Consider the following 144,179-nt stretch of genomic DNA (forward strand, 5'->3'; position numbering starts at 1 on the left):
TTGGTTTCAAATATTCAGCAAAGAGAGAAATGGGACAATCTTGATAACTGTTAAATCTTGATGGATAGGAAACTTTGTTGTGCTAGTCTCTTTTGTATATGTTTAAATTTCATGAAATTTTTTAATTTAAATGTAAAAAATAACATATTCCTGTTCTTAGAACTTCTCATTAATCCTGAATCTTAGAAATTTTCATTGGAACTTTTTCTCCATTTAAGAACTAGCTCAGGCTGATTCATATCAATGTATGACAAAACCCACTGAAATGCTGTGAAGTAATTAGCCTCCAACTAATAAAAAAAAAAGAAAAAAAGAAAAAAAAAAAAAAGAACTAGCTCAATACATTTTGTGGTTACCTTGATTTCTTCCTGGAATCTAGCTGTTAATCTCCTGGCTACATCCAAACTTCAAGTGTGCATTTATTTCCCACCTGGGACAATTTGGAGTATTGTCGGTTAATACTGCCGTGCTCAGAAAGCCGAATGTCCATAAACAAAATGGTCTGTCTAGGTGTTTTCCTATTTGTCCTATAACTTCATTGATTTTTCTCTTTATAGACAAAATTCATCCTTCTCCCTTTGTTGTCATAGTACTTTTAAAGTACATATATTGGAGCATTAAAATGGTGTGTTATTATTACTTGTCTGTCTTCTCCCAAAAAAGTATAACCTCCTTGAAGACAGCAGCCATGATGGTTAATTTTATGTGGCCACTTGACTGGGCCACCAAATGACCAATGATTTGATTAAATGTTATTCTGTGTATTTCTGTGAGGGTGTTTTTGAATGAGATTAACATTTAAATTGGTAGGCTGAGCAAACCACATTATCTTCCATAATATGGTTGGGCTTCATTCAATCAGTTCAAGACCAGAATGGAACAAAAATGTTGACCCTTCCCTAAGTCACAGAGCATTCCTGCCTTTGAACTACAACATCAGCTTTTTTCTGCCTTTAGACTCAAATTGAATATTTGGAGACTTATTGGGTCTCCAGTCTGCTAACCACAAAACTAGAAATACAGTTGGGGCTCCAGCTTGCTGACTCATTCCAAAGATCTTGGGACCTCTCTGTCTCCATGATTGCATGAGCCAGTTTCTTAAAATAAATCTTTACTTACACACACACACACACACACACACACACACACACACACACACACACACACCCTATTGGTTCTGATCCTGTGGAGAACTCTGACTAATACAGAGACGATAAATCATGTATTTCTAAGCACCCAGAACTGGTACAGTGCCGAACAAAGAGATGCTTCTTTTAAAGGTTTGCTGAATGACTTGGCTTTTTTTTTTCCCTTTTTCTTTCTTTTTTTGGCCATGCCATGCTACCTGCAGGATCCTGGTTCTCCCACCAGGGATTGAACCTGGACCCTCATCGGTGAAAGCATGGACTCCCAACCACTGGACAGCCAGGGAATTCCCTGAATTGGTATTTTAAAACAGTGCTTTTATTGTCTCCTAAGCGTAAGACTTAGATTTGACTATTTATTTATTTTTGGAAAAAAAAAAGTTGGGCCCTATATTGGAATGACAAAAAGTGAATCCCTAGCTTCTTAGAAACTGCAACTGAAAAGTTAGTCAACTAGAAAAAGAAGGAAACTACTGAAAGTAGACCAGAATTTAACTAGTTTCCATGTCCTATTGATTCATTCTTTAAATCTGGTCGCATCCATTTTCTATCTGGGTCTGAATTTTCTCATCACAGACCATGAATCTGGCTCCTTCTCATTGCATCTCCCTGGCCTTTCATCCTTCTCATCTTTGTAGCAATTACAGGTAAATCTTCCTAATACATTGCTTTTACCTCATCCTAAAATTTTCAGCAGATATCCATTATCTATTGATACATCCATTATTCTAGTATTCAAAGTTGCTCACCATCTGGTTCCAATCTACCTTTTCAGGCTTGTCTGTCATTATTAAACTCTCAGTCAAATCCCCTGCCCTTCCTCTCTACACACTGAACTAAATTTACTCCAGCTCTCAGAATGCCTTCCCCTTACTCTTATCCCAGTCCAAATTCTGGAATTAGAAAACCTCCATTTCAGTCTTTTTCAATACCACCATGTTGTGTGACATGGGGCAATTGTCAAATAACTTCTCTGGAACTCAGTTTCCTTATCTGCATAAAAATGATATACAATAAGAGGATCCTGAATTCGTTCACCATTAAAGAAAAGTTATGGTTTGTTCACCTTTCAGGACAGATCGGTCATTAATTCAACAAACAATTCTTGAGTATCTCTTATGAGTAATAAATGCCTCTTTCATAAAGCCAACCTGAACACCCCCACCCCATCCTTGACAGCTGGATTTGCTGACTCAAGTGAATGCACTTACTCTCTAGGCCATTCATTTGATATGTATTATTATTTTTCTTTCCCCCCTCCCGGCGCTCTCCCCCGTGGGGATATGTATTATTTTTACACCTTATCTTAAATATAGCATTACCTCCTTACTAGCAAGAATTAATGCTCCTGCGCATCTTTGATAAATGAAGTTCTCAAACCCTGAAGAGTATAACGCGAGAAACTTGGTTAAAATGCTGATTACCAAGCCTCCCATCCACCTCTTTCCAATTCCGGCTTCCCACGTGGCTCGGGGATAAAGAAGCTGCCTGCCAAGGCAGGAGATTTGGGATTCAATTCCTGGGTTGGGAAGATCCCCTGGAGGAGGGAAGGGCAACCTACTCCAGTATTCCTGCCTGGAAAAGCCCATGGACAGAGGGGCCCAGGAGCCTGGGTTATAGTCCGTAGGGTCGCAAAAATTCAGACATGACTGAGCGCACACACAATTGATAATCGACATTGTAATAAGCAACCCCCCCCATCCCATGATTCTAATGCAGGTAGCCCAGGGAGCACACCTTGACAAAAATAACTGCTCCATTGATACAGCACATTTTGCTTGTGCTTGGTTTCAAAAAAATATTTTTTGAAAAATCTGTTTTAATTCAGAAGGGTAGGTAAACTTGCGGTGACACAGATCTAAACTAGGAAATGGCTCAGGAAGAAGGGGAAACTAAAATATTCTGCCCATATTATTAAAAATATTACCCAAGAGGAAAGGAAGGAAGACAATCTATAGGAAACCAAAGAGATTGCACCAGGTGCTGTCGGGTGGATCAGCTACAAGTAAAAAAAATAGTCACTGCAACCCTCAACAGTGGTGAGGGGAAGGTTAATAGTCACTGCAACCCTCAACAGTGGTGAGGGGAAGGTTAACTGTCAGAACGTGCCCATATCTCAAGCAGCTGTTTAGCTAAGTCCAGAGAAAATGTTCAGATCTTTGCTCAGCTGCAACTGGCGACAGACAGCAAAACCTTAAAGTTTCATTTTGTGCTCATTCTTTGCTCCAAGCAAAGCAACCGTAACTAAGAATAAACAAAAGAAACATCACAGAGGAGGGGGATGGGATGGTTGCGGGTTAAGCAAAAGAAGAAATGGTAATGTTAAAGGGATTCATATCACTAATTATAGAGTCATTTATAGATTGAGAGTGCATTGTCAACCATCTTGAGGGAATATTTAAGACAAGCATCAAGAATTTGCAAATGAGGGACTTCCCTGGTGATTCAGTGCTTAAGAATCTGCCTGATAATGCACTGGGCACAGGTTCGATCCCTGGTCCAGGAATTAGGATCCCATTTGCGCGAGGCAACTGAGTCTGGGCACCACAACTCCCGAGTACACCCTAGAGTCTGTGCTCCACGACAAGAGAAGCCACCACAATGAGAAGCCAGCGTACCACAAGAAAAAGTCTGCACACAGCAACAGAGAGCCCCATGTGCCACAACGAAGACACAGTGCAGCCAAAATAAACAAAATTTTAAAATTTTAAAAAGGATTTGCAAATGAAAGATATCCTGATTTTGAAAGAAGGAAAAAAGTGAATTCTGAAAACTGCAGACTTGAGCTCTTTCAAGATTTTAGAACAAATTATTAAAAAGCTAGCTTGTCAGCTCTTAGAAATGGAAAGGAATAAAAATTTTGAGCTAGTTCAGGTATACCAAGGACATGAACGCCAAGCTCCTTGTTTCCTTTTATGATAGATGGGGAAATGCTAGAGAAGTTGCCACTAATGATTTCAGCAAGGCATTTGACAAACTAATGATATTCTCATGAATAAGATTTTTTTTTTTTTTTACGTTGTTCTATTAGTAGGCCAATTCAGAGTTACTTGACTAATCTTTCTCAGAGATGATTAATGGAGTGGTCTCTGAGGCTGTTTAGTGATTTTCATTAATACAACAAATATGTATTGAACATTTTAGCATGTACCAGGAACTGCTGTAGGAAGTGGGAATCCAATGGTAAATAAATCAAAGTCCCTGATCTCAGAGAACATGGCCGAGCAAGGGAGAAAACAGAGAAGTTAATGGTTATATTCTTTTGTCAGGTACTGGTGAGAGAAAGGAAAAAAAAAAAAGCAGCTTAAAGAGAAAATAAGGGTAAGAAGAGGTTTCTTTTAAAGGCTGATCAGAGAAGCTGATAGGATAGGGTGATAACAGATGTTTCACTGAGAGACCTGGATAAAGTGATAGAATGAGTTGTGTAATTATCTGAGGAGGAATGTTCCAGGTAACAGGACAGCAAGTATATGAGCCATGAGATGGAAGCATGCCTATCCAAGAGGCCCTCTGTAAACAGAATGATGATTCCCCAAAGAGGTCCATGTCTTAACTCCCAGAACCTGTAAATTTGCTATGTTGTTGCTGTTGACTCGCTAAGTCATGTCCCATTCTTTGTGACCCTATGGACTGTCACCTGCCAGGTTCCTCTGTCCTTGGAATTTCCCAGGCAATAATACTGGAATGGGTTGCCATTCCTTCTCCAGGGGATCTTCCTGACCCAGGGATCGAAACTGCATCTGCTGCATTGCAGGCAGATTCTTTACTACTGAGCCACTGGAGTGAATTTGCTTTATTATGTGGCAAAGGAACATTGCAAATGGAATTAAAGTTTGAGATCCTAAAATAGATTATCCTGGGTTATCCAGGTGAGTCCCACATAATTATGTACCTTACCACTGAGCCACCTGGGAAGCATGCCCCCGGCCCAATCCCCCCACCCTCCTCCATACACACATCTAATAACATGAGTCCTTAAAAGCAGAAAACTTCCTCTGGCTGCAGCAAGAGAGATTTGGCAGAAAAGGAAACCAGAGAGATTCCTGGTGTGAGAATACAAGCACACAATGTTGCTAGCTCTGAGATGTAAGGTGTCCTGAGTGAGGAGAGAGGCTTTAGGGAGTTAACAGCAGCCCTTAGTTGTCAGCCAGCGAGGAAACAGTGGCCTCAGTCCTACAAACATCAAGCCCAAGTCTCTGCCAAAAACCAGAAAAACCAGCTGAACCAACCCAACTTCTGACCTGCAAAATTGTGAAATAATAAATTTGTATCATTTTAAGCTGCTAAATTTGTGGCAATTTGTGGCCTTTTGGGCCATAAGCAGCAATAGAAAACTCACAGACCAGGACAATGGGCTGAAGTGATGGGGGAGGACTCCCCTGGTGGTATAGTGGATGGGAATCCACCTGCCAATGCAGAGGACACAGGTTCCATCCCTGGTCCAGGGAGATTCCACAAGCTGTGGAGCTGCTAAGGCCCTCACCATGACTGCCTGAGCCCACACACTGTACGGTCCTCAGGTCACAACTAATGGGCCCCTGGGCCGCAACTACTGAAGCCGGTGCACCCGGAGTTTGTGCTCCGCAACAAGGGAACCCACCAAAATGAGAACAATGAGTAGTCCCCACTCACTGCAACTAGAGAAAGCCCAAACACAACAAAAGACCTGGCAAACCAAAATAAAATAAATAAATAATTAAAAAAAAAAAAGAATTACATAGTTCAAAAAAAAAAAAAAAAGAAAAGAAATGAGGGGGGAATGTAATAGGAGATGAAGCAAGAGTTTAAAAGCATGGATTGGAAGCAGGTAAACATGAGGGCAGCTCCTGTGGGCCTTGTAGACGATTGTAAGCCCTTTGTCTTTTGCTGTGGGTGAAATGAGGAGTCAGAGGGGGACTGGGGCAGGCATAACATAATCACACTTATGTTGTAAAAGGGTCACTTTGAACTATCCTGTATAAGAATCCAGTTAGATGGATGCTGCAGTCATTGACACAACAATAAAAACTTGGGGAAATTGTAAGAGAGAGAGTCTGGGTACATTAGGCTGAAGTATATAAAATTGCCGTTTGAATGGCTCAAAAAGAGTAGAAAATCAAAGGATGAGTCAAGAAGATTGGCTCATAGAAATGGCAACCCACTCTAGTATTCTTGTCTGAAAAATCCCATGGACAGAGGAGCCTGATGGGCTACAGTCCAAAGGGTCACAAAGACTCAGACATGACCAAGCATGCATGCACAAGCACATGGCCTATGGCATGCTTGCAAGAGAGGAGTCATTGTTGATTCCAAAACCACTGGCCTGAGGCAAGGGTAGAAGTGTAGTACTGAGATGACTAACAATGCAGGAGGAGCAAGTCTAGAGGGGGACTGGGGACCAGGGGCAGAGAAGAGTTCATCCTGGAACATATATATGAAAGGCCAACCAGACTCCAAGTGGAGATGTTCATTGAACTGTTACATGCAAAAGTTTAGAGTTCAGAGGACTATGTGGAGCTGGAACTATTCATTAGGGAGCTCTCTCACATCAACAGTGTCCAAAGTCTTAAGATGATGAGTTCAAATGCCATGGAAAAGAGTACAAAAAGAGAAGAATGGTACTTCCTGGCTTGGAAAGTCAAAGTGAAAGTTGCTCAGTCGTGTATCTGACTCTTTGTGACCCCACAGACTGGGGGCCTGCCAGGCTCCTCTGTCCGTGGGATTCTCCAGGCCAGAATACTGGAGTGGGTTGTCATTCCCTTCTCCAGGGGATCTTTCTGACCCAGGGACTGAACCCAGGTCTCCCTCATTGCAGGCAGATCCTTTACCATCTGAGCCACCAGGGAAGCCCCCTTTTAAAAACTCTCTCCTAGATGGTATTTCTTTTTTAATTTACAAATACAAATAAAAGAATAACCCCACAAACTAAAATATTTTTAAAATATTTAGTTACATGTTTAACAAATTCCCTGTCTTAAAAGAATAAGAAAATTGAATAAAACCCATACTATCACAGAAAACCCCAAATACACAGCCATCACTTAATTTTAGTTAGGTCTTCTAAATTAAACACAGAACAAAGAGTTGAAAAAGCCCAGTGAAATCAGCATAAGCTACATACCCACATCAAAAACCTAGTAAATTATATTACCCTGCTGCTCTGAGGCATTTTAATATCCTAGAATTATGTCCATTTTTATATAACATGCTAAATATCTGGAGAGGGATATTGTTTTTCAATTCATTTTTGGTAACTCAGCACTACGAGAATTCAATGTTTACATGTCTGAAAAAAAAGAAAAAGAAAGAAAATTACCAATCCAGCAGCTTTGTTCTACTCTTTGTTTTCTTCCACACATACGGCCACCATTGTGTGTCAGTTGTTAGTCATGATATGGGTCATAACTAGTTTACTCTCACCAACTTTCCTTCTGAAAAAAAAAAAATGTACTTGCAAACACTTCAGGCTGGTATTTGTTGCTGTTTAGCCACCAAGTCATATCTGACCCTTTTGCAACTCCATGGACAGTAGCCCACCAGGCTCCCCTGTCCACCGGATTTTCCAGGCAAGAATACTAGAGTGCGTTGCCATTTTCTTCTCTGGGGGATCTTCTTGACACAGGGATCAAACCTGCATCTTTTGCTTGGCAGGCAGATTCTTTACCACTGAGCCCCCTGGAAAGCCCTTAGGCTAGTATTTTGTTGTTCAGTTGCTCAGTCATGTCCAACTCTTTGCAATCTCGTGAACTGCAACACACCAGGCTTCCCTGTCCTTCACCATCTCCCTGAGCTTGCCCAGACTCATGTCCATTGAGTCGGTGATGCCATCCAACCATCTTGTCCTCTGTTGTCCCCTTCTCCTCCTGTTTTCAGTCTTTCCCAGCATTGGTGTCTTTTCTAATGAGTCGACTTTTTGCACCAGGTGGCCAAAGTATTGGAGCTTCAGCTTCAGCTAGGCTAGCCTTCATACTAGGCTAGTATAAAAACACTTAAAGAAAAACCTCAACTCTGTCATAAATCTTTCTCTTTATACCATGACTCTTTCATTTTCTGTCTTATTCTCTCTCTCAGAGATAAAGCTTTTATTTATACATATGTTATATTAGATATCTATCTATAAGTATTACAAATATACAACTAAATATATATCTGTGTGTACATACATATGTGTGTGTCCTACACATAAAACTTTTTATATCACAAAGAATTGTTGGAATCGTCCTACAAGATATCAGTTTGGGGGAAAAGTAATTGTGGTTTTGGACCGTGAATTCTAAATCATAACTAGGCTCAAACATCTTATTAATCAAACTTCTTTATTAATCAAAATAGAACCATTACAATCAACACATTTTTGCCAATGAGAGATGAGTTTGTTCATTCCTGTAGCATAACAATTCATGTTTCGGGATTCAATGAACTCTTGGAAAGCATTTTCTGCCTCCTGCTGATTGTGGAAGCATTTTCCCTGCAAAAGGTTGTCAAGATGTTTGAAGAAGTGGTAATTTGCTGGCACAAGGTCAGGTGAATATGGTGGATGAGGCAAAACTTCATAGCCCAAACCATTCAACTTTTGAAGCACTGGTTGTGCCACATGCAATCAGGCATTGTTGTGGAGAATTGGGCCTTTTCTTGACCAATGCTGGCTGCAGGCACTGCAGTTTTTGGTGCAACTTATTGATTTGCTGAGCATACGTCTCAGATGTAATGGTTTTGCTGGGATTCAGAAAGTTAGAGTGGATGGCACAGGCAGCATACCACCAGTGACCACGACCTGTTTTTGGGAACAAGTTTGGCTTTGGGAAGTGCTTTGGAGCTTCTTCTCTGTCCAGCCATTGAGCTGGTCATCACCAGTTGTATACAACCCACTTTCCATTGCGTATCACAATCCAATTGAGAAATGGTTCATTGCTGTTGCACAGAATAAGAGAAGATAACACTTCAAATTGACAATTTTTTTAAAAACTTTGGAGTCAACTCATGAGATACCCACTTATCGAGCTTTTTCACCTTTTCAATTTGCTTCAAATGCCAAATGACCATAGAATGGTCGACACTGAGTTCTTCGGCAACTTTTCATGTAGTTGTAAGGGGATCCCTCTCAATTCGTAGTTGTCAAATTCCTGTGGCCGGCCATTGCATTCTTCATCTTCAAGGCTCTCATCTCCTTTGCAGACTTCTTGAACCACCACTGCACCATTCGTTCATTAACAGTTCCTGGGCCAAATGGCTGTTTATGTTGCAAGTTGTCTCTGCTATTTAATGACCCATTTTGAACTTGAATTTTTAAAAAATCGCTTGAATTTGCTTTTTGTCTAACATCATTTCTATAGTCTAAAATAAATATAAAATAAGCATCAAGTAACGTCATTAGCTAAAAAAAATAATCAAGCGAGAAATGAGCATTAAAATGATATATAATATAACCACATTTAAGAATATATTCCAATATCAAATGGCAAAGTTCAACAATGCAAACTGCAATTACTTTTACAACAACCTAACAGAAAAAAGCCACACTTGTTGCAATTATCTAAAGTACTAAAGTACCTAAAGTACTCCTATAAACACAATTAGAAAATATTTTCACCAACCACATCACAAACTATTAATGTACTAACTTTAGCTCCATGTTTTGAGCTTCTCCTAGGCTGGGTGAGGGATGGGAACACACTTCTTATGGTAACATCTCATGGGATCATCTGCTGACAAAGCAGATTTTAAAAGTTCACCCATAATCATCCTAATTAAGCCATCAAGTGTCAGGACATGCTGCATGAATTTGACTAATTCTAGCTATCTCTGTGGTGCAACTGATGTTGCTGCATGAGAGGAGTGACTCTGCCTTAGGAGCAATTTCTTTATGCTTATGGCCTCTCCCCCTCCACCTACCCAAACTGAAAATGTAGTAAGGAAGGTTTGCAATGCTGCCTTCCAAGTCTGTGAAACTTCCTTTCAGATGGGGGCCCAATCACATCCACACCCTTTTATATACCTACATCACTATTGCCTATATACTTTTTGTGGAAATTTATAATACAACTTGTAACATGTCCAGTTCCAGTTCAGTCGCTCAGTGGTGTCTGACTCTTTGCAACCCCATGAACCGCAGCACGCCAGGCCTCCCTGTCCATCACCAACTCCTGGAGTCCACCCAAACCCATGTTCATTGAGTCAGTGATGCCATCCAACCATCTCATCCTCTGTCATCCCATTCTCCTCCTGCCCTCAATCTTTCCCAGCATCAGGGTCTTTTCAAATGAGTCAGCTCTTTGCATCAGGTGGCCAAAGTATTGGAGTTTCAGCTTCAGCATCAGTCTTTCCAATGAACACCCAGGACTGATCTCCTTTAGGATGGACTGGTTGGATCTCCTTGCAGTCCAAGTGACTCTCAAGAGCCTTCTCCAATACCATAGTCCAAAAGAATCAGTTCTGCCCTCAGCTTTCTTTCTAGTCCAACTCTCACATCCATACATGACTACTGGAAAAACCACAGCCTTGACTAGACGGACTTTTGTTGGCAAAGTAATGTCTATGCTTTTTAATATGCTGTCTAGGTTCGTCATAACTTTCCTCCAAGGAGTAAGTGTCTTTTAATTTCATGGCTACAATCACCATCTGCAGTGATTTTGGAGCCTAAAAAGATAAAGTCAGCCACTGTTTCCCCATCTATTTCCCATGAAGTGATGGGACTAGATGCCATGATCCTAGTTTTCTGAATGTTGAACTTTAAGCCAACTTTTTCACTCTCCTCTTTCACTTTCATCAAGAGGCTCTTTATTTCTTCTTCACTTTCTGCCATAAGGATGGTGTCATCTGCATTTCTGAGGTTACTGATATTTCCCCTGGCAATCTTGATTCCAGCTTGTGCTTCTTCCAGCCCAGTGTTTCTCATGATGTACTCTGCGTGTAAGTTAACATGTAACACGTCAGGTGGATTGTTTTTATCTCTATCTTCCACTAGATTGTGAGCAACTCATTTGCTCATCTTTAGATCCTCCTGAATGGACACAGGGTCCTGTCCCCAATACTCTAGCATAGATATGTGACATCACTAAGCAGACTTGAGCACCTGAAGACCATCATCCAATCCTCTCTCCCTCACCCCCACCCATCCCCATCACCACACAACTGACTGAAAAGAGCAAAGAAAAATAAAAATGCAGGGATTCGTTTTCTTATTAAAAGCATGCTTTACGGTGTTCACTAAGGGAATTTATATTTTTAAACCTACTTAGGAAATACTATTGAATGAAGGTAGTTGTGATAGTTAATCTTATGTGTCAACTTGGTCAGACTATGGTGCCCAGTTGTTTGCTCAAACACTAGCCTAGATACTGCTGTGACTGGTATTTTGTAGATGTTGGTTAACATTTATAATTAGAAGTTCAAGAAAAGATTACCCTCAATAACATGGGTGGGCTTCAATTATCTGAAGGCCTTCAGAGCAAATAAATGAGATTTGCCAGAGTAGAAGGAATATTACTCCTTCCTCAACAGGTTAACATAAAAATCCCTTCTATGGACTCTGGACGCAAGACAGCAGCTCTGACTCTTTTGTTTCCTGCTGGCCTGACCTACAGATTTCAGACTTGCCAGCTCCCACAATCACATGAACCAAATCCTTTAAATTAATCTCTTTTGCCATATATGTATCCTCTTGGTTCTGTTTCTCTGGAGAACCCTGACTAACACAATTGTGTTTCTAAACAGTTCTTTCTTTCACAGTATTTCTGAATGTTTTGCTTAATGAATGTATCTATATTCTTACTTTTGTTATATTGAATAGGGGTAGGAGTTTATATACTGCTTACTAATAGTAAATTCTGCTGGTGTGAAGAACAAGAGAGTATTGTGCAAGGAATCCAACAATACTGGCACCTCTCCTGGCAAGCAGAGAAATCCTATACCAGAAGTTTCCAGTATGAAGCTCTATTTGAGTCCAGAGTGTGCAGCCTACCTAAATATTATGTCCTATAGATTTTCCTATGGAGAAGGAAATGGCAACCCACTCCAGTATTCTTGCCTGGAGAATCCCATGAACAGAGGAGCCTGGTGGGCTACTGTTCATGGAGTCACAAAGAGTCGGACACGACTGAGTGACTAAGCACACAGATTTTCTTAAGCCAGTTCGTATGAACTGACAAATCCTAAGCAATTTCCATGGGCTTCCCTGGTGGCTCAGTGGTTAAGAATCCACCTGCAATGTAGGAGACGTGGGTTGGATCCCTGAATTGGGAAGATGCCCTGGAGAAGGAGATGGCAGGAATCCAGGATTCTTGCTTGGGATATCCCATGGACAGAGGAGCCTGGTGGGCTGCCGTCCATAGGCTCTCAAAAGAGTGAGACACAAATTAAGCAGCTAAACAATAACATAATAACCAACTTCTAATAAACTGAGAAGCTTGATCAAAACCTTTTTTTCCAAAAACAATAAGCCATATTTGGGACAGGGAGGAGGGTTTTAAGAGTTAATGCAACTCAAAATAAGATGTTGGTTTACCCAGTTTCCATTGCCTCATTCATCAAGAGAGTTTGTGTTGTTACTCTTGGAAGTCAGTTTTATTGCATGATGTAATGGAGAAAATAATGAAGATTACAAATTTTCTTTATGCTTATGTTGTTTTAAACTACTGCCAGTTTATGGATATTTAAGAAGTTGAAGCAAAGAAAGCTGATTTAGTTTCTTTTAATTCATCCAAGTGGTTAGGTCCTGGAAATTTTTGAAGTAATATGTTGAAGTGTTTTTAGAATTAAAAAGTCTTAAATCCCACTTGGTAGACCTCCAAAGGCCCTCAAAAGCCACACACTTTCCCCTAATGTTATATAACAGAACTCTCCCTGTCCACTTTAAAAGTGGGCAGTTTTGTATTCAGATCCAAACTTAAATGTGGATTGAGAAGATGGTACCTGAGACTGTTCTGCTTTCATTGCTGAATTTCTCTGAGCTCGAAGGAAAACAGATTTGAAATTTTGGTGATTATTGAGTCATGGTCTCTGTGACTTTATGTGTGTGATTATAGAGCCCTTGCCCTAGGCTCATTTAAGTGGCTCATTCTCAAAGGAAACAGCTGTGCTAAAAGAAAGCTACATCTATTAATACATGATTTAGTGAACATTTAGAGTGAACTGAGAAAAGAAATCAACTGTGAAAGGAAAAAACCCATATGAATGGGTAATTGTTTGTATCAGCTCTGCTCCCCTGTTCCAGCCTCCTAGAGTAGGGACCTGCATTGAGACCAATTCTTTTGGGCTTGTGTGATTCTGAATTAAGAGGAAAGAGCTGAGGGAGAAAGATCTAAAGCACACAGCCAGGACTGAAGAAGAGTAGAGTGTTTTGAAAAAGAGGCACACAAGCAGTTACTTTACATGAGAATGGTTGATGATAGAGAAGTGTTTAAGATAGCTTGTTAATTATCTGCTTCCCAGTTTCAAGGCTATGAGAATTTTTTGGATTTTGAAATTGGGTTTCAGGTATTCCTGTGTGTTTTGAATATAGTAGTGTTCTAAGACTGGACCTTATGGGTCACAGATTTATAAAAAAACATCAAAATACTAATCTTGAGCTATAGAAATTTCTGGACAAGTTCTGAGTAGTGTTTGTCACTGCCTAGCTATTTTATTAAATTGTAGAGAGAAAAGGCTTCAACAGTAAAATAACCTCAATCAGATAGTTAAGAGATTAGAATGAAAACATCTTCATATCTCCTAGAACAGACTAGGCTGTGAATTTAAGTATCCTCTTTAAATTGACCAGCGAGTAGCTTCAGGTAGAACAGTATACTTTATACACACACACACACATACACAATTTTATTGTACTGGTCTGGGAACTTTTTTACTGCTAAAAAACTAGCGTTTTGAATTGCAAATAGGTTATACTCATCATCAGTAATGCAAACTTAAAATATTCATAGAACATGGGCTGAGAACATGCTCCCAGGCCTACCAGGCAGTGAAATACCTGGTCAACGTATAACTTGAACAATAAGTTCTTGAGTAATTTGCATTATGTTTTGGCTAGAAACAGTGAAAGCTAGCTTTCAGTTAAAAGAAAAAAGTAGAAATATCTTGTGTTTTTCTGGCCTGTTTAATGTATTAAAGTGCTCTCGCAAAACTAATACCATGGCGCCAATAAGAAACGTTAGAAAGATGTTTCTTCCCCCCCCGCCCCCAAACCAGAAAGTTAATGTACATTTTCCACATGTGTATTTGCTCAAAGATTAAACTTTCCATGTGGAAGTCCTTGACTACAAGTGTCTGGGAAATAGAAAGGTTGGACTCTCAGGGTTTCATTCGGCTAATATCCCTGGAGACCCTCTTTTGTGCCAGAAAGACCCTGTACTCAGAGTCTGGTTGGGCCGCAAAGGTCAGCAGGCGGCAGTCCCTGCTCTGAGGGAGCTACCCGCCGCTCAGAGAGGGGCCCAATCAGGACTTTGAAACAAACTGAAATGTCACCAGGAGGCCACACAGCTGACGTGCCCCTAATTATCAAACCAATGAAGAGGTTCTGTCCACAAAAGCAACGTCCGCCTTCCGTCTGATTTGTGTAGACTCCCCCTACTCGCATCCCCCACCGCCGCCCCCCAAGCCCGGAGTCTAGAGAGCTGGGCTTCTACAGGGCAGGGTCTAAAACTCTCCCCGCCACGGGGTGTCAGGGCGCAGGGCGACAAGGAGACACGAGAGGGAGAAGCAGAGGCCCCAGCGGCAGAGGGGAAGTGGCCCACGCGACCCCCGAAGGGGCTGCAGCAGGTGGGTCGGGCTGGCGAGGGTGCGCTAGACCCTCAGTACCATTCTTTCCGAAAAGAGGAAGCTGGTGGCGTTGTTGACCTTGCCTTCGGACTGGAGGGTCTGCCGCGCGCATGATACGATTGAGGCTGCTTCGCCGCCCGCGCCGCGAGGTCGGCGCCTCGGGGGCGTGGCCTAGGAGAAAGCCCCACCCTAGGCTCCTCCCCCTAGGAGCGCGAGCCAGTCCTGAGCGGCGCCATCCCTTTCCCGGGTCATCGCCCCGCCCCTCTTCCGGCCCGCGAGCCCCCCGCGCGTCGCTTCTGGGCCGCGTTCGCTAGCTCGCGCGCGCTAGCCAGCCCGCCCTCTCAGCGCGCGCTTGGCCGCCCGACGACGCGGGAGCCTCACAAACCGGACGAGGCTTGCAGCGCTCATTAGCACCAAGCGCCAGTCCGCTAAGGCGGTACGTTCGGTTCCCGGCCCGGGGACTGTCGGGGTCGCCGAATCTGTGGCCCCAGAGCGGAGGCGGCGGCGGTGAGGGGACTGGGCCGGGAGGAGGCGGACATGGCGGGGCTGAGGGTAGCGGGAGGAGGGTGGTCTGGGCGCCCTGGAGGCCACGTCGAAGGCTCGCGGGCGGGCAGTGCGTGGGGGAACCGCGAGGAGTGCGGGGTCGAACAAGCTTGCATCGGCTCCGGCCCGGCGCGAAGGAAGCTCTGGGGACTGAAGGGGGCGGTCCTCGAGGGTTTCCGCGAGACCCTCAGGGGCATCGCGACGGCGGAGACGCCGCCTAGAGGCTCTTGCCACGTTTCCACAGCGCGTTACCTTCCGCTCGGGGTGGGCGACAGCCTTGCTCGCGCGGCCGTGGGTTTTCTGGAGCCGGAGACCCGGCTTGCTGTCTGGGGGGTGGACGGAGGTCGCGCCTGAGGGCAGTCGAGTTCTCGAACCCGGGCCTCCGAAGGCTGGAACCTGCCCGGGGGCGGCGGACCCTGCGCGACTGTTGGCGGGGGAGGAAGGGAACGGGGCTCGGGGCCCTGCCCCCTTAACTCGGGAAAAACCGCGATTGCAGAAGTTGGACGCGCTCGCGGGCGGTTCTTCCAGGAGTGGGTGGAGACGTGGGGTGCCCCCTCACCTAGCGCTCCTCAAGAGCCCCCTGCCAGTGCCGGGCCGCGGGCTGCCGGGGCTTCAAAAGCCCAACTCCCGGCGCCGCGGGGATCCTACTTCTCGGGGTGCGGAGCCCGCTTTCTGCCGCCGCGGGGCTGGTCCGGGGCTCCTCACCCACCCCCCGCGGCTGGGATTCCCTCAACCTTGGGAAAGTCTGTCCGGAAAAATACTTGTTTCCAGAAACGGGTGCGACTCGTCTCTCGTTACAAGGGAGGGAAAAAGTACAAAGTTATAAACTCCTGGCAGGCAGGGCTGGGTTTTCCTTGGGGTTCTCGGCCCGCCGCCGGGAGCCGAGGAGCCTGTGGAACAAAGTAGAACTTGAGGAGCAGCCGCGGTGACTACGTCCCCGGATGACGTCACCGTGCGAGATTTAAAATGGGAGCTTTTCGCTCCGAGTGTGGGTGGAGGGTTTGCGGCCCCTTACTCGAGATACTTCCTTTGCGTACCTCGGGTCTTCTGGGCCCTGCTGGGTTCTGCTTCCTGACTTTATGACTCTCCCCTCTGGGGGGTATCCTTCGGATCCTTCTGGAATACTGACCGGTGAGGGTGGGTTAAATTGTCAGCAATTCAGACACCATTCCTTCAAAAGTGGGGGGGGGGGGGCGGATAATTCCATATGACTCATCTTGTGTTACAACCCAAAGCCACCACTAAGTGGTTCTTTCCTTCCTTTCTTCCTTTTATTTTCTGATGTGAAACAGAGGGCCGGGGGTGGGGGGGGGGCGGGAAAGGAAAACAAAACCCCAAACTCAGATATGTAGAGCAGAGTTGGCAAATTGAATGAAGAAAATGAGTTAGTTGGGGATGGAGTATATTTCTTTAGCGTGATTCCTTGTTTTCTTTGGTGGAGTGGAGGCTGATGTAGTTCCATCAGCAAGTTTCATCCCAAAGCATATATTAAATTGCAGTGGGTTTTCTTTTCTATCATAACGTGGTGGAGTATAAATATAGCTTTATACGTGGAAATGGCTGACGTTTTTTTCAACAGGAGGCTGCACAGCAGTTGCAGCCGGCTGGGGTTGTGTGCTGCTGGCCATAGAAAAAACCCATTCTAGGGTTCCAGGAGGAAGGTTTGGGTGTCTTTCCATCTAGGATCAGGGTAGCTATGGCTGCCAGCATACTTCTCAAATACCATACAGAATTTATTTCAAACTGACATCCCTTGTTTGAATTTGCACAAGGAGGAAAGGAATCATATTATGAAGACAGACTTCAAGAGGAGGTTTGGGAAAAGAAAAAGGAAGCTAACAGAATCAGCTTTTCTGAAAGAACTGTAGGCTAGGTTAGTCAGTTTTTTCAACAAACATAGCAGGTGCTGTATGTCTTTAATAATTGGCTCTGAAAAGGTGGTGTTGCTTAGTAAATGCAGCATTTGATAACTCCAAGTTACTTACAGCAGCCAAATGAATGAGCTCATCGGGTAAAGACAGAATATACATTGAAACAATCCCAGTGCAAGATATCCAGTACAAGGTTTTTGCCTTTATGGATTAATCAATGATAAATCAGATTTGACATTTAAAAAGAATCCTTCTTGAGGCAGTTCCAAAATGCAGCTGAATCTTTAATTATTCCTTTTAGTTTGATTTTCCATGAATGACCCTGAATTTCCACTTTTTAAACTATGCTTTGATAGAGCTGGGTTTTTTGGTCACATTTACCTAAAGGTAAATATGTCTCTGATCCTGAAAGAATGCTTACAGAAGCTTGATAGTGGATCTTTTTCTTTGTGTATGACAGGTTTGTTGAAATATAGTTCATACACTGTATAATCCACCCATTTAAAATGTACAGTTCATTGGTATTAGTATATTCATTAAGTTGTACAACCATCACCACAGTCAATTTTGGGACATTTTCATTATTTCAAAAGGCAATCTTATACTCACTGACATCACTCCTCCCCCATTCTCCTACCCCTAGGCCACTAATCTATTTCCTGTTTATATAGATTTGCTTATTCTGGACATAATAATTAGTGTTATACAGTATTTGGTCTTTTGGCTTCTTTCCCTTAGCATAATGTATTCAAGTTTCATACATGTTGTAGCACCTATCAGTTTGTCATTTCTGTTGCTGAATAATATTCCACATTTTATTTATGCATATATCAGTTGCTCCACATTTAGTTTGTTTCTGCTTTTTGATTATTATGAATAATGTTGCTGTGGACATTTGTGTACAAGTTTTTGTGTGAACATATGGCTTCATTTTTCTTGGGTATAGAGCTAGGAATAGAATTGCTGGGTCATATGGTAACCATATATATATATGACCTTTTTAGGAACTGCCAAACTGTTTTCTATATTGGCTCTACAATACTGGATTTTAAAGTGGACTTTTTTATGTTTTAAAGTACAAGTTATTTCTTAGAATTTTAAACTTGAATTATTGTAGTTAAATATTTATGCATGTAGTAAAAGCTATATAGTGGTGTCATTGTAGTGCTTCTCTCTGAGTGATATCTCTGATTTTTATTTTAGCTAACAGGAGCAACTTGTTGTGCTCTCTTTAGTGAACTCCTTACAAAGGTGATAAAATTCTTAAGCAGTATTTTATAATAAGGTCTTTATGGCATAAATTAGTGACTGTTCCCTGCTCCAGATATCAGCCAATGAAACACAAGATAAAATTGGGAGGAGGAAAGGGGGCTGTAAAGGAGGTATATTTCACAGAGCTTTATCTTCAAATTTTGATGTTTCAGTTTTTTGAGAAAAACTATTTTATCTTTGCAGGGGAAAATGAAGAACGAAATTGCTGCTGTAGTCTTCTTTTTCACAAGACTAGTTCGAAAGCATGATAAATTGAAAAAAGAAGCGGTCGAGAGGTTTGCTGAGAAATTGACCCTAATACTTCAAGAAAAATATAAAAATCACTGGTATCCAGAAAAACCATCAAAAGGACAAGCCTACAGGTAAAGGATTAGCTTGGACATTTGGATTGGACTGAGTGAAGAGGATGATCATCAGCTCCTCAAATAAGTGCTAGGCCAGAGGAGTGATGGTGTCCTGTCCATGTCTTTCACAGTTTAGCTGCATCATACCCAGCTCAGGAGTGGCTCAGATTAGTTTTTTTCTTATTCACTTTAAAATACAAGCATTTGTTGTTGGGACTGCTACTGCCTGGACTTGGGAGGCCAATCTGTAGACCCCTGAGGATTAGTCTTGTGGTCATAGTGTGACTCTTTTGAGTGTTTTTCTTTGTATCACAGGTAGTTGAGGATTTTCAGAATTGTAGAGGACCCCTAAAGCTATCAGTTAGAAAAGGGCATGGTAAGAGTTGAGAGAAATGAGTTCCTTGTATCCAGATTACATGTGACATATTAAAAGTTTTCTGGCAAATGAGAAATAAGATTATTAGACACCTGATATGTTCTTGACACAGGATTAATTTCATCTGTACTGTGCGTAATTCGTTGTGGTAGAAGCCAGTGTAACCATTTTATAGATGAAGGTAACTTGCCTATGATTTGCAAATGGTAAATACTAGCTCTGGAATTTGAATTCAGGTCTAACTCACCCTAAATTCTTAGGAGCTTTCTGTTACACCTCAGTCTAACCACTGCCTTGTCTCTGAGAGTGAAGGCAGTTCTCACTCCCAGCTGTCTTTTGTACTCCAGTTTATAAGTTCCATATACAGTTTAAAGAAGAGCAGACTCCTATAAAACATGTCCTGGCATGTTCTCTCTTTAGTATTTATGTGACTACTTGGGAACCAGAGTTGAGAATGTTCTACTAAACTCAGCTGTCAAACTGTGTCCCATTTGTGGATGTGACCAAAAAAATAAAAGTGGAACAGTTGTGACTGTCATGAATACAGAAATTGTTTTATTTATGCATATTGCTGCCCCTAAAGATACCTCCACAAATCAGCACTTCACAGTAAAAATTTTCTTTCGGTCACTGAGCTCTTGTCAAGTGTATGACTATTCACAGAGTGTGCAAAGCAGGTGAAAATACAACTTGTTTAGTTCTCATTTGTGAAAAGCAAGGTAAGCATGTGATCTGTTGAAAAGAATCAAAGTAATTGATATATTTCTCTCATTTTTATCTAAAGAGGTTTCCTAGTGTACTGGAAAATGTGGTGAGTGAAAGTAGAAATGTGGATGTAATTCAAGTTATTATTTTTTATCCTCTCACTTGATTCTCTTAATTTTTTCCTGCACATCTTCATTTCTGATAAAGTGAACAGCTTTTGTGAATTAGAGCTCTTGAGGCTTTTTACACTGATGTAATTGACATTGGACTAAGGCTTTTGGTAGTGCCAAGCCACTGTACTGTTACTGAAAAAGGAGACACTGTCAAGTAAATGCGTAAAGATCAGACAGTGTACAATTTCATTTCCATTAATTTCAAAAACTTGAGGAAAAAAGTTAGCCAAACAGGATTAAATTGGCATGTAATCAGAACTATCATTATTGAGTCATTTTGAAGCCATCTTTGAAGTAGAAAACTATTAGAGTTAATAGTGGGTTGTTTCTTTTATAAAAGTGAGTAGACTATAGAATTAACCAAAGTTATTAGACTCTTCATAGAGTAGGTTGAAAGTGTTCTTTTTCTTCTAAAGTTTTTATAAATTAGTATGTTTCTGTGCAACATATACAAATAAAGGGCAATTTGGCAACATTACCGAGATCTGTAAAAATATTCATAGTCTTTGAAAAGTGAGTCTCCTAAAATCTATTCTAGAAGCATAATCAGAAATGCAGACAAATATGTATGAATATTTCTTATACTTTATAATTGCAAAAAATTGGAAAGCACTACACTGTCAAGTAAATGATAGACTATTTTTATGCAACTTTTAAAATCTTGTTTTTGAAGAGTGGTTAATGGGTGAGTAGTCACAGTATAGAGTGAAAAAAAATAGCATAGAAATATGTATGGTATGCAAATTTTGTTGAAACAGTCTCTAAGCCTCTATATTTACATATATTTTTTTTTAAGCTTAGAGCCTACATCTTCACTGTATGTTAAAAAACACGTACATATATACATGTAAGATCTGTCTCCTTTCTTAACTGATTTTGATTCTGGGCACATGGGACTTTTGAATCAACCTACACAACATTAGAATCTATAACATAAGACCATCTCATAGAAAGGAACAAAGATTTTCTTACATGTTTTAAACTAGTTTTTTTTTTTTTTTAATTTCGACTCTGAATTTGCTAAATTGTTAATGGTGATGTTACGATAAGTGTAGGCCTAATTGGGTTGTTTAATAAGATGAACTTTGGCATCTGGTCTGGGTCTGAACCCTGCTTTCACTACTTTCTTGCCAGGTAATGTTGGGCAAGTTACTCAAACTCTCTCTGCCTCCTTTCTTTCTTGCAATGGAAAATAGTATCTAACTCACAGGATCAATGTGAAAATTTAAAGAGTTAATATAGACATATTTTGTTTTATTGTACTTTGCTTTATTTCATATCACAGACATTGTGGTTTTTATAAATTGAAGGTTTGTGCAAGCATGCATTGAGCAAGTCTATCAGCGCCACATTTGTAATTGCATTTGCTCACTTTGTGTCTCTGTCACATTTTGGTAATTCTTAGATTATTTCATACTTTTTCGTTATTATATTTGTTTCGGTGATCTGTAATAAGTGATCTTCGATGTTACTATTACAGAGACTCGATGAAGGCTCAGGTGATGGTTAGCATTTTTTAGTATAAAGCTGTGTATATTGTTTTTTAGATGTAATGCTATTGCACACTTAATAGACTACAGTGTAGTGTAAATAGAACTTTTATGTACACTGAGAAATCAAAAATTTGTGTGACTGGCTATTGTGATACTCGCTTTATTGCTCTGGTCTTTAACCAACCCACAATGTCCAAAGTATGGCCATACCTGCAAAGTATTTAGAAAACTCTCCATTGCATGGTAAACCTTCAAAAAGGGTTATTATTATTACTTAGAAATATATATTAGCTATTATCTAATGAGAACTTTTTCACTGTTTTAAATGAAAATAGAAATTGACTAAACACATTATTCTCAATGTTACAGTATTATAGTTAGTAGTATTATCAATATTTGTCAATGAACTTAATATCTTCTATATTTTAAAGCTTTGGGTCTGAAGAAGTAAAATGATTTAATCTAAATTCACCCTGTAAATCGCGGGCTTCTCTGGTGGCTTGGATGGTAAAGAGTATGCCTGCAATGCAGGAGACCTAGGTTCAATCCCTGGGACGGGAAGACCCCCCTGGAGAAGGGAATGGCTACCCACTCCAGTATTTTTGCCTGAAGAATCTCTTGGACAGAAGAACCTGGGGGCTACAGTCCATGGCGATCACAAAGAGTGGGACATGACTGAGAGACTTAACACTTTTACTTTCACACTTTCACCCTATAAATCAGGATTAGTATGAAAACCTGGATTCTCTTGGTTCATTTCTTAGCTGTAGGCAGTAAATACTTTCATTGTAACTAAAAATTTATCTATGTAAGCAGGATACTTATTTTAACAGTTATTTTTGCATTCATACTGAGAGCCATCTTTGAGCATTCTGTTAGATAGCTGTGGTTGGTATTTCTTAGGTTAAAAGAAAAAATGGGACAGATGGGAATTCCCTGGTAGTCCAGTGGTTAGGACTCTATGCTTTTACTGCTGTGGGCCCAGGTTTGATCCCTGGTCAGGGAACTAAGATCCTATAAACTGTGTGCTGGAACAGTCTTTATTGGTTTAGAATTTTTTCACGTTTTTGCTAACTAGAAACTATGAAAACCCTCGAGTAACACAATTTAAATAAGCCAGTAACACTTTTGGATTATATTTTACTCTTAATACGTGATGTAAATGGTTCTGTGTCCTGGACTGATTTGGTATTTAGAGAACAGTTATAGGTAAGGCAAAGGATACCCTTCTTAAGCAAAGTAACGACAGAGCAAACCTTGTCACAAGAATTTCCGAATATTATTTAAAACATTAGTTGAGGTCTTTTTGTTAGCTGGAGATTTTGTTATATAGCAATTCGGCTGATTTTTTGCAGTCAAAGTTCTAAGTAATACCATGCAACTTTCATACTCCTTGCTTGTTGAAGTACATGTGAGGTGAGTAGTTACTGCCTGAAGTGAGGTAGAGCCAGTTCTCCTGATTCCCCTGTGCCCATGCAGATGCCCTCTTCTTTCTGCCAGGCTGGGTAGCGTTGATGCCGCTGCTGCCTCTTTGCCTTTAGTTCAGATTTGTTACCTATTTAGGATAGGTATTCCTGAGTTATTTACCAGGGTTTTATTTTTTTTAATTCATGTTGGCAAATACTAGTAGATATAACTAAGTTTTTGATTTAAATTTATTTAAAGCTATTAACATTACTCCACTTTTTTGTAGATGCATTCGTGTCAATAAGTTTCAGAGGGTTGATCCTGATGTCCTGAAAGCCTGTGAGAACAGCTGCATCTTGTACAGTGACCTAGGCTTGCCAAAGGAACTAACTCTCTGGGTGGACCCATGTGAGGTGTGCTGTAGGTGAGTTCTTGAGTTTGGCAGCTGAACTGATTACCATGCTGGAACTGATTTTTATGAAATTCTCTCAGGTACTGCCTATACACGTATCTTAATGGCCAGGAGCTGGTTGTTTGGCTTTCTCAGATGTGAATTTTGTAAACGATTCTTCTTGGAGGTGATAGTAAAAGATTGGTTACAGTCCTGTTTTGCAACTAGAGAAACTTAAGAAATGATAGAGCAGGGTTTTTTTTTGAAGAGCTTTACCAAGTTTATTGTAGAATTTAGATACCTTGACTCCCTGTAGGTCAATTACTACCTTCTCGCATTGATGGTGCCCTTGTCTTTCCCCTCTTCAAACTAGTAAAGTTGCTAATCCCAAATAATACTGGATAATTACTTTTGGTTGGTCTCTGTTGCTGTTTGTTTCTACTCTTGCCTCTCTCCCCTCTTTTGGCTTTTAAGTGGCTGAGTGAAATTTTCATGGTTTTATTTTCACAATGGAAATTATTTGTTGTCTCCTAATGAGCAGAATTGTAAAAGGTAGGTGTGTTAGGTATGAAATTGAACTTCATTCACTCTAAAAGCATTCATTGTGGACCAGGCATTCTTAGTTGTGGAAATGAAAGTGACATTATACTTTCAGGTAGTTCAAAGTGTAATAAGGGAGAAGAAAGAATAAGCAGATAACAACAGAGTGAGATTTATGCTATGATAGAAATATGCACAAGATGCACTGGTTGGTGGCACAAAGGAGAAAGTTACTGCCTCACGGAAGACTGTAATCACCCCTTGGTGTTTCAGTGAAGGATCAGTTCCAGGACACTCCTCACCACACACACACACACACGCATGCACAGCCAGAACTAAGATCCTCAGATGCCCAAGTCCCTTATATAAAATAGTGCAGTATTTGCATATAACCTATGTATAACCTCCCATTTACTTTAAATCGTCTCTAGATTACTTACAATACCTAATACAATGTAAATGCTATGTAAATAGTTGCCTTAGATTGAAAAAGTTCAAGTTTTTCTTTTACAAACTTTCTAGATTTTCCCCCCCCCAAATATTTTTGGTCTGTGGTTGGCTAAATGCACAGATGCAGAACCCATGGATACAGAGGACTGATTTTATTGAGTAGGTGATACTTGAGCTGAGTGGGGAAGGATGAGTTGCAGTTGACTAGATGACAAAGTAGGAAAGATGTTTCCAGGCAGGAGGAACAGGATGAACAGATGCATGGAACCCCCTGTGAGTGATTTCCTACAGTTGTTCCGTTAGTGTTTTCTCTCTGGTTTAGAGGTACAGTTCACCCATTGATTGTAGTAGAGGTGCTTTTGATATAACCCTATATGTTCTAAAGGTGGTCATAGGCTGTGACTTGATCTCCATCAGTGAAAGTGGTGATGAAGACATGCTGGATAAATCCATGGTTATTCTGCAACAATTTTCTGGACCACCTTGGAGCTGCTTGATATAAGCTGGTGTCTTATGTAAGCTTATTGCTTTGGGAAGCTGGGGGCAGGTAGATTCTCCAGTACTTATTTCTCATAAGAAGGAAAAGCAGCAATTTTTGGTCTGAGAAGGTCAGACAATTTTTAGAGTCTGGGACTAAGAAGGACTTACCTCAGGCCTGGGTCAGACTTTGTTTTGTAGACTTGGTTCACTGAATGCCTGCAGAAGACTTTTCAGTATATTAAGAAATAGCTATCACAAAGTTAAGTATATTGAAATACTTAACTTTTTCAAGGCCTACACTTTGATCCTGATTTACTCTTACTTCATGCACAGTTCTTTAAGTTGTGTAGTTTTTTAAGCCCATAAAGACTTACATGACATATGAAGGGGGATTGTTCAAAATACAGTTGACTTTCCATATCTGAGGGTTCTGTATCCATGCATTCAGCCAACTTTAGTTCAAAAATATTTGAGGGGAAAAAAATTAAAGATAAGTTCTAAAAAGCAAAACTTGAATTTGCCATGCTATGCAACTATTTACATAACATTTATATAATATTCAAAGTATTTACATAATATTTACATTGTATTAGATATGATAAGTAATCTAGAGATAATTAAAGTGTATGGGAGCATGTAGGCAGGTTGTATGCAAATACTTTGCCATTTTATTTAAGGTACAATACTTGGGCAGCCATAGATTTTGGCATTGGGAGAGGAGGGGGAGGGGATGGTCCTGGAACCAGTCCCCTAGGATACTGCTGTCATAAATCTACAAAAAAAATAATAGTCTAACAGAAGTGGGAACAAAAAAGCAAGAGTTGAGCCAAATATATTATCACACTGTCAAATAAGGAATATTTAGTACAACGGTCTTAAATCATTAGAGGAAAGTTTCTGTATTCAAGGATGTTTTAAGAAGTTGGCGAATTACATGAACATTTTGGACATATTTATTTGAAATGCTTAAACCATATCTTGACACCTGAAGATGAGAGCTTTAGTTACGTGAACATTCTATTTTACATAAGGGAATACTTCATTATTTGATAATACCAGATAATGAAAAATTACTGAGCTTTCATCTTGCTAGTATAAGAAAATCCTTGCATTCAGTAGCCTTCTATATGATCAAAATTTTGCCCCAAATTGACTATGATGTGAGTTTTTTCACAGTTAATAGAAATTATGTTCAGAATGTTCATTAAGTGATGATAGAAATCCCAGGGGAAACAAAGTGTTAGTAATTGGGTAGAGATGATTGCTATAAATTAATAAAGGAAATTGAGAGATTTATTAGTGCTTTTGAATCCAAACTGGGAATATTCTGAAAATTAAAACTGATATAGCAGTTACATAGTTGAATGAGTAATCTGAGTCATTAAAAATAATAAATCATTTTATACTAAAGGCTATGGTTGTAAAAAATATTTGAAATCTACTCAGAACATTCTTCATAGAATTATTCCATCAGGATAGATATTGGAAGAATGCAAAAGTGTTATATAGTTAGAAAGGTTATCACTTCGTGAAATACTTCAGATTATACTGAATAGAAAACAGATCTTTCCTATAAGGAGAAATCCTGCAAATAGCTGGCATGTTATTATCTACTCAGTAGTCTACACTTCTTTTTTGTTTGTAATTTCTATAATCCTTTCTTTTCCTGATAAAGAGCATTAGATACTATTGATATTTTTCAAATTAACTCAGTTGGTCTTAATGTTTCAGCAGTGTGTTTAAATTTTAAATTGGAAAGTTTAAAAGTTGTCCCTTAATAATTCTGAGGCATTAACTGCATGTTCTAATACTACAGTAATATAGTAAGCTGCTTCACTTACCCTGAAAGAGCCCTCATACCAAAATACTACCAAGGGAAAAATGCAAAACCTAATTGAGCTCAAGTGTCAAAGAAATTTGAGTTAATAAAGCTAATCCTTCAGTCATACAGATGTCTGCCCTTGGTTTAGGTTTCTGTTTCTACTGAGGCAGGGTTTTTTCTCAGATTTCTTGCCTTTCTGTGTTGCCTGATTTGAAATTGTAGTTCATGAATTCTGTGTTGTGAAGAACTCACCCAGTTGTTCAGGCATTTTCTAAGAAGAAACACCAGTTGAAGAACAACCACTCTCCCAACTATTTCCAGCTTCTTCATTCTACAGATAAGAAACTAAGGCCTGGAGAGATTGAATAACTTGTACATGGTCACAGCTAGTACATGGCACAGCAGAACCAAAAACATGTCTAGTACTCTTTCCACCATCCTATAGCAGTTTATGAGATAGACTGAAAAAGAATAGAAAAAGGGAATTCTATACTGTATTTAGATTGCATTCATGACCCCATTCAGCCCATGAGAATGGAAGATAGCACAGCTGAAAGAAATAGAACTCACCTATGAGACTCCTTGATTGCCATTTAAACTTCCATAGACTTTGTTGTAATTAGGCCTTTTACTTAATTGTAAATACCTGATTCAGAAATAATTTGAGTTATCTTGAAATTAATTGATATCATAGTTAACCTTATTTTTCTATTGAAGTCATTCTTATATTTTGTAAGCTTGGAATCATTTGTTTAACTTTAATTACATATTGTGTAAGACTGCTTAACAGTCTTTGTCCTAACACTTCCTAGAAATTGTTTCATAGTGTTTATGATGTGTAATTTATTTGAATGGATTTGTGGTTTCCCCTCTGTCCTCTCAATGAAAACTCCTAGTTTTTCTGTGTATTATGCTATTTTCCCTCATAGCAGAATTTTTTTTTCTAGTAACCAATAGCCAAAGTTAGATATCTTGACAGTTTTTCTTAGATCAAGGCTTTAAAAATGTTTTGGAAGGATAAAAAACACTGCTTAATTTAAAAGAAGCGAACATTTATCATAGGAATCTCTGTGAAATCAGCAGTGTGAGTCAAGACAAATCCTTTTATTTTCCTCAACAGTAGCTGTGTTTGCTCTTCCTCTTTAACCTCAACAGTTGCCTCAGTTCTCATTTTTGGCAGTGTAGATACAGGAAATACAGGCCCCCTTTTTAATTTAATTGCAGTAAAAGTAAATTCCATAGGAAATATCTAGTTGATTTTTGACTTGAATTACTATGATCTACAATATAAGGGTCAATTAATTCATTAGAAAGTTTTACTGTATGAATGTAAATGGCCAATACATTAATGTATGGCCAATTTCGATGGTGCATACAAAAATGTAATCAATGAATTTCTCTTTGACATTTTAAACAACTATCTTTTTAGGAAGCAGTAGAAAATAAAATCAGAAAAGAGAATGAAAGTGGTCACTTTTTTGGTATGTTAATAGACTGGAAAACTGTGGCCTACCTGTTGGTGTGGAGCTGGGTTAACATACTATATGTGTAGAATCAAGTTCTGGGAGGGTTCCTTCTTGGCCCGGGACTGGTGGCATGTCCAGACCTGTTCAGTTGTTTTTATGGACATTTGTTGCTTTGTTGATGTAACTCAAGGGTTTCTAAGTTTTTTGTTTTTGGATTTTTTTATTCTTAGGTATGGAGAGAAAAATAATGCATTTATTGTTGCCAGCTTTGAAAATGAGGATGAGAACAAGGATGAGATTTCCAAGAAAGTTACCAGGGCCCTTGATAAGGTTACCTCTGATTATCATTCAGGATCCTCTTCTTCAGATGAAGAAACATGTAAGGAAGTGGAAGTGAAACCGAATTCTGTGGCTGCGACCCCCAGCCCTGTATACCAGGTAACCATGAAGTGGCTCCTGGGTAGTCCTGCTCATATTGCCCAGGGTTTCTGACTTGAGATTTTAGATCACAGTTCTTGCCTTTCCACACTAAGGGGAAGCCGTTTCATCTGAGATGAGAATAGGCATCCTGAGTCATTTTATCAAAGGTCTGCTTTACTAGTCAATAAGTAGGATAAATATATTTCAAAAAGAATAGGAAAAATCATGGAAATAAAACATTCCTCATGTTTTAAAATCCTTAGTGCTTTCAGAAACAGCCACTTTTTTTTTCTTTTTTCTTTTTTGGTAGCCTTTAACACTTCCAATTTGTAACTCTAGGTTTAACTTTCATGTTTCTCCCTCCCTGTGGTTAAAGAGAAACCTCAATACATTTTTCTTTAGTTAATTTTTCATTCAAGCTGAAACAATATCTTTCGTTGCCTTAACATGTAAAGAATCATATAGCAAGCATGAGGGCTTCCCTGCTGGTTCAGTTGGTAAAGAATCTGCCTGCAATGCAGGAGACCCAGATTCGATCCCTGGGTTGGAAATATCCCCTGGAAAAGGGAATGGCAACCCACTCCAGTATTCTTGCCTAGAGAATTATATGGACAGAGGATCCTGGCAGGCCACGGTCTATGTGGTCACAAAGAGTGGGACACAACTGAGCAACTAACACATAGCAGTCATGCATGTACTTTGTTCACTTATTTATTACTTATACCCCACATACCAAAGAACATTATAGTTTGAAAAATTCTTAACAACAGTACTTTTCAACAGGAAATATATTTTCAAGTAAAAGAAATGAAAAATCTTTTGAGTTGAGCCTTATTCTGTACATGTACTTTTTCTGATTTTGAGTCTATTTTTAAATATACCTGTTTTTATTAAGTTGGTCTTAATTAGACATAATTAAACATAACAAGTTTCTGGTAGGGTTTGATTTGGCCTAAAATGAGAATTTAGACCTTAATGAGTAAGAAATAAAAGTATCATGAGTATTAGAAACTGAACCTTTAAAAAATTAACTTGAAACAGTATGTGCGTCCATGCTGAGTCACTTCAGTTGTGTCCAACTCTGCAACCCTATGAACTGTAGCCCACCAGGCTCCTCTGTCCTTGGGATTCTCCAGGCAAGAATATTAGAGGGGTTGCCATGCCCTTTTTCAGGTACTCTTGCCAACCCAGGGATTGTATCTACATCTCTTTACATCTCCTACACTGGCAGACAGATTCTTTACCATTAGCGTCAACCTGCAAAAGCCAGAGTATAACAGTGACATGTCCTCCTCTTCCCCAACCACCAGTCCTGTGCCCTTGCATGAAGGTGTTTATGACCAGTTATTTTTGTATCCTTCCCAAGAGAGTCCCTATAAACATAATATTTGTATTTCAGGGGTCATTTTAAGACCACTGACATAAATATTTTGGACTTTTTTCCCCCTCTGATACATTATATACTACAAATTACCATTGTTAAATTACCTGCAATTCATTGAGATGTGTGTTAATTTTATCTCAGAAGTTTATTTGTTGTTACTCAGTAAAGCAAGAATATGAATCCCAAATTAATGCTACTAATTTTTACAAGTAAATTGACCTTTAATTTTTAGATTTTCTTTTAAAATTAAATTGTACTTGTTTCCCCCCTTTTTGAAAGACTACTGGGATAAAATTCTAACAGAAAAGCATAGAAATTGAAGTGTCTTTTATATGCTTTTAAAATAAAACAGTTCTTCTTGACATTACATTCACTTACAAAACATTTCATTATGGAGAAGCATAGGTCAGCTCTTAACAGTCATTGTGTAGAAAGTTGGAGCAGATGGTCCACTTTTAAGATCTTTTTTACCTGTCCCATTTTTTTCATCTTGAATCTGGCTTTACCAAGAAGAACCTTAAAAAAAGAGGTTATCAAAGTACAGACAAAATAATTTCTAGCTTGGGGTTCTTTGTTCTCTGATAGGGGTCTGTGTTTTCTGAAAGGACCCTCGAAAGATAATTCTCCACTAAGAATGAAGATTGTGTAATTTCTCCCCAAATTGGTCTACAGATTCACCTTGCTATCAAAATCCCAAAAGGCTTATTTCTAGATAAAATTCAAAGAAAGGAGAATCAAGTCAGAGATCTCACACTAATATCAAGTCATTATGTTTATCAAGACAGTGTGTTAATATTTTGTTGTTGTTTAGTTGCCAAGTTGTGTCCGACTCTTGTGACCCCATGGACTGTGCTCCGCCAGGCTCCACTGTTGATGGGATTTCCCAGGCAAGAATAGTGGAGTGGGTTATGATTTCCTTCTCCAGGGCATCTTCCTGACCCAGGAATCAACCCACCCTCCTACACTGGCAGGGAAATTCTTTACCACTGAACCACTAGGGAATCCCTGTGGTAATGGTTTAAAGATAAACAAATATACTATTGGAACAGATAGTAGACTTCTATATGTACAAAATTTTTTTTAATAGGCCAAAGCAATTCAGTGGGGAAAGTCTATAAGAACTGGTAGGGAAATGATTGGATAATTCATTTATTTATTATTTTTTGATAATTCATTTATTTTTTTAAAAGTGACCCTAACTGCTACCTGATACCATACATTAAAAAAAAAACTAATTTTAAATGGGTCACAGGCCTAAACGTAAGTGCTAAATCTCTGACACTTAGAAGAAAACAGGGTGATACCTTTATTATTTAGGATAGGCAAAGATTTATTCCAAAAATGTTAATAAATTTGACCTCATCAAAATTAAAAATCTTCGCCCATCCAAAGAAACCGTAAAGAAAATGGGCAGAAATATAGGCTGGGACAAAATATTCTCAATACATGTATTTGTCAAAGGACTTGTTTTCAGAATATACTTTTAAAAATCAGTCCTATAAATCAACAATAAAAGACAAATGATCGAAGTAATGACAGTGGATATAAGATGTGAAAAAACACTTGTACAAAAGAAGTTATATAAATGGCCAGTAACCAAATGAAAAAGGTGCTCAACCTTATTTGTTATCAGGTAATTGTAAATTTAAGCCAGAGTGAAACACTACTTTCAGAATGGCTAAAATTAAAACATCTGACTGTACCAAGTGCTGACAAGGATGTGAAGAAGCTGGATTCATAAACTGTTGATGGAAGTGTAAAATGGTACAACCACTTTGAAAACTGCTTGGCACTTAAATATGCATCTGCCCTATAACCCAACAGTTCCACTCCTAAGTATTTAACAAGAGAAATGAAAAGAACCATATCTACAAAGCCTGTTACTAGAATGTTTGTAACAGCTTTTTTAATATAACAGTAAAAAAAAAAAAATCTATTAACAAGTGAATAGGGGAAGATAGTCATATATTCATTCATACAGTAGGATAATAGCAATAAAACAGATTTAATAATAGACACAGTACGGAAGGACCTAAAAAACATTCTGTTGAGCAAAAGAATTTTGCCAGGGAATTCTTTGGTGGTCCAGTGGTTAAGGACTCTTGTTTTCACTGCCAGGGGCACAAGTTTGATTCCTGGTTGGGAAACTAAGATCCCATAAGTCATGTGTTACAACCCCCCGAAAAATATTGCTCGACACAAAAGAATATATGTCTTCCATTTATATGATGTTCACAAACAGGGAGAACTCAGTCTGTGATAGAAATTTGAACAGTGGTTGCTTGTGGGAACCACTGTTCCAGAATTGTGTCTTAATTTCTGAGTTTTAAAAGCTTACCAGCACCCCAATATAGAAAGAAATGAAAACATTCCACTTCACTATTGTAGTATAGGTGGTCGATTATTAGTTGGAACTCTTAATAAATTTTTTCATTTCCCCATTATTGTAGGTAATCAAGAATTAACTGTACATGTTAAGGTTATTCACTGCAGCATTGTTTTGTTTGCTTTTTGTGCATTGTTTTTTTAAAAGACTGAAAGCAGCCGAAATGTCTTATCAAGATACCACTTAATTTAGTTACGGCATAGTCATTGCATTACTTACTGTCTAGCTGTAGTTTGACGAAAAAAGTCATTATATATTGATATGAATGTCTCTGATATGTATTTATTAAGTGTAGAAGCAGTATGCAGAATTGTGGATATTTAGTGTGTGTATAGATGTACACACAAGTATATTCATAGAATATCTCTAAAGGTAATCAGAACATTGATTAGTGTCTGCTGCCTCTGAGAGGGTAGCTGGTAATCAGCTAAAGAGAGACTTTTTTTCCCACTATATACAACATCGTGCCTTTTGAATTTTCTATCCTGAATGTAGTGCTGATATACAGAATAAAAATTTTTTAATCCCTATGCTAAGAGCAGATTAGAAATCAGAGAACTCTGAAACTCATAGTCACAGGGTATAGTATTCTGAGCAGAGAGGTCCAAAACTGCTGAAAACATTTTGCATAATGTGAACTTGATGTCCCACTTGACTTACAGGATAATCTAAGACTTGTTCCAAAATGCTAAACTGGCTACATTAGAATCACCTGCAGAGTGTCATCAAATACCTGGCAGCTTCTCTTCCTAAAATTTTGTTAATATTGTTCAATAGAACAGGACTAGGGCATGACATTTTTGTGTTTAAAAGCTTCATAGTTGATTCTTTAGCCAGTTTTGGACACCAGTGGTCTTAAACATGATGTGTCCTTATAGGCCTCTACTCATTCTTTGTTTTCATCTTTTCTGGTTGATATAGCCAGAGAATACCTGGTTTTCGAGGGGTGTGTTTGAGTTTATTAATTTTCGTTCATTTGAAAAACACTGATTTATTATATTTGAAGTTTTTAACATATTTAGACTTGACTGTAGGGAATGTCCCTACATTCTTTGGGTTGTGGGTGAGTGGGTTTGTTTTTTAAATGGTAAACCATTTTCTTTTCCCTACAGATTTCAGAATTGATATTCCCACCTCTTCCAATGTGGCACCCGTTGCCCAGAAAAAAGCCAATGATGTATCGAGGGAATGGCAATCAAAGTCACTACCCTCCTCCCATTCCATTTGGTTATCCAAATCAGGGACGGAAGAATAAACCATATCGCCCAATTCCAGTAACATGGGTACCTCCTCCTGGAATGCATTGTGACCGCAATCACTGGATTAATCCTCACATGTTAGCACCTCACTAGCTGCTTTTGTCTGTTGGTGTCATGTTGAGAGAAGGTAGAATAAGCCTGACTACATATTAAAAGTTCATACTTAAAGTAGTAAAGTTAGATGGGCTAAACCATCAAACTTATTTTTATAGAGAAGTTATTAAGAATAATCTTTTCTTAAAAATATATATGCACTTTAGATATATTGATATAGTTTGAGAAACTTTATAAAAGTTAGTCAAGTGCCTGAGTTTTTAATATTAAACTTGAGTATTTATATATTGTGCATCAGCTCTGTTGCTTATGAGGATACTGTAGGAGTGGATGATCTGTTCTAGCACCTTTGAGCATTTACTTTATGGAAAGTATGTAAGTTATTTATATACATGGAAATCTATTTTATGTCGTTGTTTAGAAGAATTGCATAAAATCATGTAGTTGCAAATAAAAAGTAGTTTGAGGCATGACAATGTGTGCTTCTGTTCTGTGCATAAACAGGGAAGAAGAGCTAAAGGGATATCTCACTGTAGTGTGTTTAATTATTTAGCAAAGAAAAAGCAATGTAGCAATTTCCATTTTTCTTTAAAAAATTAATTTTTTATTAACCATAACTTTCCCAAAGGCTATAGTAGCAAGTGATTCATATAAAAAGTCTAAAATTTGTTAGTAGTAGCTAATTGAAAATATAAATATAGTGAAACATCTTTCAGTCATCAAAGTCACTATACATAGGATTTTCTTAGCCTAGAATTTGGCCTGTACAAATGTTGATAAGACATCTGACTTATATGCCTAGTGCCATTGCATAAAGCAGAAATGTTCTTGTAGATGCTCTGAACTCTGCCTTGTGCTTTTTTTCTTCAACATTTAAAGTCTTTATTAGTGGTCTTAAATAAAGTCAAACAGTACAGTACTTCAGATTCTTCAGTGGCCCTTCATACTTATACCACTGTAGTGCCATCAGTCTTGTAAGTGTACTTGAACTACAAAAACAAAAAGAGATACAAAGATTTGGATTTTTAAAAAAAATTTTTATTTTTTTCCCGAAGGTATATTTTAAAAAACTAAGATCATTACACTTCCTCATTATCCACATCTTTAAATTTCTGGTCCTAAATTATTTGATCAGAAAAATCACCACTTGGTAATAAACATTGGATGTCCTTGGCTGTTCCAGATATTCCTGTTGCCTGGTGATAAATTTTGTTGAGTATAGACTACCAGAAAAGTGCACAAATGATAAAGATACATAGCTCTCAGGGTATGTGGAATTCAGAATGTCTGCAATTTCAACAGAAAATTTAACTTTTAAACCTTAGAGACTTCTGGTTTTAATGTTATTGTACTCTTTAATAGTGTTTGTTAATTGCTGAGTCGTGTCCAACTCTTGGCGACACCATGGACTGTAGCCCGCCAGGTTCCTCAATCCATGGAATACTCCAGACAGGAATACTGGAATGGGTTGCCGCGCCCTTCTCCAGGGTATCTCAGACCCGGGGACTGAACAGAGTTTTTACTGTCTGGGGAAGCAAGAAGCCATATGCAATTTTTAACATACTTCTAAACCACAGTATCTACTTTTTTTCTGAAATATATAGTGAATGCTTATTCAAACATTGATATTTAAGGAGCAGAAAGAAAAGAATGCAGGTAGGAATGAGAGTAGTGCAAAGAAGAGTGTCTCAGGAAGGCAGAAATTTTGAAAATCATGAGCAGGAGCCAATAGTGACAAATTATAAAATGGCTGACAATTACTGAACACTTGCTTTTTGGTGGACACTTCCTAAGAGTTTATATATATATATATACACACACACATGCAAATATATATATACATATAAACTAATCTTAAAAGAATCACATAAGGTGGTTTTTAGTGTAAAGTGAAGAAAAGCCTTTTCATGAGGGTGAAAAAGGAGATTGAAAAAGCTGGCTTGAAACTCAACATTAAAAAAATCAGCATGGCATCCATTTCTATCGCTTCATGACAAGTAGAAGGGGACAAAGTGGAAGCAGTGACAAGGTTTATTTTCTTGGGCTGCAAAATCACTGCAGATGGGGGCTGCAAAATCACTGCAGATGGTGACTGCAACCATGATATCAAAACACTTGCTCCTTGGAAGAAAAGCTATGACAAACCTTGACAGCATATTAAAAAGCAGAGACATCACTTTACTGACAAAGGTCTGTGGAGTCAAAGCTGTGGTTTTTCCAGTGGTCATGTTTGGATGTGAGAGTTGGGCTGTAAAGAAAGCTGAGTGCTGACAACACTTTCGAATTGTGCTGGAGAAGATGAGCCCCTTGAACAGCACAGAGATCAAACCAGTCAGTTCTAAAGGAAATCAACCCTGAATATTCATTAGAAGAATTGAAGCTGAAGCTCCAATCATTTGGCCACCTGATGTGAAGAGCCAACTCATTGGAAAAGACCCTGATGCTGAGCAAGATTGAAAGGAAGGGGGCGGTGGAGGATGAGATTGTTAGATCGTCACCGACTCGATGGATATGAATTTGAGCAAACTCTGGGAGATGGTGGAGGACAGAGGAGCCTGAACTTAGTAGAACTTAATAGGTTTATTATCATGGAATGAAATAAGATGATTAATATAAGGTGCTCCAATACATGGCAAATATCCAGTGCTCAATAAATTTTATTATGTTTACATAAGATGTATGAAAGGTGAGAACAGGTATAAAAAGTGAGGACAATAGAACCCATCTAGATTTATCACAGGATAATGTTCACCATTATAGTTCATACATATGCATACATCTATGAAGCATTTCATCATGTAATTCCATTTGACAGGTACTTAAGTGCTTTCCATTTGATGATATGTGTGTGTAGTATTATCCTCATCTTACTAGAAGACAATCTTGAGTATTCAAGTTAAGTCAGGTGACCTAAACTAGTAGGTCTTCAAACCAGGGCAGTATGACTCCAGCACACATGCTTTTAAGAGCAAGATAGAGGGTTGGAAAGAGGCAAAACGGTTTATAATAGTTACCCTTAAACTGTTGATAATAGTGTGTAAGCATTATTATTATTTTTGTTTGTTTTAGAAAGCAACAAAATAGAAGGTGGTGGTTTAGTCACTAGGTTGTGTCCAACTCTGCGACTCCATGGACTGTATAGCCTGCCAGGCTTCTCTGTCCATGGGATTTTCCAGGCAAGAATACTGGAATGGGTTGACATTTCCTTCTCCAGGGCATCTTCCCAATCTAGGGGTTGAACCCAGGTCTTCTGCACTGCAGGCAGATTCTTTACCAGCTGAAGTGAAGTGAAGTGAAAGTGGCTCAGTCGTGTCTGACTCTTTGCAACCCCATGGACTATACAGTCCCTGGAATTCTCTAGGCCAGAATACTGGAGTGGGTAGCCTTTTCCCTTCTCCAGGGGATCTCCCTAACCCAGGTGGATCTTCACCAGCTGAGCCACAAGGGAAGCCCAAGAATACTGGAGTGGGTAGCCTATCCCTTTTCCAACGGATCTTCCTGACCCAGGAATCGAACCAGGCAGGCTCTCCTGCATCACAGGCGGATTGTCTACCAACTGAGCTATCAGGGAAGCCCCTTACCGACTGAGCTATGGCATTATTCTCTTAGTTTAGACTGGATTTCAATGAAAAAGAAAAATCACCTTATAAAAATTATTGGCCACAAGAGGGCATCAGATGTTCTTTTTCCAACTTCCAAACTAAAGGTTGTGACTGTAAATAATCTCCCTTCTCCAAGGAAAAGTATTTGTGGTTATAGTTTAAATCACTGTTTTTCCTAGACATCTGCATACAGAAATTGCTACTTGTAATGGAGAATGTTAAGTATGCCAAAGTTATTACATACATTGCTTTACTGGAATCATTTTTGTTAATTAAAAAAGTATAGGTCATTTAGGAAAATAAAAGTACCTAAAAGCACAAAGAAAGAGATCATCAAAATTAACTATAATCTTTCCAGCTGAGATAACTATTTTATCTAGCAAATTATTTTATCTAGTAGCTGAGTTACTTTTAGCGGATGGGGATATTTAAGAGGGAGCTTTTACTTTATAGACTTCTGTTCTGTTGTTATGAAATATACTCATTTTATGGTCTCACAATTTGAAAATATGGAACATTTTCTTATGTCATTGATTTTTTTCCTAAAACATGATTTTTAATATTTTCATGGAATTCATATTTATGTACCCTAATTGATTTAACCAGTCTTTATCATTAGCTACTGATCTCTTTAGGAAATTTTTTTAGCCACTTTATTTAAATATATATCTCCTTTGTTGGAGGTGGTTGGGGGAGGAAGGTATTCCTTTGAAGTCCAGAAATAAATAAGCAAATTATTTTAGAGTTGCCAGTTTAATTTATATACAGAAAGTCTATAGATGATAAATTTCTTAAGAGTCAAGATAATAAGCTGTAAAATAGGACTATTTTACTAAATTCAATGAAAAAAAAGTTTTATTTTTGAATCTTATTGATCATTCATCAAACACATATAAAGACATGAAATAAAATTTACTGATTAAAAATAAAAGTATTTAAAACTTATAAACTTTGTCTAAAGTGACTGGAACATAACAAATATAAACTTACATTTTTTCACCTGAGTTAAAGTGAAATCTGATTATTTCATGTCTCCTAATATTGCCATTGTTAATAAGAGACCATATTTAAAATCAGATATTGATAGCTAATAAGGTCAAATTATTTCATAAATAATTCTGAAAAAACTGCTTGTGGATGCTTGATAGTCACTGTGAAATCCCGAAAGGAATACACAAAAAACTAAAATCCAAGCTCTCTTACAGGGATTTGGCATGCAGATTTACTGTAAATTACCCTCCCTAGCATGATTAGGAGTGCTAATCAAAAAGTTTAGGTGGGAAACCATTACAAATATCTATCCATTAAACATTTTAAATGTTTAAAATGTGTCAATATACAGTCAGTTGTCTAATATCAGGACTTCCCTGGTGGTCCAGTGGTTGAGAATCTGCCTTGCAATTCAGGGGAAGAGGATTTGATCCCTAGTTGGGGAACTAAGATCTCATATGCACGCCACAACTAAACCGGTGCACAACAATTAGAGAAGCCCACACAGCCAAAAAAGTAGAATTAGGAGACCTGCATTTCATTTCTATTTGCTTTGGTAAATCCAAACCTTTCTGAATCTTGATTTTTTTCATAAAATGATGTTTGTTGTTATTTAGTCGGTAAGTCGTGTCCAATTCCTTGTGACCCCATGCATGGACTGTAGCCCACCAGGCTCCTCTGTCCATGGAATCTTCCAGGCAAGAATACTGGACCGAGTTGGCATTTCCTATTCCAGGGGATCTTCCGGACCCAGAGATTGCACCTGAGTCTCCTGCATTGTCAGGTGGATTCTTTACCACTGAGCCACCAGGGAAGCCCTCATAAAATGATGCTGAATTAGATAACATAGCCCAAGGATATCCTGGGGGTTGTTTGGCTTTTACCAAATTTAACTGCTATGTGAATTTTCTTCACTTAACTATATTACAAATCTTTTGCCCATAATATTGTGAAAATTGCTACAAAATCATACACATAAAAAATCAAACCTACAAAAACATGTGTTCATCAAGTTCTCTTGGCTACCATCCAGTGTCTTGGATGTAACAGATTGTATCTTTAAGTTGGCAAGGCAGAGATTACATTTCCTTTCATGTAATTATCTTACTTTGTGTTCTCTTGTTTCTGTGAACTTATAAATCCTCTTCCCCTTATCCGGAGGTCAAAAGCCTGGTGGAGACTGAATGATGGAGGGCTGACTGTCCACAAGGTTTCAAATCACTGGCACAGTAGTCCTCCGCATGGTGTCACTTCCCACGGTTTCACTTACTTGCAGTCAACCATGGTCCAAACATGTTTTCATTTAATATTACTGTTATGAAGAAACAATTCACAAGTTTTAAATGGCACACTGTTCTGGGCAGTGTGATGAAATATTGCACCATGCTGTTTGTCCTGCCCGGAACATGAAGCATAGTTTTGTCCCGTGTATCCCACCTGCTAGTCATTTAGTGACCCTCTCAGTCATCAGATGGACATTCGTGTCCCGGTAACCCCTTATGTTACGTAATCATGGCTCTAAAGTGCAAGTGTAGTGATGCTGGTAATTGTAATATGCCCAAGAAAAGCCATAAAGTGCTTCCTTTAAGTGAAAACGTAAAACTTTACTTAGTAAGAAAAAACTGCTGAGGTTGCTAACATCTACAGGATGAATAAATCTTTCATCCGTAAATTGTGAAGAAGGAAAAAAAAAATCTGTGCTGGTTTTGCTGTCACACTTCAAACTGCCGAGCTATAGCCACTGAGAGGGGCAGGTATTTAATTAAATGGAAAAGGCATTAAATTTGTACAATAAGATTTTTGAAAGGGATTACATTCACATAAATTTTATTATAGCATAGTTATAATTGTTCTACTTTATTATTAGTTATTAATCTCTTACTATGCCTATTTATAAATGAAACAGTAACACAGGTATGTATGTGTAGGAAAAACACAGTAAACATAGGGTTCAGTATTATCTGCAGATTCAGGTGTCCAAGGAGGGTCTTGAACTGTATGCCCCAGGGGTAAGGGGGGACTACTGGATCTTCACCATCACAGTCTCCTCTCAGAACTGCGAGGTCACTCTACTGTTCTCCAGAAATGTTCTCACTGTTGACAGTTCTGGGACTCCATGAGGAAAAATGTCTTACTTAGCAACATAAAAAGAACACAGTGCCAGTAGCCAGTGTGACGGCTGACCTAACACGTGACCAACACATCTTTTTCAAGTGCAAGATAACTCATTTTCACCATTAGTAGTTTGTGCTGATTCCATAAAACTGCTCTGGGCAAAAACTCCAGAAACTTGAAGAAACCAAGGATAAATGATGAAGAAATACACAGTGATGGGTATACTGTGGCAATGAATTGATATGAACATAGTCAGAACTGCTCCAATTATCAACAAAGTTTGAGTGCACGTGCTTAATCGGTCAGGGGTGTCTAACTCTTTGTGATACCATGGTCTGTAGCCCACCAGGTTCCTCTGTCCCTGGGATTTTCCAGGCAAGAATACTGGAGTGGGTTGCCATTTCCTACTTCATCAACAAAGTTTAACTGAGAATCTACTATGCGTTGATCATTTAGATGTAAACATGATCTGTCTTTGAGAAGTGTGACATCTGCTTACAGAGAGGAGACAGACAGGTGAAGACAGGGGACCCTCAGTTTCCTTAGAGGGTACAATCGCAAGAAGGAAAAAATTAGGAGGAGAGCTTAGAAAGGATTGGGATTACATGGTCAGAAAAGGATAAGACCATATGCAGAATGGAAGAAAAAGGGTAACCTGGTAAAAGGGGAAAAAAAAGTGCATTTCATATCACAAAGGGCTATTTTTTATAATATTTAAGAGCTCCAGCTTAGACGGTAAAGAATCTGACTGTGATGTGGGAGACTTGGGTTCCATCCCTGGGTTGGGAAGATCCCCTGGAGAAGTGAATGGCAACCCACTCTAGTATTCTTGCCTGGAGAATCCCATGGACAGAAGAGCCTGGTGGGCTACAGTCCCTGGGGTTGCTAAAGAGTTGGACATGACTGAGTGACTAACACACACAACACACACACCAAATGAGCAGAATTGTAATAAAAAAGAAACATGGGCAAAGCATATGAACATAGTTCTCAAAACCACAAATGGTTTTTAAACATAGGAAAAGACGCTCAATTAACCAAACAGAAATAGAAATTTAAGCCATGACAAAATTTCCTTCTCAGAGATAAGGAAAGATAAAAAATGTTGGAGAAGAGTATTGGTGAGGAACTGGAGAGAGATAAGTTAAGCACTCTTATCTGTTGCAAGCATAAGCTGCTACACTAATTAAAGAAGATATTGTAATAACAGCTTATCAAAATAGGCTTTACTCAGTACCTCTCCCTTCTAGAAGTTTAAAGATATATTTGCACATATGAAAACTGATATATATACAAATACTACATATAATTTTACTCATTGTGTCAAAAAGATGGGATCAACTTAAGTGGCCAGTTGGAGACTGGTTAAGTAAGTTATAGTGAGCACTCTGAAGTAATATTATACAGTTATGAAAATAAGATTGTTTTAGATATATAAATGATAGATAATAGATAAATGTAGGATGGTCTGAGAGGATTTGTTAAATTAAAAAAATAAGTGTGCATAAAACATTTTAAAAAAACACATATGTGGGGCTTCCTTGGTGACTCAGTACTAAAGGTCAGCCTACAATGCAGAAGACCTGGGTTTGATCCCTGGGTCTGGAAGATCCCCTGGAGAAGGAAATGACAACACACTCCAGTATTCTTGCCTGGAGAATTTCAGGGACAGAGGAGCCTGGCAGGCTTCAGTTCACGGGGTCCGAAAGAGCTGGACACAACTAAGCAACTGAACACACAATATACATGTACATATATGGAAGCGTAAGCATAGAGTAAATGTTGAAGTGGAGAGCTAGATGTGAAAGTTTAAAGGTAGGCAGAGTGTGGACTTTAAGTCAGATGTTGTCCAGGAAAGCTTTCGAGCAAGGGAGTGCACTGAAGTGTTTTAAGATTAGCTTTGAATCGGATTCTTTTAATCAACTTTTGTCTGAACAAAGGTAACTATAGAGGAATGGTCATCTACTTGCTTCTAATATCAGATAGATTATTTCTATCTAAAGCAGCCAAAATTCATTGGAAGGACTTATGCTGAAGCTCCAGTATTTTGGCCACCTGATGCAAAGAGCCAGCTCATTAGAAAAGACTGTGATGCTGGGAAAGATCGAGGGCAAAAGTAGGGCAAAGACAGAGGATGAGATGGTTGGATGCCATCACCAACTCGGTGGATATGAGTTTGAGCAAGCTCCAGGAGTTGGTGAAGGACAGGGAAGCCTGGTGTGCTGCAGTCCATGGGGTTGCAAAGAGTCAGACACGACTTGGTGACTGAGCAACAATCACCTCTTCAGGTCTTCCTGAGGTTAGATGCTTCCAGTTCTCTCCAAGCAAGCAGTAAATGAATGGAAAAGGATATTTCTTTTTATAAAAGCAACAGAGCTGAAACTAATCATATAAGCACACTTTCACTGAATACTTAATTTTAGTCAGCTCTAGTACCAGATGCTAAACAGGCCAGGCATAACACACTCATGGTCGAAACCGCATCTGCTCTCTCGGGACTATCTGGGGTCCCTTTTCTGTGTGTGTTAGCCTCTTCCCTCTCCCATTCCTCAGCCAAAACTTCCTAATTTCATCTCTTCCCTCAGTCTTCTTAACACCTAGCCACCCTCACCCCACCCTCCCAGAGTATGACCTCACCTTTACTTCCTGGCGAAAAGTGAGATCTAATTATATTCCATCCACAGTCACAATCCGATTAAATCTGCTCCCAACCTCACTGACTTTCCCCCTCAATCTCAGGAGAAGACGTTCTCTTTGATCTGGTCAACTCAATCCTACCCACATTCTGTTTTGACCCCTTCCTCTTTCCAGACTCCTTTTCCACAGCCTCACAAAGTAGCTAACCTTTACCCAACTCTAGTTACTGTTCCCTCTGCCTGCCTCCTTCCCTTCGTGGCCAAGAATACTGAAAGAAGAGTCTAACATAGCTTTCAAATTGCATCTTATGAATCAGACATCTCAAGAGCTGGTGGGGATATCCTGGGAAGACAAACAAGAACCGTTTCGACTCTGTAGGATTTAATCTGAGTGGGGCATGTTTTGAATGTTAACTATGTTTCTAGATCCTCTTCAGCTCTCATCCATGCTTCAACCCCACACAACTAAGGGTTGGGACACCCATTCCACGAGAACTGGTCCGTCACCATGACTGACTTCATTCCTAGAATGGTTTGTTTCAGTCTGTTGTGCTCCAGAGGGTTGACTTGGGTCCTCTTCTCATCCCACACAACTCTCTCCTGAGTGATTTCACCCCCCCTCCTTTTCTTTTTGTTTTGGCAAATTTAACGTACATATAAGGGATTTGATTTAGGTCATACCTGAATGGTCTAGTGGTTTTCCCCACTTTCTTCAATTTAAGTCTGAATTTGGCAATAAGGAGTTCATGATCTGAGCCAAAGTCAGCTCCCGGTCTTGTTTTTGCTGACTGTATAGAGCTTCTCCATCTTCAGCTGCAAAGGCTATAATCAATCTGATTTCAGTGTTGACCATCTGGTGATGTCTATGTGTAGAGTCTTCTCTTGTGTTGTTGGAAGAGGGTGTTTGCTATGACCAGTGTGTTCTCTTGGCAGAACTCTGTTAGACTTTGCCCTGCTTCATTCTGTACTACAAGGCCAAATTTGCCTGTTACTCCAGGTGTTTCTTGAGTTCCTACTTTTGCATTCCAGTCCCTGATAATGAAAAGGACATCTTTTTTGGGTGTTAGTTCTAGAAGGTCTTGTAGGTCTTCATAGAACTGTTCAGCTTCAGCTTCTTCAGTGTTACTGGTCAGGGCATAGACTTGGATTACCGTGATATTGAATGGTTTGCCTTGGAGACGAACAGAGATCATTCTGTCGTTTTTGAGATTGTATCCAAGTATTGCATTTCAGACTCTTGTTGACTGTGATGGCTACTCCATTTCTTCTAAGGGATTCCTGCCCACAGTAGTAGATATAATGGTCATCTGAGTTAAATTCACCCATTCCAGTCCATCTTATTTTGCTGATTCCTAGAATATCGATGTTCACCCTTGCCATCTCCTGTTTGACCACTTCCAATTTGCCTAGATTCATGGACCTAATGAATCAGGTTCCTATGCAGGTTCCTATGCAATAATGCTCTTTACAGCATCGAATCATTGCTTCTATCACCAGTCCCATCCACAACTGGGTGTTGTTTTTGCTTTGGTTCCATCCCTTTGTTCCCTACTGACCTGGGGAGTTCATCTTTCAATGTCCTATCTTTTTGCCTTTTCATACTGTTCATGGGGTTCTCGAGGCAAGAATACTGAAGTGGTTTGCCATTCCCTTCTCCAGTGGACCACATTCTGTCAGACCTCTCCACCATGACCCGTCCGTCTTGGGTGGCCCCACACGGCCACAATAAACTGTGGAAAATTCTGAAAGAGATGGGAATACCAGACCACCTGACCTGCCTCTTGAGAAACCTGTATGCAGGTCAGGAAGCAACAGTTAGAACTGGACATGGAACAACAGACTGGTTCCAAATAGAAAAAAGAGTATGTCAAGGCTGTAACATTGTCACCCTGCTTATTTAACTTATATGCAGAGTACATCATGAGAAATGCTGGGCTGGAAGAAGCACAAGCTGTAATCAAGATTGCCGGGAGAAATATCAATAACCTCAGATATGCAGATGACACCACCCTTATGGCAGAAGTGAAGAAAAACTAAAGGGCCTCTTGATGGAAGTGAAAGAGGAGAGTGAAAAAGTTGAAAGAGGAGAGTGAAAAAAGCTCAACATCCAGAAAACTAAGATCATGGCATCTGGTCCCATCACTTCATGGCAAATAGATGGGGAAACAGTGGAAACAGTGGCTGACTTTGTTTTTCTGGGCTCCAAAATCACTGTGGATGGTGATTGCAGCCATGAAATTAAAAGACACTTGCTCCTTGGAAGGAAAGTTATGACCAACCTAGACAGCACATTAAAAAGCAGAGACATTACTTTGCCAACAAAGGTCTGTCTGGTCAAGGCTATGGTTTTTTCAGTGGTCATGTATGGATGTGAGAGTTGGACTATAAAGAAAGCTGAGTGCCGAAGAATTGATGCTTTGGGACTGTGGTGTTGGAGAAGACTCTTGAGAGTCCCTTGGACTGCAAGAAGATCCAACCAGTTCATCCTAAAGGAGATGAGTCCTGGGTGTTCATTGGAAGGACTGATGTTGAAGCTGAAACTCCAATGTTTGGCCACTTCATGAGAAGAGCTGACTTATTTGAAAAGACCCTGATGCTGGGAAAGATTGAAGGTGGGAGAAGAAGGGGACGACAGAGGATGAGATGGCTGGATGGCATCACCAACTCAATGGACATGTGTTTGAGTGAACTCCGGGAGTTGGTGATGGACAGAGAGGCCTGGCTGCTGCAGTTCATGGGGTTGCAAAGAGTCAGACACGACTGACTGAACTGAACTGAACGTACATATATATACACCTTTGGCTTAAAACGGCCAGAACTTCACGTTTTCACCTTACCAGGTTCCTCAAATTGTGCTTTGCATTCACAAAAAGAAGCTTGTGAAATAACCTAGTTTAGTTGTATATGAAACAACTAAACAGTACTTTCACTTAAATCCCACAACTTAACTTGCCCTAACCATGCAGTGTTTTAATCCTTGTGCTCTGAAATACCTCAAAGAATGGGGGAGACTCTAGGAATGCAAATCAAATTACATACAACCAAAAAATCAGAAAGAACTTCTAGGTCCAAAAGTAGGGAAAAAAATGAATTATAGGAGATCATCTTAATGAAACATTATGCAGCTATTAAAATGGATATATACATATATATAAACACTTTTAACAACAGTTAAGATAAACAAATATCATACAATATCAAGTAGGAGAAAGAAATCAAATAGAGGATGTTCACTTTAAAAATAATAGGGATATTAAATATACTAGGAGAGAAATAGAACAGAAAGGTCTTTTGTAATGACATCATTTAGGTGAAATTATTTTTCAACTCATTTACTGTTGTTACAATGCTATCTTAGTAAGGAAAGAGTTTTTCAAAATATTCCACCATTCAAGTCAGATGAAATCAAATTTAGAAGGTGTAATGAATTAAACCTATTTTGGAACTGACACTTCTTCACTACTTTTCATACTGGTAAATATTCCTACGTAACACATGGGACAATCCCACGTGTTATAGTCGTACTGTTCATGTACTAGACTTTTCTAGTTCTAGACTTTTCATGTTCTAGACTTTTAGGAATAACCTAAACATAAAGGAAATTTAATTATATGTAAATATATTGGTGCTGCTTTGCATTGAACAGTGTCAGAAAAAGTGAACACAGACATTTCCTTTATTCATGCTGAGTACTACATCACCATGCCTCCATGCACATCAAAGGCAGGGTAATGGCAGATCTTGCTGTCCGATCTATTTTCTAGAGCAAAACGTCTATTGCTGTTTGCATTTACAGTGAGATAACAGGCAAAGACAGAACTGTCTTGGGGAAAGGCATACAGTCACCCAATCCCATAAGATATGAGGCAAATACTGCTATTACAACACAGTAATAATCATAATAATGACAGCAACCAATGCTTACAGAGCACTGATGTGCTATCTTAAGTGCCTCAGATGTACTAACCATTCTCAGAAAAATTCCACAAAGTTGGTCCTGTTATTCTCATTGTAGTGTTAAGGAAAAGGAGAATACAGATAAAGTGTTTTGTCTAAGGTTACCCAGATAGAACCAGGCAAGTTGTCTTTCAAACTCATTTTAGAGTGTTACCCTGTCAAGGCCCCACCCCCACCGCATGCTGCAGTGACTGCCTGTAACACCAAAATGAAATGTATTCAATCAATAGATCCCTGTTGGGTACTTTTCTCTCCTACTAAAGCAGCAATCCCCTAAAAAATAAAAATCCAAAATTGAGGAACAGAAACTCTTCAAAATACCAGAAAAACCTTCTCAACAGGAACAGAAAGATGGTTTGAAACAGCTCTTCCAAAGTTTCCAGGAATATTAGCTCTCCACTATCTGGCAGCATTGGACTCCCACAGTATCAAACTTTTCACATACATACACCTTTTCCCGCCTTCATTTTCTTACTAGTTCCCTAAGTGAAGTGCCTGGTTTGGCCACTCATCGTCCCCTACATCACTTCCTGAGTAACCTCCAAAGTTTTCACACGCATGACTTCCGTTTTCAGCCCACCCTTCACACTCTAGATCCACATATCCATGTATCCATCCAACACTTCATTAATACACATGATAAACTTCTCAAACTCAACATGTTCAAAACTCCTTAGCTTAACTTTCAAACATTCCAAGAGTCAGGGCTCCAATCTCCACCTTTATTATTTCTCTATTTTTTCTTGTGTCTTTAAAATCTGTCTTCTTGCTTATGACTGCCACATTTTTATCTCCGGCCCCGAGTTTTCTACTTAGATCCAGGTTCAGGATTCACCTGCCTACTATCATCCTGCATAGATTCCAATGAATTCTAATAGAAACAGGACTCAATGTCTTCATTTCCCACTCAATATCCCCTCATACCCCCATGGCCAATCCATTTACTATTAGTTTTTTAAAATAAGTGTTCAGAATACACACATGTATCTCTATAACTGTAAAGTATTTCTAGAAGGATAAATAAGAAACTGATCATACTTCTTAGTACATGCTCTTATACCTTATGAATTTTATACACCGTGAATGAACTACCTATTTAAAAAATTAACAAAAAATTCTGTTATGTTTCTTGAAGGAAACTGAGGACAGAAACTGAAAAATGTGAATGAGAAGGTGATTTACATTTCACTCTATATCATGTGCACTATCTATCTGAAACATTAAAAAAAAAAAAAGCTGTTCATTCCACAAAAAACTGTATTAGCAACTCGAAATACAACTTGACATACAGTACTTTAAAAATCTATTCCCCTGGAAAAATAGTTTCACCTTGTCAGCAAGATTCATAAGAAGACAATCCATAATCATTTCATCAATGACTCTTTCACTTGACAAGCAGATGTGAGGTTAATAGTGTATTATGGTCACTCCATCTTTGAAAAGATCGTATACTCCTGGGGTAAGAATGGGGGACACTGAAAACTATGCAAAAACTATATTGGCATAGTTACTTAGGTGATGATTTTTTTTACCATACCACTAACAACTAAGAAGAAAATGAAAACTTTCTGGGAATGTATTCTGCCCAACTTTCACTATTTTATTAGTTCTGCTTCACAATTTCCAATCATCATTACTGTTACGGATAGAATCGTGTGCCCCCAAATTCCTATGCTGTAGTTCTAATCTCCAGTAACTGAGAATGTTACCTTATTTGAAAATAGGGTTGTTGAAGATACAATTAGTTCAAATAAGGTCATTAGGGTGGGTCTTCATCCAGTATGATTGGTGTCCTTATAAAAGGGGAAAACTAGGACACAGTGACAGACACACAGAGGGACAGTGACCTGAAGTGACACAGAGAGAAGACAGCCATCGACAAGCCCAGGAGAGAGGACTTCCCTCACAGCAATCAGAAGGAGCCAACCTCCTTCACCAAAAAACTATTAGAACTAAGAAATAAATCCACTAAAGTTTTAGGATACAAGATTATTTTTTTTTCTTTTTTTTCTTTTCAGGATACAAGATTAATGTACAGAATTTTGTCGTTTTTCTGTACACTAACCACGAACTATCACAAAGAGAATTTAAGGCTCCCATGCACAATGGTATCAAAAAGAATAAAACACCTGGAAATAAAATTAACCAAGGAGATGAAAGACCTATACTCTGAAATGATAAGACAATGATGAAAGAAACTGAAAACACAACTAAATGAAAAGAAATTCCATGTTCATGGATTGGAGAAATATTATTAAAATGTCCATATTACCCACGGCAATCTATCAATGCAATGCAAACCCTATCAAAGTACCCATGCCATTTTAAAAAATTTTTATATTTTTCAATTGAAGGATAATTTCACACATGACATTTTGGCATCACCGGCTCGATAGACATGAGTTTGAGTAAACTCCGGGAGTTGGTGATGGACAGGGAGGCCTGGCGTGCTGTGATTCGTGGGGTTGCAAAGAGTCGGACACGACTGAGTGACTGAACTGAATTGCATTGAGAACAAAAATCCTATGACTTCTTTGGAACCACAAAAGATTGCCAATAGACAAAGTAACCTTGAGGGTAAAAACAAAGTTGTAAGATATCATGCTCACTGACTTCAGACTATACCACAAAGCTATGGTAATCAAAACAATATGGTACTGGCATAAAAACAAATAAATGGAACAGAATAGAATGCCCAAAATAAGCCCACACACCGATGGCCAATTAATCTATGACAAAGGCAGCAAGACAACAGTGGAGAAAGACAGTCTCTTCAGCAAGTGGTGTTGGGAAAACTGGACTGCTACATGTAAAAGAATGAAATTAGAACATTTTCTCATACCATACAGAAAACTAAACTAAAAATGAATTAGAGAACTAAATATAAGACCAGAAACCATTAAACTCCTAAAAGAAAGCACAGGGAGAAGACTCTTTGAAACAAATTGTGATATTTTGTTGGATCTATCTCCTAACACAAAGGAAACAAAAGCAAAAACGAACAAATGGGACCTAATTAAATTGAAAAGCTTTTACCTAATTAAACTGAAAAGCTTTTGCACAGCAAAGGAAACTGTTGACAAAACAAAAAGACATCTTACTAAAAGAGAGAAACGTGCAAACAATAAGATGGCTAAGGGTTTAATAGTCAAAATATACAAAATGTTCATGCAACTCAATATCAAAAAGATAAACACGCTGATTTAAAAAAGGACAGGCAAGGGGAATTTGGTGTCTGACTCAGGGAACCCAAGCAGGGGCTAACAACCTAGAGGGGTGGGTGGGGAGGGAGATGGGAGGGAGGGTCAGGAGGGAGGGGACATACATATACTTATGGCTGATCCATGTTGATGTTTGGCAGAAGCCAACAAAACTTTGTAAATCAATTATTTTTCAATTAAAAATAATTTTTTTAAAAAAATAGGCAGAAAACCTGAACAGATACTTTTTCAAAGAAGACATATGAATGGTCAAAAGGTACACATGATATGATGGTCATCACTAATCATCAAAAATGCAAATCAAAACCACAATATTACCTCACACCTGTCAGAATGGCTATCACTGAAAAGTCTTACAAATTAATGTTGGTGAGGATGTGGAGAAGAGGGAACTCTTGTATAATGCTGATGGGAATGTAAATTGATACAGCTACTATTGAAAATATTTAGCTACTATGGAAAAGGCTGTATATTGTCACCCCGCTTATTTAACTTACATACAGAGTACATCATATGAAATGCCGGGCTCGATGAAGCACAAGCTGGAATCAAGACTGCCGCGAGAAATATCAATAATCTCAGATATGCAGATGACACCACCCTTACAGCATAATGCAAAGAGGAACTAAAGAGTCTCTTGATGAAAGTGAAAGAGGAGTGAAAAAGCTAGCTTAAAACTCAACATTCAAAAAACAAAGATCATGGCATCCAATCCCATTACTTCATGGCAAATAGATGGGGAAACAATGGAAACAGTGACAGACTTTATTTTCTTGGGCTCCAATATCATCACAGATGGTGATTGCAGCTAAGAAATTAAGGACGCTTGTTCCTTAGAAGAAAAGCTATGGCAAACCTAGACAGCATATTAAAAAGCAGAGACGTTACTTTGCCAACAAAGGTCCGTCTAGTCAAAGCTATGGTTTTTCCAGTAGTCACGTGTGGAAGTGAGAGTTGGACCATAAGGAAAGCTGAGAGTCAAAGAATTGATGCTTTTGAACTGTGGTGTGGAGAAGACTCTTGAGAGTCCCTTGGACTGCAAGGAGATCAGTCAATTCTAAAGGAAATCAACCCTGAATATTCATTGCAAGGACGGATGCTGAAGCTGAAGCTCCAATACTTTGGCCACCTGATGCAAAGAACTGAGTCACTGATGTTGGGAAAGATTGACGACAGGAGGTGAAGGGGACAACAGAGGATCAGTTGATTGGACGGCATCACCCACTCGATGGATGTGAGTTTAAGCAAGCTCTGGGACTTTGTGATGGACAGGAAGCCTGGCACACTGCAGTCCACGGGGTCGCAAAGAGTCGGACACGACTGAGTGACTGAACTGACTGACTGACTATGGAAAATAGTATGGAAGTTCTTCAAAAACTAAAAATAGAATTGCCATATGATCCAACAATTCCATTCCTGGGTATACAGTCAAACAAAATGAAAACACAAATTTGAAAAGATAAGTGTACTCTAATGTTCATAACAGCACTATTACAATAGCCAAGACATGGAGGCAACCCAAGTGCCCATCCACAGATGATTGATTAAGATGTGGAGAAGGAAATGGCCACCTGCTCCAGTATTCTTGTCTGGGAAATCCCATGGACAGAGGAGCCTGGTGGGCTACAGTCTATGGGGTCGCAAAGAGTGGGACATGACTAAACCACCACCATATATATCTATATCCATATATATAAAATTTTATATATTTATATATATAAAATCTCACATATGTATACAATGGAATACTGCTCATTCATCAAAAAGAATGAAATTCTGCCATTTGCAGCAATGTGGATGGACCTGGAGAATATTATACTTGGTGAATTAAGTCAGAGAAAGATAAATACTGTATGATGTCACTTGCACATGGAATCAAAAACTAATACAAGTGAATATATATGCAAAACATAAAAACTCTCACAAATACAGAACTTGTGGTTATCAGCAGAGAGAGAGGGGGAAAAGAGGGGTATGGTATTGAGAGGTACCAACTATTATGTATAAAATAAGCTTACAAGTATTTATCATCCAGCACATGGATATACAGCCATTGTTTTATAATTTTGAATGGAGTATAATCTATTAAAAAATATTGAATCACAGTGCTGTACGCCTGAAATCAATATTGTAAATCTACTAACTATACTTCTAATTTTTTTGGAAAAGGAACCAATCCTACCATCACCTTGCTCTCAGACCTTTAGCCTCCAGAACTGTGAGACAGTCACTTTCTGTTTTTTAAGTCACCCAATTTGTGGTACTTTGTTATGGCAGCCCCAGCAAACTAATACAACTATACACAGAATTAATTATAAATGACTAGTCTGTTTGGGAGACTAATCATTTTAAGAGACTTGAAAACAACTGACATAATGTCAATTTAAAAAAAATTTTCATTAAAAATTAAATCTTCTAAGATATGGTGCTTTATTTACCTAAGTAGGTTTCCCTAAATTCTGAAATATTTTGATATTCAAATTAGGCCATGATATCTAAGCATTTAAGTTTTTTGGTCTCACTGAAGGTGGATTCAAATATTTCTGAAAGTTCATGAATCTCAAGAAAAAACATTCTACCACAAGTGATGCAGCATGGACACCAGTCATCTGCACAGAGTTTTCCAAACAATGCAGAAGTTCCCAAGTTTGGGTGATTTTCGAAAATAACCTGGGAGAGACACAGACCCACTGACCTTACCTGAACCTACTCAGAATCTCTGAGGAGGGTTTTAGAAGTGTATTTCTCCAATGCTTCTCCACTGCTCGAGGTCTGTATAACAACTAGGTTGTTTCTGTGTTGGCTCTTTTTGAGTCAGTTCACCTAGTCTTTATTTGCACATTTATCTTTTTAAGCCCTATGCAGAATCTTCCATCACCACATGAACTCACTCACCCTTTTCCTCTTGATATTGCCTTCTTGGAAGAAATCAGGCCAACTGTCTTACAAAACATGCCCATGCCCATAATAACGTCCCTTCCAAAAATTTATTCAGCATTTACTAAGCAATATGCAAATTAGAGTTAGGAACTGGGGATAAAGGTCAGTCAAACTCATCAAGAAGATACACTGAGCATGCTGAACAATTAGAATGCAAAAGGTTCTGTGCCATAAAGACCCACCCTGGCAATGTCCAGGGTCTTGCACCCCTAGTTTAGCAGGAGTTGAGGGGCAGGGGTGTGAATAGGAAAAACGATTCCAAGGAGACAGAGTGTGGACTGACACGGGCAGGCAACTATGCACTGGGCAGACCAACAAGGCTGGGTTCCTTTCTGGTTGAGGAAATGGTACGTTCACAAAGTTATGAGACCTTGCCCCTTATTTCTGGAGTATGGCTATCACAGAGATGCACCTAGGAGTGTGCAAAAAATAAACCACAGAGAAATGGCACGGTCATCAGAGACCTTCTATATCTGGTTAAGATTATCTGGTTTCAATTTCAATACGATCAGATTTACACTTTAAAGACAACCAATCCGCTAGGACCACAGACAACAAATGACTTAGGGAAAGAAAAAGTCAAGATGATGACGGCTTTTTAGCACTTTCTTGGCAGCTAACATCAGATGTCACCTCTGTAATTTCCTCTGTCTTCTCACCTCCTCGTTCTCCGTTAGAGTTAGAATTTCCAAGCTCAGCACTTAAAACAAGAAGCATACTGATCGAGAACCTAGTCCTTGGATAACTGGACTAAAATTTATTTCTCAGTGCTTCATTAACTCTGGAAATTCTACTTTCTCTGCAGTTATCTTAGGATGACTTTTTTCCCCCTGTAAATAGTTTAAAAATTTAGAAAAATCATTTAAGTAGGAAAACAACAAATACCATATGATTTATACATCAGAAATACCAGCAAGAAAAATAGCTGAATTTCTAGCACTGGCTTTTTTTTTTGGCTGCCTTTGCCACATTTAGAAATTACATTTGTTTATGCCTTAGAGCTGAACCATTTTTATTTAACAACAAATTATTTCATGCTCAAATTTGAGACAAAAATTGTGTCTCTATTTCAACAGTTTTGCCATTTGGCACTTAATTATCCAGAAGTATGATCTGGCCTTCAGAAATGCATGATTAAAATATGATCTAAATGAAAAGCATTAAATTATATTTAGTAGTTTCACTAAGCCTATATTATTGTAATCTTGATGCTTTGAAAATCTGTGCCTCACTACAGCATCCCAGCAAACAGGGACAAATGCAAAGAATTTTCATCATTATATCAATTTTATTTCTTTAAAATCTTCCAACATCCCCTGTGATGCAGGTATTTTTATCCCCGTTTTAAACACCAGGCAACTGAAGTGAAGTAAAGCATCTAGTAATAAATGGTACTCAGATATGTCTGACTCCAAAGTCTATGCTCTCTTTTAATGTGAGTAGAAAGCTTCACGTTAGTATAAACCACTGATTCTCAACCAGGGGTGGTATTGTCCCGTCCCAGTGACTGTTTGGCAACACTGGGGACATTTCTGGTTGTCACCTCTTGGCGGGGAGGGCAGGAGCTATGGGCACTTTGCAGGTAAAGGTTAGCAATGCCGCTAAATATCAGCAATGCACACAGTCCCCCACAACCAAGAATCATCCATTCCCAAACGTTAAAAGAGCCAAGGCTGAGAAACTATAGTAAAAACAAAATATTTCTCAAAATATCTTCTTACAAAAGTATTACTACCCCCCCCCGCCGCTTTTTTTTCTGAAATCACTGTTTAGAGTCAATGAAAATAGCTTTAAAGCATAACTAGATATATGTGTATTTAATACATATACGCATGAACATTTTTTCTTTTTGGCCATACCATGGAGCATGGGGAATTTCAGTTCCCCAACCAGGGACTGAACCCGAAACCCCTGCATGGAGGCATGGAGTCTTACCACTGGGCCAGCAGGCAAGTCACTGTACACACATTTTTAATGTATCTGAAAACTCTTTAGACTGTAATTGTAACACGATCCTCCATGGACCTTTGGAGGCTTCACCACAGAAACATTGTTACACTGTCCTATAGATGCACAGGACTGGAAAAATTTTCATTGATGTGTGACTGTTCTGATCTTTACTTTGTTTAATAAAAGATGCAAGGGGGTGTGGGGGAAGAAATGCTGGCTCAGGAAAGCAGGGAGAACAGTATATTGAAACATTATAAAGTAGACTTTTTTTTTTAAATAAGAGGCACAATGAAGCCACACCATGAGGCAAAAAACTGCTTTCTTGATTTTATTTTCAAAGTACACAAGGTCACAAAACTAGAGCAAGTTTTTGGCTTTTTTGAAACCAAACTTTGTTCTTACAAATTTCAAAATCTGCACCATTGGATATTTAAGCCAGAAACTTGAAATACAAAAAAATCATTTTTGAAACTGACACTTGCAGTTCTCTACTTGCATATGTGAAGTGTCAAAATATTTCTTCTCAGTAGTACAAGTGTATTTGTCACAAAAATTCACAGTTAGGAATGAGAATAAGACAATCAGTGAATTGCGGCTCTCTCAACACTTGTGTCATAAAATAAGTTAGTAGAAAACAGAGTTCTTTGGAGCTTTTAGTGTTTGAGGTCTAAATGAAACTCAACTGACATTTACCACGCTCTGAAATTACAAACTAGGGTATTTTGCAAAACTAGATTTTAATTAACAGTGAGAAGCCAAAACAACAAACATGTGTTGGTGTTACCTTTCATAAGACAAACAGAACCACAATTCACCAATTTATATATTGTTCTTTCCTATTTCTATTAGGTAGAATTTGTGCTCAGTTATGAACCATTTTAGTGTCAAATGAGTAAAAAAGGTCTAACTACAGAACACGTCACCTTTATTGCAAGAATATCCAAAGGCATTTGAAATATTAAAACTTGCCCAGAACAATTTATACTACTAAACACAGAAATATTATAAAGATATATATATATATACACATATATATAATATATGTCACAAGCCACTAAAAAGTTAAAATTGTGCCAACATTTTCTAGAAACTACTCCTTACATGACACATCAAAGCATTAACCACAAAAAATATGAATTTTTTTTTCTTTGCACACTGGAATAAGGCCATCTGAAAGCCCTAAACACTATGGAGATGAAAAAGATTAGAAAAAAAACTTTAAACGTTTATATAACTTCAAATTTACATGCTGCACGCACAGAGAAAGACAGAATAGTTAAGAAGCCATACATTACAGGACTGGATATCCAACTTCATGCAATGAATTCTTTTCATGTTTAATCAAACTGTCTTATCTGCCCCTGTTACCTGCTACAAATATCCAGAACTCAATCCTAAAAACATCTTTTTAATAAGAACCAGGTCTTCATACCAATAATATAATTGTTGTTTCTTGAATTAACATCCCTGTAAGACACACTCAGTCTGTGTTTCCATTGCAATGACTCCATGACAGTCCAAATTTAAAGGTTATCTGCCTGGAATAACTGGTCAGTTTAATCAATATTTTTTTTGTTTTTGATTTCCCAACAGGGAAATATTAGTAAGGTTGCCATATGAAAACAAACACCTATAATCTACATATTCAAAACACAGAATGATAACCTCTATATTTCTTTTAAAGGTACCCCAAATAACTCAAAAAGACGGTGTCAATTCTCTTAGGTACAAAGTGGAATGGAACAGCTTTGCTTTGACGGTTCAGCACTGTCCTTGACTGACATTTCAAAATGCTTGAATAATAATCTTTTGTTGACTTGCTTGATGATTACCAACAGTAATTCTAGAACAAATATTTGATCTCTAGTTCAGTGGAAACTATCAGTCAGAATTATTTAGGAAGTTGTCAGCACTATCTGACTTTTGGATTCACTGAAATTTACGAGTAGCTGGAGATTTAAACTGAACACTGAGTTCTGTCCTCCAAACTCAACCACATCTAACAGGTCTCTTGAGGTCATGGCCTTTTTTCCTCTGACCTTGTTTCTCAGGCTGTAGGTGCTAATGGACCTGAATTGGAAGGAAGCATTCTGGAAGAGACTCTACAGCCAAATCCTAGATTAACTGCGAAGTCTAAGGGAAGAGAAACAATGGGGAGCTTCCCAGATGGCACTAGGGGTTAAGAATCCGCCTGCCAACGCAGGAGAGACGCAAGAGATGTGGATTCGATCCCTGGGTAGGGAAGATCCCCTGGAGTAGGAAATGGCAGCCACTTCGGTATTCTTGCCTGCAAAGCACTTTCAGAAGAGATTCTACAGCCAAATCCCAGACTAACTATGAAGTCTAAGGTAAGGAAAGCCTTACCTATGTCCACTTTTTGTAGGGATTTCTACGTATATTGATAGCATACTCTTCATTACAAAACTGGGACGAGGAAGGACCAAAATTCTTATTAGTGATGTCTGTGCTCAGTTATTTACTTCTATAATACCTTATACATTTTATTCATATAAAACAGATCCGAGCTCTGATATTCAAAAATAGTTATTATTATAAAATCAGAAACACAGTCAAAGAGTGTAGGGGATGTTGACATTTTAAAAACTTTACATGAGCAACACAATCAGTTACCTTGTATGCAAAAAGAACAGGAAGAGGCAGACTGAAGGTATGAGGATAGATAGGTATCACAGTGATGCACTTTCAGGGACAGTACCTTCACCTCTAAGCACCTTTCAGGTGATAGCTAGCTCATAGGCACCAGAAATTCGTAATAAAACTAAATTACCCAAAAGGCACAGATGAAAATGTTAACGTAAGTATAAAAGCAACATTATGTAACGTTAAAAACCTATGTTAAAAATGCTTCCAAATATGTAAAACTATACATGAATCCATTACACATTCAGCTTTAATTTGCCATTAAAAAATGTATACAATACTCTGCCTAATCATAAATACATGCCAACATTAATGTGTAATGTAGCATTTACCACCACAGCACCCAAAGAGATGAACAGAAACCAACTCCCTACTAAAATCTAGGGAAAAGGTTTTAGAGCTAGTGAAATAATTTATTGCAGACCTTATTACTTTAAAGAAACTGTTGGCTCATTCTACTAAATCCACACTCCCTCACAATCTTAAGGGAAATACAATAAATTCACTTTCATCTACTAAAACAGTATTTAACACATTTGGCAGTAGGAGTATTTTTCTAATTCCTTTTCCTTTCATTTCTCTCTTTTTTTTTTAAAGATTAAGTCACTTCCACAAAACTAAGACAAAACTTTTCCAAGCTCAACTTGATTTTCTGAAACTACACAAGACATGTTGGCCATACAATAGCAACTGTACATCCTCCCAAGTCTGAAATACAGAATTGACAGAGGACACTTACTAATTTAAAATGTAGTTCATCATTCTAAGTCTATGAAGAAAATATCCTCCAGGAACTGCATTCAAGAGGGTAAATTTCAGATTACCTTTCTAGAACATATAATATGCAACACCATCACAAACACAAAAAACCAAACCAGGAAAACAAAAAATTCTTCAATTTAGAACCAATAATTTAGAGAATGACAATCTGTAATTGCCAAACAACAAATGAGTTATAATTTTTTTTCTTATTAGGCAAATGTCACCTAAAGCGCAGGACCAGCATTTACTTGGGAACTGCAAAATACTATACATCTTCGATAGCAGGTCACTGTTCTGCAGACCACCACAGGCCTCGGGCCACTGGAACATTAATCAACAAAATCCATCCTCACTATTGCACCACTAGTGTCATCAACAGCAAATTTTCTAAATGAATTAGATAAATGCTCCTTTAATTTAGCATACCAAAGAGTCTACTATGTCCCTGCCAGCAATCTATGTCCCTGCCACTCACGGCAATCTATCCGTTAAATACTTAAGAAGTCATTTAATATCCAAGGCTTATGAATTACACGGAACTAGGTGATTTCTAGAACACTCTAGTGTTTTCTAGTTATTAGAGACATTTCAAACACAAAGCTTTCAAAGAAGTGAAAACAAGAACAAACGAAAATGCATGTAAGTATTTTTGCCATGAATCTTTCTTTACCGATTTTGAGGGGGTTAGGGGAACACTACTGGGTCACATAAATTAAGTGGAAAAAAAGCAATCTAAAAACAATGGCAGAAATTTCAGATGATTCAAGTATCAACTTGGTGTGCACGAAAGTTCACCAATTTCCTTCTTCACCTCTGATTTCATATTCAAAGTGCCACATCTGACTTAAGTATTGATATTCAAAAACCTATAAAGTCAAGCTCTTAAAGGAAATATTATTTAGATAGTGAATCTGTCCTCAGAACTTCAATGCCTTTACTATTTCAGTATAACCAAACAAAACTTTTTGATGTATTATTCTTACAGTTTTGGGTTAGCTGTTTTTTTTTTCTCATGTATTTTGAGGCTGGTAGCAAAATGTATGGGTGGTCATATTTCCAGAGGAGAGCATGGGTGAAGAGCACAGAGGCCCTACACTATGGACCCGTCCTTGCTCTGCGCTGGAATCATCACAGGCACCGCCCCCATCCTACTCAGATTAGGGGCAGCTACCTTAGCGGGCGGGAGCGTCGGACTCTGAGGAGCGCGTTCCAAGTCTTCGCTTGGCACTTGGTTGTACTGAGTCTTGGAATATCCTTCCATGTTGGACGGGGACATGGATCCCAGGGATGAGTGATTGCTGCCGATGTAGCTTCTGGCAGTGGACGTACGGCTCTTGGGAGGAGGCACGTCTTCTCTAGAAAGCGAAGATCCCAAAGAACGTTTCTAAAAAAATCTTACACTATGTGAGCTGTGAATCGGGGGCAGGGATAAGGGAAGAGCCACTATTTAAGCACCAAGTGTGTAAAAGTGTGAGTGACACATGGAAAACACGATCAGGAAGGCATGATGTCATCGAGTGTGTGTTTGGCCCGAGATTATCAATACAGAGTTTCTATCTTCACACACAATGAAATGTGGTTTTTACAAAAAGGCATGACTCTGTAATGTTGTCTCACAAAGAACAAACTTCAAATATTTTCATATTCTAGTATCACTGATCTAGATAATCTGGTTATAGTCATGTAATACTTCATAGTCAATAAACCGACAGATATTTCAACCAAAAAAAAAGAACAAGATAAAATATCCTTTTTATTATGAAAGCTACTCATCTAAGACTTTAGCTGAAAACTTGGCAGATTTAAGTTTGCAAAACCTGAGAAGCAGGCATAAGAATTTTCATAATAAGCACTGACATAGAATATATATCTGAGTTACTTCTGGTACACTTCGAAAAGAAAAGTGCCAGACCCCACCCCAGACTCAGCAAATGTCAATTTTCTGGGTGTCACTTTGGTCATATGTTGTCATTTTTACAACTTCTATAACTCAATGTTGTAATTCACTTCTGGTTAAGATCTACTGGTTTAGAGTATTTTTAAAAAATTAAATCACATTACCAACAGATCTGTTAACTAGCTACGTCACTAGATACAATCAGACCTTTAAAGATGTTAACCAACCTTAACATCTTCATTTCTCAAAAACTTCATGCCTCTACTTTATTGGGAGAAGGCAAACAGTCCTGAGATAAGCATTCGGCAGTGGTTCTTAAAGTAGGGCCCAAAGTAGCGGAGAGGTTAGTTGGCTCCACACACTTGAAATAAGTATATATGCTTTCAAATGTGTTAAGGGGAAAAGCTACAGCTTTTCATCCAGTTCTCATGCAGCCAAATGCTTCAGATGGTTAAGAGAACTAACGCTTTAATGATGTAATAAATTCAGTATATCAGTCACCTCCTGTGTCACTTAATTACCTGATATCATGGTGAACCTCCTTTTCGTATTTTTCTTCTCTGCGCTTTTTATGACAGCAAAAGACAATAAGAGCGATAAGCACGAGCGCAAGCAAAGTTCCTATAACAGCTCCTGCAATTGTCCCGGCTCTATTTGAAGCTAGAATAAGATGTTAACAAGAAAATAATTAATAGTAAAAACAACACAAAACAAAAATACTTTTTACCTAGTCATATTGAAGGTAATGATACATAGTAACAGATCGATTTCACTGCCAATATTAACTTTAAGAGACAAATTAGCTAGCTTTTCCTCGTCGGGGAAAATCTACTAAACGAACTTTCTTCTGAACTGTATAATCTATTTCAAGTATAAAAACAATAAAATCACTCTGAAAGATTTTGCTATTCACAGCTATCTAGGTTGGCATAAGAATGGTCTACATAATCGGTCCTTAGTCGAATGCATGCTAAATCACTTCAGTCGTGTCCACCTCTTTGCGATCCTGCCTGCCAGGCTCCTCTGTCCATGGGATTCTCAGGCAAGAATACTGGAGCAGGTTGCCATGCCCTCCTCCAGGGGATCTTCCCGACCCACGGATCGAACCTGCATCTCTTACATCTCCTGCACTGGCAGATGGATTTTTTACCACTAGAGCCTCTAGAGCCAGCAGGGAAGCCTCACTTACGTGGGCTCAATATGGTACAAGAATTAACCTGACAACTCTTGCCTCCATGATGGTGCTACAATAATGAAGGTTTTATTAATAAAATGTAGTGCTTCTTTCCCTTCCATGTCTTAGAAACATGAGTAACCAAGCCAGAGTGCTTTGCTCAAAGGCAGCATCCCACTGCCCATCACACACACTTGCTGATGGAACCAAAGGCGACTGCATAAACATCACGAAACCACCTCATCAGAGCACAGAGAAGATGCTTACGAGGGACGACGTCCAGGCGCAGCAGGCACTGGTCAGAGCCCACTCTGTTTCTGACCGTACAGCTGTATGTCCCGGAGTATTCGGCACTGGCGTTTTTCACAGATATAACAGGGGACGTCATTTCTATGGGAAGAAAGAGGGGGTGAGGGAGCAAAACCCATTTTTAGAATAACAGACTGCTGAGTTTCTAGTAAAGGCAAACCCTACTTGGTTGACAATCCAGGTAAAAGCGAGACAAACTGAAGCGAGACGCAGAACAAACGCAGCAAGACACGTGCATGTCTCCCGAAGGCACACCACTGCGCCTCCGGTTCATTCATGTCAGAGCCAAAGTAATCATGAACCCTTCGGTCAGGCACAAAGGCTCTGCTGAAACAGAGCCACGCGGATTATAAAAAATACTCCGTGGCATGAAAGCTCTTAGGTGCAGCAGCAAGATCTACAAAATGCATCTCATCCCCCAGACAGAAGAGACAGAAATGCAGAAGGGGTCCCACTGCTCCGCCTCTGAGTCTGAAAAAAGACACAGAGGTGGAGAGAGATCCTACGGAGGACAGGGGGTGGAGGGGGATTAATCAGTTTGAATAGATTGAATATAACACATAGACGAGCGATCAGATTTAACACATTTGAATCATTGTGGATAGTGTCACACAGCTACCTTGCTTTGTTTTTACAAACATGCCATGTGTAAATAACCATATCTTCAACCTGAATCCAGCCAAAACACTCAAGATCCATCTCTCCTTGTAGCTTAGCCACTAATTTATGCTAATGAGGTTTCCATCAATATTACCGGTAAGTAAAAATATACACCAAAGAAATCAATGATAATATCCTAAACAGTTATAAAATGTCTCTTCATTTATACTACGTGACACCAAGTTGTCATTATAAAACACTAATTCCCTTAGAATCCTGATTGCCCTGTCTAGGAAAGGGAAGAATTGGGGATTAAAACATCTATACATCTGTGCACAAATCCTACTAGGCTGAAGTTCAAATCAATGGCACAGAATCAAGCTGTATAATGAGCAGTACCTGGTAACCAGGAGGTGGGCAGTTTCTGTGAGTCGGACAGCTTCTGCCATTCATATCGTAGAGGGAGAGAACCTTCTTTGGGCTCACATTTGAGTTTAAAGTCATTTCCAATTTCTTCTGATCCATCAACGTAACATCTTGTACCTGAAGGCTTAACTAAGAAAAGACATTAAGTTATAAGTTTATACAGGAAAACAGAATGTATATTTCTAATGATGATTTAAACAAACATAGCATGTCGCAAACCGCTAAATCAAGAGCAGCGGTCCTGGGTTTGGAGTGGACAAGACTGAAAGATTAAAACAGGTTGCCAAGGCCAGTTTCCTTAGCTGCATCCGGCACAGAACATGCGAGAATGAGCTCAGGCAAGCAGCCACTGCGTAAGAGGCCAGGCAGCAGCTCAGACGCGGGTCTGTGCCCCTCCATCCACGGGGCACATCTGAAAGAAGCAAGAATGCTGCAGCCTGGCCTACTTCAGGCCCAAGGAGCTTCCCCTCCAGTCCTAAACCTGTTCTTCTACTTGGACCTCGACAGGAAGCATAGTTTTCCGGGAGTATGCAGTCCTCTTGGAGTGTGTGTGCACTGTGACATCCTTCTGTTAGCCCACAACAGGGGGTGTATGATAAGGTATGCTGATAGAAGGGACAACTCACATAAGAGCAGCAAGGGCCGATTACATTCCAGTTACAGCAATCCAAGCCCGCCCAGAGAGCAGTGTTATAAAAAGGCAGTTCTGAGATTATGCTCCAGGTCTCTCTGGGGTACTGTTTAGAGCAGCTGCTAATAGCTCCATTACATGCAACCCGCCTCAATGCTAGTTAACACCCCGGCAGCTCATACCCTCTTGCTGAACTGCATCACCGCTATAGGTTGCTTCTGCTTCTCTGAGAGTCACATAAATGAAACACACAGTATGTACATTTGCTTCTTTTATTCATCATAAGGCTTCTGTTACTGTTTTTCAGTTGCTCAGTCATGTCCAACTCTTTGTGACCCCATGGACTGCAGCACGCCAGGTTCCTCTTTTGTTCACCATCTCTGGAGTTTGCTCAACTTCATGTCCATTGAGTCGGTGATGCTATCTAACCATCTTAGACTGTGTCGCCCCCTTCTCCTCCTGCCCTCAATCTTTCCCAGCATCAGAGTCTTTTCCAGTGAGTCAGCTCTTTGCATCAGGTGGCTAAAATATTAGAGCTTCGGCATCAGTCCTTTCAATGGAGTTAGAGTTGACTTCCGTTAGGATTGACCGGTTTGATTTCCTTGCTGTCCATGGGACTCTCAAAGAGTCTTCTCCAGCACCACAGTTTGAAAGCATCAGTTTGGTGCTCAGCCTTCCTGATGGTCCAACCCTTACATCCATACGTGACTACTGGAAAAACCACAGCTTTGACTAGATGGACCTTTGTCGGCAAAATAATGTCTTTGCTTTTTAATATGCTGTCTAGGTTTGTCATAACTTTCCTTCCAAGGAGCAACTGTCTGAATTTCCTGGCTGCAGTCACCATCCACAGTGATTCTGGAACCCAAGAAAATAAAATCTGCCACTGCTTCCACTTTTTCCCTTTCTATTTGACGTGAAGTGATGGGACCGGATGCCATGATCTTAGTTTTCTGGCATGTTGAGTTTTAAACTAGCTTTTTCACTCTCCTCTTTCACCCTCATCAAGAGGCTCTTTAATTCCTCTTCATTTTGAGATTGATCCAATTGATCCATGTTGTTGTATATATATCAGTTGTCCTTTCCTATTGTTGAGTTGGATCCCATTGACTGTAACATACATTTGCTTGTTCATTCAGATACTGATGAACACTGATTCTGTCTGGGGGTTACTACCAAAGTCCAGTTAGACCAGGAGCGGGTGTGAGGTCAGCGGGAATCAGATGGACCGGGGGGGAGGCACCGTGAGAAACGGTGGCATGTCACTGGAAAGGCAGCGTGAGAGTCTGAAGGTCCGGAGAAGAGTCTTCAAGAGCAGAGACCAGTTCTGAGTCTGACGCCGTTTCTGCGGCAGGATTAGGAGAAGCGAAGATTAAACTGGAGATGAGGACAATCCAGCAACCTGAGTCCCCGCAGTGCAGGAGGAGCAGTGCGTGTGTCTCCGGGGGCAACAGTGAGCAGACAGCTGCAGGCTGGAGTTTACCATCGCTCCACCCCCTTGGGAGAGCAACCTTCCCAGAGACCCTCGACCTGACTACCTGCAGCCACCCTCCCAGTCTGATCAACAGCAGGACTGCTTTTTCCTTTGTTGAGTCTTTCAAGTCCTGGTTAGGCTTTTATTTTTTCACTACTAAGAATAAATGTGAATGGGTTTTACAGTTTTGCACTGTTATAAACAACGCTGCTTGTTAAGTGCTGTTATATGTTTTCCTCTTTCACATCAGGTTAGTGAATGTTTAACTCTATAAGAAAATGTCAAACTGTTTTCCAAATCTGGCTGACAGGATCTGTCATACCCAGTGGGGCCTCTTTAACTAAGGGTATTCATCATGGTCTCACTTCACACATTTCTTGATGATTCTAAATTTTAATTGGATTTCTCCCCTTTGTCTGTTACAACTTACACTTTTTAATAAGGATCAACAGATGCATTTAACTGCATTGTTGATTTTCCTAAGCAAATCTGTTTCTTTTTCACATCTATCAGTTGCCCTGGACACTACATCATTTGGACTTCTGAATCAGTTTTGCACAAGTATTTCATCCTTTGAGTCTTCAATGAAATGAGTCTTGTTCTTCATTTTTTCAGACTACCAATAAATCCTTTATTACACAGACTAGCAGTAAGTGAGATATTGAAGCAATGCTTTGGACATCAAGCCATCTATTGGTAATACAGCATTCTAACCCTAAACTTTTTTTCTACTGAAAATGTCCTTCTCCCAAACATATCCAATAATGGGCAGTTATTTACAGCAGCTGCTCAGGAAGTCAGGGTTCCACTGAGTTTGAGATTTCAAGATACTCCATAAACAACAGAGCAAGATTTTACCAACACTAGGTCTGAGTGAGTGTCGCTTAGGCGTGCAGGTGTGCCAAGCTGCTTCAGTCACGTCCAACTCTGTGAACCCCATGGACTGTTGCCCACCAGGCCCCTCTGTCCATGGGATTCTCCAGGCGCAAATACTGGAATGAGTTGCCATATCCTCCTTCAGGGCATCTTCCCAACCCAAGGACTGAACTCGAGTCTCTTATGTCTCCTGCATTGGCGGGCAGGCTTTTTACCACTAGTGACACCTGGGAAACCCTGCCTAGGGGTGGCTACCTGCTTTCCAAAGGGAGGAGAAAGGGCAAGTCTTTTACATGGCAACCCCAACCACTAACCATATTATAATTTTACCCATCCCAATATAGGGAAGATTAACTCTTAATCCATGGCACCTTGCTGGACTGAAAGACAAAACCAGAAGGGGAACAAAGATCAAGTTTTATCATCTAACATTTCTTCAGTCTGGGGCTCCAGGATACCCAGTCATTGTCCTCAGAACATCGGTCACCATGTTCAGTGACAAAACCAATAAATAATCCTTCTCAGCTAAAGATCTATGACTTTCAACTTGCACTTGGTTGGGATCCCACCAATTTACTAATACTGTGTTCCATCTGTGTGTTATATCATCATCCCTCCAAGCTAGGGGCCCACTACCTCAGACTACAGAAAATACTCTAAATCTCTGTTTGAGACAGGATATACTTTTATCATCATGTCATCCACCCAGGAATAGTATTTTTGCTTCATTCAAAATACCTTGACTTCTGGTGAAATCCATGCATAGATGCTAAAAATCAATAGGCAAAAAGTTTGAGGTGAAAGGATATTTGCAAAGTCTCAAAGTGGCTCTTCCACCGGGATTTTTTTTACGTTTTCAAACTTTTATTTTATATACAAAGAGCTGGTATTGGGGATTTGGGAGGGGGGGTGGTATTTTTCAGTCCCAGAGGGAAAATTAGTAATTTTATAATGGAGAAATCTATCAGATAAAATTTAAACCAAGTGATCATGGTTAACAATAAGGCAGAACAACATGTGCCCCTTGACATTAACTTGAGCAGACTAAAGGGGACATCAGTTCAGCATGGACCTTTGACTTGACCCGGGTACAAAAGGGCATTAATGGGAAGCTGTGAAATTCAAATTAAGCCCATAGTTAACAGTATAGCTTCAATACTAACTTATTGGTTTTAGTAGTCGTATTATGATTTTGCAAAATGTTACCATTAGGAAAAATTAGGTAATGGGTACACTTTCATGAACTTTCTGCTAGTTTTGCAACTTGTCTGTAAAACCAAAATTATTTCAGAATAAAAACTAAAAAAAAAACAAATAAATCCCAGTGTTGACTGAATCCCTGCACATGCCCCTCTCATGGTGCGGGTGCAATCTGAGTACACCATATACACCAAAATAGCCAAGTCTATTTACACCAAAAGGGTCCCAGTAACAGGTTTTTCTGGAGTTCCCAGGGAAGGTGCTAGCAGTGAGCAGCCCCCATACTAACCCTTGTCATCATCACCCCTGTCTAGCTCCTTTATTGAGTAGCATCCACATGTACAGTTGGCGCATCTGAAAGAGTAGGGTGGGCCCTAGCAACAGAGCATGGAACAGTAACACACCACCCCTCATACCCAGACAGCTAACAGCCATCCCCCTTTGTGTCTGTACACACCCAGAGCTCTGAACAAGCTTTCTTTTTTTTTTAATTGTTTTTTGGCTGTGCCATGCTGATCTTTGTTCCCCAACCAGGGATCGAAGCCACGACCCTTGCATTGGGAGCTTGGGGTCTTAATCACTGGACCACCAGGGAAGGCCCCGAACAAGTTTTCATTACTATGGGGACGCCATGGTGGCATCTACAGATTTTGGACAAGCAAATCAAAGTATCAGGCCGAGCCTCTGAGAGTGAAGCTCAGAGGCTGCACAGTCTGGTCTCTATAAAGCACTTTGTTTAACCTTTCCTCCGGACTGCCTAAGCAGTATTTTCAGGAAAAAAGCAAACAAACTAAGTTTCTATCCAGCTCTCACTTTTAAGAGAACTTCTAGTGTCTTCTGCCACAGTGGTCCTGGCTCATCTGAAAACATGGAGGAGAGATGGAGAAATTCTCCTCTGGCTCTGAGACAGTCTCAGCAGGTCAGAGGTCATCCCCGCTTCCCCCTTTAGCCACCACTGGCCCCTCTCTCCCCTCACCCCTCGTTCAGTCTCTACCTCCCGCCCTGGTTTGACACCAGGGCTTGCCTGGCCACGGTGATCCCACACAGAGCGAACAAACGCAGTTAGTGTCAGTGCTTCCCAGCCATCCAGGCCGAGGAGGAAGATGTCAGAGGTGTGGGGTTTAATGTAAAAGGCCATCCCTCCTGCCCAACAGTCAAGGCTGCCCCCTTGGGTGTGCCTGGCCAGAGTCTGCGACAGTCCCTACGAGATCTCTCTTTCTCTCTCTCTCTCACACACACACACACACACACACAGATACACAGAGTATCTGTCCACACCTCTTTCGGGAACATGTGCCAATCACATCCCTCCCAGTGTACCTGCCCCCATCAAACAGGGACTCCACAGTAATTCTGACAAATATGTATAATCTGCTTGGTACCTCAGGAACCAGTTAAAATTCCACATATTTCCTAACTCAACACTTCCTGGAAAGCAGTGACTGTGGCCCCCCAGGCTCCTCTGTCCATGGGATTCTCCAAGCGAGAACACTGGAGTGGGTAGCCATTCCCTCCTCCAGGGGATCTTCCCAACCCAGGGATCCAACCCATGTCTCCTGCACTGTAGACAGATTCTTTACCATCTGAAATCACCAGGGAAGCCCCAAAGAAGATACACTCAGGTTACAATTTCAGGTAAGAGTTCAGACAAGTTATTAAACTTTTACCAGCTCCCACATTTATAAAAAAGAAAGGCAACTCCATGTTTGCTGAATGTAGACACAAAAGGCTAGAATTTCCAATGTTACCATATTGCCTTTCCCAGTTCCTCTTCAGGTTCACTTGCTTTCATACCATAGACATATTCTGAATGAGTTCCACTCAGCATGGAGTGCCTCTTACCAGAATGCCCTCGATGATGTTTCCAGAAGACTGCCTTATCAACCACAACCCTGGGAGTTGTTGCTGGGATGCACAATAATTAGTCTCTACTGGCTTTTTTGGGTTCCAAAATCACTGCAGATGGTGATTGCAGCCATGAAATTAAAAGACACTTACTTACTCCTTGGAAGGAAAGTTATGACCAACCTAGACAGCATATTAAAACGCAGAGACATTACTTTGCCAACAAAGGTCCGTCTAGTCAAGGCTATGGTTTTATCAGTGGTCATGTATAGATGTGAGAGTTGGACTATAAAGAAAGCTAGGCACCGGAGAATTGATGCTTTTGAACTGTGGTGTTGGAGAAGACTCTTGAGAGTCCCTTGGACTGCAAGGAGATCCAACCAGTCCATCCTAAAGGAGATCAGTCCTGGGTGTTCATTGGAAGGACTGATGCTGAAGCTGAAACTCCAATACTTTGGCCACCTGATGTGAAGAGTTGACTCATTGGAAAAGACCCTGATGCTGGGAAAGATTGAGGGCAGGAGGAGAAGGGGATGACAGAGGATGAGATGGCTGGATGGCATCACCGACTCGATGGACATGGGTTTCGGTGAACTCTGGGAGTTGGTGATAGACAGGGAGGCCTGGCGTGCTGCAGTTCATGGGGTCGCAAAGAGTCGGACATGACTGAGCGACTGAACTGACCTGCTCCACGTGAGTCTGGAATCCAACACACTTAACCCCTGCTCAGTTCTCTAAATTAAAAGGAACAAAAGGTAGAAGCTGATGTGAGGGAGACTTGTGTAGATGAGTTCTTTCCAGGGATATGGAAGACAATTCCAGCAATCAGCATTTCTGATGTAAAGTGGGTCCCCAAGTGTCCCTGAAACCTGACACCTTAGGTCACATGGGAATTTACTGTCATATAATAGTGCCAGACTGTTGAGATTTTCTACATGGCAGCTCATTGTACTTTTGGGCAAAGCTACCACAGCAAGGTTTTAGAAGTATATTTCTGAGCAATACCTTTCAGAGTTTCTCAGTTTGCAGGGCTTAAGGGTGCTTGTGCATGACCACAGAATCTGGAGAAGGATAATAAACTTTTCAGTCTATGATCTTCACAAAGCAGTTTATACTTATTCTCCTTCTTAACTGTCCTGGAGAGCTACGTCCTAGTGGGCATCTGTCTAACCTCCTTACTTTTAAGGATGAAAAAAATCGTGATGTTCAGGGAGGTTAAAGGACTGTCCGAGGTCTAATGGCCTTACCCCAATTCAATATTCCAGCTACCATATTCCATCTCCTCTACTCTAAATACTCCAACTATTCATCATAGAAATCTCACTTATTCCTTGGGACATGTGGTTTGATAAAGCTTAAAGCACACATCACAATTTTAAGGTGAATGAGACTGCATAGAGATTTAATGATAATTATTTTTATGTTTCAAAAATGTCGGCTGAGGCCCAGGAAATGAAGGGGTTTTATTTAATTCCCAGGGCAAACCTGAGACCAAGGCACAAAGTCTGGATCCCCTCTCCTGCCTTAGGGTTCATCTCCCGTATCACAGGACTCCTTCGTTCACTTTCAAATGCTTTCATGAACTTCACGAAGAAGCTGTTCACTTATTTTTTCTATGAAAAAAAAAATGCCAGCTCTATGTTTTATGCTATTTGAGGACAGTATGTCAAACATTTAAACTTACTACTCTAGAATTCTAAGTTTTATCTCACATAAATGCTGCTCCTATAGTACTGTGATCCCTTACCCTGTTAATAATTAACACTGATACAAATAACTTACCAAGAACTGTCAGCTGAATCTTCTTATTTCCAACACCAGGAGCTTTTTTAACTTTGCACTGATATGTGCCAATATCTGACAACTGTAAGTTTGTCACATTTATTGAAGCATCACCAGATTTGAGATCGTTGCTTGTAAAATGTACTCGTCCTTTCAGATCTTGATAGTAGTCATCATAAATTTTGTCTCCGGAATATAAAATAATCTGAAAGAAAGCCAAAATAAGACAAAGAGAAAACAAGCAAGCAAGCGAACTCCCTGTCTTGTTAAAGGAGTTCTGGATACAGCACAGTACTGTAGGATCCAAAAGAAAAGAACACAGTATCCTGAGGAATCTACAATTATTCACACCACAGGTTAAGAAAACGGAAGAAGGATGTGAGGGCGGTCTGTTTGCAACATCTGTCAGCCCACTGATCGCCGGGGCTGATTCAGCTGATCTGGCTGCTAGATTAGCCCCTTCCTCCCTCACAACTCCAGGAGCGCCCCTCCCAAAGCGGCACACTCGCTGGAAGATGAAGACCTTCCCCAACAGAGGAGGACCGGTCTTCAGTCAAGGGTATAATGGGTAGCTGTGCTCTCCTACTAGAATCTCCAAATGAGCTCTCAAGAAAACAGAAAGAGGCCACTATGACCCTTAAGTATGGTCACACGCGGTCATTACAGACGGGAAAGCAAGACCCGACATGATTAAATACAGCCCTCTACGCGAGCCGTTTGGGGAGACCCACAAGAGCGTGGGTTTGTGAATTCTTATACACTCTGCTTCTCAGCTGCCTCAGAGAAAGAAGTACACCAATCAACTGTATAAAATCGGGTTATCAACCACCACCACTACACCCCAAGAAGGGATTAACCTCATGCGAAGAGTTGACTCATTGGAAAAGACCCTGATGCTGGGAGGGATTGGGGGCAGGAGAAGAAGGGGATGACAAAGGATGAGATGGCTGGATGGCCTCACCGACTCGATGGACATGAGTCTGAGTAGACTCCAGGAGTTCGTGATGGACAGGGAGGCCTGGTGTGCTATGATTCATGGGGTCACAAAGAGTTGGATACAAGTGAGTGAGTGAGTTGAACTGAAAATTAAATACATTATACATTTTATTCACTCATGAAGTCCTTCATTCTGGTCATCTGAGACCCAAGGGTCAAAAAGCAATAGTACCAAACTTAAATAGTAATCAGAAAACTGTAGCATATGTCCTACAGACCTTTTATCTCCTATGTTCAGTAAGATCAGAATCAGCAGTATGTGTAGGAATTTCTCCAGAGCACAGACTTGGGTTTTCTTTCATCACCTCCTAATGAGGACCATGTTGATCCCGCTCCTAATTCACTAAAGATCTTTTGCTTATATATTAAGAGTCAGCACTGAGGAAGCACTCAATATCAGCTTGCTAAGTAAATAAAAGCAGTTGAAGGGTCCACAGCTGACTTGCTCTGTAAACACAAGCCATCACTTTATCTACTCCATCTCTGCCTACATCCACCTGTCAATAGCAGTACTGAGAACTCCTTAAGTGTATCTTCCTCTGTATTAACCTATGGACTCTCTTGTTGTGAAAAGCCAGGAAGCTCAACCCATAATATTTTGAATCCCTCATTCTGACACACACACACACACACACACACACACGCCTTTCTAGGAGTCCCTAGTTGTCAATCCCTAAGTCATGTCCAACTCTTTGTGAACCCATGAACCATAGCCCGCCAGCATCCTCTGTCCGTGGGATTTCTCAGTCAAGAATATTGGAGTGGATTGCCATTTCCTTCTCCAGGGGGATCTTCCTGATCCAGGGATCGAAGTGGAGTCTCCTGCATTGGCAGGCGGATTCTCTACCACTGAGCCACCTGGAAGCCCAGCCTTTCAAGGAGGGCCTGACAAATCTGTCTTCGCTGTCATTTTTGTAAACGAACTTGGTCATGTTCTCATGAAAACAATTTTATAAACAGCAGCTAAGAAATGGGGAAGTAACATGTACCAGGCAATTTTGATTCCTCTTTACAGCCCAATGGGGATGGAGGCACGATCCACATTTAACCTTTTAACCCTGCAGAAGGCAGTGGCTGTCACAGGCCAACTCTCTCGGTCATAAAGCTGCGATGGAAACCAGATCCATCCGGTCTGGCATCGCAGGCTGCCTGCATGAACATTTCTGTATGGCTTATAGACTCAGAGAACACTAAAGCATACAGTACTTTCAGAAAATTCTTATCACAACCCTGAGAAGCAGGTGTACCTGTTCTTAGTTCACATATGAGAAAACAGAGGCTTGTGAAATATGGGAGGCAGTACATGATACTGCAAAAGATAATATAGATGGGGTCGGGGCGGGGGGTGGGAGGGAGTAGTCGGAGAGATCTGGGCTCAAAAGCCCCGCTGTGTCTGTTGCCAGCTACGTGACCCTGGGCATGCTCCTTAAATTTCTGGGCCTCCTTCTCCTCCTCCTCGCATGTATAATGATCTTCATTCTGGAGTGTTGTTTTACGACTTAAGTAAGTATATATAATTAAAGCATATAAAACCCTGTCCAGCCCAGCACACGGTAAGTGCCCAAGTACATCATAACTGCTGATTAAAGAGATCACACAGGGAATGAGGAGGGAAATTTCTCCAGCCCAGGCCCCCATCACACTGCCTGCTAGCTTAAAAATATTATAAGAAGGATTTAGCAAGCGTTCTAATACAGCTGTAATTCTATGCACGCGTCCTCCTCTGCATCAATCTCTCCCTAACCCTTCTTTCTTGTGGCCTTATTTACTGTGCTTTAGGTCAGAAGCTAGGTGTCTTAACCCAGAAATGGACACTTCAGCCCAGCACCCATGATCACATCTGTCTCCCAGGTCCTGTGGACAGTGAGGCTGGGCCTCCACTTAGCTCAGAAGTCCCTGGATTCTCCTTCCCTGGGTGGAAACCCAAGGCTGCAGGACACACTGGCCTTTTTGGTCTCAAGAGGCACCTTGTCACAGGGCTTCATCCCTGGGCCTTAAGCCAGGATCTGGGCTCTCCATTCTCATATCTTAACCATGGAACCAGAGTCCTGGGTTCTAAAGGAGGTGGGTACTTCACTGGCAAAGGAATGAGGGGCGTGCAGGGGCTCAGGCCTGAGGTCAGGGAGTTGGCACGGTCATGGAAAGAGGGGAGGGATGAAGAGCAAGATGGGAGCGGGGCAGGGTATCTGGGCTGAGTAGACAGGAGTCGGGCTCAATTTCTTTTCCTTCGGGGAGAGAAGGAAGTTCTCATATCAGAATCAGGGTAGAGATCTATCCTTGGAGGGAGTGGCCCCAGCCATTTACAACTCGGGAAAGCACCTTAATTTTTTCCTTCACAAAAACATCATGGGCACACTACTTGTATTTGCCAAAAACAGTTAATTACCTAACTGCAGTGATTCCGCCACTAACTGCCTGGATAACCCCTTTTTTGTAATATGGACCACAAGTAAAAATTTCCCTTCTAAATATATATATAGTACAATATTACTCCAAATATTTGAACTTCTTTTTCTCTCCCTGGTTTAATAGTATTTGTTAACATTGACTTATTTTTAAGTATGTTAGGCAAAGCTAATATGAAGCATTCTAAATGAAGTGAAATATTACAGTACCGTTAAAAGTGTGATACATTTATTTGTAGACGGGGCTGAAATCACACCCCACAGGGTTAATGGAAACTGGTGACTAACAGAAAGTCTTGAGCTTGTCTTACAGAATAGCACATAAGAGAACAGCTTATAAAAACCCTTCCACTTTTATCTTGCCTTCACTGACCAAGCTTGCTTTAATTATTTAGTTCCTTAATCACCTTTATAAAAATGCCTCTGATTATGGGTCACAGAGTAATGGGGTTTTCTACATTAGGTCCCTGTTAAGGTGTAACTAGAAAAAATTCTGTAACAAGACAGTCATCCCTAGGTAACGATGGGGTGGGGGGGTGTGGTTCTAGGACCTCCTGCCTTTCCCCCTTCCCTCCCTCAGATGCTGAAATTCACAGATACTCAGCTCCCTCAAATAAGAGGGTGTACATATGTTGTTTAGTCGCTAAAGTCGTATTCAACTCTTCTGCGACCCCAAGGACTGTTGCCCACCAGGCTCCTCTGAAGATGGGATTTCCCAGGCAAGAATACTGGAGCAGGTGTTGCCATTTCTCGAGGGGATCTTCCTGATCCAGGGATCGAACCTGTGTCTCCTGCATTAGCAGGCGGATTCTTTACCACTGAGCCACCAGGGAAGTCTGACGTACGTATGAGATGGTAAAGTATATGCTTCCTCCCACATCTTTGTCTAGATGACGTATGATAGTGTCCCCAACATGTCATGCACATTCCTGCGGGCTATCATGCCTGCTCCTTACTCATCTCCCATGCCCCCGGCCACACACACTTCCAAGGCCAGATTTTCAGAACATTTTCAAGCTCCTCTTCTTCCTTGAAGCCTTCTCTAAGTCTGGTGACCTTTCTTTCCTCTGAAATCTGAGGTCACTTATCCATTATCCCATATACTTTATCCAGATTACCTTTATCTAGAATACCTAATACAATGTAAATGCTATGTAAATTGTTGCTGGCATGTGGGAAGTTCAAGTTTTGCTGTCTGGAATATTCTGGAATGTTTTTTTTCCCTGAATGTTTTCAATTCATAATTGGTTTAATCCACCAATGCAGAACTCACAGATCTGGAGGGCCAACTGCTATTTTGTTTTTTAAGGCATTCAACATAAAGGATATTTAATTTGCAAAAATATGGAAAAGAGACTGTAATGATATGTACCTTCACTCCTCTGTTAGACTTGACCCTTATACTGGTGACGGAATCCTTGTGTGAAACTTGGAAATTCACTTCTATCTAAGCTCTCCCAACGCCCAGTTTACCCGGCGCCGCCCGACATGTCACGCACTTCCCTGCAGACTAACTTGCCTGCTCTGTACACGCCTCCCACGGCCCCCGGCCACACACACTTCCAAGGCCAGATTTTCAGAACCTTCTCAAGCTCGCCTTCTCCCTTGCAGCCCAGTGTAAGAAGTCTGGTGACCTTTCCTTCCTCTGAAATCTGAGGATTTCACTCCACTACATCAGGGTGCCTTTTCTCCAAGCATCTGCCTTTCTCCCCTACGCTGCAAGCCGAGGAAGTCTCAGGCTTTCTTCACAGCTCCCCGTGTCCCCCCACCTACAGTATCAACACAGTGACAGACCCCAAACACAGGTTGCCCCGACATCTGCCGAGTGAGCAGCACTTACCACTTGATCCACCTTCTGGTTATCCGCTGGTGACAGCAGCCACTCGATGTCCAGCGGCCCCTGGTCTTCCGGACTGAGCGTAAACTTGCATGGCAAGTAAGCAGTTTCCCCTTTGGCCTTTTCAATCATCTGTTCAGGAGTAGTGATACTCAAACCTCTGGTGAAATCTAGAAAATGAAACACACATGGACTGAGCATCTGCTCCCAGGCTGGCAGCACCCTCAGGACGCCTCGACTGTTCAGAGGGACCACAAGGTGTGGGGGAAAAAGGACTTTACTGGGGACCAGAGGAATGAAACGCCAACTCAGCGGTCCCGTTTTGTGCGTGTGCGCCTCTGCAGAAATAGAAATACTAATACCCATCCTATTCAATACAATTTCATTTCAGAGCACTGGACACTTCCCACTATTATTTGGAATAACAGCAATCTCACATGAGTTGGAAGAACCCAGCAGAGGATTATTATTATCCAGGCAGCTGTTTAAAACTGAACCTGGCTAGAGTCTCTGAAAGGTCAGTTACATCAGTCTAATTCAAGGCCACATTAATTCACGCTTGCCATGGTGCCAAAAACACACTTGGAATTCCCATCACTGGGCATGTGCTGATGAACTTTGACACTTTTTGTGTCCAGGCTTCTGTAATTCCAAATTTTTATTAAATTTGATTTGGTGACTTTTATTGAATGCTTAAAAATATTTCTAAGCAATAAAAATAAATGACCCAATCAAAAATGGGCCGAAGAACTAAACAGACATTTCTCTAAAGAAGACATATAGATGGCTAACAAACATGAAAAAAATCTCAACATCACTCATTATCAGACAAATGCAAATCAAAACCACAATGAGGTACCATCTCACGCAGGTCAGAATGGCTATTATCAAAAAGTCTATAAACAGTAAGTGCTGCAGAGGGTATGGAGAAAAGGGAACTTTCTTACACTGTTGGTAGGAATGCAAACTAATACAGCCACTATGGAGAACAGTGTGGAGATTCCTTAAAGAACCGAAAACAGAACTGCCACACGACCCAGCAATTCCACTGCTGGGCATACACACCGAGGAAACCAGAATTGAAAGAGACGTGTACCCCAGTGTTCATCACAGCACTGTTTACAACAGCCAGGACATGGAAGCAACCTAGATGTCCATCAGCAGATGAATGGATAAGAAAGTTGTAGTACTTATACACAATGGAATATTACTCAGCTATTAAAAAAACATATTTGAATCAGCTCTAATGACGTGGATGAAACTGGAGCCTATTATACACAGTGAAGTAAGTCAGAAAGAAAAACACCAATACAGTACATTAACACATATATATGGACTTTAGAAATATGGTAATGACAACCCTATATGCGAGGCAGCAAAAGAGACACAGATATAAAGAACAGACTTTTGGAATCTGTGGGAGAAGGCGAGGGAGGGATGATCTGAGAGAATAGCACTGGAACATGTATATTATCATATGTGAAACAGACCACCAGTCCACGTTTGATGCGTGAAACAGGGCACTCAAAGCCGGTGCACTGGGACAGCCCTGAGGGATGGGATGGGGAGGGAGGCGGGAGGGGGTTCAGGATGGGGGACACGTGTACACCTGTGGCTGATTCGTGTCAACGTATGGCAAAAACCACCACAACACTGTAAAGCAATTAGTCTCCAATTAAAATTAATTAAAAAAAATTTCTAAGCAATAAATTTTGATGACAATTCAAAAGAAGAAACATTGTCAATTTATATAGCTTTAAACATACCAAAAGGTTGACCTCAATATTATCTTTAAGACCTTTCTTACTTTTTCTCTTCCTATTTCCCTTATGAAAAAGTCAGTTATTATATAATTAAAATTATCTTAAAATTCTATAAATTATTTTGAAATTTGTATCCTATGAAACTTCCACTTAGATTACTAAGAGAATTAATGCTGAATAGCAATATTTAAAAACTCTCTAAAAGCAAAAATAGATGTCCAGAGCCCCAAATAAAAAATTCCGGCATAGTTTCTTCTGACTGATTCTGAGATGGTTTAAACTCAGTACAATCCCATAAGAACTGAAAAAAAGTCTCCTCCTTTTAAAGGGGTTAATAACTTACTGTAACAAAACCAGTATCTATTACATGCATAAAAGATGGAACAAACTATGAATATAATGATGCTCTTTCTTACCTGTGAGGGAAAAAAAAAAATCCAGTTTAATTAATTCACACATAAAAATAGGTCTGTTCACTACTTATAGTAAGACTGCAGTTTGAACAGCCAACAATTTAACATAAATTCAGTCTGTAAATGAACCATCACACAAAACTTAATTTTTTTTCTTACTATTTACACTATAAAAGTTTGCACAGCACCAGTCTGTCACTGTATGTTTTCCCTGTGATAACCCAACATTTTGTTATGTGTAAAGTCAAATGTGTAACGAATACAGATCTGAAGTTTCAAATGCACACACTGGTCTCTGTTTAGCAGCTTTACCACTTCGACCTCTGCATCACCCAACCCTTTCAGGGCTGAAAGATGACCTGGAAGGGGCCCCAGGTGCTAAGATGATGATATATGGGGCCTTCCTCTCTCCTCTCTACCCACCTTCTCCCTGATCACACTGTAAAAATAAACACAGGGCAAAATTAAAAGTAAATCCAGTCCTAATTCTCCATAATGATGATTTCATTGCTGGTTTTTAAATGATACATTCCAAAAGAACAAACCAAAATGAAGAATTGTATTATTAGCCATTATACGATCCTTCCTATTAGCCCTTACCAGAGGCTTAATACACATGGATTATCAGCTGTAATAAAATGTTAGTAAGGCTGAAGCCAATAGATTTGAGAATGAAAGTCAAGTTACATACAAGACCATTTATGTTCATGCACCACCCTAAGCTTTTATCACACTCAAGTGCACTCATCAAACAGCAAGCTAAAACCGAACGCATGCTTTCCCTGGCAGCTCAGGGGTAAAGACTCTGCCTGCCAGCGCAGGAGACATGTGCTTGATCCTTGGCCTGGGAAGACCCACATGCTGCAGGGCAGCTAAGGCCGGTGCCGCAACTGCTGAGCCTGCGCTCGGAGCCCCGGAGCCGCAGCTGCCGAGCTCACGGGCCCCGGAACCTGAGCTCCGCAACAGGAGCAGCCCCCACGAGAAGCCAGCGTACCGCAACCAGAGGAGCCCCCTGCTCGCTGCAGCTAGAAAAACACCACGGAGCAACAGAGATCCAGCACAGCCAAAAATAATTAAAAAAAAAACAAAAAAAAAAAACTGGACACAGACTCTCTGCACAACTTCCCCCAAACGAGAGGCTGGCCTTGCTTTCGGCCAATATAGACTGTGGCCTGAGTACTGCTGAGCCTCCCGCGGCCAGGCTGCAAGAGGTGTTGCTGCCCCCGCTCTGGCCACTAGGACCCCTGCCACCTGCCACCACGTGCACGACATAAGAGAGATCTCAGGTGTGAGCACAACAGTGACAAGTGCCCAACACACAGCCCCCCTGGAACACAGGCCCGGCCCCACAGCAACCAACTGCAGCCCCGCGACTGAGCCCAGACAGGACTGTGAACCAACACGCGACTGTTGTTTTAAAGCCTCTCAAGTTTGGGTTGGTTTGTTAAACAGCAAATATTAATGATACGCCATCCAAAATCTCTGATTCAGCCCAAATGAACTACTTACCATCCCCCAAAGTCCATACTATCCCCATCTCCGTTTCATGTACACATTTCTAGTTTAGGTGGTATGATTTGATACTTATGTGTATAATTACAGCAAATTCTCCTGATTAATATTCAATTATCTGAATGAATACTTTCTATCATTTCTAATAACTCAGTTCCAGTCCTGCTTCCTTCACTTGAGGCATTCTGCTAACTTTTCAGCCTACAGTGATTCTTCTTTCTGTCTTCCTGGAATGCTCCCGGTATTCTATGAAGTAGCTCACCTCCTGCTATCTGTATTATCACTCTTTCGGCACTCAGTGTATACTATTTTCTTATTTTCCCTTTATAAACTTTACTGTGAAGTTGACTCAGGCTCCATGGTCTTTGCCTCATCTTCACAGACGTCAGTGAGCTCATCTTCCCATACCACCTTGTATTTTTAAGGGAATTTTTTAAATGTATACCCTGATTCACCATTAGCTCCACCAGGGTTCGGGAAAACTGTGGCTTTTAACTCTTGCTGGGTTCCTTGCACATTAGTAGAAAATAACTGGTGACTGGACTGTAAGTTTGATCAATTTTAGGAATGCTGAAAAAGAGCATTAATTTGTCAGAAGGTCCTGCTATTTGAAGATCTCCTATCTACAGCTACTATAATTGTTGCCTGCATCTAATTGGTCTGGGAATGAATGCCATACAAATGATGTAAGATAGAGAATTCCATTTCAAATGAATCAAGACAGCTCAAAAATATGGAGGCAAAATATCTAAGAATGAAATGTGCTTTAGGAAAAACAATTAATTAATAATAATTAATAATAAATAATTAACCCTAGTTACTCTGTGCTTCAAATTTTTATTTTATAAAAATCAAATTGAAAAGTTAAGAGGCATCACTGAGACATCTAAACTGAGTAAAAGTTCCAATCCTCCTAATTCATGTTCTCAGCACTGACAGTACCATCATTAGAATGAAATGTAACTTTGTTTTCATGATAGTATCATCCATTCTTTCCTGTTTGATACATAAAATTACCTCTCTTTCAAAGAGTATCTTAGAAAACAGTTACATGTGTATAAAAGTGATCTGGATAGACAAATTGTTGGCAGTTATTTTTCACAACAGAGATTTTAAGAAAGGTAGGTTTTATAACGAGATTTCCTTAATATGTATACTGCTATAAGAAATTTTAAACAGACTTTTAAAGACTTGCAGTACTTCTTTTTCCAAAAATGTTTAAAACATTCAACTGCTCTTCATTGTGTTGCACTAGAAAGGAATTAAAATCTCAGGATGGTACAAAACAGTTATTGGGTTTCCTAGCAACTCTGAAGGGGCCCCTCGGCATGGAGGCATAGTTTTTCAATATTGATGCGTGCATCAGTCACACACTGTAGAAGACAAAGGCAGACACTTGGTCTCATGTCGCGTCTCTGGATATTCTTAATACTGCCCAATTCTATTTATGCAGCACATGAGGGATAGCTTAACTTGTAAACTACTTTCAAGTTCAAACATGATCTCTGAACTAAATCATGTAACAAACCTTCTTACAATTTTACTCAACCTTATATTCAGAATGTGATGAAAGATGCAACACATGATCAACTGTAAGTGTTTGCAGAGTCTTGTTAGGAAGTGCTCAGTACTGGACTATGTAAATAAACTAGCCGTGTCATGCCCCTTTTTGGCAGTGACTGAAATAACACCTCCTGGTTTTCTGCTTGATTTCTCTAATCTCCAAATTCCAAATTCCTGCCGTGCAGGGAGCAGGCTGAGCTCGGATTCCGTAACATGTTCAGGCCTCTATTATCTCTCCCATAGGCTGAGCCTGAGGTCTTCCTGGCGCCCACTCTACTTCATTCTAACCATCTCCGTATTTCACCCAGAGTGTTCACTACACATAGCTTTTTAAACTACATCACTTCCTGGTCTGAAAACCTCTGGTGGGCCCACGCTAGCTCAGACACCTTTATTCTCCTCAGCACGCTTTATGACCGGGCACCTCCCCACCTTTAGCCGCTCGGTACCCCCACTCCCCACGTGCACCCCAGCCCTGAGCACCCACACACTTTACAACACCGCCTTCCCCGCTCAAGCCCCCCTGTTAGGGCAATTAAGTTAGCTTGGTCTCAGGCCAGGCCCTTCCCCAGAAAGTATTCTTTGTGCCCGAATAAGGGCTTCCCTGATCACTCAGTGATAAAGAATCTGCCTGCGATGCAGGTGACACGGGTTCGATCCCTGGGTTGGGAAGACCCCCTGGAGAAGGGAATGGCAACCTATAGTCTTCTTGCCTGGAGAATTCCATGGACACAGAAGGACCTTGTGATCCCAAAATCAAACATGACTGAGCAACTAAACAAGAGCCTGAATACAGAAACGGCTGTCCAACAACCAACAATCCAGTGCAGAGCCATACGTGACCAAAGCTCCTTAGCGTGCACGCACTGCCTCAGAAGGACGCTCGGTAAAGAAGCAGCCTCCGTCAGACAGGGCGAGTGCTCGTGACGGAGGCCTCAGCGGCTGGCTGGCTGACTGGATAAGGCCTCCATCAGGAGCACTCGCCCTGTCTGACGGAGGCTGCCTCTTTACCGAGCGTCCTTCTGAGGCAGAGCGTGCACGCTCAGACGCTTCAGTCAGTCGGGCCCGACCCTGTGTGACCAGGAGGACCACAGCCCCCCAGGCTCTCCTGTCCAGGCAAGAATACTAGAGTGGGTTGCCGTGCCCTCCTCCAGGGGATCTTCCAGACCCAGGATCAAACCCGCGTCTTTTATGACTCCTGCACTGGGAGCTGGGTTCTTTACCACGAACGCCGCTTGGGAAGCGCTCTTTTGCAGAGAAGAAGCCAATTCTGACTCCATGTTGGAACTATTTCTTTGACTTGCTTTTGTTATTACAATCATACAGAATGGCCTGCCCCTGAGATTCCTGCCCCTCTGCCTGCCTGTTAAACTGGAGTGCCTTTGTTCAGAACCCTGTCCACCTGTGGATGGCAGGAAGGAAGAAATGAACACATCCCCTGCCTGAGGCTTACTATCCTAGGAGATGTTTCCAAGATTAATGGCCTTTTTACTTCGTTTCCTCACACACACACCCCCCTGCCATCTCTGATCTATAAAAGAACCTGGTATCCACACCCCGATAAGATGGTTATTTTGAGGCGCTAGCCTGCCATCCTCTCAGTCAGCTGGCTCCCTGAATAAAGTCTTTTCTTTGCCTCAATTCCTCATCTCTTGGATTCACTGGCCTGTCACGCGGTGAGCAGAGCGAATTTGGGCTTGGCAACACTTCCTACCCTACATACATTTGACTTAGAAGCCAAAGCTTCTTGATTATCATTGATTTCCTTTAGCGGAGCAAAAATTTCTAGTGCTCGGCTTAAAAATAAGGAAAAGAAAAACTACAGCACAAGTGTGTAGTTCCTTTGTGTAAGAGGAAGGAAACAGAATCTACCCGAATGAAAGGTATTCCGTTTCAAAGTAGTGAAGAAAAATTAACAACGTGCGGCTAAAAGTAGGTGAAAATAAGTTAAGGTCTTTTTCTATCAAAGATGAAATCACAACAGTGACGGCATCCTGGTCAGGGGCCAAGACACCAGCGGAAGCACTGAAGGGGTAAGATGAATTAAGTGCATCCACACTGTGGAGCACCTGTGTTTGCACACATTTCCCTTGTCTGCAAGGCCCCCCTTCTCCCACTGAACGCCTCTCACCTGGGGCCTCCTCCCCCCAGACCCCCACAGGCAGGGTTAATTGCTTCCTGCTCACAATTACACAACCTGCACCTCTAATGCACGTGGTTGCTTACATGTTCCCACCCTTAACTGAGGGCTTCTTCGAAGGCTCAGGAGTATAAAGAATCCATCTGCCAATCCAGGAGACTCTCGAGGCGCAGATCCCACCCCTGGGTCGGGAAGATTCCTTGGAGGAGGAAGTGACTACCCACTCCAGTATTCTTGCCTGGGAAATCCCATGGACAGGGGGGCCTGGCAGGCTACGGTCTCTGGAGTCACAAAGAGAGTTGGACACGACTGAGCATGCATGCACACCCTTAAGCACACACTTTCAGTTGCTTAACAGGGTCCTAGGGTTTCATCTCTGGAGGGCAAGTTCCAAGCCTTATTCAACACACCCTGGACCTGCCTCAGAAGTAACTGCTTAGTTCAAGCGCAGAGTGGGAGTTCCGGGCAGATTGAAAGTGAAGGAGCTGTTTGAAAGAGGAATGCTGATGGGAGAAAAGATCATGAAACCTTCTGGGAAAGTCATGGGAAGGAGGGCCATGGGAAGACTGTGTATCTAGCAGAATAAAGGAACAGTGACGCCTCGGGATGCATGGAGCTCAGAGGGAGCTGAGCAAGCCTGGCTGTATGCTAGCAGGAGCAAAGACTCATGCTTATTACTTTAATATTCACATCACAAGAAATATTAGCAGATGTGATAAGAAATTAACATGGATTCAACTGTATAGTTACGTTGCGTGTAAGTCACTTCAGTTATGTCTGACTCTTTGTGACCCCATGGACTGTGGCCTGCCGGGCTCCTCTGTCCATGGGCTTCTCCAGGTAAGAATACTGGAGTGGGTTGCCATATTCTCCTCTGGGAGATCTTCCCCATCCAAGGATCTCTTACATCTCCTGCATTGACAGGTGGGTTCTTTATCACTAGTGCCACTTGGGAAGCCTGTAAATTTATGTTAACATGAAAGAAATATGACATTAAAACTTTAATTTGTGAATATTCTAAAATCACAACTTTTGTGGCTCAGCAGTTAAGAGTCCACCTGCAATGTGGGAGACCTGGGTTTGATCCCTGGGTTGGGAAGATCCCCTGAAGAAGGGAAAGGCTACCTGCTCCAGTATTCTGGCCTAGAGAATTTCATGGACTGTATAATCCATGCGGTCACAAACAATTGGACACGACTGAATGACTTTCACTTCACTAAAATCACAACTAGGGATGAAGAAAAAGGTGCTTGTCTATCTTGCAACTACCTCCAGAACAACATGAAGCAAAATGAGAAAAATGTTATACACTTATGCATGTTTTCTCAAAATATCTGGAGTCACTCCAAAGATATTAACAAAAAAGAGAAACTAGGAATAAAAATAAGAGTAATTTAACTTCATTTTCCAAAGGTCTGGCATAATTCTTTGGTTGCTTGAAAAGGGGTATGTTATTTATGATGATCTTAATGTCAATTTCTACAAATAATTTATTTGACATTGACTTTTGTGAGAAATATCAAAGAATGTCATAAAGGTTACTATTTTAAATAGAGAAGATATTCAGTTGTATTGCTGAGTTCAGAATATCGAGTTCAGAAACCTTACATAAAAACACAGAAACCCTCAAAAACGATTCATTAGGGCTATGTTAAAAAATAAACTGGGAAAATCAGGAAGTGGTATGTTTAAGAAGTTGATTGGGACAAGTAAAATTTTGTTGTGTATGTCTGATAACAAATACTACAAATCAGATGTCTGGGTTAGCAAGCAACTCACTGGGATGCTTTAAACTCTGTTTTAAATATTGCAAAAATGCAACTGCCAAGCTATTTAGACCATTTCCTTGACCCTAAATCTAATCTGTCAATTTCCTTCTCACCAGGGAGCTGCTTTGGGATTAGCAATGTTAAAAGTTACTTAAATACTAAGTGTTTCTTTTTAGGAAAGAAAAAGAAAAACATAATATACCTTAAGGGTAGTTAACTACTCCAACTAGGCCTTTAAACATTGCTCAGGAAGAGGAAAAAAAAAACACTGGAAGGTAGAAATTACCCTCTGTAATGCCAAGTAAGTGTGTGTTAGTCCTTCAGTCAGGTCCAACTCTCTGTGATCCCAGGAACTGCAGTCCACCAGGCTCCTCTGTCCATGGAATTATAGTTAATTCCCATGTGTTACTCAGTACAGTATGTTAATATGTACTGTTGAGCTAAGAAAATAATACTGAGAGTCAGATAAGTAAATAACAATGAGAAACAACATTAGGTATACTTCTTTGCTTTTCTATGCTGTTTTTGAAAAATCAACTCTCAGCTCCCCACCCCCAACGAGTAATCAAAAAGCAAGTGCTCAGAAAATAAACTGAGATGGAGACAGGGAAACCATCACCTTAAATATAAATGATAAATAATAATAAATAGTAATGAGCAGTGACTGAGTACCTATTACATGCCAGGGTGAGTCGCTCAGTCCTTTCTTACTCTTTGCAACCCCATGGACTGTAGCCCACCACGCTCCTTTGTCCGTGGAATTTTCCAGGCAAGAATCCTGGGGTGGGTAGCCATTCCCTTCCCCAGGGCATCTTCCTGACCCAGGGATGGACCCGGCTCTCCTGCACTGCAGGCAGATTCTTTACTGTCTGAGCCACCATGGGTGTTAGATTATGTGCCAGGCACTTTTCAAAATATTTTATACACATTAATTCCTTCAAGTCTCATAACAACTCTGAGGGCGTTACTACTATTATCTCAACTGAACAGTGACGAAACAGAGATGATAAGAGGTACTTAAGCTACTAAGTGAGCAAGATCCAAATCGAGGCAGATTGGCTCCCAAGCCACACTCACCTTGCAAGTAGAAATCTATGAGTCAACACCCCTGGACATTAAGAGATTTCCTTTTAAAAATCACTACAAAATAATACAGTGAGTACATTATTAGACCCCCTTCCAGTCACTGTGGTGGAAGAAGGTTTGGAATTTTCACTATTCCCCTCCTATACTAGATTTCCAAGAAGACAGCATTTTAGGTAGCACGTAGTTCAGGAGTATGGGCTGACCCACTTTTTAAAACAAGAGATATACCAGACTAGGATCAAGTTGTCAAGTTTGTCACCAAGAAAGCTCTATCACTTTGGACATGTTGTTTCTCCAGGGCTCAAACATAAATTAAGGGTGTTAAACTAAATTATCTCTTTCAGATCTAAATACGTCCAAAGTTTAGACCATCAATCAAGCAAGCAACCAACAAGGAGCCTTCCCCCAACACCCATCCCCTCCCCTCCCTGCACAACTCAAAGCCAGTTGGGACAGTTGTCTGGGCTGACCTCACAGCAAGTGCAGACACTTCTGAAACATGAGCAGGCTAAATTGTGCAAGCAGTTCTGCCTACAAGTAGCGTGGGCTCTGAAGTCCAAGCTGCGCTGTAATTCAAACTGAGGTTACCAAATGCTTGCATGCGTGCGTGTCACTCAGCCATGTCCAACTCTTTGCAACCCCATGGACTGTGGCCCATCAGACTCCTCTGTCCATGGGATGTTCCAGGCAAGAATACTAGAGTAGGTTGCCATTTCCTACTCCAGGAGGTCTTCCTGACAGGGATCATACCCAGGTCTCCTGCATTGGCAGGCAGATTCTTCAGCACTGGGCCATCTGGGAAGCCCTACCAAATGCTTAGGCAGAGCGAGTTTCTAGTCTTTTAAGTATTAATGAGTTTTCTACTGTAAAGTGAGCATTAGCACTAAGAATGCTTACTTCCACATAGAGATTAAATACAATAATGCATGTAAAATTCTTAGGTATCATCCCTTCGATAAACAGTATCCAGTATGACAACTCGCTGTTGTCTTCCAAACCTGTCATTCCTACTAGGAAATGAACTCGCATTGTGTTGGGAAGGTGTTTTTTAATCTTCTATCCCTCACACTGAGCAGCACCTTAGAAACGGAACTCAAAATCTGTTATGTAAATAAAGGACACTGACTTGTATGTACTAGATCTGGCAATCAGGACCTCATTGGCGACCTAGACCAAATCTGATTTTTTTTTTTTTTTCCACTTAAAGGCTCCAGGTGGGGGAGGGATATTTCTAACTACAGAAGTGGAGTATGTGAGCAGACACAGAAATGACTGCTATTTTGAGGAACTGGCTCTTAAGAGTAGGAGAAAAATAGCAGTGTGATATGTCATCAAGGAAAGGTTGTTTTGAAGTGAGAAATGTAGAGCATGTTTATAAAGTCAGAAGGAAAGGGGAATGGGAGGTTAAATACACAGAACACTCAGATTGAAAGAAACAATGAGACCCAGAAAAAAGGGATAAGACAGTTTTAAATAAGATTCGAGGGAAGGACATTTCTTCTGCTGTAACAAAGGAGAGACATGGAGTATTTACCCAGAATATGAGGCAGAAAAAAAATGTGGATAGAGAATTCCAGAAAAACAGCTACTTCTGCTTCATTCACTATGCTAAAGCCTTTGACTGTGGATCACAACAAACTGGAAAATTCTTAAAGAGATGGGAATACCAGACCACCTGACCTGCCTCTTGAGAAACCTGTATGGAGGTCAAAAAGCAACAGTTAGAACCAGACATGGGACAATGGACTGGCTCCAAATAGGAAAAGGGTACGTCAAGGCTGTATATTCTCACCCTGTTTATTTAACTTATATGCAGAGTACATCGTGAGAAACTGGGCTGGAGGAAGCACAAGCTGGAATCAAGATTGCTGGGAGAAACATCAATAACCTCAGATACGCAGATGACACCACTCTTATGGCAGAGAGTGAAAAAGAACTAAAGAGCCTCTTGATGGAAGTGAAAGAGGAGAGCGAAAAAGTTGGCTTTAAATTCAACATTCAGAAAACTAAAATCATGGCATCCGGTCCCATCACTTCATAGCAAATAGACGGGGAAACAATGGAAACAGTTACAGACTATTTTCTTGGGCTCCAAAATCACTGCAGGTGGCAACTGCAGCCATGAAATTAAAAGATGCTCGTTCCTTGGAAAAAGAGCTATGACAAACCTAGACAGCATATTAAAAAGCAGAGACATTACTTTGCCAATAAAGGTCCATAGTTGAGGCTACGGTTTTTCCAGTGGTCATGTATGGATGTGAGAGTTGGACCATAAAGAAAGCTGAGCACTGAAGAATTGATGTTTTGAACTGTGGTGTTGGAGAAGACTCTTCAGAGTCCCTTGGACTGCAAGGAGATCCAATCAGTCCATCCTAAAGGAGATCAGTCCTGGGTGTTCATTGGAAGGACTGATGCTGAAGCTGAAAGTCCAATACTTTGGCCACCTGATGTGAAGAACTGACTCACTGGAAAAGACCCTGATGCTGGTAAAGATTGAGGGCAGGAGGAGAAGGGGACAAGAGGGAGGATAAGGTGGCTGGATGGCATCATTGACTGGATGGACATGAATTTGAGCAAGCTCTGGGAATTGGGGATGGACAGGGAGGCCTGGCGTGCTGCAGTCCACAGGGTTGCAAAGAGCTGGACACAACTGAATGACTGAACTAGGAGAAGTTTTTGGAGACTGGTTCAAATCTTTAATATGTGAAGAGGAATGGGAGAAGAGCGGAAAGACTGCAGAATGGTACCATGAGTCCAACGGAGATGAGCTGAAAGCTGATGAAGAGGAGCAAAGACATTCATCATACTATTTTTTGGTATGATAAATACCATTTATCATATAATTTTTCTGGTTTTATATCATAACATCGTACCATTTTTTTCTAGTTTATATATATTTGAAATTTGCCATAATAAAGTAGTTTAAAAAAGAAAACCACAGTGATGTGGCACTACACACTCACCAGAACAAAATGAAAAAAGGCTGTGATTTGGAGCAAGTCTCATCTCTATAGAAGGGAGTGTCAACTGGTACAATTAATTTTGGAAAACATTTGGTAGCATTACCTAAAGCTAAACAGATGTGTAATCAAGACCCCAGAAATGCCATTCATAGTTACCGTGTGCACGCAAACACATGGCTGAGAATGTCATAGCCACATTTTTCACAAGAGCAGAAAATGAGAGGAAAAACATGTCCATCAACAGTAGAATGGGTAAATCAATTGTGGTACAGTCCCATGACAGAATACCATATGGCAAAGCAAATGAATAAACTAGAGCTATCCAATAGAAACAACTGCACCAACGTGACAGGAAGCCAAGTGTAGGCAGAAAAACATACACTGTATAATTCTGTGTACACAGTGTCAACGCCAATCTATGCCCTTAGAAATCAGAAGACAGTGACAGAAATGACTGCAGGGGGCAGGAGGGGACTTCTGATGGTGGGTTATGTTCTATCTCTTGACCTGGATGATAATTGTATAGATGTGTCTGCTTTGTGATAATGCTCTCTCACTGGTAAATAATGCTCTAAACTGCATGCTTTTGGGGCTTCCCTGGTGGCTCAGACAGTGAAGAATCCGCCAGCAATGTGGGAGACCTGAGTTCAATCCTTGGGTTGGGAAGATCCCCTGGAGGATGGCATGGCAACCCACTCCAATATTCTTGCCTGCAGAATCCCCTTGGACAGAGAAGACTGGCAGGCTACAGTTCATGGGGTCACAAAGAGTCTGACACCATTGAGTGACTAAGCAGAGCAGAGCACGCTTTTCTACAACTGAAAGGTTTGTTTAAAAATGAAGTTAAAAAAGTGAAGGAGTTAACTCGGAAAACTTGTCTTTATTTTATCCCTGGTGGTCTAGTGGCTAGGACTCGGCAAGCTTGCTGCCACTCCTGGTCAGGGAACTAAGACCCAATAAGCCTCACTGCAGGCTCCACCCCATATATTTCTGATGCTTTATAAAAATGTACTTTAAAAAAAACTGTAGCCAAATGGACAATAAGAACAGTGGGCTGAAAGGCTGGCATACAAGGTGAAGGGGGAAATGATTTGGAGAAGCCAGTGGGTCCTCAAGAGAATAATCAGAAAACCATATGGTTTTTACATCACATAGCACATTTGCCCTAGTCTGTACCCGTTTTTCTTTATTTATTACTTATCTACTTATTTATGGTTTTATTTATTTTATTCAGGATTAAATGCCAGTCACCCTCCTCCAGACTGAAGCTTGCCCATAGTATAGGAATGACATCTTCCTCTTGTCTGCAAAAGAACCTACTGCCATCCCTAACCCACACATACATATTATTTATTTCCCCAAACTTCGTCCACAGCAATTGAGGTCCTGTATGAGAAACTGAATAGGTAGCCTATAAATCAGGAGCAGTTAAAGCACAAATTACAATGTAAAACCAAACGGGGGAGTTAGGAATGTGGACACACAGATTGTATTTGTTGAACTGGACTGTGACCCACTCTTTCCTCCTCTCCTCATGGGCACACAGACAGACTCATCTAAGGAAAGAATTCAAATTTCATTTCTTGATTAAAATTAAGTCTCAGCCTTTTTAGCATACTACTTTCCTCATGTTCTCTAATACAGAGATGCTAATTTCAGAATTCTCTGGCAAAACAAATGCAAATTGGGTATTTTGCATTATGGGTAAAGCAGATCCGTTGCCATGGTGAATATTTTCATCACCTTCAGAGATTAGTATGTATCGCTCCATTTTAAGAAATCTGCCTTTGCCTCCTTGCTCAAAAAAACCTCAGGCTCTCTTTCCTTCCTTTAATTAACATGAAAGAGGAAAAAGTGAGTACTTGGCTAAAACAGCAGCAACAATACTCAGGTGAAGTGTCTTAGAGAGATCACAGAAAATTAAAAAAGCAAAGAGATTACAGCAAAACACGCAAATAAACTGATCTTACGAAAAACCATGAAGTTAATAAAGAAAAAGTTACCAAAAAAAAAAAAAATTCCTGTTGTAAGTATATTTAACTTGACAGCCTCAATCTTGGCATGATTTCCTTTCTAATATCCCAAAATGAATTCAAATTTCCCTAGCAACCATCACCAGGGACCACCCTATCCTTACTTTTGATATTTCCACAAATGCATTTATTTTCCTCATAGGCAAGCTAAAAATATTATTTTTCCTCTATATTTGGTTTTTTACCTTATACCTAAAATACAAATGCATGTAACTATCAAATAAAGACAGTTTATATAATTCTCTGATGATTTTAAGAAACTAAATAAGAAGTGAGACTTTTATTTAACTTGTTGCCAACAGGAGTATTATGTGATATAAATATTTTAGATACAATCTCATGACAGCAATTCCAAAGGCACTTCCCACTGAGGAAGCTGTTCTGATGGCACACCACACCCACGCTATTTCAGTCAGCAGCATGTTCTGAAACTAAATGTAGTGGAAGGTGACTGGAATTAAAGCTCCAGGTTCTAGACCTGTGGTAACCAGTGTGGTAGCTACACCCGGCTACTGAGCATGTGAAATGTGGCTAGTGCAAACTGAGATGTGCTTGCAGGTAAAATACAGACCAGATTTTGAAGACTTAGTATGAAAAAAAAAAATGTTATTGATGTTCAGTCTGACCACATATGGAATTAATATTTTATATATACTGGGTTAAACAAAATTATATTTAAATTAATTTCAACCTTTTCCTTTTCACTTTTAAATGTGACTACCAGAACATTTTAAATGACATATGTGACTTGCATTATGTTCCTACTAGGACGGCACTGTCTGGACCAATGCCATAATTTATTGGACTTAGGCCTTGGCTTTATGACTTGATTCCTGTTAAAAAACCTCCTACTCATAGGCTGTCAGGAGACTGGATTCAAATGAGATGCGTGTGAAATTGTCTTTAAAAACACAGTAAGATACTCTTCTAGCACGGAGTCACCAGTTCCTTCTATAAGTCTCAGATTTCACGTTGTACAACCAAGTAGGTCAAAGAGTCTTCTCAATTCTTACTGCAGAACTATCCAGGGCACAAAACACTTGAAAGTTTTTGTCTGGTTCGTTAAAGAAAACCCCCCTGGGAATCGCCTGGTATTCAAGAGTTCAAAGCACTCTTCACTGGGGAGTCTGAGAGACTGAGGAGGGTCAACTCGAGTTACTCTAACAATGCAACAAAGATGGGGTGCAGCACATTTGATTTCACTGCATCTGCATATTCCTTGAGATTCCTTGAGAGCATTTTTATCGGTGTTTCTTCCTTCGGAGAAACCTATAAAACTCACATAGAACATAGTGACACTATGGGGAAGTGAAAAGGGAACCGTGATGAGTTCTGTTGCTTCTTCTTGAAATCTAAACACAGTTTTATTGATATTTTTTGGAAATAAATGAAACAAAGTTATTCCCACCCCAATCTGTAAAGTACCTTTGAAAGAATGGAAGTGATTTAATAGTCTCTAAAGAAAAGTGCATTGTCTCAGTATGTAAACACGGGTTAATGTGACTATTAATCCTTTTTCTCACCAACTATCAAAGGACAAACTGAACTATGTCCCGGATCTCACACCCACCCTAAAAATAGGCTGTTACTGTCCCTTATCCTACCTTCCCTTGTAGGATGACAAGCAAGCAATCATCTTTGCTTCTACCGGAATCCTGCCAATTAAAATGAACTGCAAATACTGCTGAGTCAAGCAAAGGCCTTTAAGGCTTAAACTTCAACTGGCCAACTCATTATTAGAAACCAGAAAAGTTGAGTCCATGAGGGGAGGGAAAGCCTACAACCAGTGGAAAAGGACGAGATAAAATGTCCCTTTAAGTCACCATCTTGCCACTCAACACAGAAACATTTTCAACTTCCCGCCCATTTTCCTTCGGGTGGAGACAGTAATGGAGTCAAACAAACTGAACAAATTACAAAGAACACCGATAATAGGCTCCCAAGAGATCACCAAACCAGGAATGACCAGCGTCCTTCACAGATCACTGTGCCAACGTGAGTGCCCCCCCACCCCCCCAACTCTCTGCCCTTTGCCATTGCAGCCCTCCTGAAGAAATTAGGTAGAAGGTAAAGAAGCCAGAGCTAGAGAAGGTGACTGCTCTTTACTTCCACTTAGCATCACACTCTTAACACTCTAATTTCAAAACCAATCTAACATTTATTCTACAACATTAGATTTATTTTCTCTAGAGGTGCAAGGTACTTCCTCGGTGGCCCAGTGGGTAGGACTCCGTGCTCCCAGGGCAGGGGGCCTGGCTTTGATCCCTGGCTGGGGAACTAGACCAGTGTGCATGCCACAGTGAAGAGCTCTGGAGACACAAATAAGACCCGGCGAAGCCAATGAATATTTTAATAAATCGTTTAAAAAGCAAGGTAGATAGATGAACGACAGTAAGATCAAGCCATAAGCTCATTTTAGTTAACTTTTAATTATTTTTCAGGCTACCTAAATAATTAACTACTTTGTGCTGTGTGCTTAGTCGCTCAGTCGTGTCTGACCCTTTGTGACCCCATGGACTTTAGCCCGCCCGGCTCCTCTGTCCATGGGGATTCTCCAGGCCAGAATACTGGAGTGGGATGCCCTGCCCTCCTCCAGGGGATCCTCCCAACCCAGGGACTGAACCCCGGTCTCCAGCATTGCAGGCAGATTCTTTACCAGCTGAGCCACCAGGGAAGCCTGTTAATTACTGTAATAATTATCAAATTAAATACTGCTTGCTGGCAAACTTGCTGGCCACCAAATGAAGCAGGGTGAAGGGATAGTTAGGGAGTTCAGGAAGGTCTGTGCACACTGCTATATTCAAAATGGGTAGCCAGTAAGGACCCACTGTACAGCAGACGGAACTCTCCTCAATGCTCCGTGCCAGCCTGGATGGGGGGTTTGGGGGAGAAAGGATACATGTACATGGACGGCTGAGCCCCTTCGCTGCTCACCTGAAACTACCGCAACGTTGTTAACTGGCTACACCCCCACACAATATAAAAAGTTTGGAAAAAACAAAAGCTCCTAGTCTCAACTCTTGCCTTTGCTTACTTACTTACACTTGAGCATGACAGAGGAAAGGAGGAACTGAACGGAGGGGGAGAACGGGCTTCAAGCAGAGGATTACGACGAGACTGGAGGAGTAATAAAATTCACCCCGACGAGGCACACGAGGCAGAGCTGGCACACACAGCAAGCCTGGGCGGCCACGGGCCCAGCCCTGCTCACCTCTTCAGATGACAGACCTATTCTTGATCTTCACATGCTCTTGCCCCTGCTGCACGTCTCTTCTGAAGCCAACAAGCAGAAATTCCTGCCTAGTCTATCGTTCCCCGTTTAGTTACTCAATGAGAAACCACTTACAAAGCTATTTCAACCATCTTAAGAGATGGCAGTACTCTGAACTCTGAGTGGTGGCTGCAAGGACACAAGTGACCTAGACACATGGGTGTGAGTTGGGGAGAGAAGGGGGAAAGTCAAGTGAGGCGCCCAGATTTCTGCCTGGGCATTCTGGCGGCTGAAAATGCCATTTGATGGGCGAGAGAACAGTGGTGTGGGGGCAGGGTCAGCTGACTGGTGGTGTCCGTGCCAAGTGTGAGCAGCGCTGTCGAGTGAGTGGTTTTTTGACGTGATGGGCAAAGCTTTGGGTGAGTGAGACCAGAAACAAACTGGAGGCCGCAGGGACAGAAATGGTAACTGAGGCCAGAAACTGACACGTAAGCAGAGGGAGGAAAGTGGATCCACTGAGGACAATGAGGGACGACTCAAGGAGCAAAGAGCTTAGCCCATAGAGCCGTTCTCGCTTTAAGAGGGTGACAGTGTGACATGTCCACTGTGCGATGCAGCCACACGGCCACTGCAGTTTCACAGGAGGAGGGGGGTGAAAATCAGACTGTACGGCAATGAACATGAAGGAAGTCTCTGGAGCCAGCAAATGCAGCAAACTCCTTCAAGAGATCTGGTGGAGAAAAGAGAGACGGGGGCTGCTTAGAGAGGGATATAATGGATATAAGGGTTGAGGGCATGTCAGGAAGGATTATTCAAGCTTCCTTAAAGTTGATGGGAATCCCTACATAAGAGACAAATGAGATGGGAAGCCAAAGGTTCAGAGTCCTGAAGTGAGTGTAAAGAGGAATACACTGTTTCAAGGAAGAATATCATGTGAACAAGGTTCCAAGTAGGGATGGTTGGAAGTGAGAGCTCTAGACAAACAAAAAACACCTATTGTATAGAACAAGGAACCATATTCAGTACCTTGTAATAACCTAGAATGGAAAAGAACATGAAAAAGTTTATGTGTATATACATAAATATATATACATGCACACACACTGCATCACTTTGCTGTACATCTGAAATACTGTAAATCATCTAAACTTCATTAAACACACACATACAAGTTAGAGCTCTTATCTGCTGGTTTCTTCATTCTCCCATGGAGTCTGCTACTGTCCCCTGAAATTAAGGCCACATCTGCAACATGCACTGTTTGTTTGTTGTTATTTTTACTTTCTTGTGTTTGTCTTTTGGTGGCATGTGGGATCTTAAAAGGGCTTCCCGGGTGGTTCAGTGGTAAAAGAATCTGTCTGCCAATGCCTGCAATGCCGCTTTGATCCCTGGGTTGGGAAGATCCCCGGGAGGAGGAAATGGCAACCCACTCCAGTATTCTTGCCTGGAGAATACCCATGGACAGAGAAGCCTGGCGGGCTACAGTCCATGAGGTCACAAAGAGTCGGACATGACTGAGCGCACACACACACACGCATAGGGGATGTTAGCTCCCCAACCAGGGATCAAACCCTTGCTACTCGGCAATAGAAGCACGGGGTCTTAACCACTGGACTGCCAGCGAAGACCCAGCAACACGCACTATCAAACCAACTACAAGTGCAAAGTACATCTCTAAGTACATTCTCTACTTACCTGATGTCCCCTCCTCAATGTACTAAAATCTAGCTTTACTATCAGCATAGGAACTGTCCTCTCTCTGGAATCAATAACTTCCCAAATGTTCTCAACAATTTCCTAACATAAGACCCACTGGTCTCGTTTCTTCATCAATTTCTGGGACCCCCTCATCCTCTAGCTCTCCGGCATTCCCATCAACCCTTCCCATCCCCAGCTCCTCACTTCCCGCCATCTAGTAAGATGTTGATGTTCTCCAGCTTCACGTTTCACCTTCTCTTCGAGTCCCACCTGCTCTTCCTGGTTAAACTGACAAAGATGTCAAACTATCAGCAGTGATTCTCTATTCTGTACCACCCATCTCTGCCTCTCTCTTGAGATCCAGTCCTTTGTTGGAATCTTCCCACTGGATTTCTTTCACCTCCATTCCTCTCAGGCATCCACCGCAAATACGACTGGTCCAAAGCTCGGTCATCTAAGATCTGCTTCTTTTTTCTTGATTCTCTGTAGACTAGTGACATCACCACTCACTCAAGCCAGAAGCCTTACTCCTTCCCTCCAGCTTTTTCTTGCCCACTCATTCAATCAACCAGATACTGGGCTACACTGCACCTCCCTCAGAACAACTTTTCAGATGGAAGAGGGGGCCCAGCACCACTCCTGCTGTATTTCCAGGGACTGCACATGTCCAGGTCATCCCAGATGGATTCCTGCCTTGGAGCTGTGGTTCTCCCTGCCTCCAGATGGATCGTGGAGCTCTACACCCTTCAAAAGAATCATTCTCAGTGTACAGCCTCTCTTCTTTAACACCTCCATGAGCTTCTTAGTGCCACTCCTGGGCGGCAGGGGGCAAGACAACACTTTATTTGACAGACAGCGATCCTCCCCTAAGCTCTCCACGCAGTCTCCAGGCCTTTGCCCAAAGTGCAGTCAGCAGTGACATCATGTGGAACCTGTTAACATGCAAAACCTCAAGCTCCACCCCACATGTCCCTCTGACTCAGCTGAACATCAAAAGAAGGGCTAGTTAGATGCCTCGTATGCCCTGGACATCTCAGCTCCCAAGGCAAGTTAGGTTTCCGTCCAGATTTCTATCTGCTGGGAATGCTTCATCAAACCTTGCGCATCTTGCAAAATCCTATACAACTGTCAGGGCATCCGGCACAACCACAGTATGCAGCAGGCCATAAATGTTTTAATGACTGGACCATTTAATCAGTTAATTAATGCTAAGTTCAGCTGAGGACCTGCAGAGTCTCAGGTACTCAAGCACATGCAAAGTGGAAGGCTGAATGTTGAAGGCAGCTGGAAACAGTGGCCCAGAAATCAAAAGAGAGGTGAGCCGGCAACATTTTGATGTCCCTAGTGACTATTTTGAGAATGCAGTGGTGGATAGATGAAGATCCAGGTTTCAGATGGAGACGATGGTTATCGGGCCAAATCATGGGGGAGGCTGACATTTAAGGGACGTAGTGAAGAAGGCAAAGAAGGGCAGGGGAACACAGTGGAAAGGAACCAAAACAGGTGTCATGGAGCTCCAAAGAAATGGATGGATTTGGCACTTGATTATTGATACCTTTGACAACTGAAGTAGGGGCGTGAGACCAGGAGAGAATAACAGATGTAACTGATGACAGCCGTACCATATCCCTAAGCCTAGTGGCAAAGAGGCTGAAAGCGTCTGGTCGTTCAGCATTTGCTGAATACTTGCTATCTGCTAGGCACCACAGGCTAACACTGGGACTGTAACCGTGAACAGCAACACAGATGAGGCCCACGACCCAGCGCAGTGAGATATATTGGGTACTTTTATGGAAACCCCACAACAGATAGGGTAAGGAGCCAATGCTGGGTGGCTTGCCTTGGAGGAAAAGCAACTTTTGCCCTGGTATAATGGGGACTTTTGGTGGTGGCATAAATACAGGAATGTACTTAAGAGACAGACATATGGAGGGGATAAAGTTCACATCTACTAATCTTCATTTTTTTTTTAAGTGAAGGAAAATATTCCTGGTAAACCAAAGCAGTAAGTATTCCTGACACATAAACCAACTGAGTGAGGCTCACAGAGAACAGGGTCTTGCTGTCACCGAATGGCTAACAAGTAGTCTGGAGACCAGAATCATTGGCCAGGACTTTACTCTCACTCAGACTGATACTGTGAAAAGCAGCAGGGCCTCAAATTTTTCACACTGCCATCCCTAGGTGACAACAATGCTGCTGGGTCATGCGCCATATAAGCTTACACCACCAGTCCAAGCCCTGGATCCTCATGTTCTTAGAGCGTCCGAAAATATTCGACTGAGATTATGAAATTATTAATAAGAGGCTACTAATAAAAGGCTTCAGTACCTGGCATGTGGTCAAACCAAGAGCAAGTTCTTAATAAGTGACAGATAACCGGTGACATTAATTTAGGGTGTCGATCAGAGGTAATCAAAGAGGAAAGTGATAGCACAGTGATAAAAGCAGGGATTCAGGAGGAAATTTACGATCTGGGCAAGTAAAGTTATACAACCACATCATGCCTCAGTTTCTCCATCTGTGCAGCTGGGATCATTACAATACACATCCTCCAGGGCTGCAAGGTACATTGGATAAGTCTATGTAAAGCCTTGCAACAGTGCCTGGCATTTAATAACTGCAAAATCAAGCCTTACTTTTACTGTTACTGCTACTCCTCTATTACTACGGTAACTAACTACTAGTGGAACAGCTTGCTACTCGGAAGGCAATGAAAAGTGTCCCACCAGCAACCAGAGTACACCACAAAACTCTGCAACCCACATAGAGACAACTCCAGAGGAAGAACTACTCATGGCTCGTTTTTAATGTCAGCCTCCACCTTATGTTGCCAACTGTCAAACAGATTCCAACTGTGTTACCACTCAAACTGAGTTCATGGCAATCAATTTCTCAAGTGTCAAGAAGTATCTGAAGAAATACTCAAAGCCATAAATCAATTACAGCTTTTGAGTTCTTGCTTAAGCGGGAAAACTGAAGTAAAACTAGTTTAGTTGAAGACAATAGTCCTTTAAAGAGACGTACACTGTACCGTGTGCAGTTTACAAGCAGCAGGACTCTATACCTATCAAAATATCCTGGGTTTAGATTGTGCCTACCAAAGTGAGGCATCCAGAAGAAATGAAATTATCCTCATATGGGGGTTGGGGGGAGGGGATGGAGAATCCTCTATAAAGTTTATATTCCTCCACTTCTCTGCTTTAGATGTAGCCTAAAACATTTTTCTCCTTTTTTTCCACAGAGATCACAATGTTCTCAACTTCTTCGGTTTAGTCCTAGACCAAAACAAGGTGAAAAACCTATCACCTAAAATGGTTACTGATCTTTCATCTTTTCCGGAAGCTTTACTTTGGATATTTCAGCCATGTCGAAATGACAAGCATTAAAAATGTGGAGGTAATGCTATATAGACTCAGATCGAAAATTAGACTTGTTAATAGAATGTTGATCCCATGAGTAATGCTCACAGCTGTGGCATCCAACAATGGAATTAACGTTTCAACAGGAAGCAGAGAGCCATCCCAATACAACGGGCCACTCTATCCAGCTTCGGAGCGCTTTAAAATTATCCTTCCGGGGCTACACAAAGTGTCTGTCCTAGGGTCCCACCGATGGATGTTTTGTTGTGGGTGGTTTACTGAAATCTTTTGGTTCTACAATGAGACAAGCGCTTACTTTGACATAACAAGATCAGTAGGCTAAAGCACGGACATGGAAACAAATCCGTCTTTTTAAAAACTATCAAATGACCACGTCTTTTGTCCCCATTATTTTAAAAGCCCTTTCCTCCTCCTTTGACAAAGACTCAGTCGAACATGGACTTGGCGGATCCTTTCGGAATTACCCCGTATAAGTCATCCTATCTTATCATCAACATGAATCAAAACATTATAAACTCAAGGTTACTAATTTCTCCTTTGCACTCGGCCCGGCGACTGCCGAAATCAATACTGCATTTTTTTTTCCGGAACCTACTTCCGATTTTCCACGGTTTACTTCGCCGAGTTACCGTCGAGTACAGCTCGAGCTCGCCTTTTCCCAGAGACCGAGAATGCTCAGCCTGCAGATCGCTCTGCGCCTCTTTCCTAGAGGTAGCCTGGACGATCAGAGGCGCTGAGCAGCTCACTGTACATTTAATCATGGCGTTTGTAATTCGGTCTCCTGGCTGGGGCAGCTCGGCACCTGAAAACCGGCTGATGCCCAAGGCTTTCGAAATCGAGTAACCCTGGACAGACACGGCCCAGCAGCCAACAAGGGAAAGGGCGAGAGCAAATAAAGCAAAGCCTGCACCGGCAGCAAAGAATAGTCCGGGAGAAGCGCCAGGCGCACCCAGTACGCCGCGCCCACTCGCCCGCGTCCCGGGTGCCCCTCCACCGCCGCCGCTCCCTCTGCCCGGGGCTCGGTCCTCCCCCCACTCCACTGCCCGCTCCCCCCCACCGGGCACCCCACGTCCCCGCCTGGCTCCCCTCCCAGCGACCCCACCTACGCGGCTCGCGCGTCGGGTCCTGCAGAACCACCCCGGCGCAATTCGGCGCGCACCGCCACCGCCGGCCGCGGCGCCCCAAATCGCCCCCTCCCCCACGCCTCATTGTTCCCGGGTGGCCGCAGGCAGCGAGCGCCCGAGGGCTGGCCAGGCGAGGGGGACCCGAGGGACCGAACCGCGCCCCCCCGCCCCGACTCACCCGCCACCGCGCACAGGAGCGCGAAGCGCAGCAGAAGCGCCATGGTGGCGGCCCGGCCGTGGGAGACGACGGCAGGTAGGCGGCTCTCACCCCGGGGTCTCAGTCTCCCAGCTCCTCGCGCGCTCCCGACTGGCTGGCGGCGGCCGCACCTCGCTGCCCGGTCCCACCCCGCCCTCGCTCGGCAGGTGAAACACGTCACTTCCGGTAGTAGCGAAGCCCCGGCGGCCCGCGCCATCCCCGTCGGGTGCGTGGGGTTGCTATGGCAACCAGGAGCCCCGGGAGCCCTCCCGGGAAAGCATTCCTGTCCCCCGGAGCTCGGGCGCTGAGGTGCTCCAGCAGCCTCTCTCCCCAAGCCGGAGCCTGGGTCCCCGCCTCCATGCCTTCATTTAAATCGGGTTGGTGCACGTGGGTCGGACCAGCTCTTCTCCCCAGACGACTGAAACTGCTGTCGCACCCTTGCTTAAAGGCAAGGCACGAGACAACCCTCGCCCACCTGACCCCCGACACAAAAGGGCTGCTAAAGCAGTCGGCCCAGCCTGCACTTACCCCACCCTCCGGGGGGAAGGGTAGGAGCCTCCAGCCACGCCTCCTACCTCTGGAGATTTGCTGCTGGCGCCGGCTCTCCCACCTAAGGATCCCGGTGTGGGCACGTGTGCTTAATTAACAGGGAGGCCTGGCGTGCTACGGTTCATGGGGTCGCAAAGAGTCGGACACGACTGAGCGACTGAACTGAACTGAACTGACTCTTTGCGACCCTGTGGACTGTAGCCCGCCAGGTGTCTCTGTCCATGGGATTCTCTAGGCAAGAATTCTGGAATGGGTTACCATGCCCTCCCCCAAGGGATCTTCCCAACCCAGGGATCGAACCCGCTTCTTATGTTTCCTGCGTTGGCAGGCGGGTTCTTTACCACTAGTGAAGTGAAGTCGCTCAAATGTGTGCAACTCTTTGCGACCCTATGGACTGTAGCCCACCACGCTCCTCCGTCCATGGGATTTTCCAGGCGAGAATACTGGAGTGGGTTGCCATTTCCTTCTCCAGGGGATCTTCCTGACACAGGGATCGAACCCTTGTCTCCCGCAGACTCTTTACAGTCTGAGCCACCAGGGAAGCTTTACCACTAGCGCCACCTCAATGGAGGAAGCCAACTGGGCATTCCCCGGGCATTCGCTCCCGTAAGGTAGGGTCCTTTGGCTGTTGTACTAGAAGGTTAGAGGCTTTTCTGCGTCTTCAATAATGACGGAACTAATTTGGGAAATTCCCAGATTGGGTTTCCTCCCTTCTATTTAAAGGTTATTCCAGCCCTGAGATTGGCCAACGACCAGTGGGGATAAGCAGGGACGGCTAAAGACTTGGGGGTGGGGAAGAGGGCGGTGATTGGGAGACCTGGGAATGAGATCTTGAATCTCCAGACTCTCCCTGTCAGCCCTGCGATGTGGCTTCTGCCTGCAGGGGCTGACCATCCTTGTTCTTCTGTAATTTTGCTACTTCTCCTTGGTTGGTGTTTGCAGATAATGTTTATTTATAACTGAAAGTGAAAACCTTAGTCACCCAGTCATGTCTGACTGTGTGACCCCATGGACTGTAGACAGCATGGCTTCTCCGTCCGTGGAATTCTCCAGGAAAGTATATTGGAGTGGATTGTCATTCTCTGCTCCAGGGGATTTTCCCAATCCAGGGATCGAACCTGGGTCTAATGCACTACAGGCAGATTTTTACTGTCTGAGACACCAGGAATAACTGCAGACAGACTTTGGTGTTCCCAGGAGTTCCTTATTGGGAGTGAATTAGAGGAGAAAAGCAGTGGGTGAGTTCTTGGGCTCCGGAATGGGGCAATAACTGGGCAAGTAACTTAGAAATAGCACCTACCTCATGGGGTTTTTCCTGGTGGCTGGGTTGGTAAAGAATCTTCCTGCAATGTGGGAGACCCAGGTTCAATCCCTGGATCTGGAAGATTCCCTTGGAGAAGGGAATGGCAACCCACACCAGTGTTCTTGCCTGGAGAATTCCATGGACAGATGAGCCTGGCGGGCTACAGTCCATGGGGTCATAAAGAGTCAGATGCGACAGAGTGACTAACACTTTCACAGGTAGCTATGGAAATTAAATGAGATAATTCACGAAAGAATGCTTGGCACGGTGCCTGACACATAGTAAGTGCTCATCAAAGTGGAAGCTAATAAGAAGTGATGGAAAAGTCTTGTTATTTATTGAACCAGCAAAGAAAGTGAAACAGTTATCAGGAAGGCCAAAACTGCCCCCCTGCAATTTAGGTGGATGGTTTGCAACCCTGGCTGCACATTCAAATTATTGGAGAACTTTTATAAAATACAAATACCTGAACACCAAGTCCGGCAATCCTGGCTTAACTTGTCTCCAGTGGAATCTTGGCTGATTTAAGAAGAGTCCAGAGTAACTGTTAGGGGCTTCCTATTAGTTGAGGAAAGAAGAATTCTACTGGATGTAACTGAAGGTGATGGTGATAGGTTAGTCTCTAAGTCGTTTTCCACTCTTGTGACCTCATGGACTGTAGCCTGCCAGGCCCCTCTGTCCATGGTATTTCCCAGGCAAGAAGACTGGAGTGGGTTGCCGTTTCTTTCTTCAGGGATCTTCCTGATCCAGGGATTGAACCCATGTCTCCTACATCGCAGGATTCTTTACCACTGAGACACCAGGAAAGCCCATAATTGAAGGTACTATATAAAATATTTGGAAGTTGAATTTTTATGCACCACATTATACTTTAGCATGCACCCTGGTGGCACAGATGGTAAAGAATTTGCCTGCAATATGGGAGACCCGGTTCCACCCCTGGGTTAGAAAGATCCCCTGCAGAAGGAAACAGCAACCCACTCCAGCAATTGACACTTCACTTCACATTATACTTTATGAAATGAGAAAGAAAATGTGACGTGTTAATCCCTCAGTCATATCTGACTCTTTGCAACCCCATGGACTATAGACCACCAGGCTCCTCTGTCCATGGGATTCTCCAGGCAAGAATTCTGGGAGTGGGTTACCATGTGCTCCCCCACAGTATCTTCCCAACCCAGGGATCGAACCCACCTCTCTTATGTCTCCTGCATTGGCAGGCAGGTTCTTTACCACTATGCTACCTGGATGAAGGAAGCCAACTGGGCAGCCCCAGGGATGGAAGCTGGGTCTCCCCCATCGCAGGCAGATTCTTTACAATCTGAGCCACCACGGAAGTATTAAAGTTTCAGACTATTTATGAGGACTCTTCTAGTGAATCACTTCCAAGCAGCACACATTTGTTATAAAGTTGTTGTTAATACCTTGAGTATCTCCTTCCATAGTAATCAAACCCACTCTCTGGGGTCATCTCAGTCACTTACTAAAGGAGATCTTTAAAAATTACCCCAAATTATTTTCATCTTAATCTCTTTTATTCTGGTACTTTGTTGTACAATCCTTGCCTTTTGCCTCCTTCTGTGGTAGGCATTTTCATTCCTATCAATCACTTCTCTTTCCTGAATATTCCTAGAAGGCCAAAAGGCACATTACTCATCTTTTTTACTCTGGGGAGCATAGCCCACAGTAGGTTCCCTAGGATTTGTTGAATAGATTCATATATTAATTAGTATATTGGCTATATTAATGGAGTATGCAAATATCCATACAGTAACTCACAAATCATTCCATCTTAATATAGCTTTCAGAATGTACTTCTAAAAGGTAAATTTCACTAAATTAATGTTTTCTTCTTTAGATTACTGAACATAGATTTTTCCAAATGAATCATCTCTAAAGGGCTGACACTAGTGCTAACGAGGGCTTTCCAGGTGGCATTCATGGTAAAGAACCCACCTCCTGCAGGAGATGTAAGAGAGAGATGAGGGTTAGATCCCCGGGTCAGGAAGATCCCCTGGATTAGGGAATGGCACCCCACTCCAGTACTCCTGCCTGGAAAATCCCATGGACGGAGGAGCCTGGTGGGCTGCAGTCCATGGGGTCACGAAGAGTCTGACACAACTGAGTGACTTCACTTTCACTTTTCACTTTCATGCATTGGAGAAGGAAATGGCAACCCACTCCAGTGTTCTTGCCTGGAGAATCCCAGGGACGGGGGAGCCTGGTGGGCTGCCGTCTATGGGGTCGCAGAGTCGGACACGACTGAAGTGACTTAGCAGCAGCAGCAGCAGCAGCACCCTCTCCAGTATTCTTGCCTGGAAAATTCCATGGACAGAGGAGCCTGGCTAACTACAGTCCATAGGGCCATAAAGAATCAGATACAACTGAGCACACACACTCGAGTATATCTAAGGATTAAATCACTTTGAAATGAGCAGTTTATCCTATTTAGTGAAGTATTTTTCTTTTAGAAATTACATTAAAACTGGGGGAAAAGGGATAAAAGTTATTTAAAGTCATCTTTAGACTTTGGTTTACTAGTGCATTATTTCATATAAACAGCAGCTGAAATTATGCAGTAATCTGAAACTTATTAATGACACCTTAAAACCTTTGGTTACTGTCTGCTTGGAAATTATGTTCCTAGAATGGGCAGTGAGATAATCTTATTAATTCTGGAACTTGCAAATTATGGATTGTTTGGTATCCTCAAACCAAGTTTACAAATAACTCACAGCTGTTAAATGAATTTCCCTTTCTCAGTAAGGGACCAAGCACTCATAGACAAGTGTTGGCTGGAAAGGAAAAGTTGCTTTATTCAGGAGACTGGCAACCTGGGGAGAAGGCAGACTTGTATCCAATTCCCAAGATTCTGCTCAACCATGAAAACTTTTAAAGGGAGAAAAAGGAAGCTAACTGTAGTTAATCATTTGGGGAGGAGATCAGTCTTTGTTGGGCTTCCCTGCTGGCTCAGACAGTAAAGAATCAGCCTGCAGTGCAGGAGACCCAGATTCGATCCCGGAGTCATGGAGATCCCTGGAGAGGGAAATGGCAATGCACTGCAGTGTTCTCGCTTGGAGAATTCCATGGACAGTGGAGCCTGGTGGGCTACAGTCCTTGGGATTGAAAAGAGTAGGACACAGCTTAGTGACTAAACAACAACAGTAACAGGTTGGTAATCTGGAAATCTTGCTCTCAGCCTTGTTAACATCCGCCACCTTCGTGGACGCCTCAGTTCCTGCAGAAGAACTCAAAGATGTTGTTATATATATCCTTTAGGAGGCCCCAGGACCCTGTCCCATGGCTGAATTATTGTTTCATATATATATATATATATATTTCTCCCGGCAATCGTGATTCCAGCTTGCGCTTCATCCAGCCTGGCATTTTGTATGATGTACTCTGCATGTAAGTTAAATTAGCAGGGTGACAAAATATACAGCCTTGATATACTCCTTTCCCAATTTGAAACCCGTCTGTTGGTCCATGTCCAGTTCTAACTGTGGCTTGCTGACCTGCATATAGATTTCTCAGAGGCAGGTTAGGTGGTGTGGTATTCCCATCTCTTTAAGAATTTCCCACGGTTTGTTGTGATACACACAGTCAAAGGCATTGGCGTAGTCAATATAGCAGAAGTAAATGTTTTTCTGGAACTTTTTTGCTTTTTTGATGATCCAATGGATGTTGGCAATTTGATCCCTGGTTCCTCTGCCTTTTCTAAATCCAGCTTGAACATCTGGAAGTTCACGGTTCACATACTGTTGAAGCCTCGCTGGGAGAACTTTGAGCATTACTTTGCTAATGTCTGAGATGAGTTCAATTGTGCGGTAGTTTGAACATTCTTTGAAATTGCTTTCTTTGGGATTGGAATGAAAGTCCTGTGGCCACTGCTGAGCTTTCCAAATTTGCTGGCATATTGAGTGCAGCACTTTCACAGCATCATCTTTTAACATTTGAAATAGCTCAATAGGAATTGATCACCTCCACTAACTTTGTTCATAGTGATGCTTCCTAAGGCCCACTTAACTTCTCATTCCACGATGTCTGGCTCTAAGTGAGTGATCACACCATAGTCGTTATCTGGGTCATGAAGATCTTTTTTGTATAGTTCATCTGTGTATTCTTTCCACCTGTTCATAATATCTTCTGCTTCTGTTAGGTCCATACCATTTCCGTCCTTTATTGTGCCCATCTTTGCATGGAAATTTCCCTTGGTATTTCTAATTTTCTTGAAGAGACCTCTAGTCTTTCCCATTCTATTGTTTTCCTCTATTTCTTTGCATTGATCACTGAGGAAGGCTTTCTTATCTGTCCTTGCTCTTCTTCAGAACTCTGCATTCAGATGGGAATGTCTTTCCTTTTCTCCTTTGCCTTTAGCTTCTCATCTTTTCTCAGCTATTTCTAAGGCCTCCTCAGACAACCATTCTGCCTTTTTGCATTTCTTTGTCTTGGGGATGGTCTTGATCACTGTCTCTTGTACAGCGTCAAGAACCTCCGTCCATAGTTTTTCAGGTGCTCTGTCTATCAGATCTAATCCCTTGAATCTATTTGTTACTTCCACTGGAGAATCGTAAGGGATTTCAGATCTAGTGGTTTTCCCTACTTTCTTCAATTTAAGTCTGAATTTGGCAATAAGGAGTTCATGATCTGAGCCACAGTCAGCTCCCGGTCTTGTTTTTGCTGACTATATAGAGCTTCTCCATCTTTGGAAGCGAAGAATATAATCAGTCTGATTTCGGTATTGCCCAGGTGGTGATGTCCATGTGTAGAGTCTTCTCTTGGGTTGTGGGAAGAGGGTGTTTGCTATGACCAGTGCGTTCCCTTGGCAAAACTCTTTGCCCTGCTTAATTTTGTACTCCAAAGCCAAATTTGCCCGTTACTCCAGGTATCTCTTAGCATCTCTGCCTCTGTGGTATCTCTGCCCTTATGCCAGAAAACAAAGAAGAGCTAAAGAACCACTTGATAACACTGAAAGAGGAGAGTGTAAAAGTTGACTTAAAACTCAAAATTTAGAAACTAAGATTATGGCATTCGGTCCCATCACTTCATGGGAAATAGATGAGGACACAATGGAAACAGTGACAGACTTTATTTTTTTGGGCTCCAAAATCACTGAAGATGGTGACTGCAGCCATGAAATTAAAAGATGCTTGCTCCTTGGAAGAAAAGTTATGACCAACTTAGATGGCATATTAAAAAGCAGAGACACTACTTTGCCAACAAAGGTCTGTCTAGTCAAAGCTATGGTTTTTCCAGTTGTCATGTATGGATGTGAGGGTTGGACCATAAAGAAAGCTGAGTGTTGAAGAATTGATGCTTTTGAACTGTGGTGTTGGAGAAGACTCTTGAGAGTCCCCTGAACTGCAAGGAGATCCAACTAGTCCATCCTAAAGGAAATCAGTCCTGAATATTCATTGGAAGGACTGGTGCTGAAGCTGAAGCTCCAATACTTTGGCCACCTGATGTGAAGAACTGACTCATTTGAAAAGACACTGATGCTGGGCAAGATGAAGGCAGGAGGAGAAGGGGATGACAGAAGATGAGATGGTTGGATGGCATCACTGACGCAATGGACATGAGTCTGAGTAAACTCCAGGAACTGGTGATGGACAAGGAAGCCTGGTGTGCTGCAGTCCATGGGATCGCAGAGTCGGGCACAACTGAATGACTGAGCTGAACATATATATATACATACATAATTTTATTTATTTATTTTTCTGGCCATGCCGCGTCCTCATTGCAGTGTGAGGGCTACTCATGGCAGTGGCTTCTCTTGTCGTGGAGCACAGGCTGTAGGGCATGCAGGCTCAGTAGTTGCGGCTCGAGGGCTTAGTTGCTGAGAGGCATGTGCAGTCTTCCCAGACAGGGATTGAACTCATGTCTCCTGCATTGGCAGGCAGATTCTTTACCACTAAACCACCAGGGAAGCCCTACACTATTGTTTCTTGACTGGTCCTCCTTTGTCTCTGCATTCCCTCACTTTTCTTTCTTTCAAAGAATATTTATTAATTTGTTTATTTGGCTGGATCTCAGTTGCAGCACATAGAATCTTCTAGTGTCGACATGAAAACTCTTGTGGAGTCTGTACGCCATTGAGTCTGAGCCCACATGGCATGTGGGTTCAAATTCCCCGATCAGGGATTGACCCCATGCCCCCTATGTTGGGAGCTTGCAGTCTTAGCCACTGGACTATCCAGGTAGGTCCCTCCGTCACTTTTCTAATTGTCAGCTGTTTGAAGCTGCCTTTTGGACTACACGGAAGGACAAGGAAAGTGAATAATGCCTATTTCCTACTAACAGGGAATGGGCTCACAGAAAGTATTTGTACCTAGGAGGACGCCACAGGGTTCTGTTTGGTTTCAAAACTATTTGAAGCTTCACTTGGACCACTGCTGGCTTAGAATTCAACTTTCTTGAGTGCATTCAGTCTGTAATTCATCATCTGCTTTTCAGTTTCTAAAATGTTGGTATTGTTAACGTCTGTCCTTTTACCTTTGTCCCTATGCCTGGAGGCCTTTTTAAAACTTCCATTTACTATAATATATTGAGATTTTCTTTGGGAGGAGTAGAGGCAAATGCATGTGTTTAATTCTCCTTCTTTATTCAAAAATCTGCCCTCAGTTGGGGCGAAATGTCCCCATGCATATTGAAAATTTTAAGGCCTGAAGAAAATTGACATCTTTACTCTGCTGCAATGATATGAAGATCTTAGAATGGTTTTAACTCCTACCAAATCCCTCTCCTAATTTATTGTAATCCATTGTTTTTGTTCTGTCTACCTTATAATTATGTATTGCCATTTTTGTTGTTGTTGTTACATAGCACTGTTTAATTAGATTTGTCTTGTGGAAAGGGAATGTTGCCTGCCATTCTAGTAAACAAAGAATTTTGCCTGCCATTCTAGTTCTACAAGGATCAAACCATCAACAACTGCAACTACCCTCCTCCCCTACCCCCCACCCCACCCCCACCCCCGCCAATGTACACCTGGAGGGTAGTGCAGGATGGAGAAAAACAGGAAGCATTCTGTGCTTTGGCTATAGGCCCTGGATAGTAAAGAAGCGTATCTAACTTATAATTTCAGTGAGGCCAGACTCTTGCATCGTCTCATATGTCAGTTCAGTTCAGCCACTCAGTCGTTCCCAACTCTTTGTGACTCCATGGATTTCAGCTCACCAGGCCTCCCTGTCCATCACCAACTCCCGGAGTTTACTCAAACTCATGTCCATCGAGTCGGTGATGCCATCCAGCCATCTCATCCTCTGTCGTCCCCTTCTCCTCCTGCCTTCAGTCTTGCCCAGCATCAGGGTCTTTTCAAATGAGTCAGTTCTTCACATCAGGTGGCCAAAGTATTGAGTTTCAGCTTCAGCATCAGTCCTTCCAATGAATATTCAGGACTGATTTCCTTTAGGATGGACTGGTTGGATCTCCTTGCAGTCCAAGGGACTCTCAAGAGTCTTCTCCAACACCACAGTTCAAAAGCATCAATTCTTCGGAGCTCAGCTTTCTTTACAGTCAAACTCTCACATCCATACATGACCACTGGAAAAACTATAGCCTTGACTAGATGGACCTTTGTTGGCAAAGTAGTGTCTCTGCTTTTTAATATGCTGTCTGGGTTGGTCATAGCTTTTCTTCCAAGGAGTAAGCATCTTTTAATTTCATGGCTGCAGTCACCATCTTCAGTGATTTTGGAGCCCCCAAAAATAAAGTCTGTCACTGTTTCCACTGTTTCCCCATCTATTTGCCATGAAGTGATGGGACTGGATGCCATGATCTTAGTTTTCTGAATGTTGAGTTTTAAGCCAACTTTTTCACTTCCTCTTTTACTTTCATTAAGAGTCTCTTTAGTTCTTCTTCGCTTTCTGCCATAAGGGTGGTGTCATCTGCATATCTGAGGTTATTAATATTTCTCCCACATATAGCAAAGTACTAAAATTATTAACTTGAGATGTCTGTTTTTTTTGTTACTAGTAGTAATATTTTCATGTTTGACTACATGTATTTTTTTTTTCCTTTTTCAAGAGAAAATTGCTATATAATGTATATCCTAGCTTTCCCCTTACTTCCTCGGAACAGATACCTGAACTATCTGAGAAACTGCTTCCCAGGCTATAGTCCTCAGTATGGTCCACAAATAAAACCTCACCCACAACTTTCACATTCTGCATTTTTCTTTAGTCAACAATTCTCACATTCTTTCTCATTTTTTCTTGTATGTCAAACCACTTCTTTTCCTTCTTCCAGAAGTATGTCCTTCACAAATTCCTTTACTGAGGAAACTTCGTTTACTGAGAAATTATTTCTGTTTGTCTAAAAATATGTCTTTATTTTGCCTTCCTTCTTAAAAAGTAGAGTTCTTGGTGTAGAATTTGGGTCTTGTCAGTCTATTCTGTCAGTGCTTTCAAAATTCTGTTCCATGTATTCTGTCTTCCTTTGCTGCTGGATTGAAGTTAATCTAATGATCGTTGTAGTTAATCTGGCTGTTTTTAAGATCTTCTCTTTAATTTGTTAATTTCATTACAAGGTGTCTAGTTCGGAGTTTCTGTTTATTTATCCAGCCAAGGATTTCCTGAACCTGAATTACTGTCATCCTTCAATTCTGGAAAAATCTCAGTATTCAAAATTTTGTTGAATATTGTTTTCCCCACATTCTTTTATCATCCTCTGAGATACCAGTTAGATATATATTACACCTCCTCATTCGAACTTTCATATCTCACTCTCTTTTATTTTTCAAGTATTTGGTATTCTGAGCTAAATCTCAGGTAATTTTTTCAATTTTGCCTTTGAGTTAACAACTTTGCTCTTTAATTGTGTTGAGTCTTCTATTCAGTTCTCTGGATGAATTTTAATTTCAACTACATTTTTCATTTATAGACATTTAATCTTTTTTCCTATTTGTTTGGTTTCTTATTCCTTACTCATACTTCCAAATACCTCTCATATTTCTCTAAGTATATTGAATATAGATTAGGTGTACAGTAATTACTTTATTTGAAATCTGTGTGTCTCATCCTTTTCTTTATACAGGTTCTTGATTATTTTAGGCCTCTTTTTTCATGTTCTATGATTATTTCTTATTGTTTGCTTCTTATTTGTGGGGCTTTGTGTGAATCATCTGAGAGATGTTTAAATACCTTGCTTGAGAGAGAATTTGTATTCGCTTCTTTCGGGATCTTAGGGGCACTACCAATCCAGGAAAACTTAAAAAATAATTTTTTACAATAGGTTTACCAGATAGCACAGTTAATGTAGATTAGGGTCAGAAACCAGCACGAGGAAGAGCTTGAAGTTATAAATTCTCAATGAGACTCATCACTCGCATCACTTCAATAGCCCTTTTAGATAAAATAACAACTCTGTGCTCTCTGGATTAGCTGCGTAGAGAAATCAAACCATGTCTTCCTTTGTTGGTTGTCCTCCAGATGTTTTCATTTAGCTGGCTCCATTCGGTTTGTTGAATCACTTGAAAAACATCGTATTCAGTTGTTTTTGTGAGATTCTCTAGTGCCTGGGTAGAATAAATAAATCTTTGTCAATGATTTTCTCATCAATTTTTCTTTAAAATATCTAAGTTAATGCATTTGTAAGGCCTCATGCTAACTTCCACAGGCCCTGGGTATTTTTGCCTCCATGAACCCCTCCCACCAAATAAATTTTTTTTGCATTATCTTTTATGGCTGTGTTGATATAGAGACAAATTTAATCCAGACTAGATCATTTTAAAAGAACTGAAAACATTTTCACAGGCCCTGGATAAGTTTACTCTGGGCCTTGTTCTCTCTCCCTCCTTTTCTTCACCCCTAAGATAAGCTGTTCCGAAGATATCAATAATATTAAAAGTCTTCTTTGGAAGGAAAGAAGAGGATGCAACTTGCAGACTTCCTTCTCATCTCTGTCTTTATGTTACTTCTTTTGCCACAAGTCTCTATCCTCGTGTTTTCTTCATCTATAGTTCCTTTTCTCTACTCTTCCTCTTACGCCACAACAGTACATAAGGTATTAATTTTCCCTGTATGAAAGAAAGAGATAGGGGCTTCCCAGGAGGCACTAGTAGTAAAGAACCATAAGATACATGGGTTCAAGCCCTGGGTCGGGAAGATCCCCTGGAGACGGAAATGGCAATCCACTGAGAGAAGACATTTACCTAGGGGGAAAGTTTATTGCTTCTTTTTAAAAACAAAACAAAACAAAAAAAACCTCTTCCTTCATCTCCATGTTCTTCTTTTTTTTTTTTTAAGATGTTTTTTAAATGTGGACCATTTTCTTGGAGTCTTTACTGAAGTTGTTACAATATCGTTCTGTGTTACGTTTGATTTTTTTTGACCATGAGGCATGTGGGATATTAGCTTCCTGACCAGGGATCAAAAACTCACACCCCCTGCATTGGAAAGTGAAGTCTTAACCATTGGACAACCAGAGAAGTCCCCATCTCCATGTTCTATAGTTTATATTTTGGTTTTGAGGTATTTTTGTTTGCTTGAGTGAAAAACAAACAATAGGACTGGCAGAATAAACCAGGAGTTTATATCCTCTTCTGGGCATTTTACCCTGCCTTGGGTGGTGACCTTTAAAAAGAAATGTAAACTTTGTGAACTCGATCGTAACTCTCAGGAATGAATGATGGTGGCTGGTGTTTTGAGAAGAGATGACCTCATGTTTGCAGAGTGCTCTGGGCATTTTAGATCAAAGATGCTGAGTTTACCCAGCATTAAACCCATTTAATTTATACCCAGATTATGAATGTGTTATAGAAGTAGTTGGAGCCTCAAACACTTTATATATTGCTGGTTTCTTTCTGGCTGGAGACAGCTTTCTGTCTGATAGGTAATAACAATGCTTTACATTTATAGGCTCTACAGCATCTTTCATCCAAGGAGTTCAAAGAGCTCAGCAATTATGACTCATTGTTTCTTAAAATATCTCACAACGCTTGAGACTGCACTCATTGAAGTAAACTGGTTGTAGGTAAAGACACTTGAGTCATGGAGGCATTATAGGGTTAACAAGGCATCCCAGAGATAGAATTCAGAAGTTCCCCTCTCTTCCCTGGTGGCTCAGAATCTGCCTACAATGCAGAAGACCCAGATTTAATCCTTGGGTTGGGAAGATCCCCTGGAGAAGGGAATGGCTACTCCAGTATTCTCCCTTCCAGTATTTTTGCCTGGAGAATTCCATGGACAGAGGAGCCTAGCAGGCTACAGTCCACGGGGTCTCAAAGAGTCTGATGCAAACGAGTGACTAACTCTTGCACTTTCCCCTCCCTTCGATGAGACCATAATCACACGTGGTAGCACACATTCCCTCCCAGTAAAGTTAGCTCTTGAAGGGCTTCCATTGTGTTTATGATAATGATAGGTACATTACCTATGAATGGGATTAGCTATTACCTACCTCTCCAAGCTCATCTCATACTCCCACTTTGCAGAAGCTATTGTCTCTGCCTGGAATACTTGACTATCTCAAGTAGATATCTCCTAGTCATCCTTCCTGCTTCAGATCAGGTGTCCCTACCTAGGAGACCTGTGGATTAAGTCAAATTTCAGCTTTATAGTTTTTCAAAATACCAGGCACCTCCCCTTCAGAGCACTTGTGGTTTTGTGCTTGAACGTGTTATGTGACTGGTTAGTGCCTATTCAGCTCTCCCTACTGTAGGCTCCAGGAGGGCAGGAGACACGCCTGGTTTCCTTACTGTTGTGGCCCCAGCACCAATGTGCTTGCTGCTAAATATGGGCTCAACGTATATTTGTTTATTGAATTAATTTGAATTTCAGGAATTCGCAGAGAATTCTTTCAGAATTTGAGCAGAAAGAAAATGGTGGCATTCTAAGTCATTATTCTAATTTATCCGAATAGGTAAATATATCGACTGTTTTAATAACTTGATTCAAACCGAAGCCATTAAAATTCTAATAATATGACCAGAGAGAAATCAGGAAAATGGTAAAAGGGGGGAATGCATAAAAACTGTGGTTAAGAGGAGTTATCACAACAACACATTTCCCTCTGGTCTTTGGAAATCTGAGATTAGACGAAAAAGCCAGGAGATTATTTCTTTTTTTTTTTTTATTTATTTTTATTAGTTGGAGGCTAATTACTTTACAATATTGTAGTGGTTTTTGCCATACATTGACATGAATCAGCCATGGATTTACATGTATTCCCCATCCTGATACCCCTCCCACCTCCCTCTTTACCCAATCCCTCTGGGTCTTCCCAGTGCACCAGGCCCGAGCACTTGTCTCATGCATCCAACCTGGGCTGGTGATCTGTTTCACCCTAGATAATATACATGTTTCGATGCTGTTCTCTCGAAACATCCCATCGCCTTCTCCCACAGAGTCCAAAGTCTGTTCTGTAATCTGTGTCTCTTTTTCTGTTTTGCATATAGGGTTATCATTCCATCTTTCTAAATTCCATATATATGTGTTAGTATACTGTATTGGTCTTTATCTTTCTGGCTTACTTCACTCTGTATAATGGGCTCCAGTTTCATCCATCTCATTAGAACTGATTCAAATGAATTCTTTTTAATGGCTGAGTAATATTCCATGGTGTATATGTACCACAGCTTCCTTATCCATTCATCTGCTGATGGGCATCTAGGTTGCTTCCATGTCCTGGCTATTATAAACAGTGCTGCGATGAACATTGGGGTGCACGTGTTTCTTTCAGATTTGTTTTCCTCGGTGTGTATGCCCAGAAGTGGTATTGCTGGGTCATATGGCAGTTCTATTTCCAGTTTTTTAAGAAATCCCAGGAGATTATTTCTGTAGCAGGAGTCCCCACTTGAACCCAAGAACTGGTCTCCTCTCCGTATTTCCTTTTGTCTCTGTGGCCTCCAGTCATCTTGTCAGTTTCATTTGGTCCGTAAAGAGGGGCTCACTATAGGGCAAGACCGACAGACTGGAAGCATTCAAGCCGTCTGTTCCCTGGCCATATTGTAGGACTGACATCAGAGCTTGGGGGCTGTTGCCAGCAAAAGCTGCAGAGGTGCCGACCAGTTGAGTGACACAGTGTGGGCAGTAATCTCTCTACACGGTGACCATTTTGTAACATATGGAAATGTTGAATCACTATACTATGCCCCTGAAACTTATTTAGTATATTTTAGGTCAGTTATGCGTGTGTGCTCAGTCACTCAGTTGCGTCTGACTCTGTGACCCCATGGACTATAACCCACCAGGCTTCTCTATCCATGAAATTTTCCAGGCATTGTACAGGACTGCGCTGCCATGCGCTTCTCCATGGGATCTTCCTGACCCAGGGATTGAACCCACATCTCTTGCATCTCCTGCACCGGCAGGCAGATTCTCTACCACTGCACCACCTGGGAAGCCCACAGGTCAATTTTACTTCAATGAAAAAATTATTTTAGGACTTCCCTGGTGGTCCAGTGGTTAAGTGCTACGCAGGGGACATGGGTTCCACCTATGTTCTGGGAAGATTCCACACACCGTGGGGCAACTAAGCCCACATGCCATAACTACTGAGCCCTCAGACCCTAGAGCCTGTGCTCCACAACAAGAGAAGCCGCTGCAATGAGGAGCCCTCGCACTGCAACTAGAGAAATCACATGCACAGCAATGAAGACCCAGTGAGCCCAAAAAATAAAATAAAAATAAATTTTAAAAAATTTATTATGTACCTTAAAAGGGGCTTCCCTGATAGCTCAGTTGCTAAAGAATCTGCCTGCAGGAGACCCTGGTTCAATTCCTGGGTCAGGAAGATCTGCTGGAGAAGGGATAGGCTACCCACTCCAGTATTCTTGGGCTTCCCTTGTGGCTCAGCTGGGAAAGAATCCATCTGCAATGTAGGAGACCTGGGTTCGATCCCTGGGTTGGGAAGATTCCTCTGGAGAAGGGAAAGGCTACCCACTCCAGTATTCTGGCCTGGAGAATTCCATGGACCGTATAGTCTCTGGGGTCACAAAGAGTCAGACACAATTGAACGACTTTCATTGTCATATACCTAAAATAAAATAATCTCCTGAAAGCAGGTGGTTTGTGTATGTGTGTGTGTGGTGGTGGTGTTTCTATTGCCTTTTGTTTTAAACAAGGTTTGTCATAATCCTGTATTTTGGGAAGAGGCAGTACCAAGGATAGATCTGAAGAAAGTAGAGAGAAACAAAGGAAGGAAATCATTGAAATTATTGTCATAGTCACAGAAAAGGCTGCTGGAGTCTGCACTTAGGTTGTGGTGGTGAGTGAGGTTTGGGACACATTTCAGGGAAAGGCCTAGCAGGATGTGAGCCTGTGAAGAACAGGAAACAAGACGGCCATCTCAGGTTTCTAGGTTTGGACAATCAGTGGATAAAGCGCTATTAACTAAACAGGGAATAGAGGACAGGCAGGTTCAGTGCAGTGAAAATGTTAGGTTTTTGGCACCTCGTGGGCTTCTAAATGGAAGTGCCAGAAAGAGAGACGACCTGGCTGGAGATCCAGATTTTGGAACCTAGATTACACTCCTTTGAGGAATTAGTTTCTTTTTTATAGTGGTTGTAAATCCTGTAGCAGCCGGGCTCATTCCCCCAGAAAGCCCACAAACACCCATTTAAACTATTGTGTTCCTGATAGAGCAGATGAAATGTCACTCATCAGAATGCTTCTCTGGGGACTTGAATTTACAAGGCCAACCCAGGACCCCTGTAGAGCAACATCTCTAGCTCAGATATAGAATTGGGAGCGAGAATTCTGTTTGTTAGTAGCTCAGTTATGTCCAACTCTTTGTGACCCAATGGAACATAGCTGGCCAGGCTCCTCTATCCATGGAACTCTCCAAGCAAGAATATCGGAGTGGATAGCTGTTTCCTTCTCTAGGGGATCCTCCTGACCCAGGGATCGAACCTGGGTCTCCTGCATTGCAGGCAGATTCTGTACTGTCTGAGCCACCAGGAAGAGCAGACTTCTATACCAAACCTTATTCTTTTCCCCAGGGATAATGGAGCATACAGTGTTTCAGGGCAAGCCACATATATTATGATGTAGACTAGTACTGCTTGTAGTTTTAGGGAGAGAGGACTATATTTGCATTTAAAGAAGTGAGGGAGAGAACTGGTAGATCATTCAGGTGAGGATAAGTGATCAAACATGGCTAGATGCTTGTGGGCATGCTGTGGCCAGTTGGCGTGAAGGATCCTGGTTAGAGTTAAGTGACTAGCAGGAGTGGTGAATCAGGAAAAATAGAAAGCCTGGGACCACAGATCCCAGGCAGCTTTGGAGACTTTGTTGATGAGTTTGGGACAATAACAGTTGCAATATTATGATATACATTTACATGTATATGGGGTTTCCCAGGTGGTGCTAGTGGTAAAGAGCCGACCTGCCAATGCAGAAGACACAAGAGACCGGGTTTCAATCCCTGGGTCAGGGAAGATCCCCCGGAGGAGGGCATGGCAACCAACTCCAGTATTCCTGTCTGGAGAATCCCATGGACAGAGGAGCCTGAAGGGCTACAGTCCATGGGGTCGCAAAGAGTCGGACACGACTGAATCGACTTAGTATATATCATTCAGACGTATATATCATTCAGATGATCAGAATATATAACTCATATGGATTTGCTCTTTGCCCACAGTACCTGACTTACAGCTTCCAAAACTCGTGGAATTTTCCTTAGCAACAAGAGCAATGGGAGAATCTTTTGTTACAAAACTTGATTTCTTGTTCTCAGTTCTTGAAAATGCTTCAAAGGCATAAATGTGGAATAAGTGTCTTGATTTTCATAACAAGCAACTTTGTACCACCTTTGGGTTTATGTTAATGAGGTGACTTATGGAAATCCCCTAAAGATCAGGGCTGGCTGCGAGGGGAACTAACCACGACGAATAGAGGGTTGGAACTTTCAGTTCCATCCACTGATTTCTGGGGTGAGGAGAGGAGTTGTGGGTAGAATCAGTCACCAGTGGCCAATGATGTAATCATTGCTTATGTGATAAAGTGTTCGTAAAAATCAGAAAGAATTCTTGGTGAAACAAAACTCTTTCATGTGCCATCATGCCAGGCCCAAAACTCTATGGATAGAAGCGCCTTTGTTTAGGACTTCACTCTCTGTATCTCTTCATCTGTCTGTTGATTTGTGTCCTTTAATATCCTTTTGTAGTAAACTGATAATCTAGTGGGTTTCCTGAGTTCTGGGAGCCACGCTAGCAAACCTAAGGAGGGTGAGATGGGAACCTCTGCTTTATAGTCAGTTGGTCAGAAGTACAGGTGACAACATGGGTTTGTGACTGGCATCTGCAGTCTGCTCTAGGAAATTAATTAAACGCATCATGGAGGTGGTTATAGCCAGTTAGTCAGATGCACAGGTGATAATAAGAGCTGTCAACTAGCCTCTGAAGGGTGTGTGTGTGTGTGTGTGTGTGTGTGTATGTTGGGGGAAGAAGGGGCACTCCTTGAAGGACTGAGCTCTTAACCTGTGGAATCTGATACACTATCCAGGTAAACACTGTCAGAATTGAGTTGAATTGTAGGACACCCAAATGGTATCAGAGACACTAGAGACTTGGGTTCGCTCCCTGGGTCAGGAAGATCCTCTGGAGAAGGAAATGACCACCCACTCCAGCATTCTTGCCTGGATAGTCCCACGGACAGAGGAGCCTGACTGGGTACTGTCCATGGGGTTACAAAGAGTTGGACAAGGCTGAGCGGCTGAGCATTCACACAGATATACAAGTACATTGGAGTTGGGGAACAGAACCTTTATCAGCCACACTTTCTGCTAATCAGTAGTGAAGAAGAGAAGAAAGGTGATGTGGAGAGTGCCCAGAGGCAGTGGGGATGGGCAGGGAAAGGCTATTCTTTGGATAACCAGGTGACTTCCTGGCTAGGACAGCCATTCATAGGTATATTGGATATTTCTAGTTGGGGATTGCTAGTATTGAGAACAAATTATCCCAACTTACAACTCGAGCTCTGAAGACCTAGGAAATGTGTCTTAGGAGAAACTTTACTATTGTGAAGATGAGCCCGCTGTCAAGGTGATTTCACCTGTCCCTATTTTTATGGGCTTAAAAGTAAGCCAAGCATCCTTGATTCAAAAGCACTTGAAAGATTTGAGAAGTCCTTATTTATTTCAGGGGCTTCCCGAGTGGATCAGATGGTAAAGAATCTGCCTGTAACACAGGAGACCTGGGTTTGATCCCTGGGTCAGGAAGATCTCCTGGAGAAGGGAATGGCTACCCACTCCAGTACTCTTGCCTGGAGAATTCGATGGATAGAGGAGCCTGGTGGGCTACAGTCCATGGGGTCGCAAAGACTCGGACACTACTGAGTGACTAATGTTCTTATTTTTTTTTTTAAGTATTCTTTTCATCACTGACAATTGTGATTTTTTCTTTTTTTTTGGCTGCTCTGGGTCTTTGTTGCTGCACATGCACTTTCTCTGGTTGTGGTGCACAGGGATCTTATTGTGGAGGCTTCTTCTGTTGTGGAAAGTGGACTCTCAGGTCTTTGGGCTTCTGCAGTTGCAGCACATGGGTTCAGTAGTTGTGGCACATAGGCTCTGTTGCTCCAAGGAATGTGAAATCTTCCCACACCAGGGATCAAACCTGTGTCCCCTCCATTGACAGGCAGATTCTTATCCACTGTACTGCCAGGGAAATTCTGTGATTTCACTTTCATATTAAACCTTATTGTATATAAAAATAAACTGGATGATTTCAGGGTGTTTTTTGTTTGTTTGTTTTCTATTTTCCTGGTGATGCTGTTGCTAAAGCAAGGAAGGAATACAGGGAGAATCAGTGAAAGAAGATTCATTTTTGTTGTGAGTCAGACAAAGAAGAGATGCTGGGTAGGGAATGGGGTGGCAGTTGACCCTTTGTTGAAACATAATCAAACTGAGGAAAGGACATTTAAACATATTTAATATGCACTTATTTTCAAAGTATTTCAGTTCAGTTCAGTTAAGTCACTCAGTCATGTCTGACTCTTTGCGACCTCATGAATCGCAGCACGCCAGGCCTCCCTGTCCATCACAAACTCCTGGAGTTTACTCAGACTCATGCCCATCGAATCGGTGATGCCATCCAGCTATCTCATCCTCTGTTGTCCCCTTCTCCTCCTGCCCCCAATCCCTCCCAGCATCAGGGTCTTTTCCAGTGAGTCAACTCTTCACATGAGGTGGCCAAAGTCCTGGAGTTTCAGCTTCAGCATCAGTCCTTCCAATGAATACCCAGGACTGATCTCCTTTAGGATGGACTGGTTGGATCTCCTTGCAGTCCAAGGGACTCTCAAGAGTCTTCTCCAACACCACAGTTCAAAAGCAGCAATTTTTCGGCGCTCAGCTTTCTTCACAGTCCAACTCTCACATCCATACATGACCATTGGAAAAACCATAACCTTGACTAGAGGAACTTTGTTGGCAAAGTAATGTCTCTGCTTTTTAATATGCTATCTAGGTTGGTCATAACTTTTCTTCCAAGGAGCAAGCATCTTTTAATTTCATGGCTGCAGTCACTATCTGCAGTGATTTTGGAGCCCCAAAAAATAAAGTCTGACACTGTTTCCACTGTCTCCCCATCTATTTCCCATGAGGTGATGGGACCAGATGCCATGATCTTAGTTTTCTGAATGTTAAGCTTTAAGCCAACTTTTTCTCTTTTTTCACTTTCATCAAGAGGCTTTTTAGTTCCTCTTCACTTTCTGCCATAAGGGTGGTGTCATCTGCATACCTGAGGTTATTGATATTTCTCCCGGCAATCTTGATTCCAGCTTGTGCTTCCTCCATCCCAGCGTTTCTCATGATGTACTCTGCATATAAGTTAAATAAGCAGGGTGACAATATACAGCCTTGACATACTCCTTTTCCTATTTGGAACCGGTCTGTTTTTCCATGTCCAGTTCTAACTGTTGCTTCCTGCCCTGCATACAGGTTTCTCAAGAGGCAGGTCAGGTGGTCTAGTATTCCCATCTCTTTCAGAATTTTCCACAGTTTATTGTGATCCACACAATCAAAGGCTTTCGCTTAGTCAATAAAGTAGAAAGAGATGTTTTTCTGGAACTCTCTTGCTTTTTCAAAGTATTTAGGTAGCTCCAATTTATAGCTTATAGTGTGGTGCTATTTTCGATAGAGATTACGTACACTCTGCTTGACCAAGTAGAAATGCATTTGGCACATACATTGGACTCTGTTAACATGATAGGATTTTTCCCAAACTGACCTGTAGGTGTGCTAGGTAATACCTTTCTTGAGTTCTTTACTCCATTATTATGTGTTTCCTACTTGCTTGATTAAGAAAATAAATGGATTTCTGCTGAATGTCTCAGCATATCCCATGTGGCTCTCGATAAATAGCTGTTGGTTTCCTAACATTCTTTTCCTGCAGATGCTCTTTCATGCACTAAAATTGCTTAGTGGACAGGAGAGGAATCAAATGGACAAACATTGGCAACTCACATGGAAACTCAGATGACAACTCAAAGAGGATAATTAGGTTTGGTCTGCAGAACTGCTAAAAACCATCTGCCAGAAGACACGCCTGCAGATTCCAGGGGCCAACTTCTTAGAATGCTACTGAGACTCCTATTAATTTCTTAGGAAGTGTGAGAGCCAAGTAACAGCAGCAAGAAGGAGGAGTCTCAAGTCAAGGGAACAAATAAACCAAAGTAGGCTGTAATCTTCAAAGGAATGAGGGAATAAACACTTAGCCTCCTGATACCCTAGGTCAGCTCCCTTACACTGCTTTCATTTTTATCCTCAAGCCCCAAAGGATTGCTGAGATTTTTTAAAGTAGTGATGCAGTGCATAGAAGCCTAAAATATGAGGAAGAGTGATGTATTTTCCCATAAGTTACCTTGTGCAGTATGGAACCTGGTGAGGTTGAATAGGAAGTAGGGTCTAATGTCACATTTCAGGAAGGATGAGGGAGACGCAGATGGGCTTCCTAAGATGGATATAGGACTAGGCCCATTAACAGGCCTTCTGATTTTAGTATTGATTGGCTGGAGTGTAGATGACCCAAATGACGGCCATAATGGACTAGCTATATGGGAAACAAAAGGGTAGTGGTTTGACTTAGATTGACCCTGAGGAACAGATTTGAGTATAGGTTTTTATTCAGTAGGTCACAGGACACACAAGAGGGGAAATGGGGAAGTGAGACAACCATGGGAAAAAGCCAATAGAAGGTATGTTGATGAGAAGATTGGCTCTGTGAATAATGAGTTAATCTTAATGGAAGATCTTAGACGATACAGAGAGCAGGTCTTGGAGTTGTCCCCTATGATGTGTGAGGAGCTGGGGCACTTAGTCACAAGTTCTCATCTGTCAATGGCTCAAGGCTGCTCCTGGAGACAGTAACTCCCCAACATTCCCCATCTGCCCTTTTGGGGCCTAGCATACTCCATACCTGGAGAAGCCCTTAGGCAGTCAGTCAGTCATTGGTTCTTACCCATAGGAAATTGAAAGTGAAAGTGAAAGTTGCTCAGTCATGTCTGACTGTTTGCGGCCCCCATGGACTATGCAGTCCATGGAGTTCTCCAGGACAGAATACTGGAGTGGGTAGCCTTTCCCTTCTCCAGGGGATCTTCCCAACCCAGGGATTGAACCCAGGTCTCCCGCATTGCAGGCAGATTCTTTACCAGCTGAGCCACAAGGGAAGCCCAAGAATACTGGAGTGGGTAGCCTATCCCTTCTCCAGAGGATCTTCCCGACCCAGGAATCAAACTGAGGTCTCCTGCATTGCAGGCAGATTCTTTACCGACTGAACTAGGAAATATGGGGACAGTAAATGTAAGATATATATAGACCAGGCACCTACAGTATCTGTTACCTGGCTCTTAAGTTTTTTTTGACAATTGTCAATCACTTGGAGAATTTGATTCAAAGTCATAGATCCTTTCACTAGAAAAAAGTAATCAGTGCATTTTTCAATTTATTGGGAGTGTAAAGTTCTACTTCAAGTGCCAAAGAAGCTCTATCTTTGGGGATCTATGCTGATCTATAGAAAAATTTTCACCTTGTCTCAGTCTGCTGAAAGGTGAATACAGAGTGATGGGGGCCAGCTAGGGAATTATCTGTCTTGGAAAGTCTCATGGGAGAAAGCATCCATAGTTTTATTGAGACACCATGTTCTAAATGGATGAATGGAGGCCATTATTAGAGGGATTCAGAGATGTGAAGTGGGAAGACCCATGTGTTCTTGTAGCAGGAGGAACAAATAAGACACAAATGAAAGTGAGGTGCCAGAGAGATACCTAGTGACTGAAGAGTGATGTTGCTATAGAGTGAATGCTTGTGTTGCCCGCAAAGTCACTTGTTGAAACCCCAACCCCTAATATGATAGTATTTGAACAGTGCAGCCTTTGGGAGATGATTAGGTCATGGGGGTTAAGCCCTCATGAATGGAATTAAAGTCCTCATGATAAAAGACCACAGAGATCTACTTCACTCCTTCTACTGTGTGAGGACACAGCTAGAAGAAGGCATTACTGAACTAGGGAACGAGTCCTCTCCAGACACTGAATTTTCTGGTACCTTGAACTTGGACTTCCCAGCCTCCAGAGCTGTAAGATATAAATATTTGTTGTTTAAGCCTTTTAGTCTCTGAGTGCAGGCCAAACAGACCATGGTGCGTCTCTTCCCTAGCTGGTGAATTTTGAGTCTTGGTTTGATTTTAGTAAGATCATCTGAAATTCCTGTAGGAACAGCACAATCACCTACTTTATTTTACAGTTTGTTTGTTGAGTGGATAATGCAACTATATAGCCCTAACTTCAGTAACTCTGTGTGTGTGTGTGTGTGTGTGTGAGTGTCTGTGTGTGAGTCACTCAGTTGTGTCCATCTCTTTGCGACCTCATGAATGTAGCCTTCTAGGCTTCTCTGTCCATGCGATTCTCCAGGCAAGAATACTGGAGTGAATTGCCATTCCCTTCTCCAGAGGATCTTCCCAACCCAGGGATTGAACATGGGTCTCCTGCATTGCAGGCAGATTCTTTACTGTTTGAGCTACAGGGGTTGTCAGTAACTACGCATGCGTGCTAAATTGCTTCAGTCTACTATAAGAGGTTATAAAAATAAAAATCATGACTTATGTCCTGACTGCTAATCATCTCTGATTTCTCCGGAAGTAGTAACCATTATCAGTTTCAAGCATGATAGTGTTGGCAGTTTCTCAGTGCCTAGGAAAAATGAACCATTATTGAAACAATATCCACAGTTTCCAGGGTGTCATCATGACTTTGAAGCAAAGGCCATACCACAAAACCAGTAAATATAGCCCTCCCTGCGCAGTCTAGGTTAAGAAGAAGGCTTTTGGGTTTACTGGTGAGGTTTAGGGCATGGCATAGACCTGGCACATGTGTTATGCATGCTTTCTCTCACTGTGGCGGATCAGGGGTCACTGGATATCTCTTGTTACTGGGTTATGTCTTAAGGAATGTGTGGTGAGCTCCTAGTGAGAAAGTAGGACACAGTTCCGTGGTTCTGATATACCTTGTGGGGCTAGACCAGCAGCAGTCTGGTTCACTGCAGAAATACAGACTTTCTCTTAAACAGATGCTGGTCAGTGTAGACATCGTAAAACAACTCTTGAAGGTATAAGAATTCTGTGTCCTTGTTTTCCAAGAGGATCTGCTGACTCAAAGGAAAGTAAAAGGTGGCAACGTGTTGGACCTACATCAGTGGTCCCCAACCTTTTTTGGCACCAAGACTGGTTTCACAGAAGACATTTTTTTCCAAAGACTGTGGCAGGGGTGATGGTTTGGGGATGATTCAAGCACATTACACTTATTGAGTATTTTATTTCTATTATTATTACATCAGCTCCACCTTATATCTTCAGGCATTAGATCCCAGAGATTGGGGACCCCTGACCTGTGGTTTCCATGTGGTGTCTTAGTAACTGGAGATGGATGGTAGGGGATGGGAACTCTAGTTTATGGGTCAGAAGCTCCAGTTTGGGGCTGCCGAGAATATAAGTAGTGCTTCCCTGGTGCCTCAAATGGTAAAGGATCTGCCTGCAATGCAGGAGACCTGGGTTTGATCCCTGGGTCAGGAAGATCCCCTGGAGAAAGGATTGGGAACCCACTTGAGTATTCTTGCCCGGAGAATTCCATGGACAGAGGAACCTGGTGGGTTACAGTCCATGGGTCACAAAGAATTGGACACAACTGAGCGACTAACACTTTCATGAATATAGATGTTTTAGAAAATTAAGCTAGCATACCCTGTGATTATTCCTATTACTTAACTAATTTAAGTAGATAAATTATGGCCAAAAGCAGAAGACAGAGGTGGAGGAACAATTGCCCATGATTCAACTTCTCGATAATTCTCCTGTACTTGTGGTTCCTGAGAGTCTGATTTAACCACAGCCCAACTTCCCTGATGTAACACCTCCAAGTCTCTAAGGCTGACCTGATGGCCAAGGAGTTTTGGCCTCTGGTTTTGGCCACACTTCACAGCTTGCGTGATCTTAGTTCCCTGACCAGGAATTGAACCCTGAACCTGTGTCCTCAGCAGTGAAAACATCAAGCCCTAACCACTGGACTGCCAGGGAATTCCCTGGCCTTTGATTCCGAGTGTGTGTGTGTGTGTGTGTGTGTGTGTGTGTATAACAAGTCTGGTGGTTAAGTTTGGCCTGAGTCATTTAGGGAGAAATATGCACACAGGAGCGAAAAGACAGATTATGACCTGTGTTAGTTCAGGTCCTTCAAGAATCAGCTGTCAAATCAGGGTTAGAAGCGCATGGAATTTCTTGAGAAAATACCTGTGAGGGAGAAGGAAGAGACATGGAACAGAGGAAGCTGAAAGAGGCCTCAGACAACTACACTGATCTGATTCCTGTGAAGGAGAGAGGGGAGGGAGGAAGGGTGGGTGGACAGAGTCTTGGACTGCAATGGAGTTCAAAAACTTTTGGCCAAGCCAGTGGGGAGTCCTCAAGAGAAAGTCACCAGGTGAGGAAGGAGCCTACCTTATTTCCCTACCACTCGGGGCCATTGGCTGGGAGCAGCTCATGGGCAGCCTGACCTTGGAACTCACATGGTGTTGAATTCAGCTCACAGCACCTGGGAATGTCCCCTAGATACCATGTAATCAGGGCTTGTTTTACAATTTTGGAAATATATGTAGTAAATTTGTGTAGGAGTTTGGAGTATTTCAGGATGGTGCGGGAAGAGAGGTGACTCATCAAGGAATAACTTCAGCCCAAACAACTGACATCTATATTGACAGCTTCCCTGGTAGCTCAGATGGTAAAGAATCTGCCTGCAATGTGAGAGACCCAAGTTCGATCTCTGTGTTGGAAAGATCCCCTGGAGGAGGAAATGGCAACCCACTTCAGTATTCTTGCCTGGAAAATCCCATGGACAGAGGAGCCTGGCAGGCTATAGTCCATGGGGTTGCATAGAGTCGGACATGACCGAGTGACTAACACACATATATACATATGCACCAAATACTTGCTAAGCTCTATGTGTGCATCAAATCATGCAATATTTGCCATAACATTATGAAGTGCTATTTTAGACAGGACTGTTCCAGTTGGACATGATGGAACAAAAATTAACTCAGGTGAAAAAGAAAAGAAATTCTAGAAATTTACCCGCTCACCTAAGCAGGTTGTCTCAGATCTGGGATTAGAGGGAGGCAAGTGAGGTAGGTGTAAAAACAGAGTAGGATCCTGTTTTTATTGAAAAAGTCAGTATTCTTTTCCATCAGGAATTTTTTATATTAATTTTGATTCTTAAAAATATTATTTAAAATACTAGTTTTTAACATTTATTTTTATTATTATTTCTTTAAAATTTATTTTTAATTGAAGGATAATTGCTCTTCAATATTGTGTTGGTTTTGCTATACATCACCATGAATCAGCCATAAGTAAACATGTGTCCCCTTGCTCTTGAACCTCTCTCCCAACCTCCCATCACATCCCTAGGATGTCAACTCCTCTAGGCTGTCACAGACCACCACTTGTTTGAGTTCCCTGTGTCATACAGAAAATTCCCACTGGCTATCTCTTTTACATATGGTAATGTATATGTTTCCATGCACTCTCTCCATTTGTCCTACCGTCTCCTTTCTCCTACCAATCCACAAGTCTCTCTGCTATGTCTGCATCTCCACTGAAGCCCTGCAAATCTGTTCATCAGTATCATCTTCCTAGATTCCATATGTATGCATAAATATATATTTGTTTTTCTCTTTCTGACTTACTTCACTCTGTGTAATAAGCTCTAGTTTCATCCACCTCATTTTCGAACTGACTCAAATGTGTTTCTCTTTATGGTTGAGTAACATTCCATTGTATATATGTTTGTGAAAGTGAAGTCGCTCAGTCGTGTCCGACTCTTTGCGACCCCATGGACTGTAGACTACCAGGCTCCTCTGTCCATGGGATTTTCCAGGCAAGAATACTGGAGTGGGTTGCCATTTCCTTCTCCAGGGGATCTTCCTAACCCAGGGATTGAACCCAGGTCTCCCGCACTGCAGGCAGACGCTTTACTGTCTGAGCCACCAGTTCCAGTGTATATATGTATAACAGCTTCTTTATCCATTCGTCTGTCGATGGACATCTAGGTTGCTCCCATGGCCTGGCTGTTGTGAGAAATGCTGCAGTGAACATTGGGGTACATGTGTCTTTTGCAATTATGGTTTCCCAGGGTATATGCCCAGTAGTCAGGTTGCTGGGTTATATGATAGTTTTATTCCTAACATTTTAAGGAATCTCCATATTGTCCTCCATAGTGGCTGTAGCAATTTACCTTCCCACCAAGAATACAAGAGGGTTCCCTTTGCTCCACACCCTCTCCAGCATTTATTGTTTGTAGATTTTTTTGATGGTGGCCATTCTGAACAGTGTGAGGTGATACCTTATTGTAGTTTTGATTTGCATAAAATTCTGGTTTTTTAATTACTGAGTTTTGTTCACATTCTCTTCAACTTTCACTCCAGAGTGAGTGCCTCACTTGCCTCACGCTAGTCCTGACCTGATTCAGGCATGGCTGAATCCAGAGGTTCAAATGAACACATCCTGACTTAGCTAGATCCTTTGGCTCTGCTTTTTCTCAGCTTGGCTTTATTTTAGGTAGGCGCTCTCTACCTGTGGCTTTTAGCACTCATAAATTCAGAGAGAGAGACATCCTCTTAGATCTTTGAGAGGACTCTGCTTGAATCCATCTGAAACCTAGCACATTCTGGAAGAATTTTGAATTGTAGAATATCCTCCAATCCAGGAAGTCATTTAATTTCTGGACCTTTATTGCCTTCTTGGAAATTCAAATCTTTTTTTTAAAAATCATATTTTTAGTTTACAAAATTGTTCTCACTGGAAGGCAAAACCAGTTTTAACTAACTTCATATATTTACTAGGAGAGAAAATGAAAATATCTTTCATTGAGGCAGCTTTTTTTTTTTTTTCATTGAGGCAGCTTTTTATGCAATAATATTTCTCTTTTTGTGCAATAATGATGCATCAAGGATCTTTTTGTTAACTGAAGAAAGCAAGGTACAAAATTGTCTATCATATACTATTATTTGTGTGAAATGTATATGAGTGCATATATGCCTATGATCATTATTTCTGAAAAATTATAGAAAAACACTGATGATAGGTATTGCTTCTGAGGAGGGTAGTTGGGTAGCTGGGAGACCACGGGAGAAAAGCTAAGTTTTCATTGTATATTGTGTAGTATCTTTTGAATTTTGAACTGTGTGTCTACATTACCTATTCAGAAAATAAACTTTAAAAATATCCTTTATTCCCCTCAATAAGTATGTGATGGATATTATTATATACATTAGTAATAAATTAGGGAGCTGGACAGACAAGTTTTCTGTGCTCATGGAGTAGATTACCAGGCCTTGATTTGGTGTAAAATGCAACTCATTATAAGATCTCTTGAGGGTAATATACAAACATACAAATATACAAAGATCCCTTGAGGGTAATGTCAAAACAGCATGGTTATGTCTTACTGTTCAGTTTTCATTTTTTCACTCCTAACTTCTTTTACCCAAAATGAGACCCATGCAGAAGTATACACCCAGGGATGCTAGAGTTTTTATAAAAGATGGCTGAGATTCAAGAAACGAACAGAAAACCAGTGTTAGTTGATAATGGCAGTCTGTCCCGAGTAGTAAATGGAAAATAGATTGCTTTTTTGATCCCTACCCCTAGCAATAAATATGGGTTGTTTTGTCAATAATATTAAAGGCTGTATGAGTCTTTAATAAACATTGGTACCTAGAATTCCTAGAGTACCTGGGTGTTGAGGCTTCCCTAGTGGCTTAGACAATAAAGAATCTGCTTGCAATGCAGGAGACCCAGGTTTGATCTCTGGGTCAGGAAGCTCTCCTGGAGAAGGAAATAGCAACCCACTCCAGTATTCTCGCCTGGAGAATTCCATGGGCAGAGGAGCCTAGTGGGCTACAGTCCGTGGGGTCGCAAAGAGTTGGACAGAACTGAGCAACTAACACTGGGTGTTAGGTCAGACAGGAGGTATACCAGTTTCATGAAGTCTCATGTTCTAGGGACCAAAGAGTTAAGAGGATCTCAGGTTACCATGGTGGGAGGTGATTCTCTAGCTACCTGGGAGCATAGCTGCCTCCATGAATTTGTAGGATCCCTCCTTACTGCTCTGGAGAAGGAAATGGCTACCTACTCCAGGATTCTTGCCTGGAGAATTCCATGGACAGAGGGTCCTAGTGGGCTATAGTCCACAGGGTAGCAAAGAGTCAGATAGGACTTAGCGACTAAACAACAGCAAACAACATGAAGGTCAAAATCTGCTGTGCTACTAAAATCAATGTCAGAAGCTGATGGGGGGATATGTGGATGTGCAGGAACCACAGGACCAGATGAAAATTCCATTACCAAAGATAAGAGAAGGTGCTGTCATGCTTCCAGGTCGTCCATCAAATAACTGCTCAGCTGCTATGTGGCTAGATTGGCTTCTTCTGGTAATTTCTTCCCCGGACCACTTCCCTTATAAGCCTGGAAGAAACAGTTTTTCTACCTTCAGATGCATCCTTTTTTTTTTTTTTTAACATCATAGGCTTTGCTAATCTGAACATGATTGCTGTTAGGTTGGTTGTTCACGTCCATCTGGACTTGTTAGATGAAGTATATTTAATTTCAGTTTTCCCTCCACTTATGATTTTAAATCACCATAGGTTATTCTCCAACATCTATGTTACTATATCAGAGAACTTCAGACACAGAGAAAAGTCAAGAGATCCATCCATCTTACTCATTTTGCATATGTGGATGCTTAGGTTTGGGGAAAAAGAGGTATTAACTTATTCCTATTCAAAGGAAAATTACTTTGCTAAAATTAGTTGACAATTTGGAAAAACACATTTAGTTAATTCCCTTTACAGCAATATACACAAATGGATTAAAGAAGTAGGAGAAAAATCCGGTTTTCCCTGGCAGTCCAGTGGTTAAGAATCCACCTTGCAATTCAGTTCAATGCTTGGTCCAAGAAGATCCCTCATGCCAAGGAAGAGCTAAGCCCGTGCGCCATATCTACTGAGCACGTGCTCCAGAGCCCAGGAGCTGCAGCTGCTGAAGCCCGGGCACCCAGAACCCATGCTCTGCAACAAAAGCAGCCACCTCGAAGAGAAGCCGGCGAACTGCAACAAAGAGTGGGCCCCGCTCGCCACAACTAGAGAAAAGCCTGCTGGCAGCAATGAAGACAGAGCACTGCCCCAAGTGAAATAAATAAACAAATATTTAAAAGAGTTAAAAAAAAAAAGAATATATACATATATATATATTTGTGTGGTTGAGTGTGTGTACACATGCATGTTATAGGCTAGAGAAGATCTCTATTATCTGGTAAATTTTTTGAAATATCAATATGGAAAAGTGCACAGATCCTCAGTGTGCTGGATAAATTTGCACTGAGTGAGCAGTTCTGTGTAATGACATAAAACCAAAGGAAGGAAACATAAGGGGAATATTGAGAAGGTTGACAGCACAAATAATTTAAAACATCTGGATGTCAAAAAAAAGTCAGAATTATCAGAGAAAATGATACACTGGGAAAAAGTTTACAAATACCTGACAAGGATAATTAATGTTTATTTTTTCAGAGTAAAACTATCATTGAGAAACTTAAATACCTCGAATAAAATGGTGTACACAAAAAGCAATTAAATATATAAAAAAGAAAAAAAAACAGACCCCTCTTTAATAACTAAAGAAATTGGCAGTACCGAAAAACATATAACACTCCATAGGAAGGTGCTGGAAATATGCATCTCTTATAAGACTATACAAGGACTTTCAGGTAGATGTGTAGTGAAAGGTAGTGGTTGGCTGTGTGCAATTTGCAGTATGTATCTGGAACCTGAACATGTATAGATACTTAAGCTCAAAAGTTCTACTTCTAGAAATTTGCTTGGAGTTAATAATAGTAAAACATAAGTAATGATTTAAAATGTCTAAAAATAGGGATTGGTTAAACAGTAGAGCTATATGATATGATCTTCTTCAACCATTATAAAAAAAAAATCACAGGGAATTCCCTGGTGGTTCAATGGTTAGGGCTCCATGCTTTCACTGCTGAGGGCCTGGGTTCGATCCCTGGTCAGGGAATGAATATCCTCACAAAGCTGAGCAGAGCGGCCAATAAATAAATAAGTAACTATAAACTATCACAAAAGGATGTTGAATAACATGAAAAAAATTTCAATATAGTAAGTGAAGACATCAAACTGTAAAACTGAATGTATACTCAGAACCCAGTTTTTAAAATAAATTATGTACACATATATATGCTGAAAAAATACTAGTAGGTATTACATCAAAATGTGGAGAGGTTTATATCTGAATTTTAAAATGTGGATGATTTTAGTTTTTCTCTGTGCCCCTCTATATTTTCCAGATTTTCAGTAGAGAGCATTAATTTTGTAATCAGAAAAAAATTATAGGTAATAAAAATAATTTTAAAGTGTTCTATAATGTGATTGCATAACATCCATATCCTAGGCAGTAAAGATTTCCATTTATGTGCGAGGGGCACACCAGAAGAAATAAAAACACTGACTCATTTTTTTCGTCTAAAAGTGTTAAGAAATTTCCTACTCATGTTTAAAGATGTACATGTTATGATTGCCTCTCTGTGGTGAAATCCAGAATCCTGACAGGCATTCAACATACAACATCGGGATTAATCAACAATAACCATTAATAAACAACCAAGGTATTAGTTTTGACAAACCATAAAGAGACTCTCCAAGAACACTAACTAGATAAAACATTGAATTACCAAATGTATCCAATTACTCTGATAATATCTCAGAATTGTTTGAAGGGTTTCCCTAAATCTGTTGTTTAGTCACTAAGTCATGTCCAACTCTTTTGCAACCCCATGGACTATACTTCACCAGGCTCCTTTGTCCACGGCAATTCTCCAGGCAAGACTACTGCAGTGCATAGCCATTTCCTTCTCCAGGGGATCTTCCTGACCTAGGGATCGAACCCATGTGTCCCGCATTGTAGGCGAATTCATTACCCCTGAGCCGCCTGGGAAGTCCTTCCCTCAATTACAAAAATATAAATATCAAGCTTTTACTGACTTGCCAAATGGGATTATCTGCCAAATTTATACCCTGGAAGATATTATATAAATATTTTCTTCCTTTGCTTATGCAAAAATGTTACCACTCCCTCCTTGTACCAGTAGAGATGGTGGTAGTTCATTGTGCCTTTGGAATACTAGGAGGACATGAGTGATGCCCAGAAGAAAGGTAAAAAGAAGGATTTTGTTTAAAGCCAGCTTCTGAGGGAAACCGTTTCCATCAGGAGCCCAAGGATCTTAAAGGGAGAGGAAAATACTTCAATCCTTGTCCCCCCCCACCCCCACCCCAAGTTTTCTCCCTGAGGTTTGATTTCAGGTAGATTCATAGATTTGGATGAGGGTGGTCTCAACCAGGGCCCAGGTGCAAATAATGCAGCAGGGCCTGAAATAAGACGTGGGAGCAAGGAGCTGCCTCGGACACTAAATCAACAGGAGAGGTAGGGCATTTGAGGGGCTTGCCCCACTGTCTGTCCTCAGCCGGCTCTTTGGGGCCTCCTGCTCTTTGAGTTGCTGTTACTATGAACGGAGGAGCTAACCCCTTGAACTCTCACTGGAGATTCTGGCCTCTGAAGGAATGCCTGCCCTCGAGGACCTACTGAGAATGCCAAAGGGCTGTGTGCTAGCAGCTCTAGCTCTAGGAATCTCAGCTTGGGTGTTCTGGACAGAAACTCTGATGATGGGAGCAGTCCTCACTCCCTTGCAGTAATAAACTCTTAGAACCAGTCAAGAGTCACTGTTGCCCTGGGTCCCACTCTGGAGAGGGCCACACATGTCACAAAAATATCCACAAAAAATTTTTTTTTAAAAGAACACATGGGTACCTGCTATGGATGGCATATTTGTGTCCTCCCAAATTCATATGCTGAAACCAAACCCTAGCCCCCAGTGTGACGGTATGTAGCATCAGATCTTTGTGAGACTTCCCAGGTGGCTCAGTGGTAAAGAATCCAGCTGCCAATGCAGGAGCCGCAGGAGACTTGGGTTCGATCCTTGGGTCGGGAAGATCCCCAGGAGGAGGAAATGGCAACCCACTCCAGTATTCTTCCCTGGAGAACCCCATGGACAGAGGATCCTGGCAGGCCACAGTCCATGGGGTCACAAATTGTTGGACACCACTGAAGCGACGGAGCACACACAGGCATGCACTTGGGGAAGCACTGGGGTTAAATTAGGTCCTGAGGGTGCTGCCTACTGAACTAGGGTGAACGGCCTCCTGACCTACTGGACTAGGTTCATTTTTGACATGCAGCAAGCCAAAACACTGAGATGCCAAAAGTGAAGTGAAACTGTTAGTTGCTTAGTTGTGTCCGGCTCTTTGTGATCCCATGGACTGTTAGAACACCAGGCTCCTCTATCCATGGAATTCTCCAGGCAAGAAGACTGGATTCGGTAGCCATTCCCTTCTCCAGGGGATCTTCCCAACCCAGGGATCAAACCCCAGTCTCCTGCACTGCAGGCAGATTCTTTACTGTCTGAGCCACCAGAGATGCCAATATTTGCAACCAAAAGAGGATTTATCCTCAACGCAGCCAAACCCAAATGAGGAGACAGGAGAGCAAGTCTCAGATCCACTTCCTTCAAGGCAAGGAGCTTGAGGTATTTTTGGGGTAAAAAATTATGAGGCAGGGGACTTCCCTGGTGGTCCAGTGGCTAAGACTCCACGTTCTTAATGCAGTGGGCCGAAGTTTGATCCCACGTGCTGCAACAAAGACCCAATACAGCCAAATAAATAAATAAAAGAAAATAATCAGTTTTAGAAAAATAGTGAAGCAGGGCTATCAGAGGCCTGGAGAGCGTGGGGGCGTGGGGAAAGGTGATTAGAAAAGATGTGGCAATTGTTATTCTGCGCAGGTGTAACTAAGTTACAGGCGTGAGCACATTAAAATGGGAGGCATTAAGCATCATCTGTGGGTGGAGCTTTGGTCCGCTGACGTCATGAGGTCACCGAGCAGACACTCGCGCATGCCCAGTTGGAGGGTCGGTGGTCCTATCCAGTCTCAACCAGCTCAGTTCCAGCTAGACTCAGCCGACTTCAGGTTCCTGGAAAATAACTCGGGCAAGCATATTGTTTCTGCTACCTGCTTCTTGGAGGATGTGCATGTCTCAAAACGACCTTGATGAGTAAAGGCAGGGGAAATGGCAATGGGATGACTGCCCTTATAAAAACAAGAGGATAAATTAATGTCTGTGCATGCACCAAGGAAGAATTGGTGAGAACCTAAACGTGCTGGCACCCTCAGCTCAGATTTCCAGCCTCTAGAACTGGGAGAAATACACGTTTGTTGTTCATGCCTGCCCAATTTGAGATATGCTGGTGTAGCAGCCTGAATTGCCTAAGACAGCATCTTTATCATTATTATGGGCATGAGGTTCCATGAGGTCCGTGACCCTAAATTCACTCCGGTGGCTGACATCGTTCAGGCTCCAGGGAGATGCTTCTCCTGCCTCCTCTTCTTGAAACTGAAGACCACCTGTGATCAAACTGAAGACTTGAGGTCTGCTGCTGTCAGTGTCGGGAAACACCCTGCCTTACAGTGTAAGGAGGAGCCGCAGAGCAGGAATGCCAGGTAAGAGACAGGACAGATTCTCGGGTCCTTTCCTTCAGATTGTGTAAATGCAGTAGATCCTTGCTTAATGCACGTGTTATTTTCCAGTTACTGGGAAGCTTCTGCTTTCTTGCTTCTGTTCATGTTCCCATTTGGTGTTCACATGGTATTTGGAAGAGTGGCAGATGAGGTTGAAGAATTCATGTTATTCATACAAGTGCATACGTATGTCTGGACATACTGACATGGGATAATGATTCTTTATGTTGGTAACTTGACAGTGAATGCTAGAATTAGGCTTAATTTTTCAGTTCAGTTAAGTTCAGTCACTTAGTTGTGTCCAACCCTTTGCAACCCCATGGACTGCAGCACGCCAGGCTTCCCTGTCCATCGCCAACTCCCGGAGCTTGTGCAAACTCGTGGCCATTGAGTCGGTGACGCCATCCAACCGTCTCATCCTCTGTCGTCCCCCTCCTTCCGCCTTCAGTCTTTCCCAGCATCAGGGTCTTTTCCAGTGAGTCAGTTCTTCACATCAGGTGGTCAAAGTATTGGAGCTTCTGCTTCAGCATCAGTCCTTCCAATGAATAGTCAGTACTGATTTCCTTTACGATGGACTGGTTGAATCTCCTTGCAGTTCAAGGGAGTCTTCTCCAACACCACAGTTCAAAAGCATCAATTCTTCAGCGCTCAGCTTCCTTTATAGTCCAACTTTCACATCCACATATGACTACTGGAAAAACCATAGCTTTGACTAGACACTCCTTTGTTGGCAAAGTAATGTCTCTGCTTTTTAATAAGCTATCTAGGTTGGTCATAACTTTTCATCCAAGGAGCGAGCGTCTTTTAATTTCATGATTGCAGTCACCATCTACAGTGATTTTGGAGCCCCCCAAAATAAAGTCTGTCATAGTTTCCATTGTTGCCCATCTATTTGCCATGAAGTAATGAGGCTGGATGCCATGATCTTGGTTTTCTGAATGTTGAGTTTTAAGCCAACTTTTTCACTCTCCTCTTTCACTTTCATCAAGAGGCTTTTTAGTTCTTCTAAGGGTGGTGTCATCTGTGTATCTGAGATAATTGATATTTCTCCTGGCAGTCTTGATTCCAGCTTGTGCTTCATCCAGCCTGGCATTTCTCATGATGTACTCTGCATATAAGATAAATAAGCAGGGTGACAATATACAGCCTTGATGTACTCCTTTCGCGATTTGGAACTAGTCTGTTGTTCCATGTTCAGTTCTAACTGTTGCTTCTTGACCTGCATACAGATTTCTCAGGAGGCAGGTCAGGTGTTCTGGTATTCCCATCTCTTGAAGAATTGTCCACAGTTTGTTGTGATCCACACAGTCAAAGGCTTTGGCGTAGTCAATAAAGCAAAAGTAGATGTTTTTCAGGAACTCTGTTGCTTTTTCGATGATCCAGTGGATGTTGGCAATTTGATCGCTGGTTCTTCTGCCTTTTTGAAATCCAGCTTGAACATCTGGAAGTTCATGGTTCATGTACTGTTGAAGCCTGGCTTGGAGAACTTTGAGCATTACTTTACTAGTGTGTGAGATGAGTGCAATTGTGTGGTAGTTTGAGCATTCTTTGGCATTGCCTTTCTTTGGAACTGGAATGAAAACTGGCCTTTTCCAGTGCTGTGGCCACTGCTAAGTTTTCCAAATTTGCTGACATAATGAGTGCAGCACTTTCACAGCATCATCTTTCAGGATTTGAAATAGCTCAACTGGAATTCCATCACCTCCAGTAGCTTTGTTGGTAGTGATGCTTCCTAAGGCCCACTTGACTTCTCATTCCACGATGTCTGGCTCTAGGTGAGTGATCACACACCATCATGGTTATCTGGGTCATGAAGATCTTATTTGTATAGTTCTTCTGTGTATTCTTGCCACCTCTTAATATCTTCTGCTTCTGTTAGGTCCATAGTTTAAAACACTGAATTGTTTTAAAATGCTTAGTTTAAAACAATGAATACAATGTAATTAAATTTCCAAGCAGCAAATAAAAATTCCATATTTAAAAATTATTTTAATTTAAAATTGTGATATTGTTTAATTCTAATTTGTATTTGACCTTTAACTTCAACACATCTTTGAATTGTTTTTCATATTTGAATACTTTAAAAAATATAGAATTTATCATTTGATTTTTTTACCTTTAATTTAATTTCCATATTTTGATGGATGTACTTATCTAATCTTCTACACTTTGTACTTTCATCATCAAATTTTGAACACTTTGAATATTGTTACATTAAAAAAATTTTTGAGATCAGTACTGCCAATTGTCTATAAATTATGAGAATATCTTGGTTATGACATCAAAATGTTTGATTTGACTGCAATAATGATGAGAAAATTGAATAACATAAGTAGTAATGTATAAATTAGATATCCTTCTATTTTATTAGTGGTTCAGACACTGAGCAGTCTTAGGAGTACCATTATTTCTCCACTTCCCTGGCTTCTTGTATGCATAGAAAAAAAGATAGAATAAGGATGAAATTATCAATAATTGCAAACAAGGTCAGTTTTGCCCTTCATTAACCAGAGGTTTCATATCATGTTGATTTTAAGTGTTTGGTTTACCACATTTATTCTGTCAGTTCTCCACCCTACATATTTACATTCCTCTTTCCAAAATGAATACTGTGGCGTAGAAAGGAAGCTTAGTGTGGGAAATTCAAATAACACCTTTAGGATGCATTTATGTTGTGCAAGCAAAAGGAAGTATGTTCTGTTATATATCGGTCATCTCTGTATATATTTTTCTTGGCACTCTTGGAACCCAGTATAATCCCCAGCTGCATAAATCTGTTGACAACATTTCTGGTGGAAATGTGATGTGTGAGGCTTTGATAGAAAATGTGCAAGGTATATTCAGAACTTTATAAATAACAAGATAGCAACTGGGTAACTTACTTTGAGTTTTGGTCAGGCTTTTCAGGTTTCGCTGCAAGACAAACTTTTAGTCTGTTGCTAAAACATCCCCTAACGTACTTGTTATAAAATGTTTTTCTTGGATGTCATTTCTGTAAACAGTCAACTTTTTATAAAGATTATAGTTCTGTTCTGGCCCTCTTGGGAAAAAATAGAGCTCCTCTTATGTGTCAGCACTAGTAAGATTTTCATGTACATTGTCTCATTTAATTCTCATCCTGGACAGTACTATTACAAACTCCAATTTTATAGAAAACCAAAGCCAAAGAGATAGTAACTTGTATAGATCCCACAGCTAGTAAATTGTGGGTGTGAGAGACAAACCCAGGCAGACTTCTTCCCAAACCTGCACTTTTGAGGGTGAAGTTGGGCCGTGGGTCACCTTGCTTTGTTTCCAGTCCTGCGTCCACCACTTAATAATTGTGTGACTTATAGGAAAGTCACTCTCAACTTCAGCTTTCTTATCTGCAGAATAGGAATAGTAATAGTATTAACATTGTAATATCATTGTAATAGCTAAGAGAGACAATATAACTGAAGATCTTGGTAAAATGTCTGGTAAAATGTAAGCTCTCAAAAGTTAGTTTTAACTATATCATAAACTACTAAATCATGGTACCTAAAAAATGCTTATGTTCATTGATTTAGTAATTCTACATTTTTAGAATCTTTTCTGAGACATAATCAGCAATAGATATGCAGACAAATTTGTGTCCTAGGCTGTTTCTTGAACTTCTGTAAGAATCAGATTTTAGAAAAAATTTAACTGTGTAACAGGAGGGAAATCATGAAATAAATGAATTTTGTATGCTGGGCAATTAGCAGGCATAAAAATGTTTCAATAAAATGTTTAGTCACATGGGGAATAGTTTATTAGATATACAAAATAGATAAATAAAGGGAAATGCAAACTCAGATACTGCATTATCTCAATTTAAAACCATTTGTTAAAGTAGGAAGTGTTTGATTTGTTTTTAAATCGAAGTACAGTTAATTTGCAATGTTGTGTTTCTGATGTACAGCAAAGTGATTCATTTGTACATATATATTCTTTTTCATATTCTTTGCCTTTATAGTTTATGCAACATATTGAATCTAATTCCTTGTGTGATAGATACATTAGGCCCTTGTTGATTATTTATTTTATATATAGTAGTTTGTATCTGCCAATCCCAGACTCCTAATTTATCCCTCCCTGTCTCCCCCTTGGTAACTATAATTTGTTTTCTTTGTCAGTAAGTCTATTTCTGTTTTCTAAGTAAGTTTGTATCATATTTTAGATTCCACATATAAGTGATATGGTGTTTGTCTTTCTCTGACCCACTTCATTTAGTATGATAATCTCTAAATCCATCCATCTTGCTGCAAATGGCATTATTTCATTCTTTTTATGGCTGAGTAGTATTCCATTGTGTATATAAACCACATCTTATTTTATCCATTCATCTCTTGATGGACATTTAAGTTTCTTTCATGTCTTGGCTATTGTAAATAATGCTTCCATAAACACTGGACACATGTATCTTTTTGAATTAGAGTTTTCTCTGGATATGTGCCCAGGAGGGGGCTTGCTAGCTCACATGGTAACTTGAAGTAGGAAGTATTAATTGAGTGCCACGTGTGTGTGGCCACTGTTCTGGGCACAGGATACAGCAGTGAGCAGATTGTCTCTTTCCATCTCCAGGAGGACATTCATCGTAGTGGATTATATACACAATAAGAAACCAGAAGAAAGTGCTTATTTATAGGGCCTATCACTATGTATTGAAATATAAACTGTCATGACTGTTTACAGCTTTTTCTTACATTTTAAAGCATTTCTATATGTTTACATTTTTACACCGTATACATTTTTTAAAGAATAACCAGGTGTTGCTTTTATAGTCAATATGGCAATAAAATGGATGTAACAAAAAAATTTCAGAAATTACACGCATGTTGTGAAAAATCTTTTGGATGCTTGTTGCTTTTTGAAAAATCATTCTTTATTCATTCACATTTTGTGATATTGAAAAATACAAAGAGGAAAATCGCAAACACAAATATCCCCATCTATAATAAATCACTAAACACATTATATATGCTTCTAGTATTTTATGTTACTGTTAAAAATTACTGTTATTATTATAAAATCAACATATACATGTAATGAACTTATGTAATGCAGAAAAGTATGAAAGTGAAAAAAAATAATCAAATTCTGGCATTAAGAAATATCACAGTAGTAAACCTCACTTATGGAGAAGGAAATGGCAACCCACTCCAGTATGCTTGCCTGGGAAATCCTATGGACAGAGGAGCCTGGCAGGCTACAATGGGGTTGTAGAGAGTTGGACATAACTTAGTGATTAAACAACAAATCTCACTTAAAACATTTTCCAGTTAAAGTAAGAAGGAAGACTAAAATATAAACTTCTTTCCAAATGAGATTATATAATCCTATTTCTAAATACAATTTAATTCAAATATATAAGAACAGTGAAACTAAAGGAATTGTTGAGATTCAAAATCAGGACGTTGTTGACAAGTTGACAGCAGATGAATGGATAAGGAAGCTGTGGTACATATACACAATGGAATGTTACTCAGCCATTAAAAAGAATTCATTTGAATCAGTTCTAATGAGATGGATGAAACCGGAGCCCATTATACAGAGTGAAGTAAGCCAGAAAGATAAAGACCAATACAGTATACTAACACATATATATGGAATTTAAAAAGATGGTAATGATGACTCTATATGCAAAACAGAAAAAGAGACACAGATGTACAGAACAGACTTTTAGACTCTGTGGGAGAAGGCGAGGGTGGGATGTTCAGAGAGAACAGCATTGAAACAAGTATACTATCAAGGGTGAAGCAGATCACCAGACCAGGTTGGATGCATGAGACAAGTGCTCAGGGCTGGTGCACTGGGAAGACCCAGAGGGATGGGATGGAGAGGGAGGCGGGAAGGGGGATCGGGATGGGGAATACATGTAAATCCATGGCTAATTCATGTCAATGTATGGCAAAAACCACTACAATATTGTAAAGTAATTAGCCTCCAACTAATAAAAATAAATGGAAAAAAAAAGAGACAAGTTGAAATTATAATGCAGTAATTTGGCCACTTCATGCGAATAGTTGACTCATTGGAAAAGACCCTGATGCTGGGAGGGATTGGGGGCAGGAGGAGAACGGGATGACAGAGGATGATATGGCTGGATGGCATCACCGACTCGGTGGACATGAGTTTGAGTAAACTCCAGGAGTTGGTGATGGACAGGGAGGCCTGGCGTGCTGCGATTCATGGGGTCACAAAGAGTCGGACATGACTGAGCAACTGAACTGAACCGAATCGCAGTTCAGGCATACGAAACTGGAGTTGGGCAGCCACTGAGGATCTGGTCTGGGTCATGTCTCTGCACCACTGAAAACTTGAACTTTCTTTGAACCATACCAGACCCAAGGACAGCACCAGGCATATTCAGAACATCTGTCAGCTGCAACTTTATGGTTTCAAGGTCTCTCCTTGTAACTATGCAACTGTTTAGACCCCAACCAATCCTTACTTAAAAGCATCTTTTCTTCTTGCCAGCTTCAATTATAATTCTTGATAAACAACTCATGTAATGAGCTATAACCTTGGGACTTTTGCCTTTAGAAGCCTCCTCCGTTTTGGAGTAAGGCTGAAAAGAAGTGCTTCTCAAATTTATGTCTCCTGGGCTGTGGTCCTAACAAATCCCAACTAAATACCTTCTTATTTCAATGAAGTCTCTAAGTTGTTGGTTAAAAACATAGTTCTTCACTACAAGAGAGAATATTTTCTAAAAAGTTATTTTTAGATTAACAAGGAATCGGTGAAAAATCCAAAGAAGTTGGAGTCTTGTTTATTTTGTAATAAAATCTTTACATTTTGCATATGTACTCAGCGTCTTCAGTGGTGCCCAGCTCTTTGCGACCCTATGGATGGTAGCCCACCAGGCTCCTCTCTCCATGGGATTTTCCAGGCAAGAATATTGGAGTGGGTTGCCATTTTCTTCTCCAGGGGATCTTTCCAATCCAGGGATCAAACCCACATCTCTTAAGTCTCCTGCATGGGCAGGTGGGTTCTTTACCACTAGCGCCACCTGGAAAACCCCTTTGCATCTTGAAAAGTGAAAGTGAAGTTGTTCAGTTGTGTCCTACTCTTTGCGACCCCGTGGACTGTAGCCCACCAGGCTCCTCCGTCCATGGGATTCTCCAGGCAAGAATACTGGAGTGGATTGCCATTTCCTTCTCCAGGGGATCTTCCCAACCCAGGGATCAAACCTGGGTGTCCCGCATTGCAGGCAGATGCTTTACCCTCTGAGCCACCAGGAAAGCCTTTGCGTCTCAGCTGATAGTAATAATATCCTGCTATTGGCCTTAAGGAAAAAAAAAAGAAAAATGAATTTTTTGAAGAAGAACAGAGTAATATCTTTTTGGGACAAGCAAACCGTGGCAAACCATAGGCAGGTCTGGAGAACAGAGGAGCGGGGCTTGCTATCACCGAGGAACAGAGGAAACTGGGGAGACTGTGGTGGTTACTCACTGGCTGCAGGTGAGGAGCAGCTTACTCTTGCTAGGTCAGGAAGTGTTTTTTCCTGTTGGGATCTGTAATCTGGGGTGACTGATATGCATGAGAGCACCCCGTTCAGGGTTTCCCAACTTCATTTTATTTTGTATTTTTATTTTTAAAAGATATTTATTTATTTATGACTGTGCTAGGTATTCACTGCCGTGCACTGGCTCTCTCTAGTTGTGGCCAGCGGGGGCTGCTCTCCAGCTGCGGTCTACGGGCTTCTCTTGTTGTGGAGCATGGACTCTAGAGCACAGGCTCAGTCATTATGGCACACGGACTTAGTTGCTCCGCGGCATGCGGGATCTTCCTGCACCAGGGATCGAACCTGTGTCCTCAACATTAGCCCATGGACTCTTAACCACTGGACCACCAGGGAAACCCCTCAACTTCGTTTTAAATGAGGTTTCCTTTATTTATTTTCATACTGCCAAGAAAGATCAAGGACCTTACCACTCCTACAATCTGTCCCAATCTTGTTATTTACACTGTTACCGTTGTTGCTGTTATTATAGTTTATACATTGTATGATTTTTAACATTTATTTTTCCAACCTGCAGCAAAATGTCTGTAGTGTCATGCTTCCATTTTCACAGTTAATATCCACTGTCAGTTTTTTCACCATGATTTTTGTTTCTGAATTTTTTGCTTTAATCTCTTAACCAGCTGAATTTTTTTTTTCTTAACAAGTTCTTTTAATAGATCTTGCATTGCCGCATGGTTTTCTTTTATGAAGACATCTGCTTGTTACTTCTATTATTGAATAACATCTTGTCAGGGTAGGCTGTTCTTAGGTTACCCTGTGTATTATCCTTGGGCCATACTCTCTTTCCCTTTCTGAGGATTATTTTAATTATCCATGCTGTGCAACAAATCAT

The 144,179-nt window shown here is 41.2% G+C and overlaps 2 protein-coding genes across 5 annotated transcripts; one reads left to right on the forward strand and one right to left on the reverse strand.

Moving 5' to 3' along the window:
- Nucleotides 1–15,146: 15,146 nt before the first annotated feature.
- On the forward strand, nucleotides 15,147–34,182 carry BTG3 (BTG anti-proliferation factor 3). 2 transcript variants are annotated; one of them, XM_043448765.1, is made up of 5 exons: nucleotides 15,147–15,312; nucleotides 18,746–18,924; nucleotides 23,347–23,484; nucleotides 28,440–28,647; nucleotides 33,512–34,182. In XM_043448765.1, the coding sequence occupies exons 2-5, from the start codon at nucleotides 18,752–18,754 to the stop codon at nucleotides 33,749–33,751; spliced, it is 759 nt and encodes a 252-aa protein (XP_043304700.1). In that variant the 5' UTR covers nucleotides 15,147–15,312; nucleotides 18,746–18,751; the 3' UTR covers nucleotides 33,752–34,182. The 2 variants fall into 2 exon arrangements, with proteins under 2 accessions (XP_043304700.1, XP_043304701.1); XM_043448766.1 differs by having other exon boundaries at nucleotides 15,171–15,383.
- Nucleotides 34,183–34,570: 388 nt separating this feature from the next.
- On the reverse strand, nucleotides 34,571–101,217 carry CXADR (CXADR Ig-like cell adhesion molecule). 3 transcript variants are annotated; one of them, XM_043448763.1, is made up of 8 exons: nucleotides 100,835–101,217; nucleotides 76,002–76,168; nucleotides 70,761–70,965; nucleotides 62,926–63,081; nucleotides 61,885–62,007; nucleotides 60,965–61,103; nucleotides 59,718–59,901; nucleotides 34,571–34,701 (listed from the first exon to the last, which is right to left on the reverse strand). In XM_043448763.1, the coding sequence occupies exons 1-8, from the start codon at nucleotides 101,067–101,069 to the stop codon at nucleotides 34,660–34,662; spliced, it is 1,251 nt and encodes a 416-aa protein (XP_043304698.1). In that variant the 5' UTR covers nucleotides 101,070–101,217; the 3' UTR covers nucleotides 34,571–34,659. The 3 variants fall into 3 exon arrangements, with proteins under 3 accessions (XP_043304698.1, XP_043304699.1, XP_043304697.1); XM_043448764.1 differs by lacking the exon at nucleotides 34,571–34,701 and adding an exon at nucleotides 39,599–39,616 and having other exon boundaries at nucleotides 100,835–101,216; XM_043448762.1 differs by lacking the exon at nucleotides 34,571–34,701 and having other exon boundaries at nucleotides 55,439–59,901; nucleotides 100,835–101,216.
- Between the last annotated feature and the right edge of the window lie 42,962 nt (nucleotides 101,218–144,179).

Source organism: Cervus canadensis, chromosome 27 (genome assembly GCF_019320065.1).
Source record: "Cervus canadensis isolate Bull #8, Minnesota chromosome 27, ASM1932006v1, whole genome shotgun sequence".
Classification (NCBI taxonomy): domain Eukaryota; kingdom Metazoa; phylum Chordata; class Mammalia; order Artiodactyla; family Cervidae; genus Cervus; species Cervus canadensis.

Excerpts from the sequence above, each read along its gene's own strand:
- BTG3 (XM_043448765.1), top strand. The coding sequence starts at position 18,752 with ATGAAGAACGAAATTGCTGCTGTAGTCTTCTTTTTCACAAGACTAGTT. Across the intron at positions 23,485-28,439 it reads CCATGTGAGGTGTGCTGTAG|GTATGGAGAGAAAAATAATG; the intron begins GTGAGTTCTTGA and ends TTTTATTCTTAG. Across the intron at positions 28,648-33,511 it reads CCCCCAGCCCTGTATACCAG|ATTTCAGAATTGATATTCCC; the intron begins GTAACCATGAAG and ends TTTTCCCTACAG.
- CXADR (XM_043448762.1), bottom strand. The coding sequence starts at position 101,069 with ATGGCGCGGGCCGCCGGGGCTTCGCTACTACCGGAAGTGACGTGTTTC. Across the intron at positions 70,966-76,001 it reads ACCAGAAGGTGGATCAAGTG|ATTATTTTATATTCCGGAGA; the intron begins GTAAGTGCTGCT and ends GCTTTCTTTCAG. Across the intron at positions 62,008-62,925 it reads GCCCACCTCCTGGTTACCAG|AAATGACGTCCCCTGTTATA; the intron begins GTACTGCTCATT and ends TTCTTCCCATAG.